This window comes from Phocoena sinus, chromosome 1, assembly GCF_008692025.1.
Source record: "Phocoena sinus isolate mPhoSin1 chromosome 1, mPhoSin1.pri, whole genome shotgun sequence".
Taxonomy (NCBI): domain Eukaryota; kingdom Metazoa; phylum Chordata; class Mammalia; order Artiodactyla; family Phocoenidae; genus Phocoena; species Phocoena sinus.
The window spans coordinates 90,198,042-90,319,937 of NC_045763.1; the positions used below are offsets into that span (position 1 = coordinate 90,198,042).

A 121,896-nucleotide genomic window follows, 5' to 3' on the forward strand; every position below is an offset into this window, starting at 1 on the left:
CATGACTCTCTCTCGCCCTGTCACAGCTCACCCTTCCGCCTCCCCATATCCTCAAGTCCGTTCTCCAGTAGGTCTGTGTCTTTATTCCTGTCTTACCCCTATGTTCTTCATGACATTTTTTTTTCTTCTTAAATTCCATATATATGTGTTAGTATATGGTATTTGTCTTTTTCTTTCTGACTTGCTTCACTCTGTATGACAGACTCTAGGTCTATCCACCTCATTACAAATAGCTCAATTTCGTTTCTTTTTATGGCTGAGTAATATTCCATTGTATATATGTGCCACATCTTCTTTATCCATTCATCCAATGATGGGCACTTAGGTTGTTTCCATCTCCAGGCTATTGTAAATAGAGCTGCAATGAACATTTTGGTACAGGACTCTTTTTGGATTTTGGTTTTCTCAGGGTATATGCCCAGTAGTGGGATTGCTGGGTCATATGGTAGTCCTATTTGTAGTTTTTTAAGGAACCTCCATACTGTTCTCCATAGTGACTGAACCAATTCACATTCCCACCAGCAGTGCAAGAGTGTTCCCTTTTCTCCACACCCTCTCCAGCATTTATTGTTTGTAGATTTTTTGATGATGGCTATTCTGACTGGTGTGAGATGATATCTCATTGTAGTTTTGATTTGCATTTCTCTAATGATTAATGATGTTGAGCATTCTTTCATGTGTTTGTTGGCAGTCTGTATATCTTCTTTGGAGAAATGTCTATTTAGGTCTTCTGCCTATTTTTGGATTGGGTTGTTTGTTTCTTTGTTATTGAGCTGCATGAGCTGCTTGTAAATTCTGGAGATTAATCCTTTGTCAGTTGCTTCATTTGCAAATATTTTCTCCCATTCTGAGGGTTGTCTTTTGGTCTTGTTTATGGTTTCCTTTGCTGTGCAAAAGCTTTGAAGTTTCATTAGGTCCCATTTGTTTATTTTTGTTTTTATTTCCATTACTCTAGGAGGTGGGTCCGAAAGGATCTTGCTGTGATTTATGTCATAGAGTGTTCTGCCTATGTTTTCCTCTAAGAGTTTGATAGTTTCTGACCTTACATTTAGGTCTTTAATCCATTTTGAGCTTATTTTTGTGTATGGTGTTAGGGACTGATCTAATCTCATACTTCTACATATATCTGTCCAGTTTTCCCAGCACCACTTATCGAAGAGGCTGTCCTTTCTCCACTGTACATTCCTGCCACCTTTATCAGAGATAAGTTGTCCATATGTGCGTGGGTTTATCTCTGGGCTTTCTATCCTGTTCCATTGATCTATCTTTCTGTTTTTGTGCCAGTACCATACAGTCTTGATTACTGTAGCTTTGTAGTATAGTCTGAAGTCAGGGAGCCTGATTCCTCCAGCTCCTTTTTTCATTCTCAAGATTGCTTTGGCTATTTGGGGTCTTTTGTGTTTCCATACAAATTGTGAAATTTTTTGTTCTAGTTCTGTGAAAAATGCCAGTGGTAGTTTGATAGGGATTGCATTGAATCTATAGATTGCTTTGGGTAGTAGAGTCATTTTCATAATCTTGATTCTTCTAATACAAGAACACGGTATATATCTCCATCTATTTGTATCATCTTTAATTTCTTTCATCAGTGTCTTATAATTTTCTGCATACAGGTCTTTTGTCTCCTTAGGTAGGTTTATTCCTAGATATTTTATTCTTTTTGTTGCAATGGTAAATGGGAGTGTTTTCTTGATTTCAATTTCAGATTTTTCATCATTAGTATATAGGAATGCCAGAGATTTCTGTGCATTAATTTTGTATCCTGCTACTTTACCAAATTCATTGATTAGCTCTAATAATTTTCTGGTAGCATCTTTAGGATTCTCTACGTATAGTATCATGTCATCTGCAAACAGTGACAGCTTTACTTCTTCTTTCCGATTTGGATTCCTTTTATTTCCTTTTCTTCTCTGATTGCTGTGGCTAAAACTTCCAAAACTATGTTGAATAACAGTGGGGAGAGTGGGCAACCTTGTCTTCTTCCTGATCTTAGTGGAAATGCTTTCAGTTTTTCACCATTGAGGATGATGTTGGCTGTGGGCTTGTCATATATGGCCTTTATTATGTTGAGGAAATTTCCCTCTATGCCTACTTTCTGCAGGGTTTTTATCGTAAATGGGTGTTGAATTTTGTCGAAAGCTTTCTCTGCATCTATTGAGACGATCATATGGTTTTTCCCCTTCAATTTTTTAATATGGTTTATCACATTGATAGATTTTCGTATATTGAAGAATCCTTGCATTCCTGGAATAAACCCCACTTGATCATGGTGTATGATCCTTTTAATGTGCTGTTGGACTCTGTTTGCTAGTATTTTGTTGAGGATTTTTGTATCTATGTACATCAGTGATATTGGCCTGTAGTTTTCTTTCTTTGTGACATCCTTGTCTGGTTTTGGTATCAAGGTTATGGTGGCCTTGTAGAAGGAATTTGGGAGTGTTCCTCCCTCTGCTGTATGTTGGAAGAGTTTGAGAAGGATAGGTGTTAGCTCTTCTCTAAATGTTTGATAGAATTCGCCTGTGAAGCCATCTGGTCCTGAGCTTTTGTTTGTTGGAAGATTTTAAATCACAGTTTCAATTTCAGTGCTTGTGATTGGTCTCTTCATATTTTCTATTTCTTCCTGATTCAGTCTTGGCACGTTGTGCATTTCTAAGAATTTGTTCATTTCTTCCAGATTGTCCATTTTATTGGCATAGAGTTGCTTGTAGTAATCTCTCATGATCTTTTGTATTTCTGCAGTGTCAGTTGTTACTTCTCCTTTTTCATTTCTAATTCTATTGATTTGGGTCTTCTCCCTTTTTTTTTTTTTGATGAGTGTGGCTAGTGGTTTATCTATTTTGTTTATCTTCTCAAAGAACCAGCTTTTAGTTTTAGTGATCTTTGCTATTGTTTCCTTCATTTCTTTTTAATTTATTTCTGATCTGATTTTTATGATGTCTTTCCTTCTGCTAGTTTTGGGGTATTTTTGTTCTTCTTTCTCTAATTGCTTGAGGTGCAAGTTTAGGTTGTTTATTCGAGATGTTTCCTGCTTCTTAAGGTGGGCTTGTATTGCTATAAACTTCCCCCTTAGAACTGCTTTTGCTGCATCCTATAGGTTTTGGTTCGTTGTGTCTCCATTGTCATTTGTTTCTAGGTATTTTTTTATTTCCTCTTTGATTTCTTCAGTGATCACTTCATTATTAAGTAGTGTATTGTTTAGCCTCCATGTGTTTGTATTTTTTACAGATCTCTTCCTGTAATTGATATCTTGTCTCATGGCGTTGTGGTCGGAAAAGATACTTGATACAATTTCAATTTTCTTAAATTTACCGAGGCTTGATTTGTGAACCCAGATATGATCTATCCTGGAGAATGTTCCATGAGCACTAGAGAAAAATGTGTATTCTGTTGTTTTTGGACCGAGTGTCCTATAAATATCAATTAAGTCCATCTTGTTTAATGTATCATTTAAAGCTTGTGTTTCCTTATTTATTTTCATTTTGGATGATGTGTCCATGGGTGAAAGTGGGGTGTTAAAGTCCCCTACTATGAATGTGTTACTGTCAATTTCCCCTTTTATGGCTGTTAGTATTTGCCTTATGTATTGAGGTGCTCCTATGTTGGGTGCATAAATATTTACAATTGTTATATCTTCTCCTTGGATTGATCCCTTGACCATTATGCAGTGTCCTTCTTTGTCTCTTCTAATAGTCCTTATTTTAAAGTCTATTTTGTCTGATATGAGAATTGCTACTCCAGCTTTCTTTTGGTTTCCATTTGCATGGAGTATCTTTTTCCATCCCCTTACTTTCAGTCTGTATGTGTCTCTAGGCCTGAAGTGGGTCTCTTGTAGACAGCATATATAAGGGTCTTGTTTTTGTATCCATTCAGCCAATCTGTGTCTTTTGGTGGGAGCATTTAGTCCATTTACATTTAAGGTAATTATCGATATGTATGTTCCTATTCCCATTTTCTAAATTGTTTTGGGTTCGTTATTATAGGTCTGTTCCTTCTCTTGTGTTTCTTGTCTAGAGAAGTTCCTTTAGCATTTGTTGTAAAGCTGGTTTGCTGGTGCTGAACTCTCTCAGCTTTTGCTTGTCTGTCTGTAAAGGTTTTAATTTCTCCATCAAATCTGAATGAGATTCTTGCTGGGTAGAGTAGTCTTGGTTGCAGGTTTTTCTCCTTCATCACTTTCAGTATGTCTTGCCACTCCCTTCTGGCTTGTAGGGTTTCTGCTGAGAGATCAGCTGTTAACCTTATGGGGATTTCCTTGTGTGTTATTTGTTGTTTTTCCCTTGCTGCTTTTAATATGTTTTCTTTGTATTTAATTTTTGACAGTTTGATTAATATGTGTCTTGGCGTATTTTTCCTTGGATTTATCCTGTATGGGACTCTCTGTGCTTCCTGGACTTGATTAACTATTTCCTTTCCCATATTAGGGAAGTTTTCAACTATAATCTCTTCAAATATTTTCTCGGTCCCTTTCTTTTTCTCTTCTTCTTCTGGAACCCCTATAATTCGAATGTTGGCGCGTTTAGTGTTGTCCCAGAGGTCTCTGAGACTGTCCTCAGTTCTTTTCATTCTTTTTTCTTTATTCTGCTCTGCAGTAGTTATTTCCACTACTTTATCTTCCAGGTCACTTATCCGTTCTTCTGCCTCAGTTATTCTGCTATTGATCCTATCTAGAGTACTTTTAATTTCATTTATTGTGTTGTTCATCGTTGCTTGTTTCATCTTTATTTCTTCTAGGTCCTTGTTAACTGTTTCTTGCATTTTGTCCATTCTATTTCCAAGATTTCAGATCATCCTTACTATCATTATTCTGAATTCTTTTTCAGGTAGACTGCCTATTTCCTCTTCATTTGTTAGGTCTGGTGCATTTTTATCTTGCTCCTTTATCTGCTGTGTGTTTTTCTGTCTTTTCATTTTGCTTATCTTACTGTGTTTGGGGTCTCCTTTTTGCAGGCTGCAGGTTTGTAGTTACCACTGTTTGTGATGTCTGTCTCCAGTGGCTAAGGTTTGTTCAGTGGGTTATGTAGGCTTCCTGGTGGAGGGGACTAGTGCCTGTGCTGTGGTGGATGAGGCTGGACCTTGTCTCTCTAGTGGGCAGGTTCACGTCTGGTGGTGTGTTTTGGGGTGTCTGTGGCCTTATTATGATTTTAGGCAGCCTCTCTGCTAATGGGTGGGGTTGTGTTCCTGTTTTGCTAGTTGTCTGGCATAGGTTGTCCAGCACTGTAGCTTGCTGGTCGTTGAGTGAAGCTGGGTGCTGGTGTTAAGAAGGAGGTCTCTGGGAGATTTTTGCAGTTTGATATTATGTGGAGCTGGGAGGTCTCTTTTTGACCAGTGTTCTGAAGTTGGCTCCCCTACCTCAGAGGCAGAGCCCTGACTCCTGGCTGGAGCACCAAGAGCCTTTCATCCACACGGCTCAGAATAAAAGGGAGAAAAAGTAGAGTGAATTAGTAGAATTATGAAGAAAGAAAAAAAGGAGGGAAGGAAGGAAGGAAGAAAGAAAGAAAGAAAAAAGGTAAAGTATAATAAAGTTATTAAAATTAATTATTAAGAAAAAAATTTAAAAAATAAAACCATGGACGGATAGAACCCTAGGACAAATGGTGGAAGCAAAAACTATACAGACAAGATCTCATACAGAAGCATACACATTCACAAAAAGAGGAAAAGGGGAAAAAATCATAGATCTTGCTTTCGAAGCCCACCTCCTCAATTTGGGATGACTCGCTGTCTATTCATGTATTCCACAGATGCAGGGTACATCAAGTTGATTGTGGAGCTTTAATCCGCTGCTTTTGAGGCTGCTGGGAGAGATTTCCCTTTCTCTTCTTTGTTCTCACAGCTCACAGGGGCTCAGCTTTGGATTTGGCCCTGCCTCTGCATGTAGGTCTCTGAAGGGCGCCTGTTTTTTGCTCAGACAGGACGGGGTTAAAGGAGCCGCTGATTCGGGGGCTCTGGCGCACTCAGGCCGGGGGGCAGGGAGGGGCACTGTGTGCGGGGCGGGCCTGTGGCGGCAGAGGCCGGCGTGACGTTGCACCAACCTGAGGCCAGCCGTGCGTTCTCCCGGGGAAGTTGTCCCTGGATCCCGGGAACCTGGCAGTGGCGGGCTGCACAGGCTTCGTGGAAGAGGGGTGTGGATAGTGACCTGTGCTCGCACACAGGCCTCTTGGTGGTGGCAGCAGCAGCCTTAGCGTCTCCAGCCCGTCCCTAGGGTCCATGCTTTTAGCCGCGGCTCGCGCCCGTCTCTGAGGTTCACGCTTTTAGCCCCGGCTCGCGCCCGTCTCTGGAGTTCCTTTAAGCAGTGCCCTTAAACCCCTCTCCTCGCGCACCAGGAAACAAAGAGGGAAGAAAAAGTCTCTTGCCTCTTCGGCAGGTGCAGACTTTTCCCCGGACTCCCTCCCAGCTTGCCGTGGTGCACTAACCCCTTCAGGCTATGTTCAAGACGCCAACCCCAGTCCTCTCCCTGCGCTCCGACTGAAACCGAAACCCGAGCCTCAGCTCGCAGCCCCGCCCGCCCCGGCGGGTGAGCAGACAAGCCTCTCGGGCTGGTGAGTGCTGGTCGGCACTGATCCTCTGTGCGGGAATCTCCCCGTTTTACCCTCCGCACCCCTATTGCTGTGCACTCCTCCGCGGCTCCGAAGCTCCCCCCTCTGCCTCCCGCAGTCTCCGCCCGCGAAGGGGCTTCCTAGTGTGTGGAAACCTTTCCTCCTTCACAGCTCCCTCCCACTGGTGCAGGTGCCGTCCCTATTCTTTTGTCTCTGTTTTTTCTTTTTTTCTTTTGCCCTACCCAGGTACGTGGGGAGTTTCTTGCCTTTTGGGAGGTCTGAGGTCTTCTGCCAGCCTTCAGTAGTTGTTCTGTAGGAGTTGTTCCACGTGTAGATGTATTTCTGGTGTATCGGTGGGGAGGAAGGTGATCTCCGCGTCTTACTCTTCCGCCATCTTCAAGGTCCCCCCCATCTCTACCTTTCTTTATCAATCTTGCTAGTGGTTTGTCTCTTAATAGTCTTTTCAAAGAACCAACTTTTGATTTTATAGATCCTATTTATTATATTTTCTATTTTCTAAACCATTAATTTTGCTTTTAACTTATTCTTTCTTAATTTTTTTCTGTTTTTCTAATTTTTTAGGTAACATGTACAGCTCATTTATTCTTTTCTAAAACAAGCATTGAAGGCTATATACTTTTTTCTAAAAACTCCTTTTGCTGGTCCCCTCACGTTTCGATATGTAATATTTTAAATATTTTTGGTTATAAATATTTGTACTATACAATTTAATTTCTCCTTTCCAAGTATATAAGAAGTTTTCTGCTTGTCTTTTATTGTTGACTTTTAATTTTAAGTTGTGTTTAGAGAACATGTTTTGTGTGAGAACAGTTGGAAATTTGTCAAGCTTTGTTTCAAGGCCCAGATTGTAGTCAGTTTTTGTAAATAAGCATTGATAAGTATTTAAACAGATATGTTCAACAAAGTATAGACTTTTTATATAAAAGTTAAGGTTACTTTACCTTCTAGTGAAGGAAGACAGAGCTAGATAAAATAGACAGGTAAAATATATGGTATAGCAGATACCAATGTCCTAAGCAGAAATATAAAGCAGAGTAAGGGAACAGCAGGATGAAGGATAGCTTCACTGGTAAGATAAACTGAGCAAAGAAGGGATGCCAGCTGTGCCAGTATCTGGAGGAAGAAGGGCCTTCCAGGGAGAGGAAAGAGCCAGGGTCGGAGATAAGAGTCTGCTTGGTGTGTTCAAAGGACAGCCCAGATCCTGTGTGGCTGCAGCAGGGTGAGTGAGGCATGGAGGTGTAGGCCATGAGGTCAGGGAGGGAGGGTGGGATCAGGTTATTTTTGGACTTGTAGGTTGCTCTGAGGACTTTGCCTTTTATTTTGAGTGAGCCAGGAAACCACTGGAGAGCTGTGAGAAGAATTGTGATATGACTGATTTAACTTTTTAAAAGCTCCCTCTGTTAAGGTCATGGTCAGAGATTTGATGAAACAAAAGTGAGAATGCTGCATTTAGTTCATTTAGTTTCATTTGTTGAATTTAGTAAGTGATTATTAGGTGTTAGGAACTGTGCTAGCTATTGTGCACACATTATTTCATTTAACTTTCAACTTGCTCTATAAGGCGGATATAATAATAATAATAATGATAGTTAACATTTATTGACCAGTTACAATGTACCAGGCACTATTATTCTATGCTCTTTAATCATTTAATCCACTCCAAAACCAATGAGATACAAGATATTATTGTCCCCATTTTACAAGTGAAGGAAACTGAAAGAGTTTGCAGAAGATTAAGATAATCTTTTCCTTGCAAATCTGAGAGATTAAATAATTTGCCCAAGGTCACCTGATTGAATCCAGGCAGCCCAGTTGCAAACCTTCACCTCTTAGGCACTTCACAACATTGCCTCCCTTGCAATAAGCTTTATTTTGAGGATAAAGAAATTTGGGTTCAATGAGGTTAAAAAACTTGCCAAGTTCACATCTTACTCAGTGATAGATATGTAATGTGAACGAGGTCTATCTGACTCCAGAGCCCAGGTCTTCTGGTGGCTGATGGTACCAGCCGATATTCTCTCTCCAGAGCCCTGTTGGTCATGAGGGGTCAGAGTGAGAAATGGCCAGTGGCTTCATCTTAGGACAGAAAGGCCAGAACCTTATGTATGTTGTGTGCTTCTTCCTTTTGTTCCACTCTACCCTTCAGATGAAGCTATTTTACTCTCTGTAACACTTGATATACTTGTCTCTTTCCATTCCTTGAGAATAAGGACCATTTCTTACCCTTCTTTGTATCTCAAGCACCTAACATGGTGCTAGGTAGTAGGTGATTAATCAATGTTTGTGGAATGCTAAATAATTGCTTAAACTCTTTCCTGGAGAGGAAGAACCAAATACATCAGGGCTTAACCTAGTGCATGTATAAGAGAGATGTTAACTCGCCTAGTGTCATGTAGGGTGCCCCGTCCTAGCCGACATGTTTCATCATGACTGATAAAGTGAGAAAGTATGTGATCAAAATATACCAATTGCTTGAAACAAGGCTAAGAGAAAAAATAAATAAATGCTGAGTTTTAACTGATCTTTCATAAGTATTTAAACAAAAGTGTCAAAAATGTTATTTTTTAGAAACAACTTTTTGATAATAGGGCAACGTTAGCATGGTTAATGGCAAGTGGTAGGTAAATATGACTGAAACAGAGAGAATAAACCCAACTTTTCATGGGATATACATTTATATCAATAATGCTATATGCAAATTCATCAGATCTAGCAACTGTCCAGTTCTGTCCTCATCCCCTCTTCATCCACTGCAGAAAAAGACAAAAAACAAAAGAAAACCACAGGCCCTAAAATATTTTAGTTGTTGGAGGGAGGGAAATAAAGAGTATGGTTGACAGCTTTTTAAAATGAGGGAAACAATGGGGCATTTTGCATTGGCGGTTCTGACTGAAAGGACCTGTCATATTTTGCATTTAATCTGTTAACTGCAGTCATGTCAGGAGCCACATCACTGCCAAGAATGTGTAGTGAGTCGGGTGTGCAGCAGGAGTCAAATTACAAAGGAAAATCTCCATTCTCTTCAGGGAATCTCTTGAGGTTTCAGATAACCTCTTTCTCAACCCTCATGTCTCCATTTCAACCAAAGGTGGAGGCACGGGGGAACATGGGATGTTTCCTTGGTAGAAGTCAGTTTAGTCCCTTTTCAGAACTCAAGACTGTCCCATGGGGGGTTGGAGGCTGAGGGCAAATCACACCCTGTGCCCTGTTCCCTCTCCAGTTTCTTGTTCCCTCTCCACAGGCTGTCCTGAGCCCATTTGGATAAACAGGGCAATTGGATTTAAGTAAGCCTTAAGAAGAATCCTGAAAGAGAAAAATCACAGCAGAGTTTATAATTAGAGCATCAATTATATGCATTTTTAATGAACATCAGGTGATTTTTTTCAGCACTACCTCCATTTAGCCCCATCCTTCCTCTTTGAGTTCCTAGCATCTTTGGCCTTCTCAAAACGTAGGGAAGTTACAAAGCCCTGCTCAGGGCAGTGGTTTTCATTAACCATAGCCTGAGTAGGATATAAAATACTAGTGAAGAATGTGAGCTTTGGAGTCGATGGACCCAGTTTTCAATCCTGTTCTTATACTGTGTGGCCTTGAACAAATCACTTATTCTCCCTGAGCTATAGTTTCTTTATCAGTAAATTAAATGGCCTATCTCACAGGGTTGTTTGAGAGTATTAAATAAGAGTAATCTGGGACTTCCCTGGTGGCACAGTGGTTAAGAATCCGCCTGCCAGTGCAGGGGACACGGGTTGAAGCCCTGGTCCAGGAAGATCCCACATGCCACAGAGCAGCTAAGCCCATGCGCCACAACTACTGAGCCTGTGCTCTAGAGCCCATGAGCCACAACTACTGAGCTCACGTGTCACAACTACTGAAGCCCGCTCGCCTAGAACCCATGCTCCGCAACAAGAAATGCCACCGCAATGAGAAGTCCGCACACTGCAACGAAGAGTAGCCCCCGCTCACTGCAACTAGAGAAAGCCCACTCACAGCAACAAAGACCCAATGTAGCCATAAATAAATAAATAAATGAATATTCTGCAAAGGCTGATCCATGCTACATTATAAACGATCAAGAACTTGTAGATGTTGATGTTATTATTACTATGACACTTTATTCATTCAATAAAAGTTATTAATTATTTTAATCCAGAAGCTATACTGACTAGACTCATTTTAAATTTGTAACTACAAATCTCAGATGGCTCATAACACTATCTGAGAATTCTATCTCATTTCCATGGTGACTTCACTCTCCCTCTCTGCAAGTTAGCTGTCTCATAACATCCTCCCGTCTCAAATCTCCAGTATCTCTCTCTCTCCCCCGCGCCCCCACACACACATTCACACTCACACTCAGCTGATGCTCACACTCAGACCTCAGTTCATAAAGATGATAAATTCAGTCAGATGGGAGCTATTCTTCTTCCCGCTACCAAATCCACTCAGCTGCCTATATACCTATCCATGAACTTTACCTCCCCTCCTTTTCCAGTGGAAGAAGTATTGCTACTCCTCAGCTGACCCTCCCCTCAGTTTGGAGCACATCCTCTCTGGCCTTCCCAAAGACCTCATTCTTGTCTCATATGTTGGCTACTTTTCCTCTAACAGGACTTCCAATGCTGGAGTGTTCAAGGGCTCTGCCTGGCCCTCTTTTCTTCTCTATATTACCCACCTGAATGATTTCATCCAGTCTTATGGCTTTAAATGTCATCTATGCTCTAATAACTAATCCCCAGTCTTCTTCATCTCAGTAAATATTACCAACATCCACCTCATTGCTCAGGCCCCAAACTTAAAGAGCCCACATCCAATCTGTCTACAAATCCTGTACAGCTTACTGCCTACCTCCAAATATATCTTAAGTCTAAGTACTTCTTAAAACCTCCATTGCTACCACCTGGGTCAAACCACCACCATTTCTAAATCAGAGTTTCTCAACCTTGACACTACTGACATATTGCCTCCAAAATTCTTTGTCATGGGGACTGTCCTGTGCATTGTAGGCTGTTTAACAGCATCCCTGGCCTCTACCCACTACATGCCAGTAGCACTCCCACTCCGCAGTTGTGAGAAACCAAAAATCTCTCCAGACATTGCCAGATGTCCTCTGGGGGTTTAGGGAGTACAAAATCACCTCCCACTGAGACCTTTGGTCTATAGTTGACATCAATCTCTTCTTTAGTCTTCCAGTTCCACCACTGTCCTTCTAAAATCTACACCCCACACAGCAGCCAGAGTGATATTATTAAGGACATAAATCATATCATCTCCAGCCCTGGTTTAAAACATTTCAGTGACTTCCTTTGCACTTAGAAATCAGCTCAAGCTCCTGACATCATTTCCTTCTGCTCTCACCATCAGTCACTGCCCTATAGTCACTCTGGCATTCTTATTGTCCCTCAAACGTGCCAAGTTAATTCCCATCTCAGGGTCTTTGCCTTTGATATTTCCTACTTGAAACTCTCTTCTTATAGATCATACTTTGGTTACATCTCATCATTCAAGCCACATATCATATGTCTCCTCCAACTTTCCCTGAACCCCCCAGCCAAAGAAGTCCCCTAAAGCTGCTCTCCACAAAATTACTCCACTTTATCTTCTTTATCAGTACCAAAATTATACTATTTATTTTTACCTATTTATTGACTTCCTGCTAAAATGTCAATTACATGAGAGAAGGAACTTTCTTTGGTCTTGTTCACCACTGTGTCCTTAATTTCTTGAAAAGTGACTGATCAAAATAAGCTTTCCGAAGATATTAACTAACAAATTGTTAACTGACTAATTGGCTGATTAAATACATATGTGATCCAGGTACTGGGTTTTGGGCTGTGGCTAGAAAAATGAATAATGAGTCACAGTTCCTGCCCTCAAGGAGCTTGGTCCAATGGAGGTGTCAGAGAAGCAAAAAAGTAATTGCAATACAAAATGTAAATGCTATAACAGGAAGAAGCTCAAAGGCTGTAATAGTATTAATGTCAAAGACCTTTAACTCAGAACTGGGGCAGCCAGAGAAGACTTTTCAGAGAGGGTGGCATGAAAGAATGAGTTGAAAGGGGTGAGTCAAAATTAGCTCTGTGAGTGGGTGTTATGGACTGAATTGTGTCCTCCCTGAAATTCATATGGTGAAACCTTAACCCCTAGTAGCTCTGAATGTGATTGTATTTGGAGTTAGGGCCTTTAAAGAGGTAATCAAGTTAAAATGAGGCCACTTGGTTAAGCCTTAATCCAATCTGACTGATGTCCTTGCAAGAAAGAAGAGAAAATTTGGACACTCAGAGAGACACCAGGGATGCACTTGCGCAGAGGGAAGATCATGTGAGAACACAGTGAGAAGATGGCCATCTGCAAGCCAAGGAGAGAAGCTTCAGAAGAAACAACCCTGCCAACACCTTGACCTCTGACTTCTAGCCTCTGGAACTGTGATAAAATATATTTCTGTTGTTCAAGCCACCCGGTCTGCAGTACTTTGTTATGGCTGCCTAAACAAACTATTACTATGAGGTGGAAGAGTGAAGTGCGCCTACATGGGAAGAAAAACATCTGAGTGTGGAGCGCAAGCTGGGTGGCCACAAGAGAAGAGGCTGGAGACATAAGCCGGGGTGAGCTCCTGGAACCCAGCTGAGGATTTTGAGCTTTATGGGGAAGGGTCTTGGGAACACTGAACAGTATAGGCAGCAGAATAAGGTGATCAAATTTGCTTCTGAGAGAGAGAACTTTGGCAATACCATAATGGAGTTTCGAAGGGCAATCATGAAGACCCTAAGAGCAACAAGAAGGCATATGGCTTTGGAGTCCAACAGACCAATGCTCTGATCCTGGGTCTGCCATTGAAAAGCCTTGTGACCTTGGGCAAGTTCGTCCTCTCCCTTTGCTTCTATTTCCTCATTTGTAATTTTAGGCATAATCATTCTTACCCTGAGGGGCGATACGAGGATTAACTAAAACAGCTATGTAAAACACTTGACAGAGTACCTGATCCATCATAAACAATGAATAGTTGGTAGCTATTAAAATGTCTAAGGCAATAATAGTAAAACTGGGAAAAAGTGATGAGCTTGAGCAATCTTAAAGATAGATACTCTGGAAAATTCAGCAGTTATTGATATTTTTATGTCTGGAGATAAGGGAGAAGACGAAATCAAAAAGAGCTTCCAGACCTTTGATTCGGGAAGCTGTGGATTGTAGTGTCATTCACCCAAATGGGGAACATAAGAGAAGAAGCAGAGAGGGGAAGAGAATAAATTTAATTTGGGATATATTGAGTTTGCGGGATCCCTGGCATATTTAAGAAGAATTGTGGCATAGGTAGTTGAATATAGGGACTTAAGATCAGGAAAGAGTCTTGGGCTAGAGACGTAAACTAGATTGACGAGAGACTATCCAGAGAAAGCATGCAGAGTGAGAGAGAAGTATAGGGTGGGTAGAACTCCAGGGACCCATCCAAAGGCAGAAGAGGAAATAGGATAGGAGGCTGAAAAGGAACCAAAGAGATATAAGAAAAAGAAAGAGACCAAGGAGGAAAGAAGTTTTAAAAAGAGAGTAGTCAACAGTACAAAAGCCAAAGAGAAATCAAACAAGGTAAGGACCGAGACACACTCATTGGTTAATGTCCTGCCTGGACAGCAGACACGACTTGGGAAAGGATGGTTTCATGGAATGACAGGGGTACAAACACTACTGTAATGAGGCAAAGAACAGATGAGAGGCTAGGAAGTGAATGATATGAGCTTTCTTAAGGAAAAGAGAGAGAGAAGACTACCTGTAGAAGGAAACTCCTTTTGCTCCCTCTTCCTGTATAATTACCTATCTTCCATTATGCCAACTTCCCTTTTATCCAGAGGTTCTCAACCTTGGGTCCATAGACCCTGTCAAGTGGTTCATGAATAGAATTTAAGGGGTCTATGAATTTAGAAAGGAGAAAAAACTTACAGCTCTAATTTTACTAGCCTGAAATTTAGCATTTTCATCAACTTTGCCTACTTTATGAATGTAGGTAAAAACTGCAAAAGAATAGCTGTGACTGTCAAAAATATATTTTCATATCGTATTACAGTTGTCACAGATTTCTCAAAACATCATTTACACTCATCGCTTTTATGAAATTATGGTAGTTATCAAACTGACTGCTAAATCTTAATAAATTGTTTAAACCTATTTTGAAAACTGTATTTATATGTAATTAATTTTCTTTGTAATCTTATGTATTTTATTTTATGTTCTTTAAAAACACTTTTCTAAGAAAGGATCTGTAGGCTTCCCCAGATGTCAAAGAATTTTTGGTACTAAGCAGTTAGGACTTCCTGCTAGTCCATTACATAAGCCATGTACTACTCTATTATCCCCAATTTTTGGTTTTTATATGCTGCTGCCCTTATTTCAATAAGCCACAGTTGTCCTAAACATTCCTCCAGGGAAAATAGCCATGTGCTTTTCTATTGATCTGACTGCATATTGGTCCTTTCACTTTTCACCTGGTTGTTGAAAAACCACATGCCTGGAAATGGCAAAATCCATTCAAGTATTCGTTCACTTATTTGCTTACCATCAACAAACGTTATTGAGCACAAGGTTCTATGTTACAACTTGGAGATGCAGCCCTGGTACCTCCTAGGAATTTATAATTTGGGGAGTGGTCAAAAGAGAAGAGAGACAGACATACATAAACAGTTATAAGACAATGTGGAGGCTGCTTTACATAGAACATAGAACATTTTATGGTATATGAGATACCAGAGGAAGGCTTCATGCAAGAGGTGACATTGAGAATAAACAGAATGCCATTAAAGGACTGAGTTTGCCGAAACTAGGCAAGTAATGTTCATGAAGCTGTTACTCTGTTTTCTAAAAACCTTTGAAACGTTAAACATAATGGAATAAGAGAGATTTCTATCTTGATATATAGATTTAATTACCATCCTTGATTAGAACTAAGAAAAAAAATGAGGAAAAGATTGAATATTTCAAACATCCTCCTTCCTTTAAGCATTTATATAGAGAAACAATGTTCATAATCATTACAGATAAAAATATTAGGCAAATATTAAGAAAGCATTTTGATAGAAAGAGTTGTCAGTTTTTCATAGATGAGTGCATGACACCTGCTGGCCAAATTATATAATTTCCCTCTCCAATGGAATGGTGAGTAAATAAAGCTGATGTTATTAATACTGTTCTCCTACCTAGGAATTATATATTATATTTCCTTTAATCACCTTTAATCAGCAGGAGGGAGATTTTTTGGAATGGTAAATCTGGTCCTTTTTTTTGTTTTTGTTTTTTTGGCTTGAGAAGTTCAAGAAGGTTTAAATAATTTAGATATTTAATGCAATTTCTTTAACAGTGCCTTAACTGAGATTTGGAGAAAATTAATTCTCACTCAGGATCACACACAAGTGGGTTGGCCAGCTAACACTAGTACCCTGGTTTCTCCTACATTCCCAGACGAGGCTAAGTATTCCAAGGCAAGATTCAGGCTGTTAACTTCTCTATCGCTTGTTATTTGACTCAACAATTCATAAATTTTTATGGAATTATTAATACTTTGTGTCCAATGTCTTTCAATTTTTTAAAAAGTCTGGTTTACTGAGGTAAAATTTACATAAAATAAAAGTCACCAATTTTAACTTTGTAGTTTTATGAGTTTTGATAAATGTATATAGCCACATTAACACCACCACAATCAAGATCTAGAATATTTTTATCATCCCCCAAATTTCCTTCAGGCTCTTTTGTAGGAAGAGCCACTGATTTGTTTTGGCACCCACTGATTTGTTTTGTCTCTATGGTTTTGCCTTTTCCAGAATGTTATACACATGGAATCATATGGTATGTAGCCTTGTGTCTGTCTTCTTTCACTTGGCTTAATGATTTGATATTCTGCCATGGTGTTGCATATATCAGTGGTTGGTTCCCATTTATTGCTGAGTAGTATTCTATTGCATGGATAAACCACAATATATTTATCCTTTAACTAGATGATGGAAATTTGAGTTGTTTTCGGTTTTTGATGATTATGAATAAAGTTTTGATAAACATTTTTTATGCATGTCTTCGTGTGGATATATATTTTTTCACATTTCTTGGGTAAATGTCCAGGCATGAAATTGCTAGGTTAGATGGTAAGTGCACATTTAATTTTATTTAAAAAACTGGCTTTTGCTTTTTAAAAATGGTTTTACACATATCTCTTTATTTTAGCCTAATTCTAGTTGTGTCCCATACCATTGTTGTAGAAATCTTTTGTACAAAATATAGCTTGAACTCCAAGTGTGACCAAAAAATGCAACAAGAGGCCTCTTTAATACAGGGTCATGAAATAGCAGTTTTAGAGGAGCAGAATATTGCATAAAGGAAAGAATATAGCCTTGGAACCATCTGAGTTCTGTCACTTTGACTTTCTGCGTAACTTTTCTTTATTAGGCAAATTACCTAACCTCTCTGAACATCAGTTATTGAATCCTCAAAGGTGGGTGATACAAGTATCTACGTTGTAGGCTGTTACAAATTCCCCACATCATAGACGTTGCTGTTACTGCCATTAGATTAACAACTTTTGCTACAAGCAAAGGCTACATTCTAGAAGACAGATGGTATCACACTCTAGATATTTTAGGGATTCATTAGGAATTATTGTGTTTCTTCAGGGACTGTAAATATGTCACCCAGAGACAAATGAGTTTCCTTTGGCTCTAGTGTCTATGATGTGTGAGCTTTTAAAACACTGTTATTCTTACACTTTACCCCAGATTAGCATTTTGTACTTAATTAAGGTCATGTCTTTTATATGTCACTGAGAAATGCTATTGTCACATGAATTATGACGATAATAACAATGTGTTATAACTTATGTAATATGATTTACCTAGGCAAGGGCCCATTTTAACTTAATAACTTCTGAAGGATTGATTTTTTTCTATAGCTCCACTTAAGAAGATATTCTTAATCAAACACATTGACAGTAGATTTTTTAACTGCTATTTTAAGACTGTTTTCACTCAGTTTACTGGCAGGTATTTAATCTGCTTTAAAAAAAAAAAAAGTGTTACTCAGTTAATTAGGTTGCACTGACATCTGCTGGTAAGATAGAAAATTCATTAAAATCATGTTTTATAAATTTCAATAGAATCAAATAGTTTAGTTCAGTCTTTAAAACTTGTATTTGCATTCTGGGTTTAACAAATTAGTGGCTTTACCTAATGATTTCTGATTCATAGTTCAATTTGATTCAAGTGGTTTGTTAGCCTGTTGCAACTTTTTTTGGGATCTTCCTAAAGGCCAGTGGCAACAGATGCTTGGTTAAGAAGTAAAACATCTTTTATTTTTTAATTAAAAAAAATTTTTTTTATGTTGGAGAATAGCTGATTAACAATGTTGTGATAGTTTCAGGTACACAGCAAAGTGACTCAGCCATACATACACATATATCCATTCTCCCCCAGACTCCCCTCCCATCCAGGCTGCCACATAACACTGAGCAGAGTTCCCTGTACTATACAGTAGGTCCTTGTTGGTTATCCTTTTTAAATTTAGCAATGTGTACATGTCAATCCCAAACTCCCTAACTATCCCTTTCCTTCACCCTTCCCTCCCTGGTAACCATAAGTTCATTCTCTAAGTCTGTGAGTCCGTTTCTGTAAAACATCTTTTAAATCATAACCTCTTCTAGTCAGTGTTTAACACTGAACGATGACATCATCAACTTCTTTTTTATCCCATCATCATGATTATGTCTTTTGGTCCTAAAGCAGTACAACGGTAGTGATGTTTATTAAGTTAGTTTTCACTTTGAGAAAGGATTCCTGGAAAGATAGGCTTAAGGTGTAGGGAAGGTTGTAAGCTCCAGCAGAGCTAAACTCTAGGGAATATTTTTTTTCTTGTCAGGAGGTATAACATGGCTCCTTTAAAACCTACCAATTCAACACTGATTTAGGGTCACAGAATTTTACAAATGGAAAGAAAGTTACTAATCATTTAGTTTACCCCTCTCCTTTGTAGATGTGGAAACTGAGACCTAGATAAACTTACAGAACTCATTGCCTAGCTGATACAAGAAAAACGTCTCTTAATTCTCTCATTCCAGGATTCTTTCCTATATAAATTGTCTTCACTAGCTGTTTATTAAGTTTATTGTTTAAACCAAAAATACTTGACCATACATAAATATGATTATTTGAAAATTTGTACTTAGTTTACTTTAACTTAACCATCCTGACTTTCTCTAACTAGAGATGTGTCATGAAAATACACACTATATTATGTAATATTGCTCTGTAGTTCTTCAGAAATATATGTTTATTCATAGGTCCTTCCCAGAAACTGAAGCTCTATTGTCTATTTCTTCAGATGTGAAAACAGAAAAAGGCAAGTGGATCAGAAAAAAAAAAGTCAGAAATAAACCTTAACCAGGGAAATTTCTGGTTCCTTGATCAGATTTTGGGTCACAGAATTATGCACCAGATGTCTTAATAGTAATATAAACATGTTCCCCCCCCCCACTTAATTTTGTTCCAATAGGCACTGTTATATAAGATAAAACTTTAGGAATGCAACTGGCAGTGTCATAAAGTGTTAGTTATATAGGTAAATTAACAATCAAATATTCTATAATATGTCATGCACGTTTTTTCTCAGCTTCAGCACTATTGACATTTTGGGACAGTTAATTGGGAGCGGCAGTGCTGCAGCATCCTCCCTGTATGCCAGTAGACTGCTCCCATTTGTAACAACCAAATGTGTCTTCAGACATTGCTAATGACCCCTGGGAGGAAAATCAGCCCAAGTGAAGAACCACTGCTGTAAATTAAAGCTGCTTCCTTCAGATTTATTTATTTATTTATTTATTTATTTATTTATTTATTTATTCTGTGGTACACAGGCCTCTCACTGTTGTGGCCTCTTCCGTTGCAGAGCACAGGCTCAGGACGCGCAGGCTCAGCGGCCATGGCTCACGGGCCTAGCTGCTCTGTGGCATGTGGGACCTTCTCGGACTGGGGCACGAACCCGTGTCCCCTGCATCGGCAGGTGGACTCTCAACCACTGCGCCACCAGGGAAGCCCAGATTTATTTTTTTTAATCTACTTAAGTATTCTGACCAAAAATTTTGTCCTTTTTCTTTTTAAATAAAATAAATATTCACATATGAAAAGAGAAAGAGCCTTGAGTCATCTCTAGTTTAAATACTTCATTTAAATATTTCATTCTGAGCCAGAGCTAATAAAGTGGGTTCCTTAAATTGTTTTCGGTACTTGCATATTTATTTTCACTTCTTTTTATGTGCTAAGGTATAATTTTGACACAGCTACTAATTCACAACCAAGTTTTTCTCACTCTCAGCTGAGCTGCTCTTTATTTGTAATGGCTTTTAAAAAATTCTTTCATTTTCCTGATACTGTAAAGTTCTTCCTACACGTTGTGCCCTTTGAAACCAAAAACAACCAGTGAAATTTTAGGGCAGGTACTTTCAACCCCACTCAGCAGATGAGGAAATTTAGTGGAGCCAGGACTCAGTGCATGTTTCCAATGAATCAAATGCTCTTTGCGTTTCATCCACAATAAGTATATTTTTGAAAATATTTGGGTTTTATATTGAGAGAGCCTTCATGAATGGAGAGGAGGTGGAAGGGGAGAGAGAGAGAAAGTTGGAGGAAACTAGCAGAAAAATAAAAACTGGCTTATGAAATAGCATGCGGTGGAGGATGATCAGATCTCACCATTTATGTCCTCGTAGCTACCAATGAGATTTAGCACCTCTGTCTTCCTCTTCCATCACAGCATTGTCCTCCACTCCAAACCCTTCCTTCCCACTCCCTCTACCTCCTACCCTCCCCACTGTCACCACACGTGCACGTAGGTGTGCACATACACACACACATTCACTAATCCACTCCTGACTTTGTGGTCAAAGCCCTAGGTCTTTTTCAGAGGAGCCATTGTGAGCATTTTTTGTTGCTTCCAAGTTCTTTTTTCCTGGGACCAGCAAAGAGCCAACAATTCATTGCCTATACTCAAGCCTGGGAGCAAAGAATTTCTGGAAGCACTTCAGGATTCCTGAAGCTTACACTGTCCTGGAATCTTTCATTTGACAGTTGATTGCCTGCTTTTTCAGTCTTCTCAACATGGAGCTCTTAACACAGCCAGAGTCCTTCCAAATTCTGCAGCGTTTGTGCATGGCAAAAGAAATTAAGGAAATTTAAAATAATACGCAATGTTGGGAATCTGATGAGAAACAGGTGCTCTCAGATGTGGTAATACTATAGCTATGGCAATGTTTCTTGGTTATATATAGCAATATGTATTAAAACCCCTAAAAATACGAAGACTAGATAGATCCAGGCATTAGACTTGCTGGACTTGATTTTAAAGAAATCATTATAGGTAGGCTCAAAGAGACCTGTTCATGGCAAGGACACTTACCCAAATGTTGTTACAATAATAAGAAATTATCAAACAGAATAGCAATATGATTGATTATATAAACTATGGTTTACCCATCCAATGAAATACCAAACAAATCATGCTTTTAAAATATATGCCTAGAAAAGTCAGGAGGAATAGACACAAAAATGTTTAGCCATCGTTAATGCGGTTGGGGGCTTTTCATTTCTTCTTTATACTGGTCTGAATATGCCAAAATTGCTAGAATGAATATGTACTGTTTTAACTAGAAAAAGGGCATTTGAAATAAAGAAAATGAGATGAAAATTGCCATGATTATGCAGAAACACTGTTACGTAGAAACAGTTTCCCAAATATCGCACCTGGTGGGTCCGGGGGCCTTTCTGATGCTTGAGAGGTGAGTTGAGTAGAATGAACTGCCTTTACTGTCAATGACACACCCCAACATCTTTCCTTTACTGACCATTTAAAATGGGCAAGGCACTGTGTTCATACTTACACAAGTTATCTCCTTTATTCCTTAAAACAAACCCCTACGTAGATATTATTCTCATTTTTGCAGATGAGGAAGTTGAAGCTCCAAGAGGTGAAGTATACATGAGATGCAGGAAGGATTTGAGCCCAAGGACTCCACTGGCACATTTAACCCCTAAGCTATATTGCTTTTCTGATGTAGCTTTAAGCCTGAGCATCCTCTCTTCTCCAGATCATTTGGAGCAAGAATAAGAGGGTGCAGGGAAAAAGTTTTAGTATATGTCTAGCCTCAATCAATGCAAGAGTTTTTGTAACACAGACTGAACTTCACTTTGCTTTCAATTATGCTCTATAAGGTCTGAAAAATATGAAGTGATGCTGAAGATAAGTTTAAGAATGCAAGATGAGAAATAAAACCTGAGAATATTTTCCCACTGGAAAATTTTCCCATGGGCAATGTAGTTAATACCTCTAATCTTGGAACAAAATATGAGAGTATTTGAAAATCTGTGTAAATACCGACCACGAAAGCATGAGTCTGCTTAATTAACATAGAACATCTGGATGGTAAAAGTTTATTTTATTTATCTGCCAATCTCAAGAGGCAAAATGTCACTACCAAGGTTGGACAAAGCAGATAATTAACACTATAAATTTTTAGTGAGGCTGCGAGTTCTATTGGCTTTCTCTGATGGCATTAAGATACATACACATGCCCACGTAAAGGAACAATATACACTGAGCTAATTGCACAGAGACCTCATTGTTGGAACATTAACCATGATTATTTTCATAGCTTTGCAATTTTGAGAATATAACGGCATACTGGGAGCAGGAGGGGGCATAGGAAGAGGAGAAGGTGGCAGAAAGAGGCCTGAGTATTCCTTTCCACCAATAGTGAACGAGGACCAAACACAGACACCGTGTGGAACAGATACTAATTCACATAACAGGAAGTGGGCAACTTAACAATCAGCTGATGCAGACTCCCTGTGGAATTCCTCTACTATGACTCAGGTCTCTTATTTTTTCCTGTATCTATGTAATTGAAATGATCTCTGGATCTTTTGCTGTGTGGAGGGAAGAAGTTCTGAATGCAAGAGATTGACTTAGTGCGTAATACACACGTTTTAGTATCCAGGAGATAACCTACGCTTTTATAACAATAAAGATCATTTGATAGTAAGGGTTGTAATTTCTGCCAGTTCCTACTTAAACATTCTTTCAAAAGAGTTATTTTATACATGTTTCTTAAACAATACATACTTTATGTAAAATCTAAGAATTAATGTGCAATCTCAAAGTCAGATTCAGTGACAAAATGCACGACCTGAATCTAGTAACACATTTACTCCTCACTGCATATAAGTTGCATGTAAGAAACAGAGGCTGCACTTGTGATCCATGCAGTAAATGTTCACAAAAATCAAGTGAACAACTAGACATCCTTTAGCTACTAAAATTAACCCTCCCAGTCACAACAGATACCCACAGAAATAAAAGCACTGATGGTTACACCAAAATCATGCTGGGATAAGTTAGTCCTGGAAAGGGCTGGTTGGAAGGACCACAAGGGAAGTACTGATAGTCACAAAATTTCCACTCGTTTTTATATGGGATTGAGACTATTCTCTCCTCACATGGCTTTTCCCTATACCACAGGCTTTTGTTGAAGAGGCATTTTAGGCTTCAAATGAAAATAATCATCCTTTAATGAAAAAGCTAAGAAATACTTGTCCTGAGTTTCTGATCCTGGAAACAGCTTGCTAAAGGTCCTTAAGGCAAGTGCCAGGAGTCAAAAAAATTGTAGAACATTATCACAACACTGTAAATCAACTATACTTCAATTAAAAAAAGTTTTTTAAATTGTAGAACGGTCTCAGGATGTAAACAATAAAATTGTTGACCAAGGAATCATATCTGCGGATGAAAACTTCTCACAGGAAGACCTATCTGGGTAATACCAGCTTCTTGGGTTTTGAAGTGCCTGTAAATTTTATATGCTAGAAGCCCTAAGCACTTTTTCCCCCTTGTAGAGACTTCTGGAGTAGAAAAAAGTTCATGATGTGCTTAAAAATAAATAAATAAATAAACTGACCATAGCATGAAGAAGCTACTCAAATACCAAGCAGTTTTGAGGTTTGTTTTTGTTTGTTTTACTTTCACATTTTACTTTTGTGGTTGGCATATGGAAAACCAAACTGAGAAATCATAATGTTGGAGTATTTTAAGGGCATGCTGTCATAGATGTTAACAAGCTTATTTATACAATAAGACCTCTGCAGAAAGTGCTCAGCTCGATGCCACATTCCAGAATAGCCACCATTGGTTTCTTTTTCTAAATTGTCTATGTTTACAGGTTTCACAAATACCCCCGAAGTCTTCCCAGTGTGCTTGGCAATGATAAAATTCATGGCAATATCATCACAGTTTTGCGTTTCATCTAACAGAGCATGGACAGCTGCAGGTTGCCTCTGAAAGAGTTCAAGGTATTTGCTATGGAAGAATGAGGCTCCAATCAGCACCAGAGAGTAATGGTCACCATTTCCAAACCCCGGTGCTTGCAGTTCAAAACCTCCGTAACTGTAGACACCAGAGGAAGTAGACACATGCTTTCTTGGAACAAATCCTACAATTTGATCAGGAAATTGCTGAAAAGATGGAAAAAGAACAATTAAGTGTGGCATTTCTTTAAAGCTGACATGGTGAAAGGCAATGATTTACTACAGAAAGAATTAAACTGATTTGTCAGTGTTATTTTATTCCTGGCTTCTACATCTCAATTTCCTTTAACTCCAGACAAATTCATAAATCTATGTACTGATAAGTTTAAAGGTCAATTCATCATAACCAAATCTCTAACGAAATTTCTAACCTCACAAATATTCTCCTAATTTACACATTATCCAATATTAATAAATTCGAGTTACCAAAGAGTCTGGTTTTTCAGTTTGCTATAAGAGAAGTTGACTGTATGAATGATATTTATTACAGGAGATAAGAAGATATAATGTGATTATTTTGAAAAACTGTTTCAATCTCTTAGGCATATATAAAATTATGGATTTACATGTATCATTTTATTGTTTTTCCATGTTGATTTCAATGTTTTTGAAAGTCACCATTGATTTTAAACGATGTTTATTTTTATCTCTTTTCAGCTTGGGTGTCCCTTTTTTAAAAACATAAGAAAAATATATATATACACACACATATATACCCAACACACACATATACAGTTGAGCCTTAAACAATGCAGGGGTTAGGGGCACTGACCCCCCGAGCGTAGTAGAAAACTCATCTATAACTTTACAGTCAGCCCTCCATATCCACAGATCTGCATCTCTAGATTCAGCCAACCACCGATCATGTAGTACTGTGGTTTGTATTTATTGAAAAAATCTGAGTATAAATGTACCTGTACAGTTCAAATCCATGTTGCTCAAAGATATATAGATAGATAGATAGATGGATAGATAGATAGATATAGACATATATATAGATATATGAGATGTGTCAGGATCTTTGAAGGATAGTATTAAAACAATAATAGTAGGATGAGAGTGACTAAAAATAAAACAAAAATCAGCAAAGAAAAGCAGAGAATCATGGAAAAGAAGCATGAACTTATAGAATTAAAAGGTTTAGTTCAATCTCACAAATAAGTTGAGTTTCATTCATTTACAGAACAGACACTAAACTAGGGACACACGCACACAAGTCAGGGTGGGTTAAATCCCGTTTCAAAGAACGCATAGTCTAGAGAGGGTATGATACAGATATGTGAACCAGGAACTACCACACTGTGAAAAAGCTGTAAATGCAGCTGTGCAATTCTCAGGGGGGCATCGAGGACAGGATGACAATTGTGCTGCTGGGAAGCAAAGGGGAATGTCAAGGGTTGGGTGTAAAGGCTGGGAGCCTTCAGAGAAGATGTGCCACTTAATCTATGCGATGAAAGAGATTTCACGGATGAATGGAGGTGGAAAAGGTAAAGCACTGCAAGTGGAGGTGATGGGTGAGTGCAAAGACACAGATACCTGTCTGCTCTAATCTTGCTTCTCTCTAGGCCCCAAATCACTACACTATGCAGGGCACTGATGGGACAGAACTTTAGGAGTCAAATTATCTTGCGCAATGGATTGAAACTGTTCTTGATGGTTTTATGAATAAAACCTAAAGTCATATTTATCCATCTTTAATTATGGTTTACTTGGATTGTTCTAATTAACCGCAGTTCTCATATTTCCCCCCACCCTGATATTTTCAGGAAATTGATTTTTTACCTGAAATAGAAATCTCACAGCTGGAGTATTACATTAGAACTTTTCGCCTAGGAAGCTTTTATTTATAGGGCTGGAAAAACTGCTGATATGGAAAAAATCTGTTGATCAGTACACTAGGCGTGAAGCTGAAAACTGAAGTTTTGAGAATGATGATATCTGCAGAGTACTGTGACCACTTACCATTAATACCTAATGTTCTTACATCCCAAGTCGCTAATTAAGGAGAGTTACTATAGTGCAAATTAGACCATTTATTGGGTAGCACAGTGTTTAATTATTGGACAGGGCTTCAAAGTATTTGTATGCAGTTCTGGTTTCAGGTACTTGTAGTGCAACTTGTAAAAGCTGTCTACTATTAACACATATTCAGTAGGAAAAAGGAGTTTTTATAGATACCAGGTAATTTATGCCTGTTTACCCCAGCTTGGAATTTAAGGGGGTGGGGGTGGGGGAAACTGCCACCACAATGGTCCATGCAGAATTATTATCAGTATTATTAATTTTTAAACAATGGTCTCAGAATCAGACTTAAATTTTATGGATGTAATAAATTGTTTCTTTCAAAGGAAGTTCTGTGCAATATTAATACAGAAATACACTTCTCATTTGAGATACAGGCGAAAGTGCCTCTGGATTTTAGTCTTTGCTCTATCATATACCAGATCGTTTCCTCATTGTTCTTTGGAAGTCAGTTCTAGCTCTTCTTTCCAATATACCAAATATAAATCAAATACAGATAAAAGATACTGTAACTTTCAGATTAGCTTAACTGAGCTCAGGAAATCTGATTATGACAAATTCATCTATCTTTTAGATAAATACTGTCCACACTGGTTTGGGTGACTCTCACATTAAACCATGCTGCTCTGGTTAAACACTAGATCAGACTTTATACTGATGATTTCATAAAGGATGTAGCAACATTACCTGCCACACGGAGAAAGCAAAAACAAGGTCTTGGGTGCTAATTAGCATGTCATCATCTACCATTAACACCGCTGAAATGAAAGGAAAAAAATTTAAATCAAACAGTTTGGAAATGAAAAAAAAGTTATAAGATACAGTGGTGTTTTTATAAGTCATTCAAATGAAGTATTTTCTGAATGAAATTCAGTAAATAAAAAATGTATTCTTGGAGAGATCTGTCTAGCAGAAAAAGTTTTTACTTGAACTGTATTTAATTTTTATAATTTCCTGAGGGGGAAATTATCATGTATTTATCATCCATTATCCTAGAAACTAATGAACCTATAAATAAATAAAACCAAGGTTCTTTTAAGCAAATTACAATCTCAGTAACTGCTGAGTGGGAGGAAAAGGAGGCAGCAAAAAATACATTAAGCATAAGTTAGATGGCATTTTACTAACTTCTGTGATGCAGTAATATGTAATCATAGCATATCTTCTTTCACAATATTAACCTCTTTGTCACTGTTGCAAGATATATGCGATTTCTTCCCCAGGAGACTGCTTCTTGACATCTTGGAAACTGCCCCTTAAGTTTTTCAAAATGCTCTCTTATGATTAAATTTCCCTATTTTCTCCAATTAAGACAAGTAGAAGGCCCAAAAGCCACGCACCCACCCCCAGCTCTGGTTAGCTGCAGCCCTGCCAGACTAAGAACCCAGCTGCAACTCACCATTGGTTTCTAGTTCAGGAAAGACCTGGAGTCGATTTCTCATCCTGTTTGTTGTCTGTACTTTGAAGATCACAGGGACAGGGTGAGGCCCTAGAGAGTTCCATAACTCATCTGGTCCCTTCTCCCCAACATTGTTCCACACCACAATCACTTTGTGCAGATATGGTACTGCCTGATAATGATTTAAAAGTCTCAACAAGAGATCTGTTCTGTTGTACGTCTGCATTATGAGAGTAAAGGAATCCTGGGTGGACTTGCCCTGGGATTTTATTTCCCTACGCAGAGTGAGCATCTTATCTTCTTTGATATTAGGAAGTAAAGCGGTCAAAGCCCCAGCTACCAGCAGTAACACAAGGATTACCACCAAAGAGAAACGAAGTACTCGAATCCCCATCACTCTTCCAGGGAGTTTGCAGATGTGGCAACACCTGGAGTAGAAATAGAAATAAAATGCAGAATCTTAGCATTCTTACTAGTTACTATGTTTTTGTTTTTGCTTTTTTGAGGAGAGAGGTTAATCATCTTTTAGCTGACTCAAGTTCAGTTTACCCTGCCTCTTTGATAAGGTGATTTGGCCTTAGATGAAAAGTACAGTGAATAAACCTTTCCTTCTGGGCCTGCTCACTTTGCAGCTGCAGACAAAGGGTTATCTACACACCGAACAGGAAGAATTAAGCAGTGCATTTTAAAATTTGCCCTCATTTCACTACTAAACATTTGGAACTGAGATTATTTTTTTCAGATGGGATTATATTTTTCTTGGTAGTATACTAATTCCTTAAGCAGCTTTATTGAGATATCGTTGACACATAAAAGTTGTATATATGTAAGGTGTACAACTTGATGTTCTGATATATGTATATTTCAGTACACTAACTTTAAACTTACATTTTGGTAGCAAACTTTTTTCCAAGTGAAATCATATGCAGAACCCTAACATATGAAATAATAGTAATAGCAGCAGAAGCAAACAATTATAGTGGGTTTATTACATTCTAGGCTCTGTACTATGTGCTTTGCGTGTCATAGTACGTGCTTACTCAGTAAATTAAACAAATAACCACTGAGCACTTAGTGTACCATGCACTGTTTTAGATTCTGTGAGTATAGCAATGAATAAGATAGACAAAGTCTCTGCTGTTAGTAGCAGAGGAAATAGTAGGGCCAAACAGGTAACAAAGTAAATAAACTCAAAGCTAATTCAGCATGATGGTAACGAAGAGAATAAATCAGAATGACATGACAAGCAAGGGTCAGATTATGGGGGATTTTGTTGGCCTGAGTAAGGAGTATGGATTTTATTCTAAGTGAGATGGGAAGCCATTGGAGGGTTTTGATCAGGGGAGCAACAGAATCCTGTTTACATTTTACTATTATTCCCATTTAATAGTATTTGGATGCTTACAGAGGTTAAATAACTTTCTCAAGGTTACTAAACAACTGAAGTAATGGATCTAGGATTTTTATCCAGGAAAAAAACTCCTGCCAGAGCCCAGGCTTTTTCATCATCATGGGCTGGGGAGTGTACTGCCAGTTTCAAATGTGGGATGTGCTGAGGTAGGGCTCTTGAGCTTCCAAAGCAACCTCTGTCACAGAACATGAGGATCACCAGGTATTGTCATCAGCTTTGGACTCTCGTATTCCTCACTATACCTACAGGATCCACCTGAGATGGCTACAGAAGAGTAGGCGAACAAAAACCAAGGGATGTGGCCTGGAGATTTATTGGTCAAAATTTTTTGTCTGATCAAAACTCAGTCACAAATGTAAGGAAAGGTTAAATCTCATACTGTTTTACAGATACCCAGAACTCTGATTTCTTGGCTTCCAATACAGTTTCATTATCACCCCTACTGCCTCGTTTTGGAGCACTGCTGGCTTTCAATTGCTGCTGTTGTTTGATTCTTCTGCTCTTTCTGCTTTTGATTTACTTACTTTACTTACTCCTCCACAAGCCTCCACAAGCCTCCACAAGCTTTTGAGGGATGGCCTCATTTTCTATGCTGGCAGCTGAGCCTTCAAATACATCTCAACACTTTTCCTAGATCTATTCTACTACTCTACTCAAGTACAAAAGCCTGAAATGAGGAAAAAGAAAGCTTAAAGAAATTTACTTATAAAAAGACTGAAAACAAAAATCAACCAGGAGTTTCGAGACATATAAAACATATCTTTAAGAAAAAAAAATAGATCTCTCAGAACCAGAAAGACTGAGATATTATTATTCTTGATGACTTTAATTGACCCATGGTCTATCCACTCTTACTACTTTTAATACAATTTTTCCTCTCAGGCTATACACTAAACAGATACCCTTATCTATTCCTTATTACAGATAAATAATATCAAGTTGGTAAAGACTTCTCACTGCTAACTCACACCTGTGGTGTGCTAACTGTACAAGCCACTGTCACTGTTCTTCCTTGTATAACACTCTCCTGTACAGTTTATTTTGGTTTCCTTCATGAAAAAGTGCACTGTGTCTGTATGTAAGCTCTTGATTTTGCACCTTGTGGTTTCAGTTGGGCATCTGCAGCTAGGCCACCATTCTACAGACAATCCTAAGACTAGTCTAAATCTTCCTGTCTTAACAGATTAGGTTCCAAACGAAATCTCACTTGGCTATCCAAATGATGTCCGATCAGTCTTCCGTTTTTCATCGAGGAAACTTGGCAGTGGTGGAGTTAAAGTGACAGTCACATTCCCCGATCTTGTTTCAAGTTGTGAGGCGTGTTTTGTAACTGTAGCAACAGTTTTTCTCTATACAGGTCAGCAAGGACATAGAGAGGCCATATAGACCATGCCTTTAACATCTCTCTTTAAAGTTCACAGAAGTGGGGACTGGAGAATTGCAAGGCTTATAGGGGAACACACCCCATGATGTGATAATGCTCTGAGGCCTGTGCAAGCAAAGGAAGAACTTATTCATAAGGACAAGGGAATGGTCATTGTCATTCAGCAACTCTCACTTTTCAAAAGTCCAGATTTGAAAAGAAATGTTCCCTTGCAGTAATCTTTTTGGAGAGCTTTCAAGGATATTGTCTCCTGGACTTTCTCTGCAGCCTGTTCTGTTAAGAAATTTTGTGTTTCTCCTTTTATCATAGCTTCACTCTAAGATACGAACAAAATGAATTATTTTTGAAGTAACTTCAGCTTTACCATGATTACTTTTCAAGGATGGTGATTTAAGGTTTGAGAGCACAAATCTTTTCACTGTATACACTCTTTTACTAAAACAACATATACTGTTAATGTGGTAAACCAAAGAGAAACCATTATGAATTAATAATCTTGGTTCAAAGGCCTTGATAATCCTTCTAATACTGACTCAAAAGCAGGTCTCATAAAACATATTTTCAGTTCTACATAAAAATGGCTGGTTATAAGCACTCAGAGTTAACAATCCTGACAACTGCATTAAAGTATACCCTGATTAAGATCTTTATGTTCATTTTCTTCAGCTGAGTAGGAGTAACATACTATAAAACTTACATAGCAGTGTCTCTAGTCTCTAAAACAGACATTAATAGCTACCTGGCAGTTTTAGTGGAGAAAAAGTAATGAAGATTCATCTCTATAGCCTACTATAAATATACATTGTCAAAGATAATCGTGAACGACTGTTTCACTTTTATCTATACTTTAAAGTGGGAGTTACCCCACTTTATCTGTCATAGAAATTTCCTCTTTCAGATAGCTTCTAATCCCCTATTTTACTTGTATCAAAAATGTTTTGAGAGATATAATTTATATCTTTGGAAAGACAATGTAAATATTTCATGTAGTATTTATTAAATGATATCGCCTGATAAAATTATGTTACATTTGTAGTCTACATAGAAAAGCAAGAACAAAAACTTTATAGACTGCAGTGCAAGTGGCATCTCTGTACTTTGAGAATAGCTGAAGTCTGGAACTTTATTGTAGGCCTACTGGAAACAGCCTTAGAACAGTATGGAGAGTGGTGATGACTTCATAGCTATCTGGATTTCAGTTTATAGCTTTTTTCTGTCCTTTGTCCAGAGAAGTATCTATCACCTAAATCACAGCTTTGAGTTTTGAATGGGGGGATATGAAAATGAATACATTCGGATAACCTATGTCTTACTTAGAAAGAACCAAGAATTAAAATTATTTAATTTAAAATTATATCTATTGATATATATATTTCCTGGCACCCTGCCTCATTCCAAAAAGGATCTGACAGTTCTTAGTCTATCCCCTTTCTGCCCTTCTTCCATCTATGACTATAGTAAACTAAATGTGACTTTGATAAACACAGTAAATGTCAGCAAAACAAAAATCCTTCTTTTTCTCCTAATCATCTGCAAAATCAAAGATCCCCAGATGATATTTTTTGCACATATGTTAACTTATTTAGTTCCTCATGAGTAGAGAGCACATCCTTTTAGTTATTTTGATATGGTTACATAGCATCTCCTAGACCAGCGGTTTTCAACCAGGGACGATTTTGCTCTCTAGGGAATATGGGGCAAAGTCGGGAGACATTTTTAAAGGCTTTTTATTTATTTATTTATTTATTTATTTATTTATTTATTTTTTTTTTTTTGCGGTATGCGGGCCTCTCACTGTTGTGGCCTCTCCCATTGCGGAGCACAGGCTCCGGACGCGCAGGCTCAGTGGCCATGGCGCATGGGCCCAGCAGCTCCGCGGCATGTGGGATCTTCCCGGACCGGGACACGAACCAGTGTCCCCTGCATCGGCAGGCGGACCCTCAACCACTGCGCCACCAGGGAAGCCCGGGAGACATTTTTGATTGTTGTGACTGGGGCTAGGAGATGCTATTGCTCTCTGGTGGGCAGATGGCAGTGCTGCTGCTAAACATCCTACAATGGACAGGACAGGCTCCACAGCAAGGAATTATCCAGGCTTAACATGCCAGTGATGCCAAGGTGGAGAAGCCCTGCTCTACATATATTTTACCTTGAACACGAACACTGCTAGCCAAGTGGCCCCTGAAATCCCTACTGCTATGTATTACGCTCAATGAAGGATAAAGCAATGTCTCCAAAACTGCCCCAGTATCTATATGCCTTATGATACAAACACATCATAAACTCAGAAAACTGAAAGAGACCTCAGAGCCCTCCTAAGCCAGCTTCCTTGTTTCATAGATAAAGAACCCAAGGTCCAGGTATAAGGAATTTGCCTGAACTGATGCAGATGCAAATATACTGTCAACAGAAAATCACTTTAACAACATATACATGATCATCAGTAGCCAATCTACGTCCTGTGATTTAGAAAGCTTAGGACTATAGACTGCATGTTGAGTCTATAGTTCTGAAACAGAGGTGCTAAAACATATTGATAAATAGCTGAATTTCCTACAGTATCACATTTGAAAACCAGAAGTTGCTGCAACAGGTCATTTCTCACTTCAAGCTGTTAAGGAAAGAATTTCTGCACTGGTCGCATTAAATTAGAGCAAGTTCTTCTCCTGGCAGCAAGATTGAATGAGCCATTCCCTTACAGGTAAATCAGATTCAAATAAACACCGAAGACAACATTTAAAACAGACAGCAGACACTAAGTACCTGTGTCTCCACCTCCCTCCCTAATCTCACCCTGTTATCAGTAGCAAAGGCTGCCTGTCAGTCCTGGCGTTTTGTTTTTCCCTCCTAAGCATCCTGTACAAAGCATCAAATTGCTTCTCAATACTTCTACAGGCAGCTACTACCAATTAATTAGATTTGCTTTCTCATCATTGATTTAAGAGGAAATAACATAAATATTATGTATAAAGGCTTCTTAAAGCACTGCGTCCTTCAATCCAGCTATTTGTTACTGAGGCAGTGAGGCCTTCTCTACCCTCAAAGTGCACAGGTCTGAATTATGCTAGATGAAAGTTCCTTCTCGTCTTGCATCTTTCTCCAGGAATTGACAATTAATTGTGTGATAATGATGATGGTGGTGTTTGGAGATGACCAAACTTATGGACATATATCAGGGCAGGAGAAGGAATGGCCTTATTCTTAAGAGGAACATCCACGACTTATAACGATCCAAGGAGTCAATGCATCCTAAGAAGAAAGCCTAGAAATAGAAAAACATTTTTAGCTCAGTATAGTGCCATGCAAAATCAGTTCCAGAAATGGGTCAAAAAGAAGCCAAGTACATCCGCAAATACATTACTTTTACCATTCCAGGACACTGAAGCTTTTCACTTGAACTTCTCTCTGTTTTAGTCACAGGAAGATGCAGGGGAGGCAAGATTGTTGGGCAACAGAAACCTGGAATATTCTATGGAACCCTCTCCCTTTTATACAACACTGGTTTTCAGCAATAAACTCACACTGCAAAATCGTTTCTCTAAGAGAAACAGATTTCATACACATGAATTATGATTTGTAAATAGCTTTAGATATTAAACCTAACAAAGACGTAATCTTAATTCATATGAGCTTCCTAACTTTATTAGAGGAAGGTCAGAATATCCATAGTAGTTATGTCAGTCCATAAACATTCCTAGGTGCTTACCATGCACGAGCCCAGCACTGTCAGGCACTAGGGATGGTAATGAGCAAGGCCATCAATTCCTGCCCTCACAGAGCTTAGCAATAGTAATGGAAGTTGTCAGACCTCTTCCCTCTTTATGTTACCTAACAACTCAAATCAGTAATGTTTCAAACCTTCAGAGACACGGGAATTAAAATATATCCACCCCATTTTGTAGATGGGCTAGCTGAGACTGAGAATATTAAATGATGTTTCCTGAGCCACAGAAAGAGTGGTGGGTCCAAACAAACTCCCGACTCTCACACTTGACCTACATTATATTTTTAGTGTCTTTCAAGTAGTCTCTGTTTTCAGCTTTGTTCTAGTCTACAAGAATATTTCAACTTTGTAGGTATTGACTTTATACTATAACCTGGAATACTATTTCAACGGATAAGATCTAAAACAGGCAATACAGTATTTTCTAACAGACCCTGGCTCAAGTAAAAACTCTTATTTCCAAGGAAACAAAAAACCTCTATAGGAAACAATTTTTCTCAGATAAAAATACTGGTATTTCACTTATGTCCATAGCAGCATTATTCACAATAGTCAAAAAATGGAAGCAACCCAAATGTCCATTGACAGATGAATGGATAAACAAAACGTGGTATAGACATACAATGGAATATTATTCAGGCTTTAAAAGGAAGGAAATTCTGACACATGCTACAACATGGATGAACCTTCAGGACATCATGCTCAGTGAAATAAGCCAGCACAAAAGGACAAATACTCTATGATTTCACTTACATGAGGAATATAGAGTAGTCAAATTTATAGAAACAGAAAGTAGAATGGTGGTTGCCAGGGGCCCGGGGAACAGAGAAATGGAGAGTTGTTGTTTAATGGTTATAGAATTTCAGTTTTGCAGGCTGAAAAAGTTCTTGAGATTGGCTGCTCAACAATGTCAATACACTTAACACTATTGAGCTGTACACTTAAAAATGGTTAAGATGGCAAATATTATGTGTATTTTACCACAATTTTTAAAAAGCAAAAAAAAAAATACTGGTACTTACCTCATTATGGTAAAGTTTTAATTTTTAAAAAAAATTTTCCTTATGGCTTCAGTAATTGATAGGAACAGGCTCTCTTGGCACTATTAAGGGAAATCAAAGAATTTTCTGTGATGTTTTTGTCAATCACCAGGAAATTTTAAAAAAATGCTTTTTAATGCTATCGTCCATAGGCTTTGAATTATTTTTAGAAATTAAAATTTGCTATACTGTGTTCTAAAAACTACATTTAGGCAATTAGGTAGGTGCTACCTGTCAGGTTGGTGCTAACATTGCTATATTTTTTGTTTTCATCTTTCTCTTAGGTATCCAGAAGCAGAATAAACTCACATCATGCTGATGATCTAATGTGTTTACACTTTTGAAACCAGAACATATATGCCATGGAGCAAGACCTCTGAATGCATTAGCAACCTGCACTTGTATTCAATTTCTAGATTTTTAAGTATCTGTAGTTTTATCTACCATCAAAACTACTTTTTTCACTAAAGGTTCATAAGGCATTCAATTTGAAGTACTAAAAAAACTCAGGGTCTAAAATAGGGTTGCAGGTAAATGTCAGCGTTGATTACTGAGGAATGACAGATGGCATCCTTCCTATTCCTTACTCTTGCCCAAAAGGAGCTGGAACCTTGGCTGGAGGTGAGCTTCTGCCCCTTAATCTTCTTGGCTTTCATTTCTCACAGTCCTTAATCACATGTCTAAGAAGTTAGGGATTTTTTCCCCCATATAGTCTGCACAGTTAACCTAATGCAATTAATTAGTAGATGATCTAAACAAATATTTAAAAGTTCAGGGTAGAAATCCATTTATTGGTTTAAAATGTTCATTAATATATCTACCTATTTTATGATCTTATAAATCCATAACATATGAAGGAATTCAGAACTGATTGGAGACCAGCAAGATACTGCATCTGTAATGACCACCTGAATAGACCTGAAGAATCATTTTTGATTTTCCAAACTTATATTCTTTCATGATTCAAGTTACTGAAGGGGTAAAGGGATGGCTTAGCATGTATCTGGGCTCATCAGGTGACAGTTGTTCCTCCTCACTACACCAAAAGCACCTCTTGTGCGCATCTTAAATATCATTTAGTTCTAAAATCCTGAACTGATTTGCCCTCTCCTCACATCCCGCTTCTTCGGCCCATAAAATTCCTCCAGGGAAAGAACTTTATCAGGCTTTTTAACCTACCTCCCTTCCCCCACCCCGTGCCCAGCACAGAGCTCAGCACATAGTAGACACTCATTAAATGATTGTTGAATGAATGAAACTAACTTTAATTTTGATATGACAACATATACTGGTTAACATATATGGGACAAACATTATTTCAAGATGACAAATCACGTGAGACATGTCAAACATTTTCCACTCATAGCACTTTTCCTGATTTAGTGTCCAATTTATATTTCTAATAAAATATTTAGTATTGAAGTTGGTAATTATGTCGTCTAGGAATGAAAGATGTGAAGTGGCATTGCCACTTTTTGAAAGAAGGCCCTCACTGGAATAACTATCTTATATTCTGGGGAGTGAGCAGTGGGGAATTTAGGAGTTCCAGGACCACTGTAACTGAAATTAAACTTCAATTTCTCCAACTTATTTCAAAACTATTTGAAAAAGGGTATTGCAGATTTCTCCATAACCCAGGTGAACAATTTCTCATCTGCAGCAATATAGGGCAAAATGTAGAATTTATTTTCAAAGGCAGAATACAAAAACACAGGCTCAGATGGCAGCTGACCTGGATGAGTTAAGAGAACGCTGGAAACCAGTTGCTGAAATTTAGTTATTTCCATATATGCACACCCCACCCCCACTCCCAGTTACATCATACTGAAATAAAGCAGCTTTGGAGAAACACTCAATCGCTGTGGAAATATTTATCTTCAACCTAGTTTGTACCCACTTAACGTTTCCCCAGCAGTGCAGTACAGTAAAACTCAGTCTATGGCTAATATAAAAGCTTCCTAAAAATATAAGTAAATGTTACGAATTGAAAATATTTCTATGTTCAAATTAAAATAATGAAATATACGCCAAGAAAGACAAAGACAAAATACTCTTTCCAGAACTTAATTTCTGAAATCTAGCTGCTTTTACACAGCAGTTTAATTAACACGAACATTTAAAAAAAAAATGGTAGAATAAGTAAATTTTATTTTCAAAAATAAAACCACAGAATCAGTACCCCACACACTCACAAAGTTCCAAGAAGGAGTGCAAAACACATATATTCTCACTGCAAAAAGATTTTTAACACGAGAGCATTTTCCTATTTCCTTACCTCGAGTGCAGAAGACTGCAGTGGGACCTAGCCGATTTATTTGCTTCCAGCTTGGTTACGATGAAACGAAAGGGGGGTCTCGCTTGCTCATTTTTCATTTTTTTCCCAAACCCAGCAGCGTGCATTCACCCGGCATTACTCGCTGGATTGATAACCTGGATGAAACGCTGCCCACAAAGAGAGAGCCTGAAGCAGAGGGCAGTCATGGGTGGCCGCCCCTCCCTTTCGGTGACGCTCCACTTCCTGTTAGACTAAAAAGCCGTTCCCAAGAATCTCGGTTTTGTAGTTTCTAGCCCACCTCCAAAAGCCAGTCCTCCTTTGCCCCATTTCTCCCCCCCAGGGTAACAACTTTTAATCATTCAGGTGACGGACCACCTGACCTTACCCAAACAATTTCCCAGAGAGGCGTTGGAAGAGGAGTTCCAACCACCGTGGGCGCCCAGCACTGGCCTGCAGGGCTCGCCTTTGGCGCTCCGCAAGCCCTCACGTCCCACCAACGAGTCAGTTTTCCCTGCACTTCCCTGAAACTGGTTATGGGGTTCTCACGAGAATTAGAGCCACGGCGGCGGCCTCTAGGATGACCTGGAAGTGAAGGGGACGTGTAGGAACTCGAGTTTTGGGTTATGAACGGATTGAGATTGTCTGGGACGCAATGCCTTAACCAAACCTCAATTTCAACACGGTCTCGTAGGATCTCCTTTTAAAAGGCTCTTTTAAATACCTTTAACATTCTTTCGGAAGACATTTATTGATTGCCTCCTGCGTGGCAGTACAGAAAGGTCAGGCACTGTTTTCGGGGGCGGGACGGGGTGGATTACTAGGATTTGGGCGCCCATGGAGTCCATCCAGCAAAACCATTCTTTGCGCTTCCTGCGGACTGGCGGCGAGAGAATATGTCGCCGCCTGGATTCTTAAGCACTGCTCTCTAATGCACCAGGATTTAATGCTAATAGGGGCAATGGCGAAAGGGCAGGCGCTGGACGCCAGCGCATCCGGGAACAAGAATGGTAGGCAGTCGGAGTGGGCGTGAGTGGGCTCACAACCTCCCAGCCAGCCCAGTCTGTGGGTGGCCATCTCAGGATTTTCTTCCTGAGTCCAGGTGGCGGGACTCCACTCCAAGTCGGCCCTTTAGACCACTTAATAGTTGCCAACTCTTCTTGCCCCCAGCAAAACTCGCGCAACGCGACCCTCGTCGTAAGCCCCGCCCCACCGCGCACGCCCCTCCCTCGGCCCCGCCTTCCCCCTTTCCCGTCCCAGGACGCGTTGCGCGGCTTGGGCCGGAAGTCGGCGGGTTCTCCGGTGTGTGTCTGAGTCTGTCTGTCTCGAAGCCGCGCGCGGCCCGGGGCAAGCGGGATTCCCAGATTCCCATCTGAGGCGTCACCACTGTCACTACCATCACCCACGGAGCCACTACTAGAGGGGAGTAGACCCGGCCCTTCGCCGGGCAGAGAAGATGTTGCCCCTGTCCATCAAGGACGATGAATACAAACCACCTAAGTTCAATCTGTTCGGCAAGATCTCAGGCTGGTTTAGGTGCGGGGTGCCGTATTTGCGGGAATGGGGTGTCCGGCAGAAGGGGAAAAGGCCCAGACTTAAGGATGGCCCGAGGTCCAGGGAGGGAGCGTCAGGGACACCCTCGTTCGTGTGAGGACAGGAACGGGTGGACTGGGAGGGTCCTGAAAGGGGAACCCAACCTCCTGGTCCGGCACTCCTCTGACTTTCCCGGCTATTCCCTACTTGTGTCATGCTTAGGTCTATCCTGTCGGACAAGACGTCTCGGAACCTGTTTTTCTTCCTGTGCCTGAACCTCTCTTTCGCTTTTGTTGAACTACTGTACGGCATCTGGAGCAACTGGTAACCAAAGGGGAAAAGGGTTGGGGCGGAAGCAGCGGGTGGGGGAGACGAAGCACTGTTTGCTTAATGCCACGTAGCTCCTCACCAGGAGGTTCAGCTCTTGCCCTTGCCACTACCTCTGCTGCTGAGTTGCTTTCTCATATCCACACCAATCTGGCACGGTTACATTTCTCAAGAGCCGAGGCCATCACGTGCAGCAGTTAAGATTTAGGTCCCCTCTTCCTTTTCCCACTTCCCCCCACTCCGTCAAACCGGAGTGACAAGTCCCCTCCTCATTTTGACAGATGGAGAGAGTCTTTTGTCCTTACACACCTTAGTTTTGTCCACTTTCTTGGAATTGGGAGAAACGCGTTTCCTGCCACTCTGTGGGGGAGTGGCATTTGGGATTCACCCATACAATTCCGAGAGGGAATATCTGAGATGTTCTACTTAGTTTGTTATTAGGTCTTGAAACCAGGAAGAGGTTTATAAAGGGGATATCCAAAGAAACATGTTTTCATTCTCTTTTAATTTTATGCTGAAACTGTATCATGATTTTCCTTTGGTCTTGACTGTGGTAGGAGATCCCATATAGTTTTCTAAAAGCCTTACATCTCTTGAGTTGATGGTTTTTGGTGTCACCTTTGGTTGTTTTTGTTTTTGTTTTTAACTGCAATGGAAAGAGGTCTATCCAGTGTAACTGTGAAGATGCAGTACTGTTATCCAGGTGTTTGCTGTTGAATAACTTAAGGTCTTATAAAATTGTTCAGCAACGATAAGATCATCTCACTTGTAGGTGTACTGATTCCTCTTTAAATATCATACTCATTTGAGAATCTCATAATAGCCAACACTTCAAAATTTTATATAAAACTTAAGTTTTTTCTTGGGTTTCTTGAGATAGGTCTTGGACCCCAAAATAAGAACATATACCATCTATGCTTTATTTACTATTAATTAAATAGACTTAGTCTCTGTCCTTTAAGGTCCATTTTCAGAGAGAATTGCTGTTCTTGATTTTTATCTCTATTGAGATTGAACAATGACATTAGGTGATACCACCAGTTTTTGTGACATGTATACTTTCATATGAAAACGTGGACTTTTAAATTCAAATTTAAATTAAATTCAGTTTTAAATTCAAATTTAAATTAAATTCAGTTTTATCAAAAATACTCAGCAGATTATGACAGTTATTGGTTTAGTCACCACTTAAGTGTAAAAGGCATACTGAAACATAATAAAATGTCAATATATGTCATAACCATTTTTAATCCTCTGGGAATCCGATATATGTGTCCTGTAATATTAACACCCTTCAATATATTACATGTTAATATACATGTTAAAAGCACTCTATTGTCTTAACTTGTATTGAAATAATCATACTTTATTATAAATATGCGATATTTATATTTTATATTTTCTTTTTCCTAAATTATGCCATATTGTGGTATATGTGCTGGCTGTATTTTGGTTTGCCTACATACAGTTTTGCTACAATTACTTTATATTACAATACATTATATTTCACTATGGCTTTCCATTGCATAAATTACTATGTGAAATGTCTTGTTCAAGGGATTCATATTTGAAGTGCCTAAACCATCTCTTTATGGAAAGTAATTCTTTTGATCTGTAGAGATCCCTTGAGGAAATTACTAAAACCATTGTTTTCTAAGCCATTAATCTATTCATCAGTACATAAGGAAAACATCAGTGATGCATGACTTGTTCTGCCCTCAGGTAGCTTGTTCTTTTAATTTTAGGCCTTTTCTCCTCCAGTTTACTCCCTTTGTGTTATATCTTACAGATTTGCAGTCTAGCTCTGAACCACTGTCTGTCATGCCTAGATTAATTAGCAGGTATACATTTTTATGTTAACCTCCACATCCACAGTCATTTTTCCCCCAATATTAATTTTTATCAGCTAATTGGGGGAACAAATGTGTTCCCATTGAAGCCTTGGCAGACTTGGAAATTGCTTGGGCCTTTTCATAATCTGGCTTTTTGTCTTATTTAGACACAACAAATTTTGAGCCCCTTTGTTGACTGATCAACGATTTCTTTATATGACTAGATTATCTCTGTTCCTGAAGGTTCAATTAGATTTTAAGTTCCTTGAGTAAATTTGTTACCAAAACTTGTTTTTTGTTTTTGTCATAGTCATTTCTGTGTTCTTTTGCATTATGTAAAAGTTAAGTTTCAAGATGTTATGAAATGTCAAGGGTTTTTTTCCGTTATGGAATTAAAAGATAGATGAAACATTCTTTCTCTTCATGAATAAAGGTTCTTAGAAACATTTGATCTAGTTGCAACAAATGTTAAATAGTTTTGGTTCTTATTCAACACCTTCATTTTAAATAAGAGCTTAATTATACTTGGTTTATATTTTTGTTGGTGAAAATGTGTCATCAGTGGAGAATAGCTAAGCTCTTTGTATATTTTCCCTCATTAAATATCCAGTGCCTTTTACCTTTCTACTAGAATGTAAACTTTATTAAAATGGGATCTCTTCTGTCAGGCACCTTAGTACTTGGTGCATAGTATGCTTAATACATGTTTACAGAATGAAATATTGAAGGAATAATGAGTATATGGAATTAATCTCCCTAAACTAACCATGCTAACTACCCCATTTGGGGCAGGGTGAGGGGGACATTAAACCCTTCCTATTCTTAGTAGGAAAATGGTGGGAATACCATATGTGATCTTCCCTTCTAGGGTTCTTTTCCTTCTAGCATTTATTTTCATTTACTTATTTATCGTTGAGTAACTAATCTCATGATAGAATGGTATATGTAAACAATGTGTTTTGTACCATCTAGGATTAAGTTCTTTCTCAAGTTTTAGAAAAACCCCAAATTAGTGATTGCCTAAACAAGATAAAACTTTATTTCCAAAGTGGCTATTAGAGTTCCAGCCATCCCTAGCAGCAGAATGTCCAGAATGAAAAAGTATGTAAAGTGTCTTTTAAGGAGATTTATCTGGACGCTAACACATAACAGTTTTCACTGATATTTCAGTGGCTCAACCTTTGTGACATGTTCATGTCCAGTTGCAAATGCCATATTTGCTCCAGTCAACCAGGTATTCTGCTGAAAGTCAAGGATTTTTCACTAATGAAGAAAGGGAATATGTAGGCTCATGAAGTGGGACTAGAAAGAGAAATAAGCCGGTCTGACCTCTTCTACAGGTGGAAAAGTATAGGAGGCCTAGGGAGTTTTTTACTTTCCAGAGTAGCAGAAGAGCCTAGAAGTACCTGTTATCCAAGTATTTTCTACTATACGGTGATTCTTTCCCAAGTATCTTAATATAGTTTGCTTTCTTTGTTTTTATGCTCTTCTATTTTATTTTTACTTCACTGTCTTAAAATTCTTAATTTCAGTGATACTTTCTACCAAAGCTGTTACAACCATTTTCCCCCTTAGATATAGAGGAAACTCATTTAACTCTAAAGGCAAATGTCTTTGTATTAGCGAAGTAATTATGTGTTAAAGAAATGTTTTAGGCCATACCAGTCACTCATTTGGTCCTACTTCTTATAAAGTATGTCATAGCATATGTTTGTAAAGTACTTCCTTGGTTAAGAAAAAGGCTTCCATTAGTTACGTATTTTTCTATAGCATTAAAAATTTTCAATGTCTTAGACTTTTATCAACTTTTCCCTTCTCTTCCCAAAAGACATTACTTACCAGGTTATGGTTATGACTTTTGCTTTTCTATAGTTTTTTTTTCTACTTTAAAAATGTAGATTTCGATTCCATTGTGCTGAGAATTTTTCTTTAGAGTAAAGGGTTATATGGAATGTAGTGGAGTTGTGGGTTTTTCATTGTAACTCTCATTAGTTTAACAACTTATACAAATATCAGGATTCTAAGGATTTTCTAATTCTTGCTAATTAATCGATAGTTGATAGTTTCTTTTCCCCTTTCTATCTCATGGAACCCAAGTTGATGATTCCCTTTCTTTGATTTTGAATTAATGTCTAACAACCACTGTAAATATTCTGTTAGCCTAGTTACCAGTAGACCTTTAAAAATTTTTTTATTGTGGAAAATGTATATAAAAGTAGAGAGTTTAGTGGACTTCATGTATCCATCACCCAGCTTTAATGTTTATTAACATGTGGCCTATTTTGTTTCATCTGTTACACTTGTCACCATTGAATTGTTTTAATGCAGATACCAGATATAGTATATTTTCTTCCATAACTACTTCAGTTGAGTCTAAAACATAAGAGCCCCCCTTTTTAACATAATCTGATGTCATTGTGACCTATAAAAATTAATAATTTATTAATATCAAATGTCCAGTGAGTGTTCACATGTCCCTTATTAAATAAATTCTTTTTAAAGTTGGTTTTACAAATCAGAATTTAAACAAGATCAATGGTATTTGGTTGATATGTCTCATACCTCTTAATTTATAGGTTCTTTCTCCCTTTCTTTGTTTTTTCCTTCATAGACCTTAAATAAAATCCATTTCATAAGTTTCTTTTGCCAAATGTTCTGTTCACATTTATTATATTTTGCTTCAGTGATCAGGTTTCTTTTTTATATCCTAAGAAGTTTTCTTTATAAAAATGTCCTTAGAAAGTGGTCACTTAAAAAAAATGTTTAAAAATACATTTTAGTATTTAGTGTTTAAAGATAGGAGCCTAAAACGAGGAGGCTGCTTTTAGCAACTAATTTTTTTAATCAAGTCACATTTGATGTGTAACTCATATAACCTTAAATATTCTCTATGCTACTTTTATTTTCTAAGGAATTTTGTGCCATGTAATTTAAGTGATAATTCACAATCAGAAACATTTACTGATATTGAAGATGAGCAGCAAAATTGACATTCCTCATGAACACTATTTTGACATATAATAAGTGAGCAGAGAACTAGAAGTAGACTTTTTTCACATGAGTTTGCCTACATAGTTGTAACTAAGTAATTTTCCAATCATGATATCAGGTTTAGGTGAAAAGATCTCATATCACAACGCTTTAAGAGAACATGATGTTCTACCACCTCAGAAGAGGAAGTATTATTTCAGGTAGAATCATGTTTTATGTTATGCTAAAAATAAAATAACACTTTAATGACAATTAAATTTACTTAAAGTTTAAATGAAATCAAAATCTCATTTTGATGAGTATTAAAATTGCCATGCTATATCTAAGCCTCTTTAAAAGGGAACTTGATTGCTGTAGTATACAGTAGAAGTTTACCCTTTTCTTGCACTAATATTTGTAGATCAATAAATCAGTAACTTTTAAAATTTATATTTATTTAGCATGAAAACTTGCCTTCTTCTACAACTAATTTACAGTTATTTAGAATAAAAGTCATATATATAATAAAACCCTCCAATTAAGAAATAAAAACTTTAAAAACCACATATACAGAGAAAAAAATAAACCTATTAAATATGTAGCCTAATGTCGTTGCTGAAATTGACTTTTAAATTCGGTTATAAAATCTCATGAAATCAAGGCAGGGTGGGTAAAGATTCTCATTGTCAGGTTTTACTGCAACACCACAACAATATTTTATCAGAATAGAGACAGAGTTTTCTGAAACCAAATTTTAAAAATAGCTTACCATATCAGTCCTTTATCAGAGCATAGAAAAAATCCTAAACAATGTTTTTATTGGTTTTATAACACCTTACAGAGATATTCTTCGGGTCTTTCATACCTCAAAATATAATTAAATTATTATTTTCAGTGTTAAAAAGCTATTAAGGGCCAAGTGTGTAGTTTTACGGTGATCTAACTATCCAAGGAAAATCTTAAAATAACTAAATCTGAGAGGATTGCTTGGATAGCAAGAACCTTACCTTGTTCTCAGGTTTTGATTTTCTCACTCAGCCTTTTCATTTATTCACTATTTCTTATTCTGCTTTGAGTTGGGTATCAGATAAGTATAGACGATACTTAAACTATCTTATGAATCTATATATAGTTGAATAAAATATACAAGGTTCATGATAAAACTTAAGACATTTTCAAAATACTTTATAATGATTTTTGAGAAATTTATAAATTTTTGTTCCTTTCTGTGTGGGTGAGTAATGTGCTTTACTTGTTTCTAATTTTATAATTATCCTAAATTATAAGGAAATGTAAAAACTGCTTTTTCAACTTCTATGAAGAATGTTTTTGACTTTTAGTTTGTAGCACTTACAATTGAAGAAAGCTGTAGCATATAACCACATATTAAGAGCTATAGATCATACTGGGAATACTAGATATTATAAGGTATTCATATTAATAATAATAGTAATAATGGGAATATCGATGTGGCTTTAATGTGACAAGCACTGTGATAAGTGTTTCACGTATATTAATTCAGTTATAACGTTTATGACATTTTTTACTGTCACCTGTTTAAATGATGGCTAAGAAATTGAGGTCCAAAGTAGTTAAACAACTTCACAGTCACAGAATTAATAAATGGTAGAGCTGGGGTTTGAACCCAGATACTCTGACTTCAGAAGTAGTGCTCTTAACCATTCTGATGCTTCTTGCTTTTTAAAGATTGAGCTGCCAATATGCTTGCTTTCAGAAGTTGACCTAGCCTAAAGTTTCCTGATTTCTTTCCTCAGCTCTGTCCAGTCTGCTGATAAGCCAAGTGGAAGAATTCTTCATCTCTGATGCCTTGTTTTTTGTTTCTAGCATTTCCATTTAATCTTTTTTTTTTTTTGTACTTCCCATTTCTCTGCTGAAATTTCGCATTGATTCATGCATTTTTCCCCACCTTTTCCATAGATCCTTTAATGTATTAATTATAGTTCTGATAGTTCCAGTATCTGGGCCAGCATCTTGGTCTGGTTCTGTAGACTGCTTTATCTCTTCACAACGAGTTATTTTGCTTGCTATTTTTTGTGTTTCTTGAAATTTTTGATCAAAGCCTTGACATTGTGAGTAGAGATCAGTAGATATTGAGGTAGTAGTATTTATGACTAGGAATAGGCATGCATCTTCCGACAGGCGATTAGGCCTTTTGTTTCCAGTATTCTTCATATGCATGTGTCACAGAAGTTCTCTCTTCATGCTCAATGCACCCTCCCCCTGCCGAGCTATAGACTGCTGTTGATTGTTACTCAGTGTAAGGTTTGTGGTGAGGGCAGAGGGGCATTCATTAACTTGACCAAGCCTCAGTCTTAGGCAGGCCCTGTGAGTCTGGGCCTCAAGGGTATGTTTTTTGGTTTGTTTTTCTTTTGTTTGTTTGTTTGTTTTTGACATTTTTTCCTTCCTTTGGTGACAGCTAAAGTCTGTCACATTTATGTAGATGGTCTTGGGTGAGAGTGAGTTTCCTGCTCCTTCTTTGGTCAGAGCAAAACATCTGCTTTGTGTTGGTACAGGATCCTCTGCCCAATAGGATTTCCTGCCCCACCCCCCCAGTAGCTTTTTTTTAAAGCATGTATAATACAAATCTTTAACATCACAAATAATATGTTGCTTCATGTATCTTGTAAGAACTTTATAATAATACACTTCCATTTCCTTCTATCCTGTATGCTATTATTATTATTAATTTTTTTTTTTTTTTTTTGGCTGTCTTGGGTCTTCGTTGCTGTGCGTGGGCTTCTTATTGCAGTGGCTTCTCCCATTGCAGAACACGGGCTCTAGGTGTGTGGGCTTCAGTAGTTGTGGTGCACGGGCTTAGTTGCTCTGTGGCATGTGGGATCCTCCTGGACCAGGGATCAAACCCATGTCCCCTGCATTGGCAGGTGGACTCCCAACCACTGTGCCACCAGCGAAGTCCCTGCGTGCTATTATTGTCATACACTTCACGTTTATGTAAACCCTACAATACAGTGTTCCTATTTTGGCTTTATACCGGAGGTTAGCAAACCTTTTCTGTTGACAGCAGATAATAAATATTTTAGGCTTTAAGGGTCATAAGATCTCTGTTACAGTTTCTCCATTCTACTGTTACAGCACAGAAGCAGCCATAGACAGTGTATAAGCAGATGAGCGTAACTGTGTTTCAGTAAAACTTTATTTACAAAAATGAATGGTGGTCCAGGTTTGGCTTGTGGGCCATAGATTGCTCACCCTGCCTTAGACTGTCAGATATGGTTTTTTAAAACAGCTTTATTGAGATACAATTCATATACCTTAAAATTCTTCCATTTATTGTCTACTATTGAATGGCTTTTAGTATAGTATTCACAGAGTTGTAAAACCATCACAACAGTCCATATTGGAACACTTTTATTACTGCAAAAGGAAACCTTGTACCCCTAGCCATCATCCTCCAATTCTCTCATCTCCTGATCTGCCCCAATTCTAGGCAATCACTAATCTATTTTCTATCTTTATATATTTGCCTGTTCTTAACATTTCATATAAATGGAATCATTTGCATGTGATCTTTTGTGACAGTTTATTTCAGTTAGCGTAATGGTTTCAAGGGTTATCCATGTTCTACATGTATCAGTATTTCATTTATTTTTATTACCAAATACTATTCCAGCAGTGTGTGAGGGTTCCAGTTTCTCCACCAACACTTGGGATTATTGGGCTTTTTTATTGTAGTCATCATAGTGCATGTGAAGTTGTTTCTCATTGTTTTGATTTGCATTTCCCTGCATTGTAGTTAATTATGCTGAGTAACTTTTCTAGTGCTGATTGGGCATTTGTATGTTTCTTTGGAGAAATGTCTATTCAGATCCTTTGTTCATTTAAAAAATTGGATAATTTCTCTTTTTGAAGATTTTTAAGAATTATTCATATATTCTGGATACAAGCCCCTTGTCAGATATATGATTGGCAGATATTTCCTCCCACTTGTGTACTGTCATTTCACTTTGTTTATATGTCCTTTGAAGCATGGAAGTTTTAAAATTTCAATGATGTCCAGTCTGTTACTTTTTTTCTTTTGCTTGTGCTTTTGATATCATACATAAGAAACCATTGCCCAATCCAAGGTTGTGAATACGTTAGCGTTTATGTTTAGGTCTTTGATCCATTTTAGGTTAACCCTTGTGTGTAATATGAAGTAAGGGTCAAAAATCATTTCCTGCATGTGGATATCCAGTTGTGTCAGTGTTGCAAACACTATTCTTTCCACCATTGAACTATTTTGGCATCCTTGTCAACAAACAGTTGACCATAAATGTGTGAGGGTTTATTTCTGAACTCTAAATTCCATTCTACTGATCTATACGTTTATTCTTATTCCAGTGCCACATTGTTTTGATTTCTGTAGCTTTATAATAAGTTTTGAAATTAGGGAGTGTGAGTCCTCCAACTTTGCTTTTCTTTTTCAATATTGTTTTGGCTATTCTATATCTCTTGCTTTTCCATATGAGTTTTAAGATCAGCTTGTCAATTTCTCCAAAGGGGTCAGCTGGGATTTTGATGGAGAGTGAGTTGAATCTGTAGATCAATTGAGGAAGTATTGCCATCTTAACAGTATTGTCTTCTGATCCATAAACATGGACGTCTTTCTATTTATTTAGGTCTTTAATTTTTTTCCAACAATATTTTATAGTTTCCAGAGTATAGCTTTTATACTTTTTTTTGTTAAATTTATTCCCAATTATTTTATTCTTTTTGATGCTATTATAAATGGAAATTTTTAAAATTTCATTTTTGTGCATCACATTATATAGGAATATAATTCATTTTTGTATGTTGATCTTGTATCCTGCAACCTTGCCAGACTCATTTATTAGTTCTAATAGTTTTTTAGTAGAGTCTTTAAGATTTTGTATATACAAGATCATGCCATTTGCAAATAGAGATAGTTTTACTCCTTCCCTTCCAGTCTGGGTGCCTTTCATTTCAGTTCCTGCCTAATTGCCCTTGTTACACCCTCTAGTACAATGTTAAATAGAAGTGGTAAGGGGACGTTTTTATCTTGTACCTGATCTTAGGGGAAAGCATTCAGTCTTTGGCCACTAGTGATGCTGATGTTAGCTGTGGGGTTTTCGTAGATGCCATTTATCAGTCCAGGAAGTTCCCTCTATAGCAAGTTTGTTGAGTGTTTTCATCATAAAAGTGTTGGATTTTGTGAAATGCTTTTCTGCATCTATTAAGATGATTATGTGGGTTTTGTCCTTCATTCCATTGATATGATGTAGTATATTGATTGATTTTCATTTAGTTAACCAACTTTGCATTGTTGGGATAAATCCCACTTGGTTGTGGTGTATACTCTTTTATATATTGCTGAATTTAATTTGCTAGTATTTTGTTGAAGATTCTTGTGTGTGTATTTACAAAAAATACTTGTCTGTAGTTTCTTTTCTTGTGGTGTCTTTTGTCTGATTTTGGTATCAGGGTAATGCTTATACAATGAGTTGGGAAGTATTCCTTCATCTTTTGCTTTTTGGAAGAGTTTGTAAGGGATTGAATTTTTTTTTTTTTTTTGCGGTATGCAGGCCTCTCACTGCTGTGGCCTCTCCTGTTGTGGAGCACAGGCTCCGGACACGCAGGCTCAGCGGCCATGGCTCACGGGCCCAGCTGCTCCGCGACACGTGGGATCCTCCTGGACCAGGGCACGAACCCGCGTCCCCTGCATCAGCAGGTGGACTCTCAACCACTGCGCCACCAGGGAAGCCCAGGGATTGATATTTATTGTTCTTTAAATGTTTGGTAGGATTTATCAGTGAAGCCATCTGGGCCTGGGCTTTTCTTTGTTGAAAGTTTTAAAATTATTAATTTAATCTGTTTCCTTGTTATAAATCTATTTAGATTTTTTTTTGACCCAGTTTTGCTAGATTGTTTCTAGGAATTTGTTTATTTCATCTAAGTTATCTAATTTATTGGTTTATATTTAGTTGTTCATAGTATTTTCTTATAATCCTTCTTATTTCTATAAAGTCAGTAGTAGTATCTCACTTTCATTGCTGATTTTAGTACTTTGAGCCCTTTCTCTTTTTTCTTGGTCAGTTTATTTAAAGGTTGTGAATTTTACTGATATTTCCAAAGAACCAATTTTTGGTTATTGTTTTTTCCTCTTTTCTTCTATTCTCAATTATCTTTTAAAGATACTAAAATAAAGTTATTTTTAATATTTTTACACCTATTTATCATTTTCAGTGATCATCATACAAGGCTAAGTTTCCATCTGGTATCATATTGGACTTAAAGAACTTTTTATTCTTGTAGTTCAGATCTGCTGGCAGTGAATTCTCTCTGTTTTGGTTGTATTAAAAATCTATTTTATCTTCATTTTTGAAAGATATTTTGCTAGATATAGAATTTTAGGTTGACGCTTTTTTTTTCTTTCAATACTTTAAAGACATTGCTTCACTGCCTTCTGCCTTGAGTAGTTTCTGATGCAAAATATGCTATTAATCTTATCTTTGTTTTTCTGTATCCAATTTTTCTTTCTTTCTTTTTTTTGGTTGTTTTCAAGATTTTCTCTTTCTGTTGGGTGTTCAGCAATTTGTGAGGTATGTAGGGTTTTTCCCTTGCTGGTACTTCATTAAGCTTCTTGGATATGTGATTTGTTTTTGTTTTTCATTAATTTTGGGAAACTCTTCAAACATTTTCTCTTTAAATGCTCTTTCTACCCTATTCTTTCTTCTCTATTGCTGAGAATCCAAATACCTGTATTTTAGTCTGTTTGATAGGTTTTGAATGTTCTTTTTTATTTTTTTTTCTTTTTCATTCCTTTTCTTCTTTGTGTTTTACTTTGGATAATTTGTTTTGACCTGATGCTTTCTCTCTGTGTCCTGTCTGCTCAGAAGCCCATGTATATTATTTTTAATCTTTAATACTATGATATTTTATAAGTTTTTATCACTTCCATTTGATTATTTTATAGTTTCTATCTCTGTGGAAAGTCCCTGTTCATTCATAAATTTTCTCCAGCTTTGTACCACGTCCTTTAACATATTAATCATATTTGTTTTAAAGCCCCTATTACAATCTAATCTCTGGGACTTTTCTGCTTCTGATTCTGTTGACTGTTTCAGCTCTTAACAATGGGTCTTATTATTTTGTTTCCTTGATCTTGTTATATGCCTTATAAATATTTATCGAGTGCTGCCTATTATGTTTAAAGAGTAATAGAGACTGAGGTTAGTAATATTTGTGCCCAGAAACGTGCACGCCCTTTTTGTTTTGTTTTGTTTTGTTTTGTCAGCATGGGGGTTTTGAACTTATCTGATCAATAGTTGAGCTGGGCTTTTGTGTTGTGGTATATTGGTAGTTAATGTCAACAAGCCACAGATGTCACATTTTTCCAGAGGCTTCTACCACTTTGTGCTTAGTGTAGGATTTTGAGTACTGGAGGGTTTTCTCAGTGTTCTTGTTTCACTCTCAGTTTTCAGCAAGCCCTGCATACCTGTGCCACAAGGGAGTCTCTCCGTGCTCTTGCTTTACTCTCAGAGGTAGATTGCTGTTGTCTTTTACTTTAGGCAAGGCTTTGGGTGGGGAAGTGGGGGAATGAATATTTCATTCTCCTGTTGCAGCCTCAACATTAGGTAGGCCCTTTCCCCCTGAGTGTCAGAGTGGGTGTTATTAATGTTCCTGCCCCTTTCCCCACCCCTCCCCGCAGCCGTGTATCAAGAAAAGGAGCAAGGGTCCTGCACCTCTTCCAACAGCAGACCTTTGCTTTGTATCAGTGTAAGATCCCGGGCCCAAGCTGGCTTTAGCCTTGCCCCCGGTAGCAGATGGCTTTTTTTTCTGTTTCTCTTTCAGTGACAGCTGACCTTAGCTAGTCATCAGAGGGCGGACAGATGCCTATCCTTCTTTCAGTAGCAGCTGGGCTTTTCCTTTGGCAAGGGGTATGAGGGTTTCTTCTTTGATGCTTAAAAATTATCTTTAATGTTTTTCAATATATCATATTTTAATGTTGTCTTTTCAGAAGATTAGTTCCTGATGAGCAGAGGCTGGATCTTAGATTTTTAGAAAAGGATGACTACTATTTGGTTATTATTATAATATGCCAATGTGTTTGTTCTTTTCCAGCTTAGGTTTGATTTCCGACTCTTTTCACATGTTTTTCGATAGCACTGCTATTTTGGCTGGATTGGCAGCGTCCGTTATTTCAAAATGGAGAGATAATGATGCTTTCTCTTATGGGTAAGACTTTTAAAAAACATTTTTATTGAAGTATAAGAAATACAGAAAATAATATATAAAACTCAAGCTCAATGAATTTTCACAATTGAATACATTGTCTAACTTGAACCCTTGAAAACCCCTCATGCCTCCTTCTAGTTCTTTAACACTCACTTTCCCGCTTTCCTAACTCCATAGGTGACTTTTGCCTGTTTTTGGACAATATATAATTGGAATCTACAATGTGTACTTTTTTTTTTTTGCATCTGAGTTCTCTTGCATCTTGATTTTGCCAAAAATTTTCAGGTGAGATTGTTACTAGATAGGGAAATTTCTCAACTCTTAATCTATTTTTTTGGTTTTGTGTTTTTTTGAAGAAAGAGGAAAAAGAGAAAGTTTCAGTATATGAAAATGGTCATGTTTCTTTAGTTTTCTTTTTTGGTTGATATTTTGTTTACTTATTGTCTTCAGCTCTGCTTTTATGTAAAGTATTTCCCCTACTTTTGCTGAATATGTACAATTAACTAAATATTTGGAAAGTGTTTTTATGCCGAAGGGGCTGGTCTCACTTCTGAGCCTAGTAACGTTAGAGGCAGAGTTTGCTTTTTGCCATCTCTGATTGGGAGCAGCAATGGAGTTTCTATTATTTGATTTACTCTGCCTGAGTGTTCTCTCTTTTTTTGAGCTCATAGACTGTTTTACAATGTAATTATATTTATGTGTAAATAAGTAGCGCTCAAAACTAATATCCTCTTTCTCTTTCTCTCTCCCACCCACTTTCTCGTTCCTGCTCCCCCCCAACCTGCTTACTTATTGACTATTGCCCTGTCTCTTCCCCTCCCCTCGCTTTCCCTTGTGAGTGCTGTCTTGCACTCCCTCCTTTCTTTGCTGTCTTTCCTGTTTTCACTCCATCTCTCATTTGTCTCCCCATACTCATACTCATTCTCTCCCTTTTACTTCTAAACTCCCTTCTCTCCTTTCCTGTTCTTTCTTTCTAGTTACTTGGGTCTGTGCTCATGGTCTTTTTCTCTCCCTCTCCCTTCTACTCTCCATTCTCCCTTTCTCCCTCCCTCTCTTCTTTTCTCTTATTCTTTGCTTTCTCTTACTCTTCCTCTATGCTGTAGCACTGTATCGCTGACTCTTTCTCATCCCATCTTCCCCACCCCTTAACCTCTTCAGCTGTAGTTGTTGTTTTTTCTCCTCTCCCTTTCCCAGGCTCTCTTTCTTTCTTTCCCTGATTCTCCTTCCCTGTGCACTTTCTTTCCTGTGCAGTTCCTCTCATTCTCTCTCTTCCGTTCACATCCACCCTCTTACATGCACTGTTTCTTGTGCCCCTGGTTCTCTCTTCTACTGGTGCTCCCCTACTACTTCCTCTTTCTTTCTAGCTTTGCTTTTGTTCTTGAGTAATTACACACTCTCTGCTCCTTGCACGTGCTCTTGTTCTCTTCAGATGTTTATCGAGGGCCCAATATGATTTGAATACTTTGCTACTTGTAATGATATAAAAATGAATAAGATAGGATGTCTGCCTCGGAGGAGCTTGTGGTCTGATGGGGAAACAGTTCTGTAAAAATCCTGTGATAACTATACATTGTGTGACAAGTGCTAAAAGAGAGATATGTGAAATTCTGTGACAGGACTTGCTGATTTGGGGTATAACCCAAGTGATATGATTACTTGTAACATTATAAAAAGTGAGACAAAAAATAGTATTATGTTATATTTATAGAGCAAGAGATCCTGTTTATTTATAAATCCAAACAGCTCAAAAGCTCAGAAAAGAACCTATTCCATGGCATTGTATAATCAAAAGACTCTTAAGTATATTTTGAATTACTAAAGGTTGTATGTGAAGTTATAATTTTGTGTTGGAAAATTAGTAATTCATATATATTTTACATAAAAATATCTAATTAGAGTATCTTATTAAGCAATCTTCCTGGATAGACAGTAACTAACTATAAGAATTCTCCTCAATTCCTTAATTCTTAGGGTATCTATTGTTTTCTATTTAGAATGCATAATCTCCTGGTATAAGATAGTTTTTAGAAATAGCTTTGAATACCTTCAGTACCATAGCAGGTTTTACTGATTCAACTTTAACTAAAATATACGAGAGTAATATTCTTGACATTTTAAAATTTGTTTATCCTGTCTTCTCCTTATTTGCTTTTTTTTCTTTTGAGAAGGGAAAAATTAGGGGAAAAAAGCTGATGTAACATTTGAAACTATTAGTAATTGCTATAGTAGTAAGTAGCAGCAGTAAATGTAGGTGCCAGTATAACAGAATTACACTGAGTAGGCTAAGCCAGTGATGAGTCCCCAAACCCCTAATTCAGTATGATCAGAATAGCAGGCTGACTGCAATAGTAGAAACCATAGGCAGAATCTGAAAGGCAGCAAAAACTTTTCAGTATTTTTTTTATGTAAAGTCATCTCTGTGTATTGTCACACTCCTAATTTTGAAATAGCAAAGCTAGAATAAAAGTAATACATATCTGGGGCTTCCCTGGTGGTGCAGTGGTTGGGAGTCCGCCTGCTGATGCAGGGGACGCGGGTTCGTGCCCTGGTCCGGGAGGATCCCACGTGCTGCGGAGTGGCTGGGCCCGTGAGCCACGGCTGCTGATCCTGCGCGTCTGGAGCCTGTGCTCCGCAACGGGAGTGGCCACAACAGTGAGAGGCCCAAGTACCGCAAAAAAAAAAAAAAAAAAAAAAAAGTAATACATATCTGATAGGTAGATAGATGCATATGTGCATGCTTATATACATATGTACATATATTTGTATCTTTTTCTCCCTGGCTAAAGAATCCACATACCATCATACTAAATAGTCAATAGCACATTCATGGATCGTATGTTTTAATTCCAAGACTCAGTCTGTTCAGGTAAACACAGTGTGTTTGGAAAAGCAAGTGTGTCTAGATTTCACAAGTTTTTCATTTTAATCCTGCAGTCAACTTTAGCAAATATATTAAACCTAATTAAAATCACTTTAGCCCAACAATTTATCAGAATTTATGGAGCACCTACTAAGCTAAGCATTAGGGACAAAAAGATGCCTGAAAAACAATCCTGCCTTTGATCTTGAAATCTAATGGAACTCAAGGACAAAAGGCTTTCCATCAAGCATTAGCTATGGGATTAGAAGGGTGGGTTAAAAGAAAGTGTTTTTTATTTCTTGGACAGTAACACTGTTGATATATTAGATAAATTCCTAAGTGTGGATTGTGGAAAGCAGGCAGTGAATTCTTTGAATTTAATGAAAAAAAAGTGTTTACTTTGACAAATAAGATATTAATTTAATTCACATATATGTATTAGAAGGTAGACATATGCAGTATTTCTGAGTGTAGAAATATACACTATGTTGGAATGTACTTAACAGACAAGCTTCAACATAACCATATGGAGTATATTTTAAAGAGTTTTTTCTCTTTAAAAATATTTTTTGCAGTGAAAATTGTATTATCTAGAAATTAACATAGAAAGCTAGGAAGTCTAGCTTTTTGATGCTCCTGTTACATTGTTCAAGAACCAGAGTCATTAATTGCTGTCAGCACCCTTTAAATAATGTCTGAACATGTAAAACTGCCAAGTTAAAGTTGTTTTAATGACTTTAACTAAGCCAAATATACGTCATGGAAAAATAAAAACTTTCCCCAATGCTTCACACAGGTAGGAAGCAGAAAGCTTCAGAAGCCCATGGAGAAAAAGAGAGGTATTTTAAAAATAGTTTAATTAGCATTATGTGAAGCTAGAATTGAAAAGTTTTTGTTAAATTTATTAATCTTAGAAGAAGAGTGATAGAAATATAAATCTGAAATTGTCTCTGGGATAATTCAGAAATAATTATGTTTTCCTTCAGTCAAAGCTCCCCTTGCCAAAGATTTGAAAGCTGAAAGGCACAAAGCAGAAGGCATAAGGAGTTCTTAGAAAAGAAGGAATTAACAAGTTATAAAAACCCCTTTTTCAAGGTCTCTTCTTCTACTTTTTATCTTTGTATCCTTCCTTCTTTGCCCACTTATCTTGTCCTGTCCTTCCTTCTCCACTGGCAGCTTGAGATTTACATTTCTGTGAAAGGTCTGTCTAAACCTACTTACTCTAAAAAGGTCTTTTGTAGAAATCTATATATTTTATGGCATTCTGCTGTTAAATATAACTCATAATAAATTTATTTTCTCAATTTTATGCTATATGTACAATAAAACATACTATAAACACTGGGACTTTGTTGGCTGCTTATAACCATATAGTATGGTTTAGGACCTCTGAATATATGTGAATTTGTGATTTGATTTTTAAGAAATAACTTAATTCAGTTGTTTGCTCTTCTTTAGGTATGTTAGAGCAGAAGTTCTGGCTGGTTTTGTCAACGGCCTGTTTTTGATCTTCACTGCTTTTTTTATTTTCTCAGAAGGAATTGAGGTATAGTAGATAATAATTAGAGTCAGTAAATTATGTTTCTATAATGAAAATGTTTACTAACTAAAGATACTTGTAATAGAGCTATTTTTCACACTATCATTATTTATTGAGGCCAGTCTTGGATTAGATAAAATATTATGTGTGTACAGGAGGAACTTATAAAGTAATTGAAAAAATTATATGTGAAACTACTTCAAATTGAAAACAAATAATAGTGCTTTACAAGCTGTGAATGAAGTGTTGACACTTTATGAAAAGTAAACACACAGTCCCTGTAGTGAGGTCTGTTGGAAGAGTTCTTAAGATAGAATGTGAGGATTTTGCCAATGAATCTTGAATGTTTTGTATATTAAAACAAGTAAAGAGAAAATTTAAAGATTAATAAACTGAAAATTAATGACAGTATTTTAAGATTCTGAAGAAGGATGGTTTTAGTCCAAATGTTCATGCTTTTAAATGTATTTATTTAAGAATAGTAACTTACCTTTTCTACAGTATGTGAGCAATGGTTTTATTTTTATTAACTGTTTTGGCAGATAATTTTGGAGTGATTTTAATTCTGAAAATAACTAAAAATTTAAAAAAATTTACCAGTTGATCAGTCAGAAATTATATCAATGCAATTTGTTTGTATTCTGTATTTTCTAGAGAGCATTAGCCCCTCCAGATGTACACCATGAGAGACTGCTTCTTGTTTCAATTCTTGGGTTTTTGGTAAACCTAGTAGGAATATTTGTTTTCAAGCATGGAGGTCATGGACATTCTCATGGCTCTGGTATGATGGTTAGAACCCTTTGTTTCTTCATTTCTGGTTTCTGTCATAGTCACTTTTGAAAATTGATAATTTTTAAAGTTTAACTTACTATACTGACTTTTAATAAAGAAAGTAATATGTTAATAGACTCATATTAATGTCTTCCTGAACAATTCTTCCCGCTTCTCCATGTCCCTCCCTCTTAGTGGCTTCTCAGAGTTGTACATGTTATCGGCTTGGTGTGGATACTTCCAGACCTCTGTAGCTCATCTGTTTAGTATGATATCATTTATATAAAACAAACAAATATCAAAACCACAGTATAAATCTAGTTACTAAAAAGTTACAGTGTATGGGGGTATGAAATTTATCATACAATCTGTCTTTGAGATCCTTCCACCTGGTATCCATCAGTGTACCTTCTCTTGTTAACAGAAACACAAAACTCCATGGTGTGGGTTACCATGGTTTATTTAACCAGTCTTCTATGGATTTAAGTTGTTTCTTGTTTTTCGCAGTTCCATATGAAGCATATCCTTGTGAACACATGCAAGTGTTTTTCCAAAGCTGTGCTATCCTATGCAGTAGTCATTAGTCACATGTGACTATTTAACTTTACATTATGGTTAATTAAATTTAATAAAATTAAGAATTCAGTTCCTCAGTTATACTAATTACATTTCAAGTGCTCAGTAGTCACATAGGGCTACCATTTGGACAGCAAATGTAGAAGATTTCCATCATCACAGAAAGTTCTTTGAATTGCAGTCTGCTGGAATATGAGTAGAATTGCTGGAACACAGGATATCTAGTTTTTAGTTTCAATAGATGTTAGCAATTTGCCCTCCAAATGACTCATTCCCTTTTACCCCAGCAAAAAATTCAAGTACTAGTATTCTCTCACCCATATCAGAACTTAATATTATGGGTTTAAAACCATTTTGGTGATATTTTGATAAAAATGGTATCATTTTATTTGGTATTTCTTTGCCTAGTAGTGTGGTTGAAAATCTTTCTGTATGTTTTTAGGCCATTCAGATTTTTTCCTTTTCTGGAATTGTCCCCCCCCGCTTTTTTTTTTTTTTTGCCTGTTTTTCTTATTGTTAATCCCCTTACAAGCATTTTTAATATATTTTGTATATTAATTCTTTGTTTTATGTGTTGCAAATATCTTTTCCCAGTCTATGGCTTGTCTATTTAAGCTTTTATATAGGGGTTTTTAATTTGGGTATAGTCTAGTTTTTCTGTCATATATTTTGTGGTATGTTTTCTGCTTTGTTTAAGGAATTTTCTGTCCCTGGGTCATAAACGTATTCTCTTATTATTTAATACTGTGAAAACTTCGGTTTTATGGTTTTTTCCCATCGACTTTGGTCCTTCATCTGTATGTAATTTATTTTTGTGATGGGGTGAGTTAGGACTTTTTTTTCTCGGTGTGAATGAATAAGCAGTTTTCTAAGCACCATTTATTAATCTGCTCTTTACATCATTGATATAAAAGGACACTTTTACCCTATATTAAATTGCTTTATGTATCAGATCTGGCCTGTTTATTTTTGGCCACCCCACTATCACACTGGAATAATTGCTGTAAACTTTATGTTTTAATATCTGGTAGGGTTAATCCCATCTCTCTCTCTCTCTCTTTTTTTTCCCTCCAAAGTTGTTTGGGCCTGTCTTGCTCATTTGGTATTTTTCATCAGCTAGTCAAGTTTTATGAAAAATCTTTTTGGGATTTGATTGGGAATGCATTGTCTTTATGTTTATTGCAGAGAATTAACATCTTATATTTTGAGTCCTTTATTAAATTGTCTTAGGCACTTTAATAAAGATCTTTATAGTTTTCATTTGGTTCATTTTTAGGTATTTGAAAAGTTTTTCTCACTATTAAGAATGAAAACAATTATTCCTGCTTGTCTTAATTACATAGCCAGGACCTCTAGAACAATGTTCATTAGAAATACTTATAGCTTATATCATTGTGTCAACCTGGATAATCACCTGGGTAGCTTTTAAAGAAACGTTGATGCCCAGGTTTAATCCCAGAATATTTACATCAGAATCTCTGGAGGAAGAGACCCAAACATCAGCATGTTTTGAAGCTCTCCAGTCAACTTTAGTGTGCAGTAAAAGTTCAGAACCATTGCTTTAATAAAAGAACACTGCTAAAGTTTTACCATTGGGTCTGATGTTTGTGGTCTGTTTCTGATAAAACTGGTTTATCAAGTTAAGGATATTTCTTTATTTTTCTTTACTTTTTTTGTTTTTGCGGTACACGGGCCTCTCACTGTTGTGGCCTCTCCCGTTGTGGAGCACAGGCTCCGGATGCGCAGGCTCAGCGGCCATGGCTCACGGGCCCAGCCGCTCCCAGCATGTGGGATTTTCCCAGACCTGAGCATGAACCCATGTCCTCTGCATCAGCAGGCGGACTCTCAACCACTGCACCACCAGGGAAGCCCTATTTCTTTTTTTTCTGCATCTATTGAAGTAATCATTTTTTTTCCTGCTTTAGTTAATTTAAAATTAGTAATTACATTGATAGATTTTCTCATGAGGAACCGTCCTTAAATTTGGGGGTTAAAATTTAGGTCTGTGATCCATTTTGTGTCAATTTTGTGTATGGTGTGACTTCTGGGTCCAGTGTCATTTTCTTGTATATAAATGTCTGCTTTTCTCAATAGAATTTGCTAAAAGATTGTTTTTTTCTTTGTTGAATTGTCTTGGCACCCTTGTCAACAATCAATTGAGAGTTTACTTCTGGACTCTCAATTCTGTTTCATGGACCTATATGTCTGTCCTTAGGGCTAGAACCACACAGTCTTGATTAAGGTAGCTTTGGGGTACATTTTGAAATTGGAACATGTGAATTGTCCAACTTTATTCTTTTTTAAGGTTGTTTTGGCTACTCTGGGTCTCTTCTTGCATTTCCATATAAATTTTAGGATCAGTTTGTCAATTTCTGCCCAAAAAAACGGCAGCTGGGGTTTTGATAGGAATTGTACTGAATCTGTAGGTCATTTTGGGAATTATTGTCATCTTAACAATGTTAAGTCTCCTGATCCATGAACATGGGATGCCTTTCCATTTATTTGTAGCTTCTTTGGTTTCTTGCAACAGTGTTTTGTAGTTGTTAGGGTACAAGTCTCACACTTCTTTTGTTAACTTTACTTGTAGGGCTTCTTTTTTTTTGCCTGCCATTATCAGTGGGATTGTTTTCTTTGGATTGCAAAATGGGATAAGGGATACAGCTCATTTTTGTATATTGATATTGTGTCCTGCCACATTGCTGAAATAGCTGATTATTCTAACAGGTTTTTGGTAGATTCTTTAGAATTTTCTAAATACAAGCATACCTTATTTTATTGAGCTTTGCAGATTTTGCATTTTTTTACAAATTGAAGGTTTGTGGCAACCTTGCATCAAACCTATCAGCACTATTTTTCCAACACCATTTGCTTACTTCATGTCTCTGTGTCTCATTTTGGTAATTCTTGCAATATATCAACCTTTTTCATTATTATTATGTTTGTTATGATCTGTGATCAGTGATCTTTGATGTTACTACTGTGACTTGCTGAAGGCCCAGATGAATGCCAATCTGAATGCCTTTTTTTATAACTTGTCTAAATGCCCTGGCCAGATCCTACAGTGTTAAATAGAAGTAGTGAGAATGGACATTTTCTTTTTCCTGATTTTAGGGTGAAAGCATTCAATCTTTCTTTATTAAAGATGACTTTAGCTGTGTTAGCTATGGGTTTTTCAGAAATGCCCTTTAGATTGAGGAAGTTTTCTTTTTATTCCTAGTTTACTGGGCGTTTTCATCATGGAAGGGTATCGGATTTTATTAGTGATTTTTTTCTTTATTTTTGAAGATGATCAGTTGGGTTTTACCCTTTATTCTATTAATATGGTATATTACATTGCTTGATTTTCAGATATTAAAGCACCTTTGCCTTCTTAGGATAAATCCCATTTGGCCATGGTTTATAATCCTTTTGACATATTGCTAGATTTGATTTGTTAGCATTTTGTTGAGGACTTTCGTGTTTATATTCTTAAGGGATATTTGTCTGTAGTTTTCTTTTGATATCTTTGGCTGGTGTTGGTATCAGGGTAATACTGGCCTTATATAATGAGTTGGGAAATGTTCCTTTCTCTTCTGTTATTTGGAGGACATAGGTAGGGGAGAGTTTGTGAAGTAGCAGTACTTTTTAAATGTTTGGCAGAATTTACTTGTGAATCCTGGGCTTTTCTTTGTTGGCGGTTCTAAAATTATTCAGTTTTTTTGCTTGTTATAGGTCTATTATGATTTGTGTTTCCTATTGAGTCAGTTTCAGCAGTTTGTGTGTTTCTAGGAATTTGTCCATTTCATCTAAATAACTTATTATTGTTTATAGATATGTATTTAAAAGTATGCCTTTTTTTTCTCATGAGATCAGCAGTGATTTTAGGAATTTATGCCTTCTCTCTTTTTTTTTCTTGGTCAGTCTAGTTATTCTTCCCTTTGGTTTTGTTGGATTTTCTCCATTGGTTTTCTTGTCTTCATTTCATTTTATTTCTGCTGTAATATTTATTACGCACTTTCTTCTCCTTGCTTTTGGGTTTAATTTTTTTCTTCTTTTTCTAATTTTTTTAAGGTGGAAGATTAGATTATTGATTTGATTTTTTTTTTTTTTTTTTAGCACAGGCATAATAACTAAACATTTTTTTCTAAGCATTGCTATAATGTAAGTTTGGGTATGTCATGTTTTCATTTTTGTTCATCTCAAAGTATTTTTAAATTTCCCTTCTGATTTCTTCTTTGATCCATTAGTTATTCAGGGGTGTGTTTTTTGATTTTTTTCATATTTGTGAATTTCCCTAATTTTCTTCTGTTGTTGATTTTTGATTTAATTTCATTGTGATCAGATGACATACTTTTTATCATTTCAAATTTTAAAAGTTTTGTTGAGTCTTGTTTTATGACCTAGCACTTGGTCTCTCCTGGAGACTCTTCCTTGTGCATGTGAGAAGAGTATGTATTCTGCTGTTAGGTGGGGTGTTCTGTAGCTGTCTGTTAAGTCTGATTTGTTCATAGTTGCTCAATCTTCCGTTTCCTTGTTGAGCTTCTGCCTAGTTATCTACTCATTATTGAAAGTAGGGTATTGAAGTCTTCAACTATTGTTGTTTATTTTCCCAGTTAATTTTTTTAGTTTTTGCTTTATGTATTTTGGAGGTATGTTGTTCAGTTCATATATTTCTATAACTGTGGGATATCTTCCTGAGGGGTTGAACTTGTTATATAAGATGTTCTTTTTCTCTCACAATAAATTCTAGCTTATTGTATTATGATAGCCATTATGGCACACGCACGCCATAATGCATGGTATTGGTATACTTTTCTTTCTGTCCTTTTTTTGCGGTACGAGGGCCTCTCACTGTTGCAGCCTCTCCCGTTGCGGAGCACAGGCTCTGGACGCGCAGGCTCAGCGGCCATGGCTCACGGGCCCAGCCGCTCCACGGCATGTGGGATCTTCCCGGACCGGGGCACAAACCCGCGTCCCCTGCATCGGCAGGCGGACTCTCAACCACTGCGCCACCAGGGAAGCCCCTTTCTGTCCTTTTACTTGCAACTTATTTGTGTCTTTGAATCTAGAATTTGCTGACAGAATACAGCTGGATCATTTTTTTTTAAATCCATTCTGACAACCTCTGCCTTTTGATTGGGGTTTTTTAAAAATTTACATTTCATGTAATTACTACTAAGGTAGGATTTACATGTGCCATTTTAATATTTGTTGTCTGTATCTTTTGTCCTTTTTGTTACTCTGTTCCTCGATTCTTGTCTTTTAAATTAAATAGATATTTTTTAGTGTACCTTTTTAATTCTCTTCTTTCTTTTACTGTATATTTTTTAGTTATTTTCTTAACTGTTGCCCTGGGGATTACAAGTATCATCTTAACTTAAAACAGATTAATAGTAACTTAATAATTCAGATTAATAGTAATTTAATAATACACAAAAACTTTGATATACCTTGATCCCCACCTCTCTTCTTTGTACTATTATTGTCAGATGAATTACACGTTTTATGTTTTAAGCCCATCGATACAGTTTTATAATTATTGCTTTATGCAGTTGTCTTTTATTGGATTGGCCAAAAAGTCTATTCGGGTTTTTCTGTAAGATGTTATGGACAAACCTGAACGAACTTTTTGGCCAACCCAATAAAATGTATAGGAGAAGAAACAAGTTACAAATAAAAAAATATGTTTATCCTCTCTTTCGTAATTACCTTTACTGGTGTTCTTTATTTTTTTGAGTGGATTTGAGTTACTGTTTAAGTGTCCTTTCATTTCATTTGTAGGGAATACTTCAGTTTATGTGGAAATGTCTAATTTTTCCTTATATTTAAAGGAGACTTTAGTTGAATTTAGAATTCTTGGTTGAGTCTTTTTTTATTTTAGTTTTGTCATCCTATTGTCTTTTGGCCTCCATGATTTTGTGGTGAAGTCAGCATTTCATCTTGTTCAAGTTCCCTTGTATGTGATAAGTCATTTTTATCTTGCTATTCAAGTTTCAAGATTTCTTTTTGATGTTCATCCATTTGACTGCAATGTCTTTAGATATGGCTCTATTTGAGTTTATTCTACTTGGAGTTTCCTGAGCTTCTTGAATGTGTAGATAATATTTTTCATCAAATTCGGGGAGTTTCCAGCCATTATTTCTTCAGATACTTTTTCTCTTTTTCTTTCTCTTCTCTCTTTGAGACTCCCTTTATACTTAATTGGTACACTTGATGTTTTCACAGGTCTCTAAGGTTCATTTTTCTTGATTTTCTTTTCTTTCCCTGCTTTTCAGAGTGGATAATCTCTATTGATCCATCTTCAAGTTTGCTGTTGTTGCAGCCCAGATCTGTGGTTGAGCCCTTCTAAAGTGGATATTTTATCTTAGTTATTATTTTTTTTAACTCCAGGGTTTCTGTTTGGTTTTCTTTTCTTTTCTTTTTTTTAAAATTTATTTTATTTATTTACTTTTGGCCGTGTTGGGTCTTCATTGCTGCACACGGGCTTTCTCTAGTTGTGGCGAGCAGGGGCTACTCTTAGTTGCGGTGCGCGGGCTTCTCATGGTGGTGGCTTCTCTTGTTGCGAAGTACGGGCTCTAGGCATGCCGGCTTCAATAGTTGTGGCACGTGGGCTTAGTTGCTCCGTGGCATGTGGGATCTTCCTGGACCAGGGCTCGAACCTGTGTCCCCTGCATCCGCTGGTGGATTCTTAACCACTGCACCACCAGGGAAGTCCTCTGTTTGGTTTTCTAATAGATAGATAATTTCTGTTTCTTTGTTAATTTTCTCTACTTGATGAGTCATCATTATTATACTTTCATCCTTTAGACATGGTTTCCTTTAGTTCTTTGATCATATTTATAAGAGCTGATCTAAAGTTTTTGTTTATTAAGTTCAAAATCTGAGTACCCTTCAGGAATATTTTCTCTTGGCTGGTTTTTCTCCTGTATATATGGCATACTTCTTTTTTTCCATGTCTTATAATTTTTTTGTTGAAAACTGGACCTTTTATATTAAAATGACACTGAGATCAGATTACTTCACCCTCTCAGAGTTTGTTGTTGCTGATATTATTGTAGTTTTTATTTCTGTTGTATGACATCCTTGGATTAATTCATTTCCTGCAGTGTATGGCTATTGAATTCTCAAAGCTGAACTCTGAGTCTGATAGTTATCACATTGAGGATAGAAATTTTTTTCAGGGAACTGAAAGTTTGGACAAAATATTGACTGTGCTCTGGACATGGTGCTTTTAACAGTGCTTCAGAAGAAATCAGATCTCTCCACTGTCTGCACAGCTGCTGGCTTTTGGCTATTCTCAACTGAGCTGAGGCAGGAAGTGGAATGGCATAGCCCCAAGTTAAAACATCAAGACCCTACTATCTTACTGAGGTTTGGTAGTTTCTTGGGTAGATGATTTTCAGTTCCTTTTGTGGTTTTGGTTAATTGTCAGAGTTCTGAAATTTTTTAGTTGTGTTCCACATATTTTTGTTGTTTCAGGAGAGCTAGTTTGCCCACATCCTCTGTCCACCATTCTGGAAGTTGATTTCTCCATTATTCATGATTTTTCATGTAATGCAATGCTGAATTTGATTTTCTGGTATTTAGGATTTTTGTAAATATAAGTGATATTTTTGAATTAGGTAACATCCAGTCTTTTTCTATGCTTTGGAATAGTTTGTAGAAGATGTTTCTATGATGGTTTAGTAGTTTTTAGGTCTGCTATGGAGAAATGATTCCCCACTATTTTGTGCTTTTTTTCCCCTAAGGATTCTACCTGCTTTAATTTTACTGGTCCTTTTACCAAATGCAGCTGCTTCCCTGCCTCTGTCTTAATGTGACCATATGCATGCATTGTTTTATCTTTGTTAGTATGTATAATAGTACTTGGCAAAGTTTCGGCCAAGATTTTGTCTGTATTATTCACTGCTTTATCCTTAGTGCCTAGAATGATGCTGTAACATAATGTGTCCCAAATGAATGAATGAACAACATTGTCTAATCTCTTTAAATATTTCTGTGTACTTCTCACTTATTTTCATCTCCAGTAAAGTCTACTGCAAATGAAAATCTACTTCCTTCCATGCTTTTATTTCCTTCCTGTACTTTATACTAGAAACTCAGTATTGTTTTAGTGAATCTGTAGCACTTTCTACAAGTAAATCGAATCTGGTTTTAGAGCTAATTCTTTTCACTAATGTCAATATTATTGTAACCATTAAATAATATATTTTTACATAACTTTTGTTCTAACACTCTTTGTTTTTAGGCCATGGACACAGTCATTCCCTCTTTAACGGTGCTCTGGATCAGGCACATGGCCATGGAGATCATTGCCATAGTCATGAATTGAAACATGGTGCTGCACATAGCCATGATCACGCTCATGGACATGGACACTTTCATTCTCATGGTGAGTACAGCCTAAATACTTTCAAGTGGACAGTTTTTTAAATAAGCAGAAATTGCGTAGATTAATTTTTGTAGTTGAAATAATCTGTTAAAAATGTTGCAATCAAGTTCCTTTCTAATGAGTCAGACTGAATGGTTTCCTGGACTAGTTTATTTTTAGTATATAATGAAATTAACTTGGCATGGGCAGTGAATGTAGCTTTTTTCAGTGAGTTTATTATAATAAAATGCCACTATTTTAAATGAGTGTCAGTGAATGAGGAACTATTGCATTTTAGCAAATGATTTTTTTGAAGTATACTGAGGCCTTTTGTGCCATATATAGGCTTATAAAAATATGACAGTTTTCAATTTTTCACATTTTTCTTGTAATTTTGATAGCTATCACCTGATATTTACCTCCATGTTTCCTTAGAAATCTTTATATGCTAACTTATATAGTACTGGGTACTAAATTATAAGGTATTTATCAACTTAATTAACATTGTATTTTAAAATTATATTTAAATAGTTTATTCACGAAATTTTAGAATATAGGTTAATAGATAGAAGCTACTTAGGTGATACCGTTTAATTAATCTTTAAATAAATTATATGCTTAAAAATTGTCTGTACTTGGCACACAGACAAAATCCTAAAGCTTTCAATTTGAAAATATGAAATGGGCCTTATAGATTGAATACTAAGCTCCTAATTTTTTCAGTCTCTAACATTTGCTATATTTTTGTAACTATTACACTGATATGCTTTAAAACCTGCGTTTCTAAGTTTTTTGCTCACATGCATCCCAAAATAATTTTGAAAAACTGTATATTGCTCACATTTTTAAGATGATTTCTAAAAAAATTTGTTTAAATAATTGCAAAGAATGTAATTTCTGATACCTTATAGATTATATTTTAGAATGAAACTTCCATATTACTTTTGAATATAGTCAGTCAGTGGACTCTAAATGCCTTAGTGATTTGAGACCCACTGTCACCCATTCAAAAATGCATAAACAGTTATAAATTTTACAGCATCCTGTTTCTCCTCGAATTCTTATTTCTATTCCACTTCCTTTCCAGAATTTTATAAAATGGAGTATATTTAAGTCCTTAGTTGACCACCTGTTATATTTCTTGGCAATAAAATATGTATATAAATTAAAATATTTTATTTCTTAGGAACACAAGACAACATTTAAACATTTCTTTTGGTTGGAGTTATTGTAGCGTTTACTAGTATAAAGTCAATGAAAATAATTCTATTTTGATTTTTGATATGTATATAAACATAAAGCAACATTTTATTTGAAATACATATCTTATTTTATATGGCTGTGTTGGGTCTTCATTGCTGCACACGGGCTTTCTCTAGTTGTGGCAAGCAGGGGCTACTCTTCGTTGCGGTGCGCGGACTTCTCATTGCGGTGGCTTCTCTTGCTGGGGAGCACGGGCTCTCGGCACATGGGCTTCAGTAGTTGTGGCACATGGGCTTAGTAGTTGTGGCCTGCAGGCTCTAGAGTGCAGACTTTGTAGTTGTGGCGCACGAGCTTAGTTGCTCCATGGCATATGGCATCTTCCCAGACCAGGAAGATCCCAAGATATTGATAAGATATATTCAATATCTTATCGAACCCATGTCCCCTGCTTTGGCAGGTGGATTCTTAACCACTGCATCACCAGGGAAGTCCCTGAAATGCATATCTTAATGATATGACTAGAAGTCTTTTTTTCCTCAATTAGTTTATGGACAAATAACACTTATTAGCATAAAACAGGTTTGGCATCAATTCTGTTCCTATTTTCCATCCTTATAATGTAAGTATCAATACTAAGAAACTTTAAGGAATTCTGTTATAGCAGTTTCAGTTAATTCTTTGAACACCTTCAGAATTACATTCCAAAAATTACATAACCTATCACCAAATGTTATTTTTATGACTTAAATATAAGACATGACACTATAAAACTCCTAGAAGAGAACACAGGCAAAACATTCTCTGACATAAATCGTACCAATGTTTTCTTAGGTCAGACTCCCAAGGCAATAGAAATAAAGGCAAAAGTAAACAAATGGGACCTAATCAAATTTATAAGCTTTTGCACAGCAAAGGAAACCATAAACAAAATGAAAAAACAACCTACAGACTGGAAGAAAATATTTGCAAACAATGAGACCGACAAGGGTTTAATTTCCAAAATATACAAACAGTTCATACAACTCAATAACAAAAAAACAAACAACCCAATTTAAAAAAAGGGCAGAAAACCTAAATAGACATTTCTCCAAAGACATACAGGTAGCCAATAGGCACATGAAAAGATGCTCAACATCACTAACTGTTGGAGAAATGAAAATCAGAACTACAATGTATCACCTCACACCACTCAGAATGACCATCATTAAAAAGTCTACAGATAACAAATGCTGGAGAGGGTTTGGAGAAAAGGGAACCCTCCTGCATTGTTGGCAGGAATGTCAGTTGGTACAGCCACTGTGGAAAACAGTATGGAGGTTCCTTAAAAAACTAGAAATAGAGTTGCCGTATGATCAGCAGTCCCACTCCTGGGCATATATCTGGAGAAAACTCTAATTCAAAAAGATACATGCACCCCAATGTTCATAGCAGCACTGTTTACAATAGCCAAGACATGGAAGCACCCTAAATGTCCATCAACAGATGAATAGATAAGAAAGATGTGGTATATATACACAACGGAATACTACTCAGCCATAAGAAAGAATGAAATAATGCCATTTGCAGCAATGTGGACGGACCTAGAGATTATCATACTAAGTGAAGTAAGTCAGAAAGAGAAAGACAAATACCATATGATATCAGTTATATGTGGAATCTAAAATATGACACAAATGAACTTATTTACAAAACAGAAATAGACTCACAGACATAGAAAACAGACTTATGGTCCAAAGGGGAAAGGGGGTGGGAGAGGGATAAATTAGGAGTTTGGGATTAGCAGATACAAACTACTATATATAAAATAGATAAACAATAAAGTCTTACTGTATAGCACAGGAAACTGTATTCAATATCTTATAATAAACCATAATGGAAAAGGAAAAAAAAAAGACTGTCTTTATCTCGACCAACTATGTATAGACAGAAATCTCATGCTCTGATTGGGAGCTGCATTTTTAGAAGAGTTACACTTGACTATCAGGATTTTCAAGGTAGCTCCATCTTTCTCCCCACGCAGCAGTGCCATATTAAGTCAGAAGTCATTGTGTAGCCTTATGCTTTTATACTTCTTCTGGCATTGTTACAGTGTTCCATCAAAGATGTAGTAACAAGGGTGTGTCCACTCTTTGGTGCTGTGGGCCAAGAACCATGACTGTTAGTCATGATCAAAAGCTCGTCAGTCCACTTGATGATCCCATAACAAACATTGCTGATCTTTTACATTGTTTACCTGTATTTTCTGCTTTGATGTTAATACTGATTAGTAATCTTCCAAGTATAAAAATTGCATTATTTTTTCATTTCGTCATTATAAAGGCAATATGAAAAAGTATTTTTATCTCTTCTGTATGAAAAGCTTGCTGCGTTCATCTAGAAGCTATTGGGAAACTGCCATAGTCCAGTTTTCCTGGATGCTGTCCTGGCTTCATTTCTTGGTCTTCTTATAATATCAAGCAGTAGTTTTATTTTTTCTGGATTTTCCAATTGTAAAATTGGTACAGCAGGCTCTGTAAGGTATGTTATGAATATTAGAAGACTCAATGTTTTTATTTACTGTTTTTTTTTACTAGATTGCTTAATATAATAATTTCCTAAATACTCTGTACTGTTGATGCAGTTTGAAATTTCCTATGTCTATCTTCATTTAATTACCATATTAAATTTTAAAAATAATTTTGTAGGTCTGATGTGGCTATATAGTCATGCATCCTTCACGATACATTTGAATGAAAAGTACTCTGAGTTGCAAAAATTGAATCAGGAATGAAGACATGTTTTAAAATAATTTAACTTAACTCTCTACAGATGGCCCCTCCTTAAAAGAAACAACAGGACCCAGTAGACAGATTTTACAAGGTATGACAAGCAATTTGTATATTTCTCAGTTTTATGAAACTGGTTTCGTAGTTTTGAGCTATCTGAAGTTTTCCTTTAAGAAAAATGTATAACACAGTATTTGTGTTTAAAATGTTAGCCTTCCTAGTCGATTTTTTAATATATACTATTAGGTATATTAGCAGATGTTCTTTTAACTGTCACTAGGCTGTTTTCTCAGATTTAATAAGAAGATTAAAATATTCAGAAACTATACTGCTTAAATCTAAATAAATACGCATGCCGGTGACTCTAGTAACACCGTAATATTTAGTAATAAATATATTAGTAATAAATAATAGTATGTTTGCCTTTGTAGAATTATTAAATAATTTTTCCAAGAATAACATTCAACATGTATTTATGTTGTGGAAAAATTTAATGCTAAAAATGTAATGCATCCAAACTCAAATAATGTACAGAGCTAAGAGTGAATCCTAATGTAAACTGTGAACTTGGGTCATAATGATGTGTCATTTGTAACAAATATACTACTCTGGTGGGGGAGGTTGACAATGAGGGAGGTTATGCCTGAGTTGGAACAGTGGGCGTAAGGGAAATCTCTACCTTCCACTTAGTTTTGCTGTGAACCTAAAACTGCTCTCAAAAGTAAAGTCCTTTATATTTTTTAAAAAACTAATGCAAAGGGAGATTTTTCTCATATCCATAGGCATCAAATGATGACACATAAAGAGGACTTACATATTATGTAAAATGATATATTACAGAATTTTACAAGCTAGAGAAAATCAGTCTTGTCTACGAACTATGGTAGTTTCTTTTTTGGGATGTGAACCAACCTTTGGCTCTGGATTTCCATATAAACTTCACTGTCATAGTTCCTAATTTGCAGCTCCCCATCTTCCTGCCTTTATTAACTTTTGACTGCAGTCTGACTTTCTCACTAGCTTGTGATCCAACTTCAACTGGACTTATTTTTATTTTCTCCTCTATTCTTTGATATAGTTCTTGCTTTTTATTTTTTCACTGTGAATATGTTCCTCCATACTGAAGAGCTTATTTCAGGAGGCTTAAATGTGTCTTGTAGTGACTAGTTTTCCATTTGTGAAATACACAGAATTGTTTTAGGAGAGCATTTGCTGAAATAGCTTGTAATCATGCATATGTAATGCATCTGTATCCAATGCTACAAATTTAGCCTTGATAATAAGAATTTAGTTTTAGTCTTGGAAATCATCACAAGTTGAGGGAAGGGAGGTCAGATTTGCATTCCTAATTATCTTTTATACAAGCTGTTGTGAAAATTAGCTTGTATTTTCAGAGTATCCATTAATTTATGGTGGCTGAAGCAGCCCAGTAGAAAGCTGAAGGTTAGGATAACTTCCAGGTACTAAAACTTTTCCATATAGATACACATGAAAAACTGACTTTACTGAATTTTTCAGTTATTTGCTGCATTTTCAATATGACCCCTGGCTTTGTAGGTTCTTGGGCAGTTAAAATATCAGTATCCTACCAAGTCTTTTTAAGGGTTTTAATTTTTATATAAGTTAAACATGTTAGTTTAGATTTCTCTCTGTAGTGATTTTCTTCTTGAAAGAGTTACTGGAAAGTAAGAAGGGCTTAGTTAGTTAACGACATTTGCTAGTAAACAGTTTTCAGGTCAGCAAATAAGATGTAGCCAGGGACTTGCCAGTCAAAGGAAAATCAAGAACCTTTGTTCTTTTCTTTTTCCTTTTCAGTGTTTAGAGCTGCTTTCAATTCTGGTCCTACAAAAACATTGATTAAAGAATGTATAAAAATTTAAAATCACATATCACTTAAGAGTTTTGAAGGTTAGGGACCCTCAATCCACTTCCATGTGTATCTTCCTCCGGTTTTAATTTTAAAACTTAAAGTGGTCCCAAAATTTATTAACCTATTTAATTCTTTGTTATATGAAACACCATAGAGAAATAGAATATTTTTTTAATAAGTGTGCTTGTAACATATTTTTTGTTATAGAAAAAAGAGCTGTTAACTTTTTGAAGAGTTGTTGTAAAGGTCAATGCTGTGTACAAATGAAAAAGCGTATTAGGTACTGAGGAATCAGTTACATTTGGTATTAATACATGATATAAAATTCCACATTAGCAGATCGATTGAAGCATATTTTCATAGAGTGTGTTAAGATTCAATTCAAGTGTATTAAGATTCAATTAACAACTTGTTAATAGTCCATTTTTAAATTATTAGAAAGTGTCTTCAAGTTTAAATAATTCTGTTTTATACCTAAAACATAATTGGGTTACCTTTAATTGCTTATTGAATAATAAAAAAGAAAAATATTTCTAAAGTACACACATGGTTTCACACATTAGATATTTCTTTTCAGATAGAGTAGTTGATGCTGTTGAAGAATGTTCTATTTCTAGCAACATGTGGTTGAGGTTTGTTTAAGATACAGTGTTTTGCTATACAGTAAATTTTACCTCTTACAGATCTAAATGTTGAATAATTTGTCTCAATTAAAATTTTTTAAAATAATGTATACTAAATTTTTGACATTTTTTAAATGGTTTTCCAGTCAAGTATCAATTATTAAATGTTAATATATCTAGGTTCTTGGGCAGAGTATCAGTATCCTACTAATGTAATATTTAATTATTAAAAGTTCAAAATATATTTACGTCCACTTTAAAATATTCAAATCTCTACTTTCTTTCATATCAGGTTTGAGTTTAGTGTGTAACTTTAGGTAGCAATACCTTCAGGATAATTACCAGGATTAGCAGTATGGTCCATAGGAAATTCTAGTCTCAAATGGTAATAATTTTAATTACCAGCAGAGGGCTCTGTGTGTACATATATTTGTAGTTATAAACAATGTTTTCTTGACTGATTCTTTCAGCCTAATGCAGTTTTCTTCTAACAAAGTATTAATTAACTTCTGGACTCTTAACCAGAGATGAATGTGCACAAAAAATTTTTTAAATCAGTTATTTCTCTACTTCTTCATTTATATTATAGCAAAATACTAAGGATCATTAAGAGCAAGCATAACTTCATGAGTCAAATATTTTAACCCCTGCTGTTTTTTAAAAGGAAAGATTATTTCAATTCCCAAAGGTACTATCAATATTACTTCTTTACTAAACAGTGAATCTGCATTCTTACTGATTTTCAAATTGCTAGTTTTTTATATATAAAATCAAGAATATAGTTTTAAGAAATGTTTGCATTTTCAGTTGATCAGAAAATGTTATTTTGATTTTCATTATGTTTTATTTCTAGGTGTATTTTTACACATTCTAGCAGATACACTTGGGAGTATCGGTGTAATTGTCTCTGCCATCATGATGCAGAATTTTGGTCTAATGATAGCAGATCCTATTTGTTCAATCCTGATAGCCATGCTCATAGTTGTAAGGTAAGTGTTGGTATGTTACTTTCAGGTATTAAAATGAGAGGTGATAAATATACTACTTAAATTACAGATCTAAATTATTATTATGTTGGGGGTTTTTTGGTCTTTAACAAATTTCTACATAGATTATTTCTCTTTTCATCTTACTGTTTTTTTCTGTGTTTACCTAGGGTTTGATATTTCTTTTTGGTGTTTAGTAATTGATCTTCTGTAAATCAAATCAGTAGTAATTTTCTTAAATCCAACACTATATCTGTAGAGTAGAACATTGGAAATATAAAATGTATTAATGTTAGAATATTATTCCTTTGACATCTGTCTTTTGCACTATCAAATGCAAAAGAATATTAAAATCTCTTCTAGAACAATTTTTAATTTATAAAGTTATATTATCATTGCAGAAGTCTTATAAAATTGCTTACTGAAGCATATTTACGTCCTTCTCCCTATCTAGATTATAAATTCTTGAGGAAGAATCTATCTTTTAGCTCTTTGGCTCTCTGTTGCCTGTCATAGTACCAATGTGTATGTAAAAATGTGTGTGAGTGTGTATAAATTCTCAATAAATATTTTCTGAATTAGTGTATGGTTACTATCTTAAATTTCTGTCAAGTTATTTTATTATTATTTTAATTTTTATCAGAATAATGGAACATTATGTGCCTTTATTTCACAATCTGAATTATTTATATAGATATGTCTTGACTGGACTGTTTTTGTCTAATTTATCCATATGATTTTACTGTTAGTAAAGCTATCTTTATAATGATAGAAGAGCTATTAGAGGGCAGACTGTGATGATTTTTATAGCTTGCAGTTGAATAGAATAGACTTTAAAAATTACAATGGAATTATAATCTTATAAATTAGTCATAAATGTAGGTTTTCAAGTTTTTGCTTAAAAAATAGGATACAGTATACATTTTAAACATGCAGATTATTTTAAATTTTTCTTTAAATTATTTGTACTAGGAATCATCTCTGCTATGTAAAAATCTTTTATAAAACTTGGAATCTCCTTTCTTCATCTTTGGAAATCTTACATATTTCCTTGAAAGTTCAGCTTGGATTCACATATTCTATGAAACTTAACTCCTGATAGATTTGGTAACTTACATCTGTACCTCTATTTGCATGTTCAGTGTTTATTTTATTTTGTGTTATAATTTGTGGCTGCTTCTAAGACTTCTTAGAGTAGGATCTTAATCTTTATTTTACTTTGTCTCCACTCTTATTATCCTAATTCTCCTATCATTTGTTGCTTGGAAGAGATTGACCTTTCTTTCTCCCTCTAATTTCTTTCCCACATTGTGATCATAGTGATCTTTCTTTAATGAAGATTATGGTACATGGAAAAATAATCTTGCTTTAAATCCTGCCATGGCTTTCTTGCCCTCAGGATAAAGTCTGAACTCCTCAGTAGGCCTTCACATTGGTACCCATTTATCTCTTCAGTCTTTCTCTCACCCTGTCTCAATTTCTATTCTGGTCTCCAGCCACAGTAAATAACTCAGTTCCCTGAAAACATGTTATGAGCTTTCTGGATTCTGAGCTTTGCTCTTGTTTCCTCTCTCCAAAATAAAATACTTTTACACTGAGTACCTTCTCCTTTCCCCTTCACCCCCACAAGTACATAGATAACAATTCTCATCCTTGAGATTAGATTTCAGTTTAAATGGCACTTCCTTGAGGAAGCGTTTCCTGATCGTCTGCCTCCCAGGAGGGGTTAAGCATACCTGTAGCACCGCCTGCTACTCCTCTTGTGGCATTTACTAACTATGTTGAAATAGCCCGTTTTATTGTCTTCCTTAAGCTCCATAAGGGCAAACTGTTTTTTCATTGTTGTAAAGTCAGCACCTAACTCTGCCAGGCAAAAGTTGGTACATTTTCAATTTGAATCAAAATAAATTCGTGTTTTTTCAGCCTCAGAGAATTATTTTCTCTAATCCTAAATTGGGAATTCTTACTTAGCTCTAGTCCCATTCACTTGTTCCACAAATATGAATAAATACACACAGAGGACAAGAGAACTTTTTTTTTCTGAAATATAACACATTAAAAAGCTACACAAATTATTTTCAGCAAATATTTATTAAGTAGACCCTCTCACCAGGGTGGTGAAAGGACAAGATAACTTACTGTTTTGCTCTTACATTATAGTAAAAGAGAGAGACACAAACAAATTAATCAATAAACCACTCAAGTATCTAGCAGTTAATTGTGCAGAGAGTTAAGATGGGATGTTAGTGACTGAGGTGCCATTTTAGATTGAGTCATAAGAGAAGACTTCTGAAGAGGGAGGATTTAAATTGAGATCAGAGTGTTGGAGAGAGCATTCTAGTCTAAGGAACAGCTAGTGTAAAAGCCCTGTAGTGGAAAGAACATTAGCACTGAAAGTTGGTCATTATGGCAGAAGTATAGGGAGTAAGGGGAGAGTGCTTTGAAATAAAGCCGGAGGGATAGGCCTGGGAAAATTAGCCAGGGTTAGGAGTTTGGATTTTATTTTAGGTGGAGGAGGAAACCATAGGGGGTGACATTATTTGATTTGTATTGTTAAAAATAATTTTGGCTGCTTTGTAGTTAATAAGATTAAAAGGGGGTAAGAGGGCACACAGGCAGACCAACTAGAAAGCTATTAAAGTGGACCAAATAAGAGGCCAGGGTCCCTTGGTCTAAGGTACTAATAATCTAGGAGGTAGAAAGATGTAGCTAAAGTTCGAAAATGCTTTGGGCCTAGAATTAATAAGATTTGCTCCTAGATATGAATGTTTAGGTGAAGGGTTGAGTGAAAGGGGGGAAATTAAGGGTAATTCCTAGAGTTTTTACATGAGCAACTGGGTGAATGAAGGTTCCTCTACTGAAAGAGGGAAGACTAGGGGAAGAGTTGTTTTATCTGATTCAAAGGGCATTGCTCATCAGAAGTTCTGTTTTGGTTGTTGCTAGGTTTGAGGTCTCTCATAGACATTTATATGGTGATCTCAAGTAGGTGGTGCAGGTACAAGTACAGAATTCTCGGGAGCACTCAGCTGAATATAAAGGATTGGAAATAGTTCACATATAGATTTAAAGTCATAGAGTATCATTTATCTGTCATGAATTCCACAATTCCTACCCCTTCCATTTTCCTGGAAAGCAACCCTCTTTTCTGCTGAACCCAATTTAGCTAAAGGGAATAATGCTTCAGGCAGCTACAACCAACTACAGTTGGCTTTCAAGATAAACCGATAAAACTTAGGTGTTATCCTTGTCTGAGTCCTACTGACCTGTTTATAAAACTTTTTCTCAGTAGTTTACATAAATATATATTCTCAAATTCATATAATTTGATTCTTTTTCATTTTTGTTAAGCTTAACATTTTTACTTGTTCTTTTCCTTTGTTCTCATATCAAAAGTAATACATGTTGATTGTAAAAAACTCAAACATTATTGAAATGTGCAACTTGTCTATTGAAATGTCCTTTCAATCCCACCACTTGGAGATAAAGCAGAAAACTTTAACGAATCTTTAAATCATTTAACAAATGTTTTAGTGCCCACTCTGTGCTAGTCAGTAAACAATATAGCAAATACCCTACCCTCATGGAGCTTATATTCTAATAGGGGTTATAGTCAATAAAGCAGATGGACATGCAAATAGATAATGTATGTCATATAGTGATAAATGCTATGAAGTAGGGGAAGGGGCTGTATTTTAGAAGGGCTTGGAAAGTCCTCTGCATCGTTTGAGGAATGACGAGAGGGGAGTGCAGTGAGTAGGGCAGAGAGGTGGCAGGTATATGTATCTAGAATTTGGGGAAGGGGTTGAGGGGAAAGATAGAAATTTGGGTGTCATCAAGCTGCATGGTATTTAAAGCCATGAGATTGGATGAGTTTGCCCAGAGAATGAGCACTGATAGAAGTGGCTGGAGGACTGAACCCTAGGGAAGGTGGGGAACAGAGGCAACTCCAGCAGAGGAGAGGAAAGCGGAGTGGCCAGTGAGGAGCGAGGAGACACATGGGCGTGCCTTGTTTTAGGAGCCGTGTAAAGCAAGTGTTTTAAACAAGAAGGAATAATTAAGCCTATTAAATGCTTTTGGGCTGATAATTGGTAACTTAGGTAACATGCCCAGAGGAGTGATGAGAATGAAAGCCTGATCAGAGTAGCTTCAAGAGAGAATGGGAGGGGAGGAAATGGAAGTAACTGTAGTCAACTCCTTTTCAAGGCCCTTTGCTGTAAAGGGGAGCAGTGACTGCTGGCGACACTGAGAGCTCACTTTGAGGTTTGTGGTCATGAATTTAAAGTGAAAGCAACCAGCACAGTTGTGTTTTTTTTTCTTTTTCTTTTTTTCTAGTCTTGTTCAGCTACTTGGTAAAAGGTATGGAATAGGCAGAGAGCTGGATTTAAAAGATCTGAGGTTTTGTTGGGTGAGTGTTTTGCTGGGTGAGTTTTGGGTGGTGTTAGTGTCCCATGTCTATAATCCCTGCCTTGCTCCTTTCTCACTGGCAGAGTGAGAAAGGAGCAAGGCAGGGATTTTAGACATAGGAAACTAAGATTTAAAGGTAATAATAGATTCTGAAAATGAAAGTGATGGGAGTGGATTGGATTGGAATTCTGGGAAAAGTGTTAAAGATGGATTGGGGGAAGAAATCAGAAGTAGGAAGGTTTATTGAGATGCTTGAAACTGAGATCTTAAGGTCTAAGGTCTGATCATAGGGGTGGATCCAGGAAAAGAGCATCATATAGAGGCCAAATGTTGGATGGATTGTTCATGTGGATATTTCAATTAAGAGTAATGAAAAACGTAGAGATGGAAAGAGAATAAGCCTGTTGCTAAACTATTCAGTGACTGAAGGGGAGCTATCAAGAATTGTATCACTAGTAATTAGGGTGGGTAGAAGGTGGCATAATCTGATGGCATGGGCCTTAAAGGAGCTGTGTTGGGGAGAAGTAGGAACAGTAGTAGTGATAAGTGAGGAGGACATTTACCTCCCCGTAAGTCCCAGTAGTACAGGGAGTGTGGGAGAGAAAGTGCTGTGAGGAAAAGTGTCCTCAGGGGATAGCCAGTTTTCAGGTAGAGCATGAACATGCTGCGGCTATTTAGAGGGGAGGCTAAAGATTTAGTGAAAATTACATATTTAAAAGTAGTTTTTTAAAATTATGGAAATAGTTATGTTGATAAAGAAACTTGGTAAAATATAAAAAAGAATAAGGGAAAAAATTACCCATAGTTCCACCAGCCAAGAGAGTTATGTTAATATTTTTATGGGCTTGACTTTTTTATTGAGTCTCTTTTTATTTATATATATATATAATATATAGTATTTTTATCTGTATCATGTATACAAGATTATATTCTGAGTAAGAAAAATTTTTTAGCTTTTTCTGATAATAAATATGTAGTCATTATAGAAAACTTGGGAAATGATGAAAATATAAAGAAGTCAAGAAAGATCAGTCGGGATCACAACATGCAGGGGTCACGTTATCACTTTAACAGTATTTCTTTAGTCATTTTTAGGCCTTTTCTTTTTTTCCATTATTGAGTTTCTACTACATGTGCTGATTTATTAAGTTTGGTCAGTAGTAGGGCATTCGCAGGTTCTAGATGAAAGATAATAGTACAGTTATTGTTTTAAGTCAATAAAGTTTTGGGATGATTTATTAGGTAGCAAGGTCTTAATTCAGTGACAATAAATGACAAGATACAGGGCAATGCATAAGTATAAGTCATTATTGTAAACAGTCCATGTAGGATGGGGGGAAAAAATATATATATATATCCCTAAATGTTAATTGGATCTCTCTGGGTGATGTAATTTTAAAATTCTGCTTCTTTCCTAATTTTTCTAAAGTAAATCAATAATTGTGACTTTGCCTTTTAAAAGCATATATATATATATATATATATATATATATATATATATATATATATTTTAATGGCAGGCAGTAAAAACCAAGTTAGCTCCAAAGTACAAAATTAAGACATTCCAGTTCAGTCTGTTTTTCTGTTAAGAAAGCAAACTTATTTTACTTAAATATTTACATGATAATGAAATATTTGCAAGCAGATAACTTTGAGACACTTCTCAAATTGATTAAGAGTTTGTCTAATTAGCCAAAGCTAATTTTAGGAAGTAGATTAAAATTTTTAAGCACTCAACAAAATGGAGTATTAGAGAAGTAATTTTCCTTACCGTTAATTTTTTCATATATTCTCAATTCACTAAAAACAAGAGAAATAATGGTGCTCTTTATATATTCTCTAGATCTAAATGTTCCTCAATTGAGAATGTGCCATGAAATAGATGTCTGTCCCTTCTAGACTGCCCAGTGTTGCAGCATCACTTTCAAGTGAAAGTGATTTCCTAGAAAAAGACATCTTTTTCTCTAAACATTTCCTAACATGCAAAGGGTAATTTAAACTTCTGTGTGAAACTCGGTTGTACTGTGATGGATTTTTTTTTTTTTCCCAGTGAAAAGCAGGAGATTGAGTATAAGAGCAAGAGTATAATATTTTATCATCTGAAAATATAGGGGATTTCAGTGTGATTTCACTTCCCCCCCCCTTAGTAAGTTGAATTGGAATGGAAAGTGGGTTCATAACTTAGAGAATAGAAATCTGAACAATTAGTTGTAGCTTTGAATTGCACTGTGATTTAAAAGCTACATAAATCTGTAGCTTGATTTTTGATTCACTTAAATAAAAAGGGTACCTGTGCATGATGGGAAAAAATACATAAACAGGATGCAGAAAAAAGCTTTGTTACTGGTGTGGTATTTCTGAAGCCTTTTTTTTTTCTTTAATCAGTTTTCTGCAACTCAGAAGATACTATCTTGTGCTGCTTTGTGACTTTCACTAATCATTTGTAAACACAAAGAAAACTTTTCTTAAAAAAAGAAATTGTCTTTTTGTTAGGGGCAAAAGTATTTCAAACAATATATTTATTTATTATCATATAGAAGGAAAAAATAGCCCAGCTTTTAGAAGCAAACCAAGGTACAGGCTTTAGAAATAACAGGTTGTGGTCATAAGCTGCAGTATGAAATGGAAAGAATATACAGTAATGAAACAAAATTTATAAAGTTGAAATTCTAAATGATTATCTAGATGGTTATCATTGTTCAAGAATACAGGATTTGGATCAGATACTGATTTTGATAAACCTTGTTGATTTTGTGGTTAAATAGATAATTATTTGTAGCCTATATTAAGTCAAAAAAGCATTTTTTTAAACAAGTAATATGCTACCATATCTTCAAATAGTTATATATATATGAGAAATTACAGATTTTTTTTTTTGAGAATGGTTTTGGGTGTTGCCTAACAATTTCCTTTGTGGTTTGTCTTTCAAGTGGTTATAATTTGTGTACTATACTTTTGGGACTAAGATAAAGATAAACAGTTTCCCAAGATTTTAACTTGCTGTTTGTACTCATATTGTAAAATCAAACATATGGGAATATTATTGTATGGTAATTGTATTTTTTAATCACATGTAAAACCATCATAGTTAGTAAGAGCATTTATAAATACTGAATAGTCTAACAGCTTTTCTCAACCAGCATTCTGGGAAAGAATACCCTAATGCCGTAAAGTATCCATTTGTATGCAGCTATTAACTTCACCTCTGCATCTAGAAAAGTACTGGTTATGTACTATTCTTGCGGGCATTGAGAAATAGTCACTGAAATCATTTTGTGTTCAATGGTTCAGAAGAGGGATCCCAATTAAGAAAGGCTGGCAGACAGTCTTAGAAATATTAGAAGGAACAGAGCAAGTGTGGTAATGTATTAGTGATCATAAGCCAATAACATTAGATAAGAGAAAGTATTTGAGACTTAAAAATTGGAAAGAAGAGATTATTCTTTTATGTAAAATATATGACTATATTTCTTTAAACCCTCTAAGACTCAATGGAAAAACTATGACAAACAGGTAATTTAGTAAAGTTACAGTTGCAAAACTAATGTATAAAATTAGTACCCTTTATATATAAGCAAAATCCATTTGAATGTTACAATTAAAGAGAAGACACCGTTTCAGTAGCAATAACAAATAGAGATACAATGTGTAAAACTTGTAGGAGAAAAGATTTAAACACTTCTGAAAAACAAAAGTAGACTTGAACAGAGCCTTTTTTTGGTCAATTATGGTGTTTTTAAAGAATCAACATTATAAACATGTTAACTCTTATTTATAAATTTTAAACTATTCTAATAAAAATACCAACAGGTTTTTTTTTCTAGAGAGGAGGTAATAAAAGTTGAATTTAAAGTTTATAAGGAAAAACGAAGAAGCAGGAGGAATAGCCAAGAAAACCTTGAAAAAGAAGATGTAAAGTGTAAAGCCTTCACAGTTTTTTTTTTAAAAATATTTATTTATTTGGCTGCACTGGGTCTTAGTTGTGGCACGTGGATCTTTGTTGCCATGTGCGGGATCTTCCATTTGGCGTGCAGGATCTTTAGTTGCAACATGCAGGATCTAGTTCCCTGACCAGGGATCGAACCCAGGCCCCCTGCATTAGGAGCATGGAGGCTTAACCACTGGACCACCAGGGAAACCCCAAGCCTTTACAATTAAAATAGTGAGATGCCTAAAAAAGCAAACAGACTAATGGAGCATATTAGAAATTCCAGAAATAGATTTATATGCAAATAGAAATTTTATAGGGATAAAGGCAGCATTTTGAGTCAGTGGGACAAAGATGAGCTTTCTACTAACTGGATAACCAACCATGTGGAGAAAGATAAATTTGGAACTGTACCTCATACTGTTACCTGGATAAATTCTAAATGGATTGGAGCTCTAAAAGTAAAACTGGAACCCATGCTAATACTAGAAAAAAAGCATGTCTGAATTATTTTTACAACATGGGAATATTAGGGGAACAGCTATGGCTCAAAACCTAGAATCTGAGAGAAAAGATTGATGAATTAAGTTACATTTAAAAAAAAACTTTGGCATAGAAAAAAAGAGCACCATAAGGGAAGTCAAAAGGCATAATCAATTGGGATAAATATTTGCTACTTAGATCATAAAGGGCTAACCTCCCTAATATAGAGAGCACTCTTAAAAATAAAAATTAAAGTAAAAGCCTGATCGAAAAATGGGCAAAAGTATAAGGTCATTTAGTTCAAAGGAAAAGAAATACAGATGACTTTTAAACATGTAAAAGTAGTTAAGCCTCACTTATAAAAAAGAAATGCAAATTAAAACTATATTGTAACACCACTTCTCAGCAATCAGGTGGATAAATATCCAAAAATTTGCATAATCTTTTGGCAAGGCTGTAGGTAAAATAAGTACTCTCATACATTGCTGATAGAAATGAGAGTGGTACTATCTCTGTGGAGAGAACTTTGACAAACATCTAGCATAATTAAATGTATGTTTACCTTTGATTAAGTAGTCCCACTTCTAGGAATGTATCCTAAAGATAAATTGGCAAAAATACATAAAGATATATTTTAAGGCCATTCTTTGTGGCTTTATGTGTTTGTGCCAAAGATTGGAAAGAACACATATGTACATCAGTAAGGGACTTCTATGTATCCCTAAAAATAAAGAATAAAGGGAGACAGGAAGTATAATCAGCAAGATGGCATAATAGGAAGCCCTAGACTCTCTTTCCTCCATGGAGACAGATTTAACACAACAAACTGACAAAATACCTCTGTGAGAAATCCAGAAACAAGTTAAAAGTTTCCTGCACACCAGGCTAATTAATGGAAAGCCAACCACATGGAGGCTTGACAGGAAATTCATGACACTCCCCACTTTCTCTCCTCATAACCACTCCCACCACCCAAGCCTGCACATGGTGGACTGTTTGGGAGGAAACCTCCAATTCCCATATTCCTGCGGGGGGAAAGGAGTTTAACATTAACTGACTTTTAGGGTGGTGCTGCCTGAGAGATTTGTCTTGGTTGTATCCAAGTACTGACAAAAATCGGTGCCTTGGTTGGGCATCCCTGGGAATAGACGTCAGTTGTGCATTACAGTCTGCAGTACCACAGACAGACACTAGGTGGAACTCGAGGACTGTGATTTACTACAGCTCCAGGAGGCAGCAGTATTACAGATAGACACCAGGAGGAGCTCTTGAATAGGAGCCAGCATCCTTTTTCAAATAGGAGGTTACATGCTCAAGCTCAGAGAGGGCATGTACCAGAAAAGACTTGAGAGGTCTCCTGAATCTCCAGCCAGGCTATATAGAGTAAGTCCTCCCTGCATGAAACCAGACCACAAAATCTGGAAAGTTGACTGATTCTTAAGGTGCTGAAATCCCAACAATGAAAAATAAGACATACAAAGAAACAGCCAACCATGGAAACAATTAGATATCCAGAAACCAAACCTGAAAAAAGGTGACATATGAATTGCCAGGTGAAGAATTCAAAATTACCATCATAAAGATTCCCAATTAATTAAAAGAAAGCACAGGTAGACACTAAACAAAATCAGGAAAATGGTGCATGAACAAAATGGGAATATCATCAAAGAGATAGAAACTGTGGAGAAGAGCCAAACAAAAGAACAACAATAACTGAATTGAAAATTTCACTGGAGGGCCTCAACAGCAGATTTGACCAGGCAGAAGACAGAATCAGTGAGATTGAAGGCAGGACTTAACAAAAATTATTGAGGCAGAGGAGTAAAAGAAAAGAAGAAAAAAAATGAGGAGAGCCTGAGGGATTTATGGACAAGCAGAACAATAAATGCATTATGGGAGTCTCAGAAAGTAAAGAAAGAGAGAAAGATGCAGAATACCTAGCTAAAGAAACTTTCCCAAATCTAAGAAGAAAAACAGATATACAAATTCAAGAAATGTAAAGAACTTCAACTTGGATAAATATAAAATAAAGAAACCTACACTGAGGCACATCATAATCAAGCTGTCAAAAGTTACATATAATGTGAGAATCTTGAAAGCAGCAAAAGAAGAGCAACTTGTCACATGCAGTGATAACCACAAGGGAAATATTAATAGAATATACACAAAGGGGAAATGAGAAGGGAACCAGAACATGTCACTACAAAAAATCAATGAAACACAAATGAAGAAGTAAAAGAGGGAAAAAAGGTGAAAGAGAGATGAAAAAGCTACAAGATAGACAGAAAACTGAACAAAATGGTAATAGTAAGTCCTTCCATGCCAGTAATTATATGTAAAGGGATTAAACATACCGTTTCAAAAACATTGACTGGCTGAATGGATTTTAAGAAAAAAAGATTCATCTTTATTCTGCCTACAAGATATTCACTTTAGCTATAAGGACTCACATAGACTAAAAGTGAAAGGGTAGCAAAAGATACTTGGTACAAACAGGAACCTGAAGAGAGCAGTGGTAGCCATACTTAGCCAAAATAGACAACAAAAACTGTCACAAGAGACAAAGAAGAAACATTGTAAGGATAAAAGGGTCAATTCACCAGGAAGATACAACAATTGTAAATACATATGCTGCTAACATGAGAGCACCCAAATATATAAAGCAAACATTGACAAAAAGGGAGAAATAGACAGCAACATAGTAATAGTAGGAGACTTCAGTACCTTAGAGGAACTAGGAAATCAACCAGTCATTCATTAGAGACTCAATAGGGAAAGAGAAGACTTGAACACTATAGACCAGTTGGACCTAACAGGTTGTTGTTGAGCCTGACCCAACTACAGCAGAATACACATTCTTCTCAAGCACACATGGAACATTCTCCCAGAAAGAAGATATGTCATGTCACAAAAGAGGTCCTAACAAAATTTAGAACATTGAAATTATATAAAATATTTTCTCTGACCACAGTGGAATGAAACTAGAAATCAATAGCAAAAGGAAAACTTGAAAATCCAAAAATATGTGGAAATTAAACAACAGGCTCTTTAACAACCAATGGATCAAGGAAGAAATCACAAGAGAATTTAGAAAATATATGGAGACAAATGAAAACAAATAAAAACACAACATACCAAAACATATGGGATTCAGCAAAAGCAGTACAAAGAGGGAAGTTCATAGCTATAAACACATACATTTTTTAAAAAGGAAAGAAAGATCTCAGATCAACAACCTAACCTTACAGCTCAAGGAGCTAGAAAAAGAACAAACTAAACTCGAAGTCAGCAGAAGGAAGGAAATACTAAAGGTTAGAGCAGAGATAAATGAAATAGAGAATAGAAAAACAATAGAAAAAAGTCAACAAAACCTAGAGTTGGTTTTTTGAAAGATCAACAAAATTGATAAAACTTTGCTAGACCACCTAAGAAAAAAAAAGACTCAAATATCTAAAATAGGAAATGAAATAGGAGATATTACAACTGATATCACAGAAATAAAAAGAACTATAGGGGACTACTATGAACAGTTGTATGCCAACAAATTGGATAACCTAGAAGAAATTGATAAATTTCTAGAAACATACAACCTACCACTGCTGAATCATGAAGAAATTTTCAAGATGTGAACAAACCTATTACTAGTGAAGAGATTGAAGCAGTAATCGAAAAGCTCTCAACAAAGAAAAGCCCAGGATCAGACGGTTTCACTGGTGAATCTTACCAAAAATTTAAAGAAGTGATAGTACCAGTTCTTTTCAAACTATTCTAGAGAATTGAGAGGAGAATCCCAAACTCATGATGCCAGCATTAACTGGATATCAAAACCAGACAAAGACACAACAGGAAAACTATAGACCCAGTATCCCTGATGAGTGTTGATTTAAGAATCCTAAGCAAAACAGTAGCAAACCAAGTTCAATAGCACATTGAAAGCATCATACACCATGACAAGGGGAGATTTATACTTGGAACGTAAGGATGGTTCAACATAATGAAAATCAATCAGTATTATACACCATATGAACAAAATGAAGGAAGAAAAGATGTGGTCATCTCAAACAATGCAGAAAGGTAACAAAATTCAGCACCCTTTCATGATTAAAAACACTAACAAACCAAGACTAGAAGGAAACTACTTCAACATAATAAAAGCCATATGTGAAAAACCCACACCTGGGGAGGAATGAAAATGTTTCCTCCAAGATCAAGAACAAGGCAAGGATGCCCAATTTTCCCACTACTTTTTGCCATAGTACTGAAAGTTCTAGCCAGAGCAATCAGACAAGAAAAAGAAAAGGCATACAAATTGGAAAAGAAATATTACAATTATCCCTGTTCACACATGACATGATCTTATATGTAGAAAATCCTAGATTACACATACACACAAAAACTGTTAGAACTAATAAAAGAATTCAGCAAAGTTGCAGAATACAAAATCAGCACTCAAAACCCAGTTGCATTCTTATATAATAACAATGACCAATCAGAAAAGGAAAATTTAAAAACAATCCCATTTACCATAGCACCAAAAAGGATAAAATACTTAAGAATAAATTCCACCAAGGAGGTGAAACATGTGTACATTGTAAACCATAAAGCATTGCTAAAAGAAATCAAAGAAGATATAAATAAATGGAAAGACATCTCATGCATGGATCAGAAGACTTCAATATTGTTGAAATGTGTATGCTGCCCAAAGTCATCTACAGATTCAGTGCAATCCCTATCAAAATCCTAATGACGTATTTTTTTTCAGAAATAGATTTTTAAAAAATACTAAAACTTGTATGGAATGTGAATAGACTATGATAGCCAAAACAATCTTAAGAAAGAAGAACAAAGTTGGAGGCCTTACACTCCCTGATTTCAAAACATAACAACAAAGAAACAGTGATTTAGATGGTGTGGTCCTGGCATAAAGACAGATATATAGACCAGTAAACTGAATAAAGAGCCCAGAAGTAAACATTTGCATATATATAGCCAAATGATTTTTGACAGGGGTGCCTGGACTACACAATGGGGATAAAGCAGTCTCCTCAACAAATGGTTTTGAGAAAATGGATATCCACATGCAAAATAATGAAGTTGGCCCCTTACTTTACACCACATAAAAAAATTAACTCAAAATGGATTAAAGACCTTAAACATATGATCTAAAACTATTAAACTCCTAGACAAAAACTTTTCTCCTAGGAGAAAAGTTTCAGAATATTGGTTTTAGGGATGATTTCTTGGATACTAACCAAAGAAGACAGGCAAAAAAAATAAAAAATAGACAAATTGGACTTTACCAAGCTTAAGAACTTCAGCTCATCAAAAGGAAAAATCAGCAGAGTGAAAAGGCAACCTATGGAATTGGAGCAAATAATTGCAAGTCATATATATCTTGTAAGATGTTAGTATTCAGAATATACAAGGAAAGTCTACAACTCAACAACAACAACAACAAAATAAACCAATTTAAAAATAAGCAAAGGATTTTAATAAACATTTCTCCAAAGAAGATTTACATCTGGCCAATAGGCATGTAAAAAGATGCTCAGTGTTACTAATCACTAGGGAAATGCAAATCAAAATGATAAGACATCACCTCACACCCATCTGGATGTCTATTATCAAAAGAATAGATAATAAGTGTTGGCAAAGGATGTGGAGAATTTGGAGCCTTTGTGCACTGTTAATAGGAATGTAAAATGATGCCACCGTTATGGAAAGTTAAAAATAGAGTACCATATGATCTAGCAATTCCACTTCTGTGTACATGTCCAAAAGAACTCAGAGCAGGATCACAAAAAGATATTCATATATCCATGTTCATTGCAGCATTATTCACAATAGCCAAGAGGTAGAAGTAACCCAGATATCTGTCAACAAATGAATGGATAAAGAAAATGTACATACATACAATGGAACATTATGTAGCATTTAAAAAGAAGGAAGGTCTGTCACACATTACATTATGGATGAAACGTGGGGACATTATGCTAAGCTAAATAATCCAATCCCAAAGAGCAAATATTGTATGAGTCTACTCATATGAAATATATAAAGTAGTTAAAATTGTGGAAACAAAGTAGAAAGGTGGTTGCCAAGGGCTGGGGCAGGAGGGATGGGAATTATAGTGTTTAATGGGTAAAGAGTTTCAGTGTTGCAGTGTGAAAAAGTTCTAGAGATCTTTTGCACAACAATGTTACTTAACACTACTGAACTATATATTTAAAAATGGTTAAGATGATAAATTTAGTGTTACATGTTTTTTACCGTAATAATAATAATAATAAAGAATAAGGAATAGCTCTATATGGTAATGTGGCGTTATTTTCAAGATGTATTGTTAAGAAAACAAAATAGCACTTGATATGTAGCAAATGGTATATAGGAGTATAGCATAAGAGAGGCAAAAAGTAGCACTATTACCTTTTCCATAAGGAGAAGAGATACACATATAATCTGCATGTTTTCTTATAACTTTGAAAAGAAACACAAAGAATAAACCAAAAACAAATATGATAAATATAGTTACCTCTAGGCAGAGGGAAGGGATTAGAAGTGACTTTGAAGTATATTTTAAATATACTTTTGACTTCGGAATCATAGACATTTTTAGCCTTTAAAAAAATAAAAGTAAAATTTAAAAGGTTGAAAGCATATTAAGTTTTTTCTACTCTTAATTTACTCCTGCCAAAAGAAAAACTATTCGTCCCTTTGATTATTCATTGTTCATTGTTAATTTGTGTGTAATTAATTTGAAATTCTCCACCACTAGGTATAGTCTGCACTTGTTACTCTGTTCTCTTGCTTAGTTTATCCTTTGAAAACATGATTTCTATTCCTACCTCAGTAACTAAATATTTTAATGTAGTCAGCATCCAATGTAGCACTGTAGCAATTAGAAACCTACTTTGAGATATTTAATAAAAATTATACTCTCACAGTGGTATTTTAAGTTTAATTTGGGTAAGCAAATAAGAGTACTTTTTCCTTTGCTTTTCATTTCCTATGTTAGGTTTGCTTCTCAGACATGTGACTTTGGAAGTTATCATTGAGGATGGGTCCAGAACAGAAACCAGGTGTCAGGGGTTTGCTTCTGTTCAACTTTTGACTTTACCAGTCAGCTCTCAGATGGCAGAAAACTTTCATGTTGTTATTACTGATCATCTTTTCCAGAGCTTTTAAATTTCTTTTTGTGGTCCAGGCCTCCTATACACTTTGAAGGTTAGCATTTCCTAATGTCAGAATTCTCCTTTGGGTAAAGGTGTTTTGGGAGCACTAGCAAAGCCACCCTGATGACTTAGTTGGAAGGAGTCTTGCAGAGAAGTTAAGAGCATTTACTGTGGAGCAAAACTGCCTGGGTTCAAATCCTGTTTCTACTTTTTTTTTTTTTTTTTTTTTTTTGTGGTACGCGGGCCTCTCACTGCTGTGGCCTCTCCCGTTGCGGAGCACAGGCTCCGGACGCGCAGGCTCAGCAGCCATGGCTCACGGGCCCAGCCGCTCCGCGGCATGTGGGATCTTCCCGGACCGGGGCATGAACCCGCATCCCCTGCATCGGCAGGCGGACTCTCAACCACTGCGCCACCAGGGAAGCCCCTGTTTCTACTTTTTATCTGTGTGACCTTGGACAAGCCACTTAGCCTCAATTTTTCATCTTTAAAGTGGCAATGATAGTTGTATCTTCCTCATAATTTGCTATATGTGGATTAAATAGGTTAAGATATACCAAGCCTAGAACAGACCTGCCACTTGGCAAGCATTGTGTGTTAATTGCTTAACCTAAAACCAGATAGACACTGTTTAGCTCAGATTCCTAATAGCCTTGTAGAACCTAGGTATTTGATCAGCACTCTGGTCCCATTCCTCTTGGATTTTTCGTGCTGATCTTAAGGCCTTTTTGTTCTGAGTTAAAACTTGTGATCACTGAAGTGATTAATAAATATTTCTTGCCCTCTTATCTGGTTTTCCTAAATAAAATCCTGTTTCTTCACTTCTGTACTTTTTAAAATGCAGATTTCCTTAAAGAGCGTCATCTCCTGCCTTTGTCCATCTTAGCCTCGCCACTGCTTTCAGTGAGTTGCAGAGGTAATGGGATGGTACCTCCAAGTCTCATGATCTTTTCAATACAAACGTTACCATATTTAATAAGAATAAGAAGATTTCTTCCAGTCTTCTCTCAAAACTATGTATATCTTGTGGTGCTCTTTGTCCTCGTCTTTTTCTTTTTACTCCTTTCACCTTTTTCTCTGCTTTTCCTTTTTTTTAAAAAATTATTTATTTATTTTTGGCTGCCTTGGGTCTTCGTTGCTGTGCGCGGGCTTTCTCTAGTTGCAGCGAGCGGGGGCTATTCTTCATTGCAGTGCATGGGCTTCTCGTTGCGGTGGCTTCTCTTGTTGCAGAGCACAGGCTCTAGGCACGCAGGCTTCAGTAATTGTGGCACATGGTTTCAGTAGTTGTGGCTCGTGGGCTCTAGAGTGCAGGCTCAGTAGTTGTGGCACATGGGCTTAGTTGCTCCGCGGCATGTAGAATCTTCCCGGACCAGGGCTCGAACCCGTGTCCTCTGCATTGGCAGGTGGATTCTTAACCACTGTGCCACCAGGGAAGTCCTCTCTTCTTACTTCTTTTATTCCATTGTTTTTTCCCATTTCCCTCCCTCTTGACAGGGTATTTATGAATTTTCATTCATTTTTCTTATTTATTTGCACCTTTGCTCTTCATAGATACATATGTGTCACTTAGTAATTTTTTTTTTACTTATATTGTTGGTGTGATTTTAGTTTCTTATTTATGAGAATATTCTTATTCATTAGAATAAAGAGCCTTTATTAAGATAACAAATTGCACATCAAGAGCTGGGAATGTTGATTGCTTCTGCCTAAGTGTAATTAATTCTTTCTCGCCTATACTTGAATAGAGAATAAGATACTTTTGCTTCTATTTATTGGAGATTCTTTTGGGGAAATGACTAAATTGAGGGGCTCTTTTCTTGTTTTGTTATTTAGCTGTTATTGTGAAGGGTTGAAAGTCATGTCAAACAAGGGATGTTTTACATTTTAATAATCTTCCTCTAGTGTTTGAAATTTTAAAATAGACTATGCATTCAGCAGACATATGTCAAGCACTTATTATATTCCATACACTGTGCTGGGCACTGGGAATTAAAAGAATATAATATGGTCTCTGACTCCAGAGGGTTCAATCATGATGAGACTCTGCAGTGTAGTGCAGAGAGCTTTAGTCTTGGAGTTATCCCACCCAACTCTGCCACTTACCAGTGTGTAACAAAGAACAAGTTGTCTTAATCTCTCTGAGATGGTTTTCTTTTCTGTAAAATGAGGGGGTTGGCCTAAATGATCTCTTATGATCTTGCTTACATCTGTGATTCCAGCATTTTCTGAAAGTTACTTAAGGTTGTTGTGAGGATCAAATTGGAAAAAATTTATTAAATACTTTAAAAACTATTAAGTGTTGTCTAAACAAAGACATTACTGTTTACTAACGACATTATTTACTAATGGTTTCAGTCCAAAGACCAAATGCATTAAGTGTTATAACTAAGTTCCAGAAGTTTAAGGAAAAGAGTGACCTTTTCATGACTTTGGCTCTAAGTTCTAGGGGTATTTTAGGATATCTTACTGTCTCCATTATTGAGTAAAGTAGGTACTCTGTAAATATGCGTTGATTTAAACCATAGGTTTCAGAAACTCAGAATAATTATAACCACAATTCCTGTGGTTCTGGGTTATCTGTTCTATATTAGGCTCATGAAATTCTGGGTTAATGGGTAATTGTTTTTTACTACGGAATCATTGTATTTGTGTAAATATGACTGCATATTTACAGCTTGTCATAGGACCACCATGTCTGAATGCAGAATACATTGCTTTGGGGGGCCAATTTTCTTTGTTTTTTTGTCCACTAAACATTTTCGAGTATATGATATATACTAGACCTTTAAATTTATGGGTTCTTTTATAAAGTACCGCTACCTATACGCTTGTAGATTATAAGAACCACTGGTAATATGCAGGAGGACTTAAGCCCATTAGCCAATTCAAAAAAGTTGAATCAGTAATTATTTTTTAATTATTATTAATATTTATTCTCAGATCTAAGTAATAGTTTCAACTCTCTGAAATTTTTTATTGTTAATGATTATGATTATCACCAGTCTGTTCTTCAAAAGTTTTCATAATGTATACCCTTTTCTTTGGTTTGGTTTGTTTATAATTATTGCTAGATAATTTTATGTACTGTTGAAATGGTGAGACTCACTAAATATGCTGCTTTTGAAGTAAGATTTAGTATTTTTTCATTTACAAAGTTACTGGCAATAAAGAGTAATAACTGTTGCTTATTTAATCTGCTAACATTTAAGCTTTCATATTAACTTTAAGTGTATGATTGTAAATTTGATTTATCTTCAGGTTTTGAGGAATAAAACTATTACCATGTTTTACTGGTGAACTCATGTACCTAATGACTCATTCTTTTTATATATGCTAGGAAAATGCTATTTCACTGTTAAAGCTAGAATTGAGTTAGTCAGCCAGAAGTGAACCTCTAATTGTTTCCAAATGCTTACTTTCTGGGTTTGGATGCAGCTCTAAGTCTTAGCTCAGTCAGGAATTTGCTGAGTTTGTCTTTTTCCCCATATCCTTTCATTATGGCTAGATAGATCCATGCTAAAATCTATTTTATGATTCCCTATTACAATAGTTAATCAGAAAAATATGGGCGTAAACTCCTGAGCTAAACACAATTTTTAAAAAGCAAAAATAGAGTTTCTACAGGTTTCTTTTACATTTTTATGACCTCTGAGATTGTTATAGAAATTGGCTTTGGTTCTAAATTGCTTATCACCATGTGATTTAGCAAGCACCTTTTTCTCCCCACCCCAGTTTCATAACCTAGTTATATAGCTCCTACATCTGAAATTCTTAACAATATTTTAAAATTATTATTGGAGAAAATTAGTGTGATGCTTCCATGTGCTTTGGTGAAATGCTTGCTGCTGTTGAATGTAAATATTTTATTAAAATTCTACCTAAGTAGGCAACCATTCCAAATTTTATAGTATAACAAAATCAGTAAGAACCTGTTGATACACTCTCTATATATTATTTCCTTATACATATCAGTTATATCTTTTATTTAGTTATTTTAAAATAGATGCTTGCTTCTAACATTAATTTTATTATTAAAATACTTATCTTGAATTGTGTTAAAATGAGTGATCTCTAAATTGTCTGTTAATTCTTTTTTTATAAATTTATTTATTTATTTTTGGCTGCGTTGGGTCTTCTTTGCTGCTCGTGGGCTTTCTCCAGTTGCGGCGAGTGGGGGCTTCTCTTCGTTGTGGTGTGCGGGCTTCTCGTTGTGGTGGCTTCTCTTGTTGAGGAGCATGGGCTCTAGGCGCACGGGCTTCAGTAGTTGTGGCACGTGGGCTCAGTAGTTGTGGCTCGCAGGCTCTAGAGCGCAGGCTCAGTAGTTGTGGTGCATGGGCTTAGTTGCTCCGCAGCATGTGGGATCTTCCCAGACCAGGGCTTGAGCCTGTGTCCCCTGTGTTGGCAGGCGGATTCTTAACCACTGTGCCACCAGGGAAGTCCCCTCTGTTAATTCTAATAGAGTGTAATCTGTGATCATGGAACTTCACCAGTTCTAGAATCCTCAAACTAAGTGCCACAGGTGAAAGTAAACTTTAGGAGAAAAAGGGCCATACTAGTTGTTGTTATTGTTGTTGTTCTTACAAGAGCGTAGCAGTCTTTGAGAGGCAACACACGTGGGTTAACACAAAAATTTGAACAAAGGTTTGGATAAATTTGTAGATGGTTATTTTGGGTGACTTATTAAGAGACTGTATTAAGGGAATGTCTTTAATGTTTTAAAGCTGATCTCCTTAAGGATTATTTTAGATTGGACTCAACTCTTTTATATTAATTGTGTTTTAGCTCTTTGCAGGGAAATCTAGACTAGCCCTAGGTATTCTAAGACAATAAATATTTTAAAAGTTGTTTGCAAGGTGATATTTTACAACTATTGCTTAAGTAATATCATTGCTCATATTGCATGCCTTCTGTTACAGTAGAGTCCATATTCTCTTCTATTCCTTTTTCCCCCACTTTATTTTGAAAGTTATACTTTTTATTTTTAAAGGTATGTTTAAAAGTAAGTTGTCAACATACTAATAAAAAAACCGTTCACCAAAAGTTCATGGGAAGTGAAATTGGATACAGGCTTTTAATCTACAGTTGTTTTGAATTCATATGTGCCTTCCTGCAAATGGTGGGTCCTAAATAAGTGTTTGTTGCCTGATTTCCATTGATCTCTACAGGCTTTTTCAATAGTTGTGAATTTCTTTGAGGTAAGGCATTGTATATTTATCTTTTTATTTCTGGTGCCTAGCACATGTCTGGCACATGGTAGGCATATAGTAAATGTTGACTTGAACTTTTCAAAATTGAGTTTGGAGTCAAAAGACCTGTTCTTACTCTTCTAGCTCTCCCATTCACTAGCTATGTCCTTGGGCAAGTTACTTTGGTGCACTAGGTCTCCATTTCCACAACTCTAGAGTAAGATTCCATCTGATTCGAGAAAATCTGATGCCAAGCAAAGCATGTAGTGCTTAATTATTGCTTATTTGTATTGATTGTGTAATAAAATCCATTTGCAGGATTGCCTAATTAGTAATAGATTAAATTCATTTGCAAAGTGTATCTTATTTGATGATGCTGTTGTGCATTGTTGTTGTTGCTATTTAGAATATAAAGGCAACTTATATTTTCTTTCATTTCCAAATATATTCCCTCTTAGTATTCCTTGTAGATTGACCATTTTTTTCTTATTGAATGAAAATAAATTAAAGATGGAAGAAATTGCCTAGATATTTAATCTACTTCCTCATTCTATAGATGAGAAAACTGATGCTCTGGAATGTTATACTATTTGCCTGAAGCTATTTAATGGCAGAATTAGAACCCCAAGTCTCATGATTTACATTTGAGTGATTTTTCCACCTCAGATATCTCCAGATTATTAGGAGTTTCTTGAGATAAAGATTGGAGAAGAAATGATCAAAATAGCTAAATTTAGTGGGCACATGGAAAAACTTTTCTTATTGTCGGGGGGGTGGTGATGTGATGATTTGGGATATTGGGATTGACATATATACACTAATATATATAAAATAAATAACTAATAAGAACCTGCTGTATAAAAAATTTTTTTAAACTTATTCTCAAACAGTTATTCTAGGGGAACCATTTTTTTGCCTCATTTTCTGAGAAGTACAATAAGGAAAGTAGGAAAACATAAAAATTGTGTAAATTAGATATATAGAAACATTTAGGGACTGATCCTTTCTTTTTCCTGAGAAATGAGGATGGAGAGAGGAAAGAAAAAATGTAATGGTTGAATTATGCCTTATTATTCTACTGTGGTGTTTTTCTTTGCCTTTTTGTAAATCCAGGGAGTCCTCACCTATTTAATAACAGCACAGTAGATAGAAACAGACACTACTCTTCAGGTTAGATGAAGGAATAACCGATGTTCTTTCACTGTCAAAATCCTTAACCCCGATTCCAGCTGCTTTCCACCCATTTTTCCTCCAGTGTTAATATAGGTATCACAGATTTTTTACAGGAGCACAGAGAGGACATTTATACAGTTTGGAGGACAGTTTGGTATCAGGGAATATACCCTAAAAGGGGTGACACTTGAGATTTTAAAGAAGGAATAGAAGCCAGATTACAGGGCAGTTTAGGGACATTCTAGAGAGGTTACAGCATGAGCCAGAGCATGAAAGGAAAAACAGCAGAAAGTGAAGTACAAACATGCTTACGTTATAGAGAGCTTAAAATGTGAAGCAAAAATGATAGGACGTGAAGCTAGAGGAGGGCAGATCAAAAAAGTATACCATGTGAAAGAGCTTACACTTAATCCCCTAGGCAGTAGGGAGCTCTTAATGGATTTTTTTTAAATGGGGAAGGAATAGAGTCAGATACTGATTTTAGGTAGATTAGTCTAATGGCTTTGTAAAGAATGGTTATATTAGTTATCTATGAATGCGTAAGAACTTAACACAAAAACCTCGTAGCTGAAATAACACACATTATTATCTTTGCCTTGGTTCCGGAACCTGAGCGTGGCTAACTGGGCTCTGGCTCAGGGTCTCTGACAAGTTAACAGTCAAGGTGTCAGCCAGCTACAGTCATTCCAGTACTCATCTGGAGGAGAATCCACTTCCAAGCTCACTGAAGTGGTTGTTGACGGTATTGAGTTTCTTTTGGGCTGTTGGACTGAGGGTCTTAGTTCCTCTCCAGAGGCATCTCTCAGTTCCTTGCCCTGGGCCTCTCCATGGGACAGCTCGTAGCGTGGCAGCTTTGAGCAAGCAAGTGAGAGAGCAAGAGAGGAGGGTGAACAAGATGGAAGCCAGAGTACTTTAATTTAGAATTGACATCTTGTCATTTTTGCCATACTTTACTCATTAGGAGCAAGTCACTAGATCCAGCCCACACTCGAGGGGAAGGGATTACACGAGAGCATGAACGCTAGGGAGGCAGGGGTCATTGGGATCCATCTTTAAAGCTGCCTATCACAGCAGACTTAAGGGAATAAGACTAGAGGTAAAGGGACCATTTAGGAGGCTGTTGTAATAATCCAAGTGAAGTGATATGGAGATTATTGTAGACATGCGTAATAGAATGACAGGGAGGGGATGGAGTTTAGAAGTGTTTAGAATGTTAAGTCATGAGAACTCGGTGATTTAGAGCATGAGAGTTTTAAGGGAGAAGAAGCAATTAAAGGTGGCATCCAATTATTCTTGGCTCGTAAATCACTGTCTGACTGAAGAATAATTTCATTTGAATGTGACTTAAACTCCTGTCTACACTGAGCTTTTATATTCATTACTGCTATTCTCTCCACACTTTTAGTTTTCTAAGCTTGCCCTAGGTGTTGCTTCCCTGGACACCAGTTTCTAAATATCTCAGTATCTCTCAGTATCTGTTTAATTTTCCTATTTGTTTCTCTTCCTGTTTTTACCCTCCCTATCCAGATACTTATCACTGTACACAAAGTATGGAACAGTCTCCTAATTTCTTCCCTGGGGCCTTTCCTTTCTTTAATCTAGATTCTAAAACATCTAATATCTATGCATTTATCATTCATCTAACCAACAAGTATTTATTGTGGGCCCACTTTGTGACCAGCACTTTACTAGGCCTCCTTGGGAATATAACAGTGAACAAGACAAGCATTGTCCCTGTTCCTTTGTGTGTTCATTAATATCTTCTCTTTCTTTTCTGTCTGTCAGAAGTACTACTAATCTTTTAAGGTACACTTCACCTTCTGCCTTCCTTAAAAGGTATATGTTTTGTTTTGTTTTGTTTTTCTCTCTGTCTCCTATAGCTATAATCAGGAGGGGTTTTACTCTAGAAATATTGAGATACTACAAGTTTAAAAGAAAGAACTGGTTTAAGCTATTAAGTGTAATGAAGCTATTCTTGACCTTCCCTCTCAGTCTGCTTCAAGCAATAGAGCAGTGCCTCACCCCCTGACTCATTGGACTCCCCCTGGAGAGCTTTTTAAAAACATAGATGCCTCAACTCTCCCTCAGAGATTCTCATTCAATATGTTAGAAATGACAGCAAACAAGACTCTAAGGTGAATTTGATATGTAGCTGGTTTAGAAAACTACCTCATTAGAGTCAGCCTCACCATTACACTATTAATTGCTTTGTGTGCATTTAACCATCCAAGTAGCCTAAAGCCATAATTTCCAAATACTGGTTGAGGACTAATTACATCAGTTCATACAGATTTTGGCGCCCTATCACAAGAGGTGCTGATTCACTAGATCTGTGGTTATATCCAGGCTTCTATTTTTTTTTAATAATCAATGAAGACCGATATATAATCGGGTTGGAAAAACACTGGACGAATGAACTTAATATGCTGTATTAATTTTTTTTGTATTTTCCTTAACAGTACTCTTCAGATAAATGAATGTAAATATTTGATAAACGTTAAGGACCAGTTGGCCATGACATGCCTTATAGATTATCCTTGAAGATTCTAGCCATTTGAAGTCATATTATAAATGACAGTTGAACGACTGCTGTGTTTAAATTTTAGATGCTCCAGTACTATTCAGTAGCGTGTTTATTGTTTCATACATTGATACATTTCATTTAGCTCTTTTACTTTTACTTTAAAGAATAACTTATTTGTCCCATGAAAAATTTGGAGCAACGGCTGGATTCTTTTTCCTCATATTATTCTGACAAATCTTTGTTATATTCTAATGGGAGGTATATTATTACTTTCTTGCAGGATGGGATTGTCAGAATGTGGCTTTAATAAGTTTGATGTCTTCCTTTTCTATAGTGTTATTCCTCTTTTAAGAGAGTCTGTTGGAATATTAATGCAGCGAACTCCTCCCCTTTTGGAAAATACTCTCCCTCAGTGCTATCAGAGGGTAAGTTTCAAAGCTTCCAAACCATTGGGTTTTGGTTGTTTCCAAGCTGTTAGGGGTTATAACTTTTATAAATATGGGTAGCATGTGTGTATAATTTAGTATTTCTGCCAAGACTAAATGCTGACCATGAATGCCATTTATATGAACCAGAATAAAATCATTGGAAAATATTGAGCTTCACTAAAGAAAATGTGGTAGAAGTTGTCCTCATCTAGAAATCAAGCAGCTCTTTTAAAATATAAATATAAATAGCAGATGATATAAGCATTTCTTCAGCATAGATTTTGTGAGCTCCCCTTTTATGCCATATATTCTTCTAAGGTATTAGGGGTGTAATGGTAAATAAGGTAGTCAGGGTCTATCAAAGAATTTATGGTCTGGTGGGAAAACACAGGCACTAAACAATAAATAAATAAGAAAATATCAGTGATGATTACTATAATAGAAATAAAACAAAGTCATGTGAGACATGGATGGCTATGTCAGATTTATCCAGGAAGTCATATTCAAGGAAATTGAAATCTTGTTGACAAGAAGGAGCCAGACATGAACATCTTGGAGAAGAGTGTTCCAAGCAAAGGAAAATGCTAATGCGAAAAGTTCTATGACTGGAACTAATTTAGTGTGTTTGAAAAACAGGAAAAAAAAAAGCCATTGTGGCTGAAGCATAATAAAGGGAAGAGTGGCTGGAAAGGCTGGGGAGAATGGCAGAGGACAGATCATATAGAGGTTTTGGTCTTACTAAGAGGTTTAGATTTAATTCTAATCTCTGGGAAGCATTAGTAAGCTTTTAGGCAGATAGAGTGTCACAAAATGTAAGTTTTTAAAAGCTTATTCTGCTTGCTATTAGAGAATAAACTCTAGGGAGAATGAAAGCAAAGAAAACCAGTTAAGAGGCTGTTCTAATCTGAAAAATCATGGCCTGGACTACAGTGGTAGAAGTGAAAATGGAGCTAAGTAGATATTTTGGATAAGTTTTTGGAGATGGATTATATTAGCAGAGGGGAGAAAAAGTGTTGAATCGCAACTAGGTAGATGCTAATACCATTTGTTGAGGTTGATGCAGGTGTGAGGGTGGAAAAGCCTCCCAAATCAAGAGTTCTATTCTGGATATGTTAAAAATGAAATGCCTACTGTACATCTAGGGGAAATGTCACTCAAGTGGTTGGATATGCAAATCTGGAGTTTTAGGGACTGATGAGAACTAGGGGTAGTTTGAGTCATCAGTATATGACTAGCATTTAAAACATTAGGATTATGTAAGGTTACCTTGGGAGGATTAAGCTCTAATCTTTAGGTCAAGCTTCCACTCCAGATTTAGAGCATAGGCAGGAAAGCCAGGAATGGGAGCTGGAAAACCCAGAAGAAGTTGAAGGAGGAAGTAATCAACGGCGCCAAATATTTCTGTGAGACAATTACAGTAGGAACAGAGAAGTGACCATTGATTGGGATCATGAACAGCATTAATGGCCTTGATAAAAGCATTTTCAGTAGAGTTTGGAGAAAGCATGATAATAGTAGATTAAGGAGAAAATGAATTGGGGAGGTAGAGATAGTGGTTATAGTCAACTTTTTTTAAGAAGTGTTGTTAAAGGGAACAAAGAAATGAGCTGATAGCTTGGCTGTAGATATAGTAACAGTGGTGAGGGAATTTGTTTTTAAAATAAGATGTTTTAAAACAGCATCCCATAGAACTTTCCCCAGTAATGGAGATGTTCAATAATCTACATTTCCCAGTATGGAAGTCACAAGGAACATGTGGCTATTGAGCACTTGAAGCTTAATAATTTGAGCTATAGCGCGACTAGTTTTTAAACTTCATTTCATTTTCATGTATTTAGTCACATGTGTTTAGTGACTTCTGTATTGCACAGTGCAGTTCTGGAGCCTGTGTGTTACAGGAAGAAATTGATGGCATGGTAGCGAAGCAGGTTACTTCACTACCTGCTGAAGGAATGAAGGTCTTGAGAAGGTGAAAAAGGAGAGAACCCAAAGCACTATGGAGGAATTCATTGTAGATAGGAGCCAGGGGTACTGTATCCCCCAAGGGAAGACAGAAAGTGCTGAAAGAGATGAGGGCTGACTGGTGGATTTGGTGGTGCAGGATAAGGGATTTCCTGTGTGCTTCTATTTTCTCTTTGATTTACAGGGCAGAGTAATCATGCAGAGAAATTAGAAGACCAGAGAAGAAAAGAGAAGGTATAGAATAGTCCTTTATGAGATAGGGAAAGTGAAGTGCTGCCCATTTGACATTTGTGGTTTTATGATTTTAAGGTAGGACCAGTCAGCATAGTTGTGGAAGAGAAAGGGGCAATTTATTGAACGCCTACTCTAAGCTGGTCCCTATATTAAGTGATTTACATATATTGTTTCTTTTCTTCACATTAACCATACAGGGTAAGTTTCATCTTCCTTTCCCTAGGAAAACTGAGTAAAATTGATGTTTGAGGATTTAAGTAACTCATCTAAAGTCACAGATGGTAGTGGCTGAATATGGATTCAAATCCATATCATTCTGGCTTTAAAAGCTCATGCTCTTTCTGTTAAACCACACTGTCCGAGCAGGAAGAGCGACACAGATTTTCATCTGTAGCTACACTTTCCCCACTTTTTTTAATTCGAGTAAAGTTAATGCCAGTTTCTATAAGACTCATTCCTTAACTTATGCTTTAGGATAACTGCAGGAATGTGCTTGTACTGCTATATCTGTGGAGGTAGAAGAAATCTGTTCAGTCAGGGTGTTGTTTCCCTAGCAGTATACCATTTCCATTTAGAAAAGTGTGGAGGGATATCAGGTTCAAACCACTGTGTCATCAGAGTCCTGAAAGAGGAAGAGGAAGTGCACCTTGACCTCTTTCCCTAGTAAAAGCAGTTTTTTTAAAGGGCACAATGGTTATTGTCTCACATTTCCCACCAAGTGTCTTGGAGCTTATAGAAAGTGATCCTACAACAAATTCTGATAAAAATAAATATTTTTGATAAATATAAGTTCAACTTTTTCTTAATTGGCAGCCCAAACAGATTACTTAAGAATCAGGGAATCTCAGAATTCAAAAAGATCTTATTATTCATTTGGCCCAGACTTCTATCTGTTGGAAGAATCTCCTTTGCGACATTCAGTTGGTCTTTCGGCTTCTTGACTATTTCCAGGAATCGGTAGTTAGCCCCTTCACTGAGTAACCTCTTTCTTTTTTAAATTGGTGTAATTGTTATAAAGATCTTTTTAACTTCTGGGTTCTGATCTTAGTTCATCTCCTCTAGATCTATACAGAGATATTGAACAATAGCGGTGATTTGGACATCTTTGTAAAGATTTTCCTGATCTTCAAGGGAATACATCTAACGTTTTTTCCTTAAGCGTTTTCTGTACGTTTTGGGTAGATAGCTTTTATTAAGTTAAGGAAGTGTCCTTCCAATCATAAATAGGGGTTGAATTTTATTAAATAATTGTAATGCTTTTATTGAAATGATTATGTGATTTTTCTCCTTTGCTTCACTAATTGAAGAATAACAGTAATAGAGTTTCTGATGTTTAATCTTTCCCTCTTGGGATAAACCTAACGTAGTCATGATATGTTATTTTTTAATATACTGTTGGAGTTAGCTTATTTAATTCATAAGAGAAATTAGCTTATGATTTATTGTCTTTATCTGGTTGGGGATCAAGATTATTTCTTATATGAGATAGCACCTCTTTTTTATTTTCTGGCAAAACTAAGAGGTTATGTTAAGTTTCTTGAAAGTCTGCCCTCTGGGACTGGGGGTTGGGGGGGGCTTTATGAAAGAGAACTTTTATTACCTTTTCAGTTTTTAATGGCCCTTTTATATCTTCTGTTTTTTTTCTTATATTACAGCATTTTCTGTATTTCCAGAAATTTATTCATTTTTGTCTAGATTTTTGAAATTGTGTTTTTTGTTGTTGCTTTTCTGATTTTATTATCTATTTTTTCCAGCTTTAGTGAGGTAAAATTGATAAATGAAAATTATGTATATTTAAAGTGTACAATATGTTGTTTTGATATACATGTACATTGTGAAATGACCATGGAACCCTTCATGAATTTGCATGTCATTCTTGCACAAGGGCCATGTTAATCTTCTCTGATCGTTCTCATTTTAGTATATGTGTTACGAAAGCAAAGACCAAAATTGAATTTATATTCATTTTATATATATACATGTACTATTTACTGAGCAATTACTTGGGCCAGGCTTAGGTCCTTACAGTTTTAGGTGCTGAGGATACAAAACATAAAAGTCGAAAATAAATCCCTGCCTTTATTGAGCTTGAGTTCTGCCAGAGGAGACAGGCAAGAAACAATATAAATAACATAGTAATGTAGTGTGCGACATTATATGCCGAAAAGTAAAACAAACCAGAGAAATGTAAAAATAAAAGCATTGTAGTTTTACATAGAATAACAGTAGAAGGACCTCCTGAGAAGATGGCATTTGAGTCAAGACCCAAACAAAGTAGGCGAGGCAGAAATCTAGAAGGAAAGACACTCCAGGCAGAGGGAATAGCAAATGCCCTGGGGCAGGAGTGTGCCTGACTTTTCAGAGTGGTGAAGAGGCTTCTGTAGCTGAGGAAGAGGGAGCAAGGGGAGGAGTAGTAGGAGATGAGGTAAATAAGGTAAATAACAAGGGGCCACATGATGTGGGTCCATGTAAGTTATTGTGAAAGCACTGGTTTTTGTTCAGAGTAAGATGGGAATCTACTGGAGGATTCTGAACAGAGTGAAAGCATCTGATCTAAAGTAACAGATTCTTACTTGGGCTACTGTTTTGAGAATAGATGAAGAGGTGCAAGGCTAGAAATAGAGAGACCAGTTAATAAGGTATTATAATAATCCAAACTAAAGTGGCTTCAACTAGCCTGACAGCAGTAGAGGTGGTAAGAAGTGTTTGGATTCTACTCAGCTGTAGTATTTTGTACACTCACATATTGATACATTCATATAGTATTCCGTTTTATGGTTTTTAAAATCTGTTGTTTGTAGTTCTTTTCCTTTTTCATTTTGTACTTTGTTTAATTGCATGTTCATTTATTTTATTTTTTTACCGCTATCAGAGTTTGTCTTGCCAGTGGTTGTCAACCTAAGGGTGTGGAACACTTAAGGAGCCACTGGAAAAACTTTGAGACATCCCTCCCTTTTCTGGTTGTCACATGAGTTGGGGAAGGGTATATGTTGGCATGTAGTTCCCTGGGTCCTGGGGATGCAAAGATCCTGTAGTTCCTGACACTTGTACACGATGAAGAATCATCCTGTCTAAAACATGCCCCCATTACGTACGAAACACTGACTCTCTAGCTCGTTAATCTTTTCAGAGAACTAGTTTTTTGATATTGTGAACTCTGTCATTTCTAAATTTGTGGATCGTTGATTTCCATCCTTTATTTCCTTCCGTTTTATTTCTTAAGTTGACTCTGTTGTTTTTTTCCTAATTTCTTAGCTCATGTGTATTTGTATTTGTCTTCTGATCGATGTACAGTTGACCCTTGAACAACACAGGTTTGAACTGCACGTTCTACTTATACATGGATATTTTTCAGTAGTAAATAACCACAGTACTGCATGATCCATGGTTGGTTGCATCCTCAGATTTTTGACTGAGAAGAGGGCTGGCGTCCCTAACCCCTGTGCTGTTCTCGGGTCAACTGTATTTGAAAATGTGAATTTCACTTAGGCGCTCTCTCAGCTGTGCCCCACAAATTTTGATATGTGCTCATTTATATTTCCCAAACACCTGTCATGGTACCAGCACATAGTAAGTACCCAGTAGGTATTTGTTAATCAATGCAAGCCGCCCCCCCCCACCAGGCCACTTTTTTCATTAGAGAGTAGAATCCATGTTTACTGATGTGTTGCATGATTTAAGATGGGTGTACTTATACTTGAGTTCATGTTAATATGTGCTCTTTATATTTTAGGTGCAGCAGTTGCAAGGAGTTTACAGTTTACAAGAACAGCATTTCTGGACCTTATGTTCTGATGTTTATGTTGGGACCTTGAAATTAGTAGTGGCACCTGATGCTGATGCCAGGTGGATTTTAAGCCAAACACATAATATTTTTACTCAGGTATGATTTTTTTACTAACTTCTTTTAAGGGTCTAGGAATTTATTGTATCTACTAGTCTTAAAAAGATTTACTATTTAACATATTGAATATATATATACTACACTGTGAGGTAAGTGTGAAAGTTTTTTTCAACCACAGAGTCAAATTTGGGAGATCCTTACTTCAGTGAATGCTGTTAATGAAGATAGTCCTGTTTACTCGTTGTTGTACTGATTTGAGCTCCTTTAAGAAAAAGTCGATTCTCCCTTACTGTACTCTCCTTATAAGACATGTTATATGATATTTGAAGCTAGGAATTCTAAGGTAGCATTTGGAATAAGAATAATGTCTGGTCAGTGGCGTTGGCTAAAAGCAAACTATGTTAACATTTTTGTTGATAGCAAAGCCATCTCTACTTCTGTGTCATTTAATGGCTTAATACGCTGTTGAGTTTTTCTTAATTCTGTATATGGAATCACGAATTAGTCAGTGCATGACTGCAACCAAATTATATCAAGTAACGTTTATGCCATCATGAGTTGACATAGTCAGTGACTGATAAAGTAAAAGTGATTTCTAGGTTATTCTATATATACTGGGAGAATAAGAACATCATGTCAAGACTATCTGAAGAGAGAGACCACAGATTTTTTTTTTTTTTTTTTGGTCTAGCTTGCTGGAAATATTTGGCAAAAAATCTAGATGTTGACACTGCTTCCAAAATTATCTAACACATAAATCTAATGAGGAAACTGATTCCATGCCTTAAAAATCTGTGCTTCAGTGTTCATTGAAGCACTATTTTCAATAGCCAGGACATGCAAGCAACCTAAGTGCCCATCGACAGATGAATGGGTAAAGAAGATGTGGCACATATATACAATGGAATATCCCTCAGCCATAAAAAGAAACGAAATTGAGTTATTTGTAGTGAGGTGGGTGGACCTAGAATCTGTCATACAGAGTGAAGCAAGTCAGAAAGAGAAAAACAAATACTGTATGCTAACACAAATACTGTATGCTAATACTGTATGCATATTTATGGAATCTAAAAAAAAAATGGTTCTGAAGAACCTAGGGGCAGGACAGGAATAAAGACGCAGACATAGAGAATGGACTTGAGGACACGGGGAGGGGGTAGGGTAAGCTGGGACGAAGTGAGAGAGTAGCATTGACATATATACACTACCAAATGTAAAACAGATAGCTAGTGGGAAGCAGCCGCATTGCACAGGGAGATCAGCTCGGTGCTTTGTAACCACCTAGAGGGGTTGGATAGGGAGGGTGGGAGGGAGACGCAAGAGGGAGGGGATTTGGGGATATATGTATACGTATAGCTGATTCACTTTGTTATACGGCAGAAACTAACACAACATTGTAAAGCAATTATACTCCAATAAAGATGTTAAAAAACAAAAAAAATTTGTGCTTAAAAACTGACCCAGCCCTCCTGATGTGATGCAGTGGGAAGTACACGGCATGACCTGTGTGGCACTCTTGCCAGAAATGGTTAATGTGAATCCCGTCACCTTGTGGACTGTTACCCTGGATTCTTAAGAAGTGTCAGTGTCATGAAAGGAAAAAAAGGAACGATGGGGGATTCTTCTAGATTAGAGGAGACTTCACAATTAAATGCAGTGTGTGGCCCTTGATTGGATCTTGGACTGGGGAGAAACAGCCACAGAAGAAACTATTGGGTAATTAGAATATGGACCACACAATAGCTCATATAATTGTGTAGGTGTTAAACTTCTTGGGTACGATAATGGTATTGTGGTTATAGAAGAATGCTCGTACTCTTAGGAGATACATGCTGAAGGCTTTAGTGGCAAAGTATCAGGATGTCTAATTTTCAAATGTTTCAGCAAAAGTAAAAAGGATTATAAATAAATACATATATAGAGAAATAAGGCAAATGTGGCAAAATGTTTGCGATTGGTTTACACAGGTGATGGGTAGATATGCATTTATTGTGCTATTCTTTTGACTTTAAGCCTTTTCAAAATAAAAAGTTAAAAAATAAAAGTTTGGTGGCTCCTCATTGCCACCAGGATAAAGCCCAAACTTTCTAGCATGACACAATTAACTTTTCAAGCCTCTCTCCTACTATTATTCATTGCCATGTACTTCATACGCCAGCCCCACCAGACTATTTACTTACCTGTGTGAGACAAAAATCCTACTCTAATGTAAAGGTCCAATTCAATTGTTACTTTCTCTCTGAAGCCTTAAAGACCCTTCTAAGCATCATATAGATAGAGAAAGAGAGAGGGACAGACTGACAGTTTAAATTCAGGACCTTAGCATAAATTAAACGATCTCTCTTCTCTAATAGAGGTGTATGGTTATGTTCCTTTGGAATAATTAATGAAATAATCTTATAATGTAGGCAACAGCCAGACGTCCTCTACTACAAAACAATATGCTGGTACCACTTATTTACTCTAGACATTTAAGAACTGTCTTTTCTTAACAGACATTATAAGAAGTCTGTACCACCATGAGTTTCATAATGCAGCATGCAAAACCTTCACAACATGTCTGAATCCTTCTCACACCTCCTCCCTTTTTCAGAGGCAAAAAGGAGAACATGACTAGCAACAACCTTGCTTTTCACTGCCATTTCTAGGTCATTATTCTCTCCTTCAGTCTCGATTTTCTCCTAGTTATACCATGTCCTTCCACCCTCACAGTCTGAGCTTCTGTCCACCTCTAGGATACCTCATACTGTCCGAAGACTTCGGCACATAAGTCACTTAATTTTCCCTCTGAGAAGGAATGCACTTTATAGGTTTAGAAATGTGTGAGCAGCTGTGTCTGTGCTTAGAACTGCTGAAGTTATAATTGAAGTAGGTGGAGGGAGGTTCTTCTGGTAACCTTAGAAATCTTGGCTTTTAAAACGGCTGAAGTTGAAAGTTTACTCAGCTGCCTCTTTGGTTTTGGAAACTGTATTTGGGTTTTGAAAATTTTAAGCTCTAAAACATATTTTAAGCCTTTTTATCAGCTAAGGTCAAGCCCACTTGATTTCATTCCTTGCAGAGACTAGGGACTCTCTTAGGCTTGCAGTGAAAATGGTTCAACACATTTTTCCCAGCGGGCAGAGAGAAGTCATCCTCATGATTTTCATTCCATACATTTAATGATTATAAAGTTGTTTTGTGATAGTTGTTTTGGTTCTGACATATGCAAAACTGAAGTTTTTTATTAATTTATTTTCCTTTACTGCTTATGCCCTAGTCATGCATATTCATTATGCTATGAGTATATCCAATACCTTGCAGTAACATTTGCAATTCATGAAATGAAATTTAAATTTTTTTCCGTTTTTAAAAAATTTTAAATTATATCTTAATCATAGATTTTACTTATCAAAAGTAGTAAGGATCAAATTGCTCCATTTTTAAGAAAAAAATTAGACTAATCCTTTAAGTACATTTCTTGTAGAAAGACTTGAAATACTGGTGGCCTTAGTTCCAAAAGAACAAAAGAAGGATTTTCTCAATACTTTGTGGTTCTATGACATTTTAATGTATTTTTCTTATAGCTGATCTTAAATTGGAATTAAAATTTTTTTTTTTTTTTGGTTAAAAAGTTCTTGTTAAAATTTATATGGGGTTAGCTTTGAAAAGGTTAACATAAGTTTGAGAATTATAACATTTTGTTTTGTTTTTAAAAATATAAGCTTTGCGACTGTTTTAGAACTGTACATTAAGCATGTCTTTTTATTCTCATGTTCCATAGTTATCACTTAATCATGAATGGCTAAGGCAGTTGGCTTGCTATCACGAATATAGAGCAATACTAGTGAATTGGTAGAAGTCTCTTCAATACTTTGATTCCTTTGGGATTATTAGTTAAGTGATAATCCAGTTTTTAAACTACAGGATTTTTTGTTGACATAGAAAAAGTCCCTCTCCTTTCCACCACATGCACTAACTTTTTAATGGGAACAGATGAAATAGAAAACTTATTCTTTATGTTTAGTATATGAACAGGAAGTGGATGTGGGATACTGGATGAGGAAGACAATTTATCATTTATGTTTCTTGTTTTAAACTGGCTGATATCATCAGTTAATTTTTTTAATACACTTTGGTTAGAAATAAAGTTTGAAGGAAAATCTAGAATATGCTTGGGTTCATTACCCTCCTCAGTTCCACACAGCAGAAAACACAATCAAGGCTAATTCATATTATTTGCTCCTTGATAGAAATTGTACCTTGATATCTTCCATCTTCTCTTCTGCCTGTTTCTGTTATACCTATTAAGTCCTGAACCCCTGGCTTCCTGCTTCAGCTTTCTGTGCTCTATTTTCTTGCCTCAAAATAGAAGTTAACACTGATCGCCAGGAAGGAACCAAAAAGCCTCCTCACTAACCCAGATGGGAGTTCCCCCAGATTCAGGACCTCCCACCTGCACTGCTGTCCTGCCTGTGTGATCCCTTCCTGTCTCTGACAGTAGGGAATAGGAGAAGCTCTCTGTGCCTTTCCGGGTGGCTAGCTAGTTTTCCACCCTTCCTGTTTGTAGGGAGTTTTAATCTTTTATAATGATTGATTAGTTTTAATTAATCCACAGGGGTTAAGTGTCCATTGGTTGATGGTGGTGGAGATAATAACAGCAGCAGCAGCTAGCCTTTTTGAGAGCCCACCACATGCCAGGCACTGCGATAGACACCTAACATATTAATCTACCTGCAGCACAGGTTGGGTATTCTCCCCAGTTTACAGAAAAAGGAACCCAGACCCAAGTTATTGTTCATGACTTGTAATTTCATCATAGTAAGTCACTATTTCACGAATTCTGAGATGATTCAGTTTTCACATGGAAGAGTAAGGCAGTTTTTCAAGAATTCATTTTTAAGGGATAAAGACTAATATTCTACATTGAGTCAAAAATTAAAGTAGAAGGCTTCCCTGGTGGCGCAGTGGTTGAGGGTCCGCCTGCTGATGCAGGGGACGCAGGTTCGTGCCCTGGTCCGGGAAGATCCCACATGCCGCGGAGCGGCTGGGCCCGTGAGCCATGGCTGCTGAGCCTGCGCGTCTGGAGCCTGTGCTCCACAATGGGAGAGGCCACAGCAGTGAGAGGCCCGCGTACAGCAAAAAAAAAAAATTAAAGTAGAAAGTTTCTGCAGTTTTTGAGAATTGGTAGAGAAATACAAACAACCCAGTAATTTTCTTTAGCCGTATTCTTGTTTATTTTTCTAAATTTTTACTGCTGATTTGTCTTCCTTTCCACAACAATGAGTATTTATGGAGAGTATTCTAAGTCTATGATTTCAGGTTAACACTTATTTTCTTAGAAGCATGGATGTTAAAAATAACTAGCTGTCTTTCCAACTTAAAAAAGTGTTAACTGAATTACGGTTTATACATGATTCTCAGGATATAAGACACAACAAGTATTCTATGGTTTTCACTTTTTTTGAGGACAACCCTCAGCTGGCTTTAGAGTCATCCCAGCGGCAGGTAGAATATTTAATGGCACTGGGCACTGTTTTGATCTGCTGGAGTATTTGTCATGTCTTTGTTGTGTGGATAAACTGTAAAGAAAACCTAGTTTGCATTCAGGAAGTAGGTGACTTCCTAAAGGAGTCTTTGGAAATTCCACTTTTTCTCTCTACATTGAAGGCAATTGAGAAAGGAAAATGGGAAGCTGGAAGACTTAAAGGTGTTCCCATCCAGCCAGATGGATGAAACAAAATGACTTTTTCTGTTAGACTGGGCTTTTGTGTAAAGCAGTAGGCCCTCTGGGGAAAGATATCAGCTTGAGTAATTAATTTGTGATTATGCAAAGATCAATTTACCTAGCCTCTTTGTTTTTCCTCTTTCTTTTTTATTGCCTTGGGCTACCTCATTTCTTATTACTATCTTCACTGTATATGGGGGGGAGGATGTTAGGAAAGTGGCAGATAATAATGGGAGCCCAACTTATCTTGTCCATTTTTCTTTCATTAACAATTTTGTTAAAGAGAAAAGAAATTAAGCCAGTTTATTTGGGCAATAGTTGTTTTCTCCTAAGCTTAGACACACAAGAATTTTTCAGAAAGGCTCCTAAGTACAGTTATTACGGGGCCCATCTGAGTTGAGTAAATCAAATATAATCAATCATAATAATTTGTTTTTTATAGCATGTAAGAATCCTTTCTTGTATATTCACATATGATCCTTGCAATAGTGCCTGATATGTAGCAAGGATTTATTAAATGTTTGTCAAATACTGGATGAATATATAACATTTTTGTGAGATAAGTAGGATTGGTATTTATCAACACTTTTAAAATTAGGAAAACTGAGATTCTGTTTCAGTTTTTAGCTTAAAATCATACAGATGTTAAGTTCTTTTTTCTGCCACAAAACTCTTTGAGTGAGTGCAATTCAATGTATTTTCAGAGAACTTTAACTTTACCACAGCAAGGATTTTTCTTTTCTTTCATTCTTTTTTTTTTAATGAGGCAAAAACGCTAGCATGTTTTCTGTGCTGGAAAGCTACTGGGGTCTTTTCCAGCTTTTTATTCCACTAGAGCAGCTCCTGACCCCTTAGACATTCATTAGTGCTGGGCAGAGCCCTCCAACTGGAATGCTAGAAGAAAAGCCATGGTAGAAAGTAATGCTTTCAGGAGCCCAGAAATTCCTGGGAGAAGGTAGCGTTATTATTTTATCCCCCACTCCGGCTTTTCTTTCTCTTAGATGTTCCACTTTACTCTTCATTCTATGTTGCTGACAAGAAAGTGCTTAATTGTAACCGATTGTATGCTTTAATCTTTAAAAATTGTTTTTTTATTTGAAAGAAGGAAATTAATAGAATTTCAGTTCATCCAATAGGTATTTATTGATCATTTACTGTGTGCTGGGCACTACTTGAGGTTCTGGGAGTCAGCAGCAAAAGACAGGACAAAGTCCTTTTATCTTGGACATTATCATTGGAGAGTAACAATCACAGCAAATAAGTTTTATGATATATTAGAAAGTGATAAGTGTTATAGATAGGGAGAGCAGGGTAGGGAGACTGGGGGTGCTGAGGCATTTACCATCTCTTGCACCAAGCTTTGTTTTTGTTTTTTGTTCTTTTGATAGATAGAGAGAGATAGATAGATAGATAATATCTATCTCATCATCTCATCTGACATACTATATTTACTTGCTTGTTTATCATCTCCCCTCCTTCCTAGTTCCCAACAGCTTATCAATTCCATGAGGGCAAGGGTATTTTTTACCTATTTTGTTGGCTGTTGTATTCCCGGGGGACAGAAGAGTGCCTGGATTCCAATAGATGCACAAAATGTATTTGTTGGATGAATGAATTGAATGCATTTTTTAATAGGGTGGTCAAGATAAGCCTCACTGACATCTGAGTAGAGATATGACAGGAAAGGGAGTATGTCATGTGGCAATCTCGAGGAACATTGTACCAGGCAGAGGGCCCAGTGTGGCTGGAACAGAGTCAACAAAGGGAGAGAAGTAAGAGATGAGATCAGAGAGGTAATAGGGGCCAGATCATGGGAAAGCTTTGAAGGCCATTGTAGGACTCTGGGCTAAGGACTGAGGAAGGTAAGCTGTTGTAGGGTTTGAGTGATGGAGTGACATCACTATAGTTGCTCTACTGGAAACAGACCAAAGGAGGGCAAAGGTAAAAGAGTGAAAACGAGATCAGAGGCCGTTACAAAATGTAGGCAAGAGATGATAGTGACTTGGGCCAGGGGATAGCAATGGAGGTGATGTAAATTGATCAGATTCTGTATTTGCATTATTTTGAAGGTAAGGCAAACAGGTTTTGCTAATGGGTTGGGTATGAGAGAAAGAAAGGTTTTTAAGTTGCAGCATTGAGGAAGGAATTGAGCCCAAGAAGATACAGGATCAACAGTTTAGAGGGGAGGAAATAGGGATTAATTTGGCTGTGTTTCGATGCTTGTCAGACATCCAAGTAGAACTGTCAGGTAGATGGTAGGTAGGTTCCAGTCTACAAAAGGTGTGAGCATGTAGATGGTACTGAAAGTCTGGATACTGGGTGAGACCATCTAGGGGACAAGTGTCAAAAAAGAAGGGGTCTGAGGACTAAGCCTTTGGGTATTTGAGTGTTTAGTATTCAAAGACAGGAGGAGAAACCCACAAAGGAGACTGAGAAGGATTGATAAGTGAGGTAAAAGGTCAACCAGTGGGTATTCTCTGGAAGCCAAGAGGAGGAAAAGTGTTTCAGTAGGAGGAAGTGATTGTCCGTGTCCTTTTTGCTGCTAGATTAATTACTAAGATGAAGACTGAGAATTGAGCGCTGGGCTAAGCAATTTAGAGGTGACCTTGACAGTTTGGGGAAGTGGTTGGCAGCAAAAGTTTGGTTGAAATGAGTTCAAGAGAGAAGAAAGGAATTATAGATAGCAAATATAGAAAAATTGATAAAACAGGAGAGGTGGGGGCAATTTTGAGATCAGTGTCCTTGAATAGCAAGTTTATATCCAAAATTGAAAAGAGGAGTTGGAGTGTAAAGTAAATAACCAGTAGATGGTTATGCTTACTTCAGTGTTTAAAATCGTTTATCATAGGAAGATTTAGACTGGATAGATTTATGATTTTAGTAGCCAACTAGTCAAGCACTGTGGTGTTTTCTAGCAGAATAATGGTAGCTGGGTAACCTCATTTTTCCAAAATTCACTTGGGCAGGGCATGTAATTAGTGGCATAGCTTTCTTTTGTAGGGCTAAATGGAGAATCTTTTTTGCAACTTATTAACATACTTGTTTCTAAAATAAAATTATTGGCACTTTATGATGAAAAATGGAGACTTCTTTCCCAAAGACAGAAAAGGAAAATAATTCTTCCCTTTTTCAAAAAAAAAGAAAAGAAAAGAAATTTTTCTTCCTACTACTTTTCTGAAATTTATAGTCTATTATTGGTTTGTTTGATTTTCTAATTTTTTTTTTTTTTTTTAACTTTTCAGGCCGGAGTGAGACAGCTTTATGTACAGATTGACTTTGCGGCCATGTAAATGAATGAAAAGAAATTGTGCTTTTTGGGGGACCTAATTTTTTCTGGTACTGTAAAATCCTAATCATGGTACCTAGCTTTTTAAAAAGAGAAATCATCACTACAACTCCCCAGCACCAAGTAGACCAGGCAGAGTCAGCCGATTGTGCTCTGCCAGGAGTTTACAACTAAGGGATCAGAATTAAGAGGATCTCTCCTGGACTTTTGGTCTTCTGTGCTTCTTCCCTCCAAACCATTTTGATTTCTGAGGTTTCTAGTTTTGTTCCAGGGTATTGTTTTCTGTTTGTTTGTTTCCTTTTTTTTTCATTTCAAATGCCCTCACTCCCACCTCTCATCCTAGCCAGTAAGAAATTCAGACAGTGGGCCTCTAATCATCTGGAATGTCTTCACTGAAGCTGCTGGAAACCACTGCTTTCATTCCCAGAAAACCAGTGTTATTTAAAAAAAAAAAAAAGAAAAAGAAAAATGGAAATCTGCTTTATATGTAATGTCACAATTGTTGACGTTCTTCAATATAACCATGTTTGTAAAATTGTTTGTACCTTGCAAACTTATGAACCAAACCATATTGGGTTTTCAAAGTGCCTTTGTATCAGAAAATGTATTTGCCAGCATAGAAATGTACCATCAAAGGTCATGTATATGTTTTTTTTTAATGGGTATTCTGTATTCTGTACAAAATAAGACTCTTGTTAGTAATGTATACAGATGTCTTTTTGTGTACTAGCAGCATAGGTTTAGATATATAAAAATCTGCCTTTTATTGCTTTATCCCATCAAAAAATAAAAGGTGTTATTTTGCTTTTTAAATCAAATTCAGTTATTACATTAAATTATTTTGTGTACTGTGTTTTCAAAACTTTGCAAATGCTTCTGTTATACAGACGGGTGTTTTAACTTACTTAAAACATCTGCTAAATTCCAAATTTCTATAAAAGCTACTGTGTCTGTGATAAACTTTCATATATCTTTCCTTGCTGTTTTTATAGATTCTATTAATGAAAGGAAAAGGCATGTAGAGTGAAGGCAGAAATGGTTGTGACAATGTTATTTTGCTTTTTCATTCTTCAAATGCCAAGTCATACGTTTTCCTGTGCAAGTGTTACACAAATACAGTTGCTTTCAGGAATCCTAAAGCAGCATTTTATTGACTTTGAAGTATTGAAGGTACTGAGTAAATGTGGTAACATAGAACTCTTCCTAACACAGGTATCTTGGAAGTTAATAAATAAGTTGATTTCTAGGCTCTTGTGTGTTTGAAAAATAAAGTTGCAATTTGAGATAAGTGCTTGAATGTTCTACTTAAATATTCTCTGTGTTTTATGAAGAAATTGTTCTGAATAGACATTTTCCCATTGTACTTCATTTTATCACAATGTATATATTCCCTTTTAACTGAAAGGGAAAAATTTAAATTGCTGGGGGGAAAACCCTGCAGGATGGAAATGAATGTTTAGAATGTAGATCAGTAATAAGCACTTTTTCACTGATGTGGCAGAAATCACTGTTGATTTTGTCTAAGTTTCAAGGTATCTGTTTCCCTATTTCTGACCTACAATTTATGAAATATACTGTGTTAGGAAAACTATAGACTGCTTTCTTTATGCTTTTCTGAACCGCTGCAGATTGCCATGAACTGTTGATAGTCCCCTTTTTGCAGATTAAGTAGTATTTTCAAAACATTTTTACTTACTGCCAGGCAGTTCTAAAGCTAAGAATTCCTGCAATAGAATGCATTTAACTGAAACAATTGTTAAGATGTTTCAGGATGGAAATATAAAAGGAAATGTCCTGATAATGGTACTGCTTTTTCATTATAAGTAGTCACTTGGAAGTTTGCATCCACTACCAAGCCTGATAGAAGCTTGCGATATTCTATAGGTTTTGGCATATTGTGTAAAATGACAGACCTAGAGGAAGGCGGGGATTTTAGATGTGTGCCTTTAAAAACTAATTATGTGACATTGTACGGATGTTTCACATACAGAGATAATTTTTGCACTGGCTGTAAAATTCACAGTGCACATTGAAGATCCAATTCTGCCTTTCACTGAGGCCTCCATTCCAAGTGAAGTTTCTTGTCAAAATATGCATCACTTTATTTAACTACGCTCTCAATACACAAGTGCATGAGTATGGTTTTTTTCTTTGATAAGGAATAGAGTATATATATATAGGACATTTGACTGAGATGAAACTCTTAGTTTTGCACCTGTTACAAGAGATCTCCAGTTCATATCATTTAGCAGGTTGGCCTTAACATTTATGCTTTAATGAAATGTTCTTAAACCTGTGTGTGCAGCAGGACAAAAAGGAGTTTTTTTCTCCCTTTTAGGAAATACTTTGTCTTCTCAATGTTCTTGGCACAGATGTATTGCTAAAGTAGATCATTTCACTGAGAAATACTCCTTGATTATTATTATAAATTTAGAATGTCCCTATTGTTGGCCGAATTCTTGGGGAAAAAAATCTGAGTATAACTTTGCTGATATTTTAAAAACCAAATATTCTCTGGAGAAAAAATTTGTATTGCTCAGGGAATGTTTACCTTGCCAAGTAAACTTCCCCAAAGAGAAATATACCTATACTAGTTTTGTGTTTTTAAATCTAGATTATATTGATCGAGATGAAGGGCTTAACCTATGTATGGCTCCCTTATCTTGCTTACTCCTTGTGCACTTTGTGAAGGACAGTAGCTAGTTTATCTGTAGCTCAGTGTTCCTCACACATCCCCACAGCATCTTCTGCAGAGGCATAAGGAAGTGGTAACAGATGTTACTGGCATTTCCCATGTACCTGGAATGCTCCAGCGTTCTTCAGAGCCTACTGGTAAACACCAATAACCAAAATACTGTGAGTTTTGTGCACCTTTGTAAAGCAGCCAAATCGTTGACTCCAGATGCAGATGATCAGAGTTCTATAATGTTTTTACCTACCATGGTATAATCTGTTTTACAGAATTATTAATATGGTAGCATCCTCTTATATAATGCTGGGATTTAAGAACAAAAATAATTCATTGCTTAGCATAGAATTTTACATCCAAGGAGACTGTCCTTAGAAGCAGTCTCTCATTCTACCTCTCACTTTACAGATGAGAAAATTGAAGCCCAGAAATGCTGTCATTTATTCAAGGTCACAGAGATAATTAGTGGCAAAGCCAAGACCAGAATCCAGTAAGTTTTCTGACTTACTGTGCTTTGTCTCCAGTGTAATTCTGTAAATGTGTTGAAGAAGCATTTTTAAATAAAGGACATCTGACCTCCATTTTTGGTACATTAAGGCACGTTATAAATGGAGTTTTTTTATTGTCTTATTTTTCATAGCTAATTATGAGATTTAGAATATTATTTCCATAGTATTCTTTATGAAATATATGATTAATTTTTTTACTCTTTTTTACTCTTCTGGAACCAGTTTCTGATTCTTTTAAAAAAAATAGTGACAGGTGTGCATTGGATACTTTTAACTTGTGAGTAAATTTTTCTGTTAATTGCCCAAGACTAAATCCAATTTAAGGATTGTTTAGTTTCTTTATTTTGTTTAAATTCTGTGAATTGGTGCTTTTTAGAAACCAGGCTAATTCATAGGTCATATCATTTCATCCTTGTTTTCAGTCACCAGAGAGCTCTTGAATTCTTAACGTTATTCTCAGAGCCACACAAAATTGGGCATTAAATGTTGTATAGAACAAAACAAAATTTTTAATAGGGTAAAATTTTGAAGTCTTATCAGAATCCCAGATGTTAAACTGCTACTTTCAACTCTTCATTAAAAGCATTACCTTGAGAAAGTTAAAAAAAAAAAAAAAGTTAAACTTTTTTTCTTTCTGTCACTGTCTTCGAAACAAATTATTTTTCACTTCACCAGAACTTTGACAAAAAAGGAAATTATTTTATTCTTTAAAGAACATTCAATAAAAGTTTTACTCATAGAGGATTCTTTCAAGACACAATCCCCAAAAGCCTTAGGGATCCAGACCTCTATCATAGAATCAAGACAATGAAAAATTATGTATCAAAAAAAGTATTTGCAGAGAAGTATAGTTCTATTTAAAGGTCAAATCGATGTCTTTGATGAGTGTGTCTTTGGTTTATGTTTAACCATTTCCTAACTACAAATTATACAGGAAGGGTGGGGTTACTTTTATTAAGTGTTTATATATCAGGCTCTTTGTATGGCCTTTTTCATGTTATCACATTTAAAATCCTCATATTTTTATAAAGAAAGATTTTTCCATGATTTTGATCCATAGATCTTTTTCAGATATATTTTATCTTCTGATTCTCCTAACATTCTTGTGAGGAAGGAATTAATTCATAACTCCATTTTACAGATGAGGAAGCTGTTTCGAGAGATTGTAAATGACCTAACTGGGGGATAGCCAGTGGTAGAGCACTGACTCTAGATCCAGTACTTCTTGGTGACAGCTACTCTTTTTTGTATGTCATTCTACAATGATTTAAAGGTCCAAGAAGTTGTAGCAGATCTAAACACACTCTCCTATAAAATCATGAACCATCACCATGAAAAAATTGATATAGGGGAATAGTTGTTATATATACATTGGTTAGACTCATTCCTTCTTTGGATGCTCTCTTACTCTTATTACCTTCGCCATTTAACTTAAACTGTGCAGGCTAAAAAGAGCAATCAGAGCTCTTTTAAGCACTTTTAAGAACTTTTAAAAAAAAAAAGTAAAAAGTTTTTTTGACACAGGGTAAGCTGCTTAAAAGGGACTGATTCAATAGTGTCAGCACCAGTGTGTGAAGAGAAACTGAACTCCTGGCCAAGAGACATTAACCTAGTTAGTAGGAAGTTGTCTTCCGAGAAGTACAAATAATTTTGCACTGCATGAGAGGGATACATAGGATTTGATTTACAACATTACATTTTATAGACACCTTTTCAAAAGGAAGAAATATATTTCACAATTAGTAGTAATCTATGCTTAAACTTAATAATATTTAACTTTGAACTCTTCCCATGGCTTTGAAAATTTAATATTTGTAATTTTGATCCTGATGGAAAGTCTGTAAAAAAGAATGTCTTTGTCTCATACATCCTATTGTCACCACACTTAGCATGAATTTACACTTAACGCACTTAGTAAATGTTTGGATAACCAGTGAGTAAATATTGTAGACAGCAGTGGATACACAAGTAAGGACTGGGGACAGGTAAACCAGTAATTTACTGTTTATTACAGAAGACATCTCAGCTTTTCTTTGGCATTTTTGCACAAATAAGTGAGTTTATATTCACTTTGGCCATTTTTTTTTTTCAAGTAGCCCTCTAAGCTAGCTGCTCCTTCATTTTAATACAGGAACAGTGGAAATATCGAGATGTTTTCCATTTTGCATGCTGTTGGACAGGAATTTCGTAGAACTGGGACTGTGGAACCTGGGTCACTTGAATTTTTATATTTTGTATAGCCAAATGAGAAACCACACTGTCCTTTGTTTTTATAGAAAATTGCCATATTCCTATTACTTTAAGGACCTGTGTATAACATTCTATTTCATTTATCCCAGATGTATTTTCATCTAAAACTCTTTCAAAGGTATATCTTGAAGGTACTTCTATAAAAACAACACTACATGTATTCATTAAGTGATTTAAACATTCCTAAGATAGTTTTTATCTTCTCTGTCTTTTCCCCTCTAAATACTAAATTTCAGTAGAGCTTCTCTTTATTTCTTTACTTATTTTCCATCTCTTTTCATTGCTTCTGCCAATGTAAAACTTCCCTTTTTCACTAGTGGAAAAAAAAAAGCTTTATTTTGAATTTTAGTATTTGAGTTTTATGTATCATATATCCTGCATCGATTAGGCTCAATGAAGATTCTGTTCTGAACTAGACATATCCTGTCAAGAGCTTGCCAAGTAATCAGATTCTCATTGCTTCCTCTAATAGCAAATTCAGTGATATCTCTGCCCAAGTGATATTTTGCCCCAACATATGTGACTTTGATCAATACACAGAATGGGTCTTTTATATCAGAAATACTGTGAATGAAAAATTGCCAAATCCTATTCTAAACACCCCTACAACTCTTTACCTCCCTGTCTTTAATGGTTTCTAAACATATGGCCAAGTTTGAATTTCGGTTTGATTCCTATGGTGAAGAGTATGGCATCAAAACATTTCTAAATAAACGTTTGAGTACAAGGCTAGGTTGGAATGTCAAAGACTATGTTGTAATTTGGTTTGAATATGCTAAAGTGAGCAATTATGATTTGCCTAAGAACAACACAACAAATTCATAATGTATATTTCACTTTTTTCTACTTGAAGACATTCATGTATATATTTTGTTTAACCTCAGATGTATTTAAAAAGAATGATAAACTATTGTATCAAAATTCTTCCAATAAAATTTCTGTTTAAAAATATTTACCTGAATTGTGTCTATTAGTTTGATGAACTGAAAAGAACACTGTGAATTTAACAGTTATTGGAACAGATTCTGGAGGACTTAAGGAATGGAGGGGAAAGAATGATTCTCAGGGCCCAGAAACAGCAAAGTTGATCAGGAAAGAGGAGATGACAGGAGACTTGGAAATGTCTTGACATTGTGAAGATCCTCGTTGTGGATCCTCATACTCATTATTTTACCTCATAAACAAGTCTTAAAGTATTTCCAGACATTACCATTAACCCCAAATTGTTCTCTCACCTCATTCCCTATGATCTCAGCTTATAGGAAATGAAGACCAAAACCATCTGACATGAGCCTCCATTATCCTTCCAAATTTTTTCCCTCTAATCAGAAGAAAGTCTTTTATTTCAGTAACTTCTCCACAAAACCCCGGATCCCACTCATCCCACTTTCTGAAACATACTCTTACAATGCAATCTTTGCCACACAATGAGGGCTTCATCCTCAGGGTGTCTGTTGTCAAGCATCTTACATGTGGTCTACATGTGCTTCTTCCACTTCCTTTCTAACCATTTCTGTAGCTCCTAGTAATATTGCTTCGCTCCTCCCTAGTTTGTGTAGTTAATCAAAGGCCATTGGTGGCTTGATTCTTGTCACAACTGTGGCATAACTACCAGCATCTCAAATTCAACAAAAAGAGAATAATACATTTACCTTTCCCACTCAGATCTCTTTTCAACTACCATTTCTGTCAGAATTCCTTACAGAATTCTTAGAAATCTAAACGTCGCCTTTGCCACACCCCCGTTTCCTGAATCCCTATCACAAAGTCCTCCTCATTCTGTTAGGGGAACCACTGACTGAAACCGCCCACCCTGGCCAGGTATCACAGCAACCACTTGCATGAGTTTTCCTACAACAGGAGGTCCTGGTAAGGAACGCAGAACTAACAAGCTACCACCAACCGGAAGAATTCGGGAAGGGTCAAAAGGAGAGAGGAGATGCCAGTCCGTTTATGTCCTACCACCCTCCCAGAATCCTCCTCGCTGGAATCCATCTTGGATGAGCGATGCACGCGCCACCAGGAAGGACCCGGAGGCAGAGTGACTGGCCAGAGACAGCCCAGAAACTAAACTAATTACCGTAAACCCGAGCCGGCAAGCCACGTGGCAGAGCAGTTCTCCTGGGTTCCCTTACCCTGCTGCTCTCCACCCAGGCGCCTCTTCCCAATAGTCTCTTGCTTTGTCAGCACACGTGTCTCCTCGGACAGTTCATTTCCGAGTATTAGACGACAGCCCACTCTCGGGCCCTGGAAGGGGTCCCCCTCCCTGCAACAATTCTTTGCAAATCTTTTAAATTCACCTTTCCATTCCCACTGCCCTACTCTAGTACTTCATTGATAACTGTACGCAGAGTCACTCTGAGGAACTGTCTGACTTCCCGTCTATTCCATGCCCAGCTCTAGCCACCTCCATTTCAGCACACACACACACACACAACACACCACAAAAACAATTCTGGCCTCAGGCAGGAAGACAAGGAATTTCTGCTGAATCAGACTACTGTCCAGGCCCTTTA

General features: G+C 36.4%; 2 protein-coding genes and 1 non-coding gene across 12 annotated transcripts; 1 reads left to right on the forward strand and 2 right to left on the reverse strand.

Annotated features, from left to right (window-relative positions):
• Positions 1–21,989: 21,989 nt before the first annotated feature.
• On the reverse strand, positions 21,990–38,849 carry EXTL2 (exostosin like glycosyltransferase 2). Of its 5 annotated transcripts, XM_032622174.1 has the most exons (7): positions 37,573–37,716; positions 37,188–37,354; positions 34,895–34,974; positions 29,972–33,410; positions 27,354–27,781; positions 26,642–26,712; positions 21,991–24,079 (listed from the first exon to the last, which is right to left on the reverse strand). In XM_032622174.1, exons 5-7 carry the CDS (start codon positions 27,745–27,747, stop codon positions 23,591–23,593), a joined length of 954 nt encoding a protein of 317 aa, XP_032478065.1. In that variant the 5' UTR covers positions 27,748–27,781; positions 29,972–33,410; positions 34,895–34,974; positions 37,188–37,354; positions 37,573–37,716; the 3' UTR covers positions 21,991–23,590. The 5 variants fall into 5 exon arrangements, with proteins under 5 accessions (XP_032478075.1, XP_032478055.1, XP_032478043.1 ...); XM_032622184.1 differs by lacking the exon at positions 37,573–37,716 and having other exon boundaries at positions 21,990–24,079; positions 29,972–30,464; positions 37,188–37,475; XM_032622159.1 differs by lacking the exon at positions 29,972–33,410 and having other exon boundaries at positions 37,573–38,849.
• Positions 37,778–120,331, forward strand: SLC30A7 (solute carrier family 30 member 7). Of its 6 annotated transcripts, none has more exons than XM_032622130.1 (11): positions 37,778–37,966; positions 38,940–39,041; positions 51,950–52,063; positions 56,382–56,469; positions 57,118–57,244; positions 66,038–66,181; positions 70,172–70,222; positions 73,475–73,610; positions 98,809–98,899; positions 104,832–104,981; positions 113,889–120,331. In XM_032622130.1, the coding sequence occupies exons 3-11, from the start codon at positions 51,978–51,980 to the stop codon at positions 113,934–113,936; spliced, it is 921 nt and encodes a 306-aa protein (XP_032478021.1). In that variant the 5' UTR covers positions 37,778–37,966; positions 38,940–39,041; positions 51,950–51,977; the 3' UTR covers positions 113,937–120,331. The 6 variants fall into 6 exon arrangements, 5 of the variants coding, with proteins under 5 accessions (XP_032478021.1, XP_032477992.1, XP_032478002.1 ...); XM_032622101.1 differs by lacking the exon at positions 37,778–37,966 and adding an exon at positions 38,448–38,720; XM_032622111.1 differs by lacking the exon at positions 37,778–37,966 and adding an exon at positions 38,453–38,720 and having other exon boundaries at positions 51,992–52,063.
• On the reverse strand, positions 102,938–103,043 carry LOC116745266. Its single transcript, XR_004347359.1, has one exon. It is a non-coding gene; the product is annotated as a U6 spliceosomal RNA (small nuclear RNA).
• Positions 120,332–121,896: the final 1,565 nt, after the last annotated feature.

Coding starts and splice junctions, on each gene's coding strand:
- SLC30A7 (XM_032622101.1), top strand. CDS start 38,641: ATGTTGCCCCTGTCCATCAAGGACGATGAATACAAACCACCTAAGTTC. Junction 39,042..51,949: donor TACGGCATCTGGAGCAACTG/GTAACCAAAGGG, acceptor GTTCTTTTCCAG/CTTAGGTTTGATTTCCGACT. Junction 98,900..104,831: donor TCCCTCAGTGCTATCAGAGG/GTAAGTTTCAAA, acceptor TTTATATTTTAG/GTGCAGCAGTTGCAAGGAGT.
- EXTL2 (XM_032622152.1), bottom strand. CDS start 37,312: ATGCACGCTGCTGGGTTTGGGAAAAAAATGAAAAATGAGCAAGCGAGA. Junction 27,782..37,187: donor TGCAGTCTTCTGCACTCGAG/GTAAGGAAATAG, acceptor TTTCTACTCCAG/GTGTTGCCACATCTGCAAAC. Junction 26,713..27,353: donor TCCTGAACTAGAAACCAATG/GTGAGTTGCAGC, acceptor CTTTCATTTCAG/CGGTGTTAATGGTAGATGAT.